Consider the following 144,179-nt stretch of genomic DNA (forward strand, 5'->3'; position numbering starts at 1 on the left):
TGTGAACATAAACTACACCTGCTGAAGAGACCAGATGTGAACCAGCTAACGTTGTTGACCTCTTAAACCCTCCTCTTGAAGATTTCATGCTACGGAAAGTACAAGCTATTTTCTTGCCGCTTGCAACCTTTGGTTCAGTTGCCTGCAGACTCAGGAAGATTTGCTGCCCAAGTTTACGGCAGATCATATTTTCAAGGCTTTCTTTGCAGCTTCAAAGGGCAGGAGGGTACTTCAGGCTGGAAATGGACAACAACAACAGCACAAGCTTTAGTCTGTGCAGCGTGCTGGCACTGTTTGGGTGCAGGCCATTCTGACATACTGCAATATCCTTGACCTAACCCTGTATGAGCCACCTTGCATATGTTAACATACGTGTTAGCTCAAGACAAGCTCACCAACCAAGAATTTACCCCATCACTCAAGTGGCTTCTACTGTCTGTGTTGAGCTTGAGATCACTACACTGCTGAGAGTCCCCAGGCTGGTTTAATGGTAGCTCATGTACATCTGTGCACACCCACAATCGTAGACTGCTTGCCACACGATATAGTCAAATCTGTTCAAAAAGCATGTGTTAGTTCTCAGTGGCCTTTTTTCTGCTTAAAATTCAGTTCAATTGAAGTAATTCAGGGGGCCTGACAAAGGTAGAGCTCCAAAGGGCCAGGTTCCCTGAGAAATTACAGCTCACCTTACTTAAACCCCATCAAAACAGCCCAGATTCGTTACAGAGTACGCTCCGCAAGATTTGACCAGTTTGTGTTTGCCCACCACATTTCTAGCCTGATTTCCTTAGGAAAGGTTTATGATTGCAGACTTTATGCAAGCACACGTACGTACACAAATGCATGTGTACATTTGAATGTCTATGAATTCCCCTTCTGATCACTGTCCATCACCTGCTAATAACTTTGAATCTCTCAACCACTTCCAGTCAAATCTGACATCAGAGCAGAGATTTCTAACATGCTTATTTCCTATGAGTCTGTATAAATAGGCAGTTAGTTAATGGATAAAAGCTCTATTAGCGTATCAGTAGCCCTGAGGAAAAGGTGTAACTCTTATTAGATACCCGAGACTGTCTACACTCCTTCATTAAATTTTCCAGGACCATTTTCTGCCATTAAGGGCAGCAGGCAGTGAACAGACCATGGCATGTACTACTAAATGCTCTTGCTCTCTAGAACAGGGTGGCCAAATGCAAACTACCTGCTGGAAATGGCCTTGGCCAAAGCTCACTCCCAAACTGTGTTCTGGAGACATTTGGGAGACTGCAGGCGGGCATAGGCCAGCACCTATGGTGCCAAGCACCATTTGGGCAATTTCACAGTACAGAGGATAGAATTCAAGTGGCCAGAAATGTTCCCTGGGACTGTTTGATTTAGTACAGCCACTGGCAGAGAAACTCCACAGGACAGGGGTTAGGAGTGTCCCATCCACAAGAAAAATTTGGACCAGGGTCGATACCATATTAGACAATGGAGAATCCAAGTATGAAGTGCAAACCCCCAGGAAATAGGCCTCATTAAATCTGTTGGTGACAGAATGACTTGTTTAGCTGATGGCACTGTATTCAGAATTCACTCCCACCAGCAACCCATTTCAGATATGATATAGCAACTCTCAGCCTTGGGTGCCAGATGCATGAGTTGCATTTTTAGCATTTATTTAGCTGTTCATATTTTGTTGTCTGTTTGTTTGTATTAGCTGCCACCGTGATAGTTTTTTTGAGACACTGTAATTATGTGCACCTTTATCGCTTACACATGTGAATCAGATGATTTACCTTATTTGTTATCAATGGTCATGACTGAGAATTCAGGCCATGGCCTCCAGGGCTAAAGCACGAAGATGTTAAAATTTTAGAGCATGAAGTCTGTTAACCAGCAGCTGCAAAGTCTCATCTTCCACCGCACAAAGAGAGATAGAGGACAAATACTGAGTATCTGGATACTCGATATCCGGAGACCAGCCTCCTGCAAGAATAAACAGCTGAAAATTGTAGCAATGCCAAGAAGATCAAGACTCTGGGGAGCTGGAAACTTGAATGCCCAGGAGGACTCTGAAAATTGCAAGCTATAGGCAGCATCTCTTGAGGACCAAAGAACAAAGTCTAACGTTCCTGATGCAAATATTATTAACATCTCCTATTTGTATTTCAGTGGCACCTAGTGACCCAAATCCAAGACTGTGCTGCCCGCCTGAAAAATGAATACACATGCACTGTGAGTCTATGATGAGCACACACTCTTTCCAAGAAGAGAAAGGCTGCTGTGAAGGAAACTCTTTCTGCGTGCTTTGACATAACTACACTTGTTCCATGAACAACAGCAATAATGAAACTCGGTTGCGTTCAGAGTCCCATGGGGAGTGGGCCTCCTTCCTTCCCATTTCAACAACGCTTTTCTCCTCACCAGAACATCCCACCTCTTCAAGCTCTTTGCCCCCAAGGAGGGACGTGGTGGCTGGCCAGAGCCCGCAGGCTGGACTGCGGAGATGTGACCACCGCCGCCCCGAATGGCCATGGAGATGCCCGTTGTCCCATAAGAGCGGTGCGTTAGGACTTTGTCCTCTCCTAAGCTGCAGAAATGTATGAGCTTTGGGGCCAGCATAATTTCGTGATCCCTCTCCCAGCCTGAAATCAACCAACAGGTTCAATGTTATTAAAGAGAGGCTGACAGACAAGCAGATGGACAGCCAGGCAGAACAGTTGTGTAAGCTTTGTTTCCTTAGGAAAGCAGACTAAAAAAAGAAACAAAATGCAGTATTCACTCATCATTGTCTACAAAATACTGAAATCAGCTATTTAACACTTTGTAACAAGCGTAATGGCTCAGCAGAGTTATTTATTCTGCTTGAAAAACCTGTTTCTAGGCCTCAGAGGATTAGCTGAGAAGCAGCATAACCTCTCTGTGACCCTACCCGAGAAGAAGCTGGTCTAACTGGAAGTCTGAAAGCAGTATACTGAAAGTGGTGGCAGCTATGCAGAGATGTGCTAGAGCTGATCTAAGCTAAGGGGAAGTCTTACAGAGAAAGAAAATAATCTAAGTATCAGAAAGGAGAAAAACTTTAAGAGAGGTGAAAAGTAGGATAGAAGAAAAATGAAGAAAAAACCACAGAATCAGCAAGCACAGTAACGAATGCATTTCAGTGTGCTGAGGAACGTGCTATATAATTTAAATGACAGGTTAAAGGTATGCTAGGACAGTCAGTAGAAGCTGAACAAGGAAGAAATTTGTAGAATACAGATTTCGTCTTCTTAAACACTTTTAAAATCAACATGAAGCATTACCACCTCCAAATGCAGCAGATGCCAGAGCAAAGAAGAGCAGGCAATGTCTGCAACATAAAGCCAGGGCTGAACCCACAAATCTGTTTTCATCCACCTGCCAGTGTTTGGTTTGAGAGGTCATGTTTATGTGGACTGTAGCAAGCTGTCCAGTTTTGTGAGAATGAAGGACAAGAAACATGGGAAGGAGCTCTTGGCTGCCCAGGCCAGGCCAAACCCAGCTCAGAGCACCCTCAGCTAATGGCATTTGACAGCAGAGGGGTGCAGAAGTGTCAATTAGCAGGCACTGAAAGCATCGCCAAGCTTCAGTTAGGAAAAAAAATATTATACATATAACTAATACAATACATATATATTCACATATAAAACCATATATATAAATACTTACACATATATATGTACATGCTTATATACATATATACATTTATCTATATAAAGAATGTGATTTTATTCCCCAGCATAATGTTGAGGAATAAAATGCCATTCTTTCCTGCACTAGATAATCACCTGTCACTTTAATCCTGGTATCAGGTAAGAGCTTTAAATTATAGATTATTGTCCTTTGCCAGGTAAGAGTATTGTTTATATTAATGGTAGGAATAATCTTACAGATTATATGAGCCCTCTCTTGGTCAGTATAGGATTACTCTCTACAGGCAATTCTTTAGTATTTTATCCTCGCTAAATTTGAGTGTCCATGTAATTGATTTTCTATCACTTTCTCACAGGCTATATCTCACTGTTAGTGCCCAATGTATCTTCAGAACTGCTTGTTCTGATGTTCAGTCTGAATATGCTTTTTCTTATGTCGTTGGCTCACACACCTCCCACCTTACTCTAGCTCCCTGCTGACAGACACACACCAGACACCTCATTACCCTGGGCTCTCCTAGCAGTTAACGGAGAGAAACGAGCAGCTCCAGAGGATGCAGAGGTTGTAGGTGAAGGTTCCTGTTCTCTACGAGAAACTTTACAGCAACACTTCTAACTCAGGTACCTCACTGGGGGTGAGCTGAATCTGGGTCTGAAAAATATCGACCCCCCCCTTTAAATAGTCAGAGATTATTATTTTGTGATTTAATGCCTTGACCTGCCAGAATTTGCAAAACAAACACACGTTATGACTGAAACTCCAGCTTTTTCCAACATCACTTTTGCATTTCTCTGGGCTATTTCCAGATCTCCAATATACTTCTAGTACCACAGCATCCTTAAATTACTACCACTCCTAGAGTATACCAGCAACAGCATCTTTACAAATGTCACCAAACATTAAAAATGTTACTTTGCATCCATTTTCTTTTCCAAAATCATATATAATTCCGTGTTTACTAAGTGTGTGAACTAAGCAAATGTACTTTTTCTGGAAATATTAAGTCCATATGTTATTTCCTGGACCTGTTTGGTTTCCACACCACCTCTCATCTTCACGTCTGTGAATTTCATTTGTATCCTATTAACTTCTTCCTCTATGGACAAAGTAAAAAAGCACCATGTCCTGCAGCCCACGCCAACAGGGAGCTGTTAGAAGTCCTCTCACCAAGGATTCCCCTTTGACCATCCTCGATAGCTGCTGAGAAGACACCTGTCAATTCGAGAGCAAGTGCTCTGGATGTTTCTGAGCTAGATTTTACATATCTATTGACCACAGTTTGTCTCTTACTTCCTACAGATGGCTTAAAAGAGACGACTGAGTCACCGGGCAGACACTGGGCAGCGAGTGTTAGCTGTGGGAAGCAATTCCCTCGCTTATGGCGCCGCTGTATTTTGCATCCTGGGACAGGCACACTGACATACTGCCCCTTATTCAAGTAGGACAGGCTACCTGATCAGCACTGTCTGAGGCGTGTTTTGACACTATTTCTGCCTTTCCTCATTCATTATCTAAGAATTCACCTGGCAGTGAGATGTGGCAAGCAACCCTGATGGGCTTTAAACTCTCATCAGTACTTCCATGCCGAACTACTAATAAAGGTATTAAGACTGAGCAGAAGTAAAGCACTTTCTAATCAATAGAAACAGGCTTTTTTCTCTGATACCTTATTTAAAATAGGCATTTTTCTAGGCTCTTACTAACAACAGTTAAAATGCCTTAATGAGTGGTAAAACTGGAAATGAGGTAATGTGGTTTGATCCTAAAGCAGTGAAATATTGCAGGACTGGCTTTAAGCTAAGACACAAAGCTCCTATCAGACAAAAGTTAGCACCTTTCAAAAAATATTGGAGAATACGTGGTCTGGCAGCATATGGAGTAACTTTCTTCTTGATAAGGCCTCTACACTGTTACCAACTAAAGGTCAACACAATCCTAAGGCTCGGTAAGACCACACCTTAGCACGTATCACATCTTTTTGTCTTCTGAGCCTACAAATATTTACACATGTAATGTTAAGTTTTTAGGGGTTTAGTGACCAGAAGTTAATAGTCAAAGGGACTGTTCACATGACTGAACTTAAGCCTCTGACTATGTTTGAACTGTCAGGACTTTGCACATCCTTTGTTCTACTGAAATTGAAAAAGGCAATTTTTTCTGGTACTTGAGCTGGAAATCCTAAACCTGTTTCCCACTGAATTTTGTCACAAGGACATTTAATTTGACTTTTCAGGGCCTGTCAGTGTATGGGTGCAGAAGGAAAAGTCCCACATGCAGTAATTTAAAATGCAGAGAAAATCAAAGAGAAGATGTCTGAAAAATTAGAAAGCATGGAAACAAACCAAAGACCTCACAGAAGTGGAGGAATTAAATTTACTATTACTGTGAATGAATTTGTATTTCCTTTAGCAAAGAAATAATATAGTATAGGTGATTTTTATTATTGGAGTTATGGAAAAACATACCAAGTAACTCCTCATAAAAATTGTGTTTACTTCTGCTGAGCTTATGACCAGTCTGTGCTTGCTTTCAGTAAGCTGTTCAGTTACACTACGACTAATGCATATAAAAAACACAGTTTAAGTTTGCTCAAGTACTGTCCAGTAGAAAATCTTGGATTTGTGTAAACAAATATTTGCTTCCACAGAATATATTTTGGATGGAAAGCAATACCGTTGACACAGCCAAAAGGGAGATGAAAATTAGATACACAAGATTCAGACCATTAAATGAGTTCAAGAAGGATTTGCCTGTACCCTTCATAACTAGGACGGCCTATCTATGATAATATAATGACAAAAATTGTGTGGCTGTGCTAAATACTAACTAGCCACGCATTCTGCTCTTCTAAAGAATTCTGCATTGAACAAGCCTGGTGCTTCAAGGGAAAAAAATATCCACAAATCTCTTTCTTTATTCCTAGCCTATTTTAAAGGTTTGTGCCTCATCACAGCGGACAAATTCAGCCCTGATCATTCAGAAAATCACACATAAGTTGCAGTCCCGGTGTAGTCAGGGGACACAAAGTGTCGTTCTTAAACAAAGCATTTTCGTAAGTGCCTTCCTCTATCAGGGTTAGGATCAGTTGAAAGAAACAATTCCACACAATCTTTGCCACTGAGAACCACAAACTAAGGGCTCACATTTCCAATGCTATTAAAGAGTTCTGTGAAAATGTTTATGATTAATTCATAAAAGCTAAAACTAATCTAAAAAACTGGCTGACTTGCTACTTTGTTCACAGATTTTCCAGAGGTAAAAAAGGGAGGGTCTATTTAACAACTAGACCATTTTTCGATTATTTGATCATCTATTTTATTTGATCTTCAGCTTAATTATATATACCACTTGGCTGACTAATCAAAGATCAAACAGTTAACAATCTAAGACCTGTACTCTACAAGCACTTAATTAAATAAATGATCTCAGACTACAGTGGAACTTCATCCACTACAGTTGTAGGTTGAGGTCTCCCAGAAATACTTTCCAGATCTTGGCACTTCTGTAAGATGCAGTCTCATCAGCTGACTACAATCAGAAGTTAAAATGGAGAAGTAAAGGAGAGAAAGATGATAACAGTAATAAAATCATGGTGGTCTTTTGGCTGGTAATGTGTCCGTCAAGGGCTGGTGGAGGATCTATTTTTAACCCTCGCTCCTGCAATACAATGCACATATTCTATACACCAATAGTCTATACAGTTTAAAGTGATGATAAAGCTTCTAGAAGTCTTTCATAAGATCTGAATTTGAAAACAATCCCCGTAAAAAAATGAAGACTACCTACTTGGCCACATTCCCTAAGTGCAGGTATAATGAATATTTTAAAACAACTTTTCGAGATGATCTAGAAAGATACAATTTTGAGTATACTGGCATTGGAGAAGACCTGACTAGTCTAAAGGAAGCCAATTTTCTTTTTTAAGATTGCTAGAATTGTCAATTTCTGCAAGGATTTATTTAACAAAAACTTGTGAGAAAACTTTCCTTTCCAAAAAGTTCAATGTTATTTCATAAGAATTAAAATAGGGGCTGAAAAATGTCTCAGTAGGCGTTTTGGAATCAGTCACTAAACCCAATCAACCAACTAACCAGCCAACTAAAAACAAAACAAGAAAGGAAGATCAAGACTTGACTTGAACTTTCTAAGAAAATGCAGAAGCAGAATTACAACTTTTTCAGAGCTGAAAGGTGAGAATCTCCTTATGAGTACTTCTCTAAGAAGGAAGAAAAAAATTGCATACACCTTTGCAAATCAACTTAGAACCTACAGTCAGCAACATTAAGGAACACAGAAAAGCCTTCTGTCTAAACTAACAATGGCAGCTTCATATCATTAAAGAATTGTTTTCATTTTAAAAAAAAATTTATGAAGCAGTCACATGGGATTTAAAACACACATCGGACTGATTTGCCATAATTGTCTTGAGTAAAAAATTCACAGTGTTCCCATATGTTGGCTTTATAATTACTCTGTACAAAGACATAAACTACTGCATATGCTAGGACGAACACATACAACTATGTCATATAGTGAAGGAGCCAAAGAAAGAAAAAATTAAAATACTGCTGCTTTTGGTATCCTTGGAGAATCTGTGGTGGCAACAAGGCATGTTGTTTCCTGTATGAAGAAATATTACCTATATGGGTGACAAATCTCTAAATGTTTACACTGTGAAGACCGTGTTCTCTTGCTCTAACCTGAATTATAAGATTTCAAGGTTGAAATAGGAGTTCTTGTGGACACTCACTCTCCCCACCTGGCAGCAACGGCTGCATCAACCCCATCCGTGCTTGCTCATTTGGGAAGCATGTATGCAGGAGATGCAATCCAAGGGGATTCCTCTATCCTGCCAACCCTCCAGTAGTCTTCAGTCTCCAGCTGAGGTAGTGACGGGACTGCAGGACCGTCTGCCCTGTAGTCATGAGCACTGAGCACGGTGAACAAGGTGCTGGATCCATCCAGTGACAGCACAAGCACCTCTGGTTCCAGGTAGTCGATTGATACAGTTAATTGAAAAACAGCAGGTGGACTTGTTTGGAATAACTAATTCCACAATTACATAAGTAATTTCACTTACTGTCCACACATGAAGGTGGTCAATTGAGTTGTGGCTGAATTTTGATGTATTTGGTGTTTTGTAAATGAGCAAATGAATATTTTGTAAATGTGTACGTAAATGAATATTTGTAAATCATCATATATGATGAAATTTCTTTTTCCACTTTGAACAACAACTAAATAACACAATTCATAGCAATTAAATTATCAGTTTCAATTGTTTAATTTTAATTTCATAAACCTTAATGGATATGAAATGGAATTAAGTCTTTGAGAATCCCGTTTTCATGCTTAGTCTAAGGCTTACAAAAAAAAGGAAGAGAAGTGTAAGCATATACCTAATGAAAATGGATAAGCAAAGAAAAAAAGGGGTAACACGAAAATGTTTGTATTTACAAACAGCATTAAAAAGTTAATTTCAAACGTGCCACTTCAGATGTGCTTTGTCTAGTCTAGACCATCGTTTGGGCTGTAACTGTCCAGTGCTTGCACTATGCAGGTAAGCCAACACTGTTACCTAAATTTCATTTTTTCTTCAGTTTCTCTTGTATAAGAAAAGAACTACACGGACCCAATTTAAAGAACTGTTTTACATGCTTTACTAAGAAGTTTATAGCCCAAAAGACTTCCAACTATTCAAATGAATACAAGTTAGTGTGGGCAAAAGCAAACATTTAACCGACGACAATACAACTATTTTAATTCTTTTCCAGGCTTGTTGATGTCTATCAGGTACATACAAACTGTATAGCGCAATCCTTTTTGAGTTACTTTTGCACAATTTTTAAGGTTAGAAGCAGATTCATCTGTATTCATAGCTTGTGAGCTTTAAAAGTAGTTGGACTTTGTTCAAACATTCAAAAAAAATCATCTTTGAGCTGGGACTAATCATAGAAGACTTAATTCCTCGAGGAAATTGTTCTGGGAAAGTTATAAGCAGACAGAACAGGAATTTATGATGGAAGTTGGCTTGCAACCTCGGGCTCTCATCTCAAAAATGTTTACACATGTGAGTATCTCATTAAAGACAGATATAAGGGTGCATCAAGATGTAGACAAATTGTGGACACCTTTGTGATGCTTTCCTGAAATCTGAGAGGGTTACACAAAGGCTCCTTCCTGTAGTCAGCTCATGTTCAGGTAGTATGGTCTTCAAGCTGTTCTTTCTGATTATAAATTTTAAAAAATTATACTGTCTTGCTCTCAGAAAAGGCAAATTCTTATTTAATTACATGTCAATTGTTTCATAGAGTTTGGCACTGTCTGTGTGCAGGCAGCGTCCTAGAGCCACAGAAGGAGCAAAGGTTGCAAGTCCACCTTTCAGGCGCCTGGAGATCTGAGCTGAATTTCTGCATTCCAGATATAAAAGGAATTAGGCTGCGAAAGGCATGATTTTCTCAAAGCCACCCCTGTCCCCACACTGAGTGAGAGCTAGATAAGCTACATTAACAGGGAGAGGCAAGATGGAAGGGTGAAATTCAGGAACAGGCTGCAAAAGCTCTCACTGTGTGTGTGTGACCTTGAATCCTCACCCTTTTCACAAAATGGAGCTGGAAAAACAGCTTTTTTAGTCCCTCAAGTGATTAAATGCGACACACCGAACATGGGAGACTCAAATCTCCTCTCTGCCTGTAGGAAGTAACATTTACATCTCCCACAAGAACTCTCTCATGACTCAGCTATATGATATAACACCTCGGACTCTCACAACTTCTCTCCCATTAAAGTTCTACTACTCTTCATGATGCACTTAAATATTCACTGCAGCAAACGCCAAGCCCCATTTTTTTCCCCCGTGCCCTGTTGACTGTCCTAACCGCTGGGCTTCATAGTCAGGTTACAGAATCAGCCAGCCCGAGCCAGTCAAGTCCTGTGAATATTTTATTATTCCATGCAAACCAGACCAATTTCAGAGCAGCAGTTTGAGACACCTCCACCTCCATTAATGCTTGTGTTTGGAAACAAGGATGTGCTACCAGGAGGTAGGACCACGGGCAGCTCTCCGGCCACTGGTGCACACCCTACCACCAGGCTGCTGGAGAAAGGGGGGAAGAAGGTATGAACCAGTCCCCCTCTCCGTAAGAAAGTGGGATGCCCAACTGATCGTGCTCTGAAAGTGCTCCTGGACAGGGGTCCTGCTGATGCGAGAAGTGGAGCAATGCTGATGGTGCGAATCTGTCAGGCTGGCGTGGCCATGATACACCTGCCTACCTGCTGGGCACCTCCTTGCACGCCTACAGCTACAAGGACGATAAGGAAAACCTCCTGGCGAACATGCACGCATCGAGCGTCTTCAGAGATTGGATGGCTGTGGCTCCACGGTGAGGAGAAGCTCAGTTTGGGACAGGGCAACCCGGAACAGCCCCACCATGACAGGCCTGTCAAGCTTTGCTACCCACCTGTGAGAACCACATGGTCTTTCTTCCCTGGCAGAATGCCGGCACTGAAACGGCGAGGGAAGGTCGGTGGATTTCACCTCAGTTTTGTTTAGTTACTTAAAAATACTTTGAACGGCATCATTTTTAGAGCAGGGCTTTGGTGTGTTTCCTCTCAACCTCTCACCAGAAGCTCCTCCGCACACACGTGTCCCCTGTGAATGCAGAGGAACAATTTCACTGACCCGGCCGCCTCCGGGCGTCCCGCTGCCGCTCGCACCGCCGGTGCCTGCCGCAGCCCCGCGTCCCCGCGCCACCGACACCGTCTCGCCGCCCCACTCCACGCCCCAGCACCGGGCTCGCACCTCCCGCCCGGCCTGGGGCCTCCGGTCACCGCCCGGTGACACAGTCCTCCCGCCCTAGGGCGGTGGGGGGTGGGGAACCTTCACGCCCGGCGGGCTAAGCGGGGAGAGCGACTAGGGCGGGCGGCCATTCTGAGGTGTAAGGGGAGTCACCCGCGGCGACCCCCGCCCATGGGGGGGTGGGGGGTGTGTGCGTGTGTGGAGGCTGTGCGCGAGCCGCCGGGGCACAAAGGGGAAGGCGGACCCCGAGCGAGGCGCCTCCGCTTTCCCCATGCGCGGTGGGGTGGGGAAGGAACGGGCAGGAATATTCTGGACCGAGGGAGGGGAGGAAGGTGATGAACAACTTGAATAAATCTGCAACGGAGCTGAGGAGAGGGGGAGGGAAGCGGCGGCGGGTCATGTGAGGCACAGTCATGCTGCGGGCCCGGGGAAAAGGGAGAGAGGGGCACCTGGGGGGTGGGGTGTGTGTGTGATGGGGACGACACTGCCCACCATAGCAGCAGCCCGGCAGCAGCCCTAGCCCTGCCCCTGCCCCTGCCCGGCGCCCCCTCCCCAGCCAGGAGCGCCGCCACGCGGGGACACCCCCCGCCCTTCCCCCTCCCTGGGCTCGGCGCCGCTCGGCAATTTCCGCCTCTTGAGCCGAACCTATTTCCGTCGGCCTCGGCCAGACGGGCTTTATGTCTGCCGGCGGGGCGCGCATGCGCGGCGGCCGCCATCTTACGTTGTCTCTCGCCTGCCCTCCCCTTTGGCGAGCTTTCCCCTCCCCCCTGCAGCCCCGCGCAGCGCCCTCCTTCAGCGCTCCGTGAGGAGACGGGGCCGGGAGGGGGAGAGACCGGCGCCGGCAGGGAGAGCCGGGAGAGGCCGGGAGGGAAGAAAGGACGGGGTAGAGGAGGATTGCTGCCAGGCGCGGTTTTGCGGAGGAAGAGCGGGTGCCGCCTGTTATAAAGAGGGAGGAGGCGGAGGGGGAAGGAAGAGCGTGCGGAGCGGAGCCTCCTCCAGAGACAGCCAGACACAGAGGGAGGAGAGAGAGAGGCTGCCTGGCTGGCTCCCCCTTCCTCCCTCCCTCCTTTTCATGGACTCTCTTGTTGGGCTGCCGCTGCTTTTCTTCCCTCCTTATTCTGTCTCTCTAATACCCAAAATGATTCAGCTCCATGGCTGCCACTGACGGGGATGTCCCTGCCCGGCTCAGCCTGCTGCTGCCGCCCTGCTGTGCGCCAGTCCTGTACGTATCTGCGCTCTCCTACTACTACTACTAGAGCGGTGATGGCGAGGGGCGCCGTCCGCCTCGCCGGGCTGCCCTGAGGGCCCGCCGGCTGCCCTCGCCCCGCCGAGGAGGCGGCGGCGGCGGCCCGGCGGCGGCGGCGCCCGCCGCGGGGAGGGCGGTTCTGCCGGCGAGCCGAGGCGCCCGGCGGAGCGCCGCGGGGAGGAAGGGGCTCGCCCCCGGGGCCGGCCGGCAACGGCGGGCATTTCCTCCGCCCGCTTCCCACCCCCTGGGAGAGGCGCAGTGTGTGTTGGGGGGGGTGGCGGCGGCGGCGGCCGGGCTGGGGGGGGGGGGGGCTGTGGTGGAAATCAAAAGGCGGGGGGGTGGGGTGGGGGAGAGGGCGAAAGAAAGTGAATGGCGGAGGATTGAAAGTGTCACATTCAGAGGCGCTAATGGAGAGGCGACGGAGGACCGGTCCTCGCCCCCTCCCTGTCTCGGAGGGGAGGAGGAGGAGGGGAGGGGGGTGGTTGGTTAGCGGCGGTGCCGGGGCGCCTCAGCCCGTGCTCTGCGGGAGCCGGGGGCCGTGTGCGTGGTGTCTCTCTGCCCTGCCGTGAGCGCGAAGCTAACTGTGTGTGTATGTCTGTCTCTCTCCATACCGGGGGACCGCACTCTTAAAATACACCCGATACAATGCACCAGCCTGACTCAGCCGCAGACATTAGTGCTAGGAAGATGGCGCACCCGGCAATGTTTCCTAGAAGGGGCAGCAGCAGTAGCAGCGGCAGCAGCTGCGTTACTGCTCCCACTGCACCAGGTACCGGCGTTGGGAGCGCTGCCCTCTCTGCCGAGGATTATCAGCCGCCTTTGCTGGTCCAGCCGCCACCTCCGTCTCCTGCAGCATCTTCATCAGTGGGTCCACAGCCGACACCCCCTCCTCCACAAAGCCTGAACCTCCTCTCACAGTCTCAGCTCCAGCCACAGCCTCTTGCACAGACTGGAGCTCAAATGAAAAAGAAAAGTGGCTTCCAAATTACCAGTGTGACCCCTGCTCAAATATCAGCTAGCATGAGCTCTAACAACAGCATAGCCGAGGATACAGAAAGCTACGATGACCTGGATGAGTCCCACACGGAAGACCTGTCGTCTTCAGAAATCTTGGATGTTTCTTTATCCAGGGCCACTGACTTGGGAGAACCTGAGAGGAGCTCCTCTGAAGAGACTCTAAATAACTTCCAAGAGGCAGAGACTCCTGGGGCTGTTTCTCCAAACCAGCCTCATCTTCCCCAGCAGCATGCTCCTCTGCCTCATCACCCACAGCAGAGTGTTGTGATCAATGGAAGTGTTCACCCCCATCACGTTCATCACCACCACCACCTTCACCACCACCATCATGGACACCATCATCCATCGCATCCTGGGATGGGCAGTGCCCCAGTTTCTGGAGGACCACCGCCCAGTCCATCGTTTAGAAAACTATCAACAACTGGAAGCTCTGACAATGTTATATCAACTGCACCAGTTTCTGCTGCATCATCCACTGGTTCCCCGGCATCTGTTGTGTCTAATATCCGCACTACAAGTACTCCTGGTAATTTAGGTGTAAGTCCTGCTGCTGGAACGAGTACCTTAAATACTATGGGTGGCGGTAGTTCTAGTGTGGCAAGCAGCATGCTTGGTACTATAAATTTAAGTAACATCACGAGTACTGGTAATGTAAATGCTTTGTCTGGAACTAGCAGCAATGTTAATGTGAATATCTTGAGTGGTGTTGGCAATGGTACGAGTGCTTCCTCTAGTGTCATTAACAATGTTACTAATCCAACTGCAGGAATGGCAGTGGGATCAAGCCAGCAGCAGCCTGCATCTGGCACGTCAAGGTTTAGGGTTGTAAAACTAGATTCTAGTTCTGAACCTTTCAAAAAAGGTAGATGGACATGCACTGAATTCTATGATAAAGAAAACACTGTTGCAGTTTCAGAAGGAGTAGCAGTAAACAAAGCAGTAGAGACGATAAAACAAAACCCGCTTGAAGTGACTTCTGAAAGGGAGAGCACCAGTGGGAGTTCTGTTAGCAGCAATGTAAGCACACTGAGTCACTATACAGAAAGTGTGGGAAGTGGAGAAATAGGAGCACCTACTGTGGTACAGCAGCAAGCGTTTCAAGGTGTGGGTCCGCAGCAGATGGATTTTAGCAGCGCTGCTCCTCCGGCAATTCCAGCATCTAGTATACCACAGAGTGTTTCTCAATCACAGCTTGCACAAGTCCAGCTGCATTCTCAAGAAGTAAACTATCCACAGCAGAAGTCAGGGGTCCAACCTCCTGCACAGGCCAGTCTAACCACTGTTACTGGGGTTCAGCCAGCCCCAGTTAATATTCTAGGTGTATCCCCATCTCTGGGCCACCAGCAACCTGCCATTCAAAGTATGGCTCAACAGCAACTACCATATTCTCAGCCGGCGCAGCCTGTGCAGACGTTGCCACTCGTACAGCAGCAGCAGTTGCAGTACGGACAACAGCAGCAGCAACAGACAGTTCCTACACAGATGGCCGCAGGTCACGTTAAGCCGGTGAACCAAAACTCGGTTACGGGGGCTATACCAGACTACATTCAACATCAGCAGATCCTTCAGACTCCAGCCCCTGCCATGCAGCCCAGTTCTACAGGAGTAGGAGCAGGGCAACCAGTTCCTGTTGCCCAGGCACAGAGCATGCAGCCTTCAGTACAAGCACATCCAGCTGCTGCCCCGGCTCAGCCTGTTGCACATGCTCCAGCAGCGATACCAGGTGTAGGTACCAGTGGTCAAATGCTGAATGTTGGGCAGCAGGCAAGTGTAGCTGCTGTGGTGCAACCACCATCTGCTGCAAACCAAATTCCACCTCCAGTCATGCCGTCAACGGCTGCTCCTCCATCTTCACAAGTAGTGCAGCCTGTGCAGACAGGAATAATGCAGCAGGGGTTACAGGCTAGTGCTTCAGGCCTTCCTCAGCAGATGGTCATTGCTCAGCAAAACACCTTGTTACCTGTACAGCCGCAGGCACAAGGAGTGGAATCTGTAGTCCAAGGGATGACTGGCCAGCAGCTGCCTGCTGTTAGCCCTATACCTTCTGCTAGCACTGTTCCTGCACCAAGTCAAGCTGGTTCAGCTGTGCCTCCTGGCATACCTTCTGCTTCTATAGGTTTGGGACAGCCACAGAATATAGGACAAGCTTCAGCAGTGCAGAATGGGAATTTGGCTCAAAGTGTTAGTCAGCCTCCCTTGATATCAACAAGTATAGGTATGCCAGTGGCGCAGAGTGTGCCGCAGCAGATACCGCTAAGCTCTACCCAGTTCCCTGCACAATCACTAGCTCAGTCAGTTGTAAGCCAAATTGAAGACGGCAGACGCCCTACAGAACCTTCCTTAGTGGGTTTACCTCAAGCTGCCAGTGGCGAGAGTGGTGTTGGAGCATCAGCTGTTTCAGATGGCGGTAGCAGCAATGCGCCGCCTTCTGCTTCCCTCTTTCCGCTGAAGGTGCTGCCGTTGACAACACCCCTCGTAGATGGTGAGGATGAGAGGTAAGACTGCCTGTGACTTTATTGGAAATATGCTGTCTGATTTGATTTGCACTAACTTGCAGGTCTCCTTACAGCCATTCTGTGAAAAGAAGCGGTGTGATGTTTTGGTTTAATTAGAAATACTGTTTCTCAGGTCCCAGCACACGTAGGTATTGTATTAAAATACTTGTTTTTCTTTTGAGGGGGTGGGCTGTATTGATTATGCTCTGAAACTACTGTGTGGGTAAATTGTGTTTAACAATCTGTGACTGTATATTCCTGTTGTATAGAGGAAGACAAAAGAATACAGTGGAATGTGGGTATGCTAGTGGTGATTGTAGTTTAGATTATTTATTATACTGAAATAATTAATATTTATTCTTAGGTAGATTTGCTTTTTTCTTCACAAGCCTAGACTTCATCCTGCCTCAGCTTCTCGTTTTCAAGTATTGGCTTTACTCAGGTTAAACCAGTTGCGAGTCTGTGGCATATGTAGAAGCCTTTTCTTTGACAGCCAAGAGATGCTTTGGGCAAATGAGTATGGTGGGAAAAGGGAGGTTCAGCAACACTGTTTTGGCTCTTTAAATTGAACTTGGGGCACTTTTGGTCTTGGTGGTTTTGCTTCAAAGCATTAATCCATTGTGAGAGCCGCTCAGGCCTGTGGAGGGGTGGTGAGCCTTTCAACCTGGCACACCAAGTCTGCGCAGTCAGAGTGAAACTGCACATGTTCTTTCACCTTCACCTTTTCAAACCAATGACCACTGGCTGGTCTTGATAGTATGTGCATGTTAATAGTCTCATTTCTTTGACCATGTGTGCGGAGAAGCTGTGTCAGTTGTGAAAGGCCCTTGCGTGTACAGGCTGAAGTACTCCAAACAGCAGTTCTAAAGTGCAATTGTTTGATATCAATTACATGTGGATATTCCTTACTGTATCAAGGACCTCTTGAGATACGCATTTACAAATGGACAAGAAGACTCTGGTGGTTCTGCCAAAGAACTTCTTGTCTAAGAAGAAGCTATGTTAATGGGAGAAGTAACTTTAAGATAACCTGCCTTGAGAATATGGGAGAGGACAGAAAAGAACACTAGAAAAGTAAAACTGAGACTCATGTTAGGAGACAAAGCACTAAACACTTACAAGGTGGGGAAAAATGCTGTAGCAATGGGAGGCGACGTACTTCTTAAATATCTTCTTGGTGCCATAACTTAAATCAGGAGTAATATCAGTGGCCAAACTTTATTTAAAAAAAACCCCATAATTAAATGGGTTGCTGGGAGAGGCTGGATTCTTAATATTGAAAATACTAACTCTGTCAGCAGTCTGATCATGTTGATCATGAGGTGTTGACTGCCTTAGTGGCTTTCATCGTGTCTTTCTAAGATGCCAGAGAGCTATAATGAGTAGCAGCTTGTCTTCCAGGAGTGCTAGAAGACAAGTTCCAACACTGCTTCATCCTGATTGTTTTTTCGTCGATAAGTACGTGAAGGTGGTAGAAAAGACAGATGGAGGTGTTAAAGCCCACAGTGTCACCATTATGCTACTAGCAGTCAATTTTGTCAAATGTTTTTTTCTTTTCCTTCAATCTTTCTAAACCAGCACAGTAATCCTTCTCTTCATGGGTCCTGTTTGTGTTTGGTGATGTCTGGTAGTTTTTTTTTTTTAACTAACCAAAAAAGCCCCCTAAGCTTTAAGGTGATCCTAGCTGAGTAAGAGAGTTATAAGCTCATTGATACTCAGTGTTTTGGAAAATGACATCTAGCATGTGACTGTACTGTGATTTTAAGAGCATATGTTAGCTTTTTGCCACGATTGGTAGTTTTTCCCAGAATGTTTGAATCCCTCAGGGTAACAATTGCCAGAAATACCTTCTTCCTCTGTTTTTTGGCTAGCCAAAGATCATATCCTTTCTTTTTCCATGCGTGTTGTGTCTTTGTTCAAGCTGTCATCTCCAGGTAGACTATACTTTTGTTTAGCTGCAGTTGGAAAAGTGTTTAGATGCTTTACACAGAGCAGGATATGACTCTATTAAATGGAGATGAAAAATAATGGTGTGGGGTTTTTTTTGTATGGCAGCAGTGGTCAGGTCACATTTGTGTGCAATTAGATAGTTTACAGCAGCACTTCTCCCTGTAACATTAAAAACTTCATGAGATTACTTCTCTTTCCACTTCCAAAGGGATCTCAGGGCAAGGTATTACTTGTATTGTTATCTTGTCTGGAATTTCTTTTGGTCTGGAGCTTAGACCTCATCAGCTCACTAAAGGTAGTGCAAGATGTGCCATTGTTATTCTCGGCTCCTCACTTCTGGCCATGGGATGTCTCCAGTTAGAGTTCTCTTGAGGTTTTTGCCTGTTTGTTAGATTATTCCCTCTTTTACAGGAGGTAAAGGGTAATGTATTGCAAAAGTACATAAACATTTAAGAAGCAGGTATACTGTAAATATGTGTGTATAAAATCCCCATTTCTCTCTGTCTCATGTGCATATGTACATATATCACTGAAGATTTCTATCATACATCCCAAGTGATTCTAAACCTGGCAAGGGAAAAGATGGGAGAAAGAAATAAGTGACGACATAATTAGGCCAGTGAAGAAGCTGTAAAATTCCATTTGGTGTGCCTTTGAAAAAACGTCTGACCCATGTAATACCTTGTTTAGATTAACTCCCAGCTTTCGTTAAACCTGTATATAATTGCATTCAAAGACGTGCCAGTATCTTTAAGTCATTACCTCTGTTCAGTTTTTAGAACACCATTTGCAGCTCTTTGAATGACTGTTATCAGGGCATGGCCTTTTAAATATAGACAGTGTGGAGCATATCTGCTCTGAAAACTGTAACCTTTTTTTCCCCAGTATGAACAATTTTTTTTGTTAATCTTCACTATGACTTGAAATAAGATATATTAAAAACTTGGTATGCAAGCCATATGGAAAATTATTTGCAAACTTTATTTATTAAAAAGAGGATACAAATAATATAGTTATAGTTTCTGTATTTAAAAAAAGATCAAAAAACCAAACCAAAACAACCCCCAAAACAACAAAAAACCCCCCAACAAACCAAACTCAAAAAAAACCTAAACCACCCCTAGTTTTTCTGACTAGTCTTTCGTTCTAATATTTCAGTCTATGTGGGACAGTTATTTGGATGCTAAGTATCTTTTTTTTTCTTGAATCATGGTATGGACTCAGTGCGTAATTCTCATAGTTTCTTGGATTTGCAGCAGTTACCTCAGTTTATTCTGCTCAGTTATTAAACCCTGTCAATTTTACATGTGGTTTTTTGAGCTTATTTCATCTCTAGAATGGTAGAAGAGGATTTATTTTTATGCTTTTGAAACTTAAGTATGGAAAAATACCTATTTATATTGCAGTGAATTCTTTTGTGCATTTATACTTCACGTTGAAGAATCAGTTTTACAAATTCCTAGACAATGCTTTATTATGCTGTTGATGCTTACAGTAAGATTATGTACAGACTTACCTGTAAAGTGAAAACTTAAAAACCCCCAAACCATATTTTACAGCACTTAAAGGCTGCTATAAGTGAGTTTATAAATAACTTAGTCTGAAATGTTGTTTACCATTACTCAAAAGCAGATTTTTTTGTGAATGAAGGCTAAAAGAACTAACAACTTTCTCCCTGTCCTTGACAGTGTTTCCTGTAGAGTTGTCTGCATTCTTTAGTCTGCAAGTTCTTTTCACCTGTTCATGCATTTCCTCCAGCAGTGAAGTGAAAGAGAAAGGAGGAAAAGGTGATGATAAACACAGAAAACTGACATAGAGATTTGAAGTATGCTTTATTATCTGACAATATCTTGTGATTTTATTTTTAATACAAATTTCTCTTCAAGAGATCCCTTTACAGCTGGACAGAGGAAAAAATAAAACAAGTGGAAGAAGTGTGTTTTCTGTGTAGGATATATGTTTTGGTGTGTTACGAAATCTGTGGAGAGGCTGGAAGATGAAAGCTGAACATATGAGAATTGGAAGACTTGTGAACAGCCTTTGACAATCTCTAGTAGTAGTAACTAGCACTAACTTGTAAAGCCAGAGTATGTTCAGGAAATTGGACAAATTTTCATTGTGTGGAGTAGGAAGGTTTATCAGGTACAAATGAGATTTCTGGAGATGTAATTTAATACTTGTTGAAGGCATTGGTAGGCAGTAGTGAATGAACATACTAAAGTAGAATTGGAAGTTTCAGTTAAAGATTTTTATTGTAGTATTTATTTTTTTGTAAGCTGTTCTAGAGTTTATAGGGGCTTTTTATTTGCTGGAAGTTTTGCTTCTCCGTATTTGATGAAAAACGGAGAAGGTGCTTTTAGAAGATAGTTTACAACAAAGGGTTTATGGTGGCTTAGAATGGATTTGTGGTATTTTTTTTAATTGCATCCTAATGGCAGTGTTGTTTTACATTTTTCAGTTTTAATGTGCTTCAGCGTCCTGCCAAAGTTGCATAACTTTGAATTCTAGGAGATTGACTTTTTAAAAGAAGTCTCTTTATATCGTCAATTTGGCTATTTATGGAACTTGAAAAAATAGTTTCGGTAATGACAAATCACATGAGTAAAAAGGGAACGCTTTGAAGAAAGTGTGGTTGCTGTTGTGTCATGCTGACAAGTCTAGCTTCTCATTTCATCTGATGAAATAAAATACATACCATTGGTGGAATTGGCTTTGTTAGCTCTCTGCTCTAAGTAAACAAAAATGAGGAATTTAGGGTCTGGACCTTGCATGTCTGCTGGCCAGCTGCAGGTGGCAACACCTGCTTAGACGGACCTTTCTCTGCTGTCTTTTATATATGCCATGCATTTCTGCCTCATTTCTGCATGCCATGATATACTTCACATAAGGGATTGCTACAGTCTTTGGTATTGCGTTGGCTTTGAAGGCAGGAAGAACCACCAGATTTCAGGGGGTTATAAAAGCAGTAATTTAGCACTCAAGGCAGATTATTGGAGATGCTGAGAAACGTACCTCTCCAACTGATAACGTGATTTCTAGGAAATGTTAGCCCTACAGTTTTGGCTGCTGTTTGGAAATTGTCAGTGTATAAGCAGACCAAATTATCTATGTATGTGTATGTAAAACCAAACAAAAGCTTTTAAAATATTTTGTGTTGAAAAGGAATTTTTGTTACTGTCTCAGGATTTGCATTCTTTACGGTACAGGCTAACCTGGAAATCAGAATTATCTGTTTGTTAGTCTGCATGTTGGCAGAGAAATGTTTCAGCCTTTACAAGTTACTGTGATCTAGATAATGCCGCAATAGATTAGTGGCTGTAACACTGGTAACTAGCAGATTCATGAGGATGGGTGGGGGAAATTATTAAAACAAGAACAAAAACATCCAAAATGTGAATGTACCTTGCTTAAGTGTAAGTAAAAAGACATATGGATAGCACACCTGTGCTGCAAAAAAAAACCTGTAATAATGCTGTTCATTTTACAGAGGATATTAAAGTAAATAAGCTTTTTCAGACCTGTCTCTAACAGCTTGGGAAGTAGATCAAGTTGTAAACAGCAGTATTGCTAGTAGAGTCTTCTAGAAGAAGAAACTGCGCATGCCTAAATAGCAGCGTAATAATAGCAGGTGTATTCCTGGTATGACCTTTTTGGGAATAATTTGTGATCTGGGTTTGCAATTTGGTGGAGGTGAAATGTAAACAAGAATAGAAAAGAATAGTGTGTCTTTGTTCTCATTGATTTAATGCACTGGTTCTTTTCTATTCTTGATTAATTTATGAGACTGAAATGTGCTGTGCGTAATACATATTATACTTTAACAAATGACTGAAAACTTTTTTTAAAAGTGAGCCTATACCTTTCATTTACTGTGCTTAGGCCACCAAAGTCAATGCTATTAAGCAAAAGCATGCTTTAAGAACATTCTAAGCAGGGACTAAGGGTAGGATTATTCAATAAATTACTTCATGGTAATGATCACCATAAATAAGGAACTAGTTTATTCTCAGCTTGGTTGTCCAAGGAACCATAGCCTAAAGTGAAGATGGAAAGAACTCTTGAGCGACTGGAGACACTGCTTTATTTATTTTAGCCTGTTCTAAAGCATTCACAGAGTTACGAATTGCATGATGGAAGTGCAGCATAATTATGGTATCAGACTGGAGCACCTGATCGTCCTTCTGGCTTTAATGCCTTGCAACACTTTAACTCTTGGTCTGTCTTTGGAATTTGCTAACAAAGGTAGTAATTGTGCTACAGCCAGCTGTGGTGTATCAGCTCATTTTGTGCGGCCCCCAAACACCTATTATGCATTATCAGTGTTAGAAGTGGGAATTGGTTTGTGGTTGCAGTTACATGCACAAGTCTCCATCATCTGCTGAAGCTGGATAGACTTTCCTGAGAGGGATTTAGAGGTTATAAATGTTTGGCAGGCAGGGTTTGTAACGATCCTGTATGTGCAAATGTTACACAAATGCCTGTGATAGTTCAGATATTTTATCATTGTTGGTTACCTTATGGACTAAATGGCTTGCCTAGTACCTACTAAATGAGGACTTACGACTTTAGTGCCATGTAGAAACTAAGAATAATACTAATCATAGTTCAAATACAATATTATGCTTTAATAACTGAACTTGTTCAATTTTATTTTTTTACAATTGCAAAGTAAAATCTTGAACACAAGTCACAGTAAACTTGTTCACCGTTTTTCTTTGAGCAAGCGATTAATTTTCTGTTACACGTTCTTCAATATATTTTGGCATTATTTTTTCTGCTTCAGAAATTACTCCTGTGGGTTTCCTTTCTACTCTACGGTCTTAACATACACTTACTGATCTTGACTTCATCTAAGTCGTTTTAATGCTGCTAATTTAACCTTTTTAAATTTAGTTAGTAATTTTCTATAACTTCACTGGTCTTTTTATCACTATTTAAAGTTAGAGAAAGTGTACATTGAGCCCAAATATTACTACTGTAAGTTTAAAATGATGCTATATGAATTTAAAAAGAACCCAAACCATTTAAACTGGGCTGTATAAACGTAGGAGTATGTTTGAGTCTAAGTGATGCTCCATATGTATGTATGAAGTCAAACTTTCACCACTACTAAGCATGAAAAATTCCCCTGTAAGTATGTCTATATGTGGGCACTTAAGCCAATGTGTTTTGTCATGTGTGTTTGAAATGATTTTTCTTTGTGTTCAAGTGTTTGTTATTCTGCTTTCATGAGGTGTACAGTGCTGATGAAGCTTCATATATCGAGTACCTTTGACAATCAGGATGTATATTTAAGTCCTGTAGGCATTCAGCCTTGAATCTCTTGTCCCAACTTGTATTTCCTCTGGCAGTGCAGGGCTAGCGATCGTACAGGAGAGTCAATGTAACTTTTCTTTGTTCAGCAGAGAACTGCTACTTAAACTACCCTTTATTATTAGCCTTTCTCACTAGGCATTTTAGGTAGTGTACAAGCAGAAATGGGTACAGAATTTTGAATGTATGTTAGAATAATAGAGCAGGAAGTAAAGCAGTTTGAGGGGTTTTTATCATGAAGGATTAGAAATTTAATATTTGAAGCTGACTAATCCTAGAGGAACAAATGCTGGTACCACAGACATTTGTTTTTTTCTGAAGGAAATTTTCATAAAACTGTGCTTTGTATTTATTTCAATAAAACTTGAGGGGTAGCTTGATCATCTGTTCACACACTTTTTGAATAACCCATTCTTTTGAGTATAGTGGAAGAGTACGGTTTTCTAAATTGCTAAAGCAGGCAGCAGCAGATCTTTAAGTTTAAACTTAACAGAAAGATACAGATCGGCTTACACTCTTTTAAAAAATATAGACAGTATTTCTAGTACAGTATAGATTTGATAGAAACTAGAAGTTGGTTGTAGAGTGTTTTCTAACCTGCTGCTTAAGTGTGTTGAACCACTTTGCCAGGCAGATTGTTTGAGTTTGTGAGTGAATTAAGTACTTGTCTAACCTTCTGTTTGTATGTCTTTTTTTCTTTTTTGATGTTTTGATATGCATGGATATCCAGCAGGAACTTTTCAGGGGTCTGATTTCTTCATGTATAACCAAGATTTTAATTTCTTCAGGAGTTGCTTAAGCAATGGTATCAAAGTACTGTGCTAAGTATTAGGGACAGTAATGAAAGCTTATGAAAAAGTAGATACGTGTTCAACAATATTTACACTGAAAGAGGGTAGATTTAGATTAGATATAAGGAAGAAATTTTTTACAATGAGGGTGGTGAGGCACTGGAGCAGGATGCCTAGAGAATTTGTGGATGCCCTATCCCTGGAAGTGTTCAAGGTTGGGTTGGATGGGGCTTTGAGCCACCTGGTCTAGTGGAAGGTGCCCTGCCCATGGTGGCAGGGTGGAACCAAATGATCTTTAAGGTCTGTTCCAACCCAAACCATTCTGTAATTCTATGAATAGTCTTAGTGTCTTAATTTGTTTAATAGCTTTTTTCCTACTATACTGCAGCGTAGTTCTTAAAGATGAGTTACGCAGATAAGGTAATTTCAGTGCACAGTGCGATTAGTATATGCTTATTTCTGTGTCCTTAGAGTTACACTTGGTTCATTCTGTAGGTACAAATCAAATGTAAGTTACGCAGGTTTTTTTTCAGACATTCTTGATCTTTTATTTTTAATTCATTGTCTCACGGGTCAGTAACAGTCCTAGGTACTGGTAGCTTGAGTGTTAACCTTTTTCAGTGCTCAGATATCTAGTCAGCAATCCTTTGAACTGCATAAAATTCCTGAATTTAGTATCTGTTGTGAGTTGCTTGTGCTTGGTTTAGAAATGGTTTTTTCCTTTAAATCATTGTAAGCAAATGTATGGCATAGAAATACCTTTTAATGTTTTCCAGTAACTTTGAACTGCCTGCACAATGTAGAGGGATGAAATCCCTGTCAAGATGATAGAAAACTCAAATGCCTTTTAAGCTTCACTGACCTTCGCTTCGCCCAGCTTCTGTCACAGTTGTGTATAGATGAGATGATGACTGGCAGTCATAACATATATAAGAAACTAGAAATCAAATAATTAAAAATGTAACTGTATTAAATTTGTGCTTATATATATTTAGTGCTGCTATAGCTAGTAAGGAAGACTGATTAAAAATAAAGCTGGTAACTCATGTATGATTGCACTGACTTCTACAGTGACTGAAATTTTGAAATATTTCTCTTTTTAAAGAGCAGCAAGCAAAAACTTCTTAGGTGGAATCTGAGTTGTGATTTGTTTGGCATATATTGCCACTGAGTTGGGATAAGCATAGTAAAAAATAAAAAACAAACAAAAAAAGGCAAAACAAAAAATTCCCCAGAACAAAAACCAAACAGAAAACCCCCACATCAACTTCTGTGGATTTCCTGGAAAATTACTTTCAGCCTGGTAATTTTACTGGATGTTATGTATATGTGTCAAAGTATCATAATGGTTTTTCTTTGTACCATGTGAAGAGATTCCATATTTCTCTGAGGAAGTCTGTGCACTATAAACAGCATCTTAATTCTTACTTCCAGGTTGAGCCTGACAGAAGTGGAATGCTCTTGTTTCCTCTAGGATTTCATGAGGGTTCATGCAGCAATGCCTGCCCTGTGGAAAGGCATGCAAGGGGAAGCAGAGCAGCTAAGGATGTTTCATGGTTGTTGTGCATGTGTAAACTTGTGCAAGGTATTAATTGTCGCTGTCCCTTGAAGTCACTTGCAGTACAGGATTCTAAAATTCTGAGCATCTGAGATCTGGCAAGGAAGGTTTTTATAGTAATAATTAGTTTATATTCAGCATTATGTTTTTTTATGTTACAGGCTCTGTGGTAAAAATCATGACCTAGCCTTAACTTGAAATCTCTGCCAAATGTTTTGATTATTTTTTTTAAATTCTTTGGTTTGAAATCCTGAATGCCATGTATCAGTATACATGCATATGAGAATATAAAAGCTTAATTCTTTTTTTAAGGTTTAAAAACCCCACAAACCTGCTGGTGAAAGAAGGAGCAATTGCTGCTCTTATGGTTTCATTTCTTGCATTCTTACAAAATAAGACCAAGTGAAAACAAAATAAAAGGAACCATGAGTTAATGACTGCATCTTTTAAGTACTTGTTAAATAATTTACTGTAGCAGTCAAATGAATTCAAGTTATAAATATACCTCTTTAATCTATTGAATGAGGTTATTATGTTAAGAATGGATCAGCATATTGCACTGTTGAGTGTTTCTTTAGTAGGCCTAATATCGTAAATTGGGTGAAATGGCAAGTTACTCATAATTCAGGGAATGGTGCAGGCTGTGCATGTGCCTCTATGTTCGTTCTTTCCAAGCTTGAGAGACTCTTTCCAATTCTGTAATTGCCTGTGAAAAAGAGGAGTTCCTGAGCACATATTTGATTGGAGAGAGGAGGGAGGAAAGGTGGTGTGAAATGTTTGGTGGTTTTGGTTTTCTTTCTTTTTCTGGTGGGGAAAGGTATTTTAATTTTTGAAATGGTATCAGCCATGTGACTGTTAGGACCAAGTATATGCACTTGTTAGCAATACAGCCTCGTATTTACAGGGTAGTAGTTAAAAAGTCCTAGTTGTGAACTGGGGCTCTGCTTTGCTGGCTGCTTTATAACAAAGAGCAGAAAAGATGATCCTGAAGGACTTGCTTTCTGATGTCCAAATAACTTCTGAATTGATTTTAAGGCAGTGATGCTTTAAAGCAGGCAAAACGTTAAATGTTTTCACGGTTTATGAAAAAACAGAGCAGCAAAGCACGATAGTAATCTATAGCAGGGTACATCTCTACAGGAATATAATAAAGTACACACCATCTCTGGAATGCTGCTGCATTGAAAAATTGATTCACCATCTTGCCATGAAAGCATGGGTTAGCCTCTGTAAGGTTTCATTTATTCCACTTTTGGGATTCTTAGTGATGCTTGCTTATGCTGGAGCATGGCAAAGTAATTGAGCAGTCTTTTTATTTCATTGGAAATTAACATGTAAATGGAAGATGATGATTTGCATGAAGATATTTTCAGAATCTAGAAAGTACTGTGATCTGTGGAAAGAGAAAAATAAATTCCATTATAATGTATCTGTTATAGAAGGCAGTTGTGGCTAGCAGTTGTTATCCTCACTTTTTGCATTTGTCTGACCATCAGAATCCAATCTCTGAGGATCTTTAATGTGTATATTTAGTGGCCAAATACTTAAATATTTAGAACATGCTTTTTAGTGCCTTTGAAGTTATTGGATAAAAGTGTTTTCTCTGAAAGTAACACAAACAGCCCTCCAAAGAATTCTGTAAAGGATGTTGAAATTCTGTGTTCATGGGTATTTTCAAATAGAGTATTGTCTTGCTATATTCTGACCTAAAAAGTGTTTAAGAAAGCCATGCAACCCTCCCTCTTAATACTTCTTAATTGGAAAGATGTTTAAGGAAGCTTGCTTTTTTAAAGTTCTATTTTTAAAAGAAGTTCCTTCTTACTCCAACCTCTGAACACCATAGATGAAACCATTCTTAATGTTTCAGGAACATGTACATTTTATAAGTGTCTAAAATGTTATATGCATTTTCATGTTGCAAGAACAAAAAAACTCCCGCAAATCCAAAACATTGGAATATCTTTTTGTTAAATTGAGGGAGTTTGTATATTATGTTAGATGGAAGATGAAGGCAGATCAATGTAAGATCCATGCAGTTATCCAAAATCCCAAACACCCTTTCTTCTACTTTGGCTTTTAGAAATCCTGTAATTCACCGAGGCTATAGGTGCTTTTTAGAATTACTTTCTCAAAGTTGCTGTTAGGTAGCTCTGGAACAGAAATACTTTAGGACAGGCACTAGACCAGCTGTCTGTTACTTAAGAGTCAAGTTGCTATATTCTGGATTAAGTCTATAGCCTTTGTGTATGCAGACAAATCTTCCCATGCTTTTGTTACTGTGGTCACTAGAACAGTCACACAGATCGCATTCATCTAATAATATGGCTGTGTAGCCTTGTACAGTTTGGCATAGGCAACTTGGCACTGTGAGGTCTGTGTTCAGAAATGGTCAAGTGTAAGTTTGTTTTCTGTAGTAAACTGTAATATGTATGTGTAGAGCTTCTGTAAATTGTATGCTAGAACTTCTTAATGCCTTTTCTACTAAAAACGTCAACTTGGATAGCATTCTTAGTTTCATATTGATTTTTCATATTATAATTACATTATCTTCTATAGGATTTTATATATGAAATATGAATGCATACCTTAGGATAGAGTATATAATAGTTATTAAAATGATTTGTCCCTGTGCAAAATACTTTGAGCAGGATGGATGAACGCTGGGTGTTTTAATTTTTTTCAGTTGCTTGTTTGCAGCCACTGATTTATGTTGTCTGCCTCTAATGAAGAAGCAAGGTTTAGAAACAAAGCTCTTTCAGAAATCATGAGGTTGCTGGAAAGACCTACATTTTGCTTCAGTAATGAGAATTTAAAGAACTAACTACCATTGGTAGTCTAATCTGCCTAAAGTGACCACAGAAGAAATGTACCAAACATAATTGCTGGGAAAAGTAAGCTTTTTCCTTCATGAAAGAAGATCCAGCCATATCTGAATACTACTTAATTATACTGTCAGTGAATGTGACTAGTTCCTGTGAGATTGTCCTTAAGTGGTAAACAAATGTTGTTTGTAATTTCAGACTGGTCAGAAATGGTTTGAAATGTAGCATCTGAAAAGAGATTTGCCATTTTTTTTCTGCTGAAGTAAGCAGTTTTTCTAAGTATATTGATGTTAGTGGGTTGAATTAAGATTGCGCAGATGTGAATCATGAAAATGAAGACTTTCTCTTCAGTTCTGGCTTTCCTGAAAACTAAAACTAAATAAAAATCGTGTCTGAAACATGGCAATGAACATCTAATATGCCAGGATGACTGCTGCTGACTTGGCAACTTGATCTTCTTGAAGGACATACTTGTGTTAATTCATATAATCAAGTAATTGATAACAATACTAGAAGAGCTGCTGAAAAAGGAAGCTGTATGGAGCCCTGTGGAGAGCTTGAAAATCCTGAACTGAGGTTTGCATTTTGGAGCAGTTTGCAATGGAGATTCTGAACCTTTAGCCTTCTATGAGAAAGGTATCTAGAAACATACATGCCTCTCTTACCTTCAGCATAACTTCTTGGGAACGAATGGAAGAGTTTCTTTTTACTCCCTCTTGATGGCTCATGTCCAGAGGCCCACTGCTGTAGGAAGAAGTGACTAGTGGAGAAGCTTTTGGCCAGCTAGAGTGGGTTTTGTAGAGTCTGGCTAGTATGACCCAGTGTTGTAGGGATGCCATGTATCCTTGGAAGTGACTCTTTCAATTGATGTGTACCTGTTGAGGCCAGCACCTTCCAGAATTACAAGTAATAGAAGCAATTGGTTGATATTAATTGTAGATTTACTGGGTTAGCATATTTTATGTGCATGCAGATTGCATTTTAAGATTTCCTAATGTATCTGCTTTTCTTGATGTGAACTGTTTGTATTGTAGCTTGTTGTGGTTCAACCCCAGTTGGCACCTAAACACTATGCAGCCGCTTGCTCACTCCCCCCACCCTATGAGATGGGGGAAAGAATTGGAAGAGCAGTAAGAGGAGAAAAAGCAAAGCAACGAACTAACCAAAAAACCCAAAAACTTGTGGGTTGAGATAAGAACAGTTTAATAATTAAAAAATTAAAATGATGATAATGATACTATAATAAAAAGGAAAAGGGGGAAAAAACTCCACAAGCAACACAACTGCTCACCACCAGCTGACCAACGCTGCCAGTCCATGAGCTGTATTGCTGCCAGCCCCCCTGGCCAGCTCTTCCCAGTTAATATAATGGCCATGATGTTACATGATATGGAATACCCCTTTGGCCAGTTTGAATCTGCTCTCTTAGCTGTGCACCCTCCCCTCCTGGCTTCTTGTGCACCCAGCAGAGCATGGGAAGCTGGAAAAGTCTGTGACTAGTACAAGCACTGCCCAGCAGCAACTAAATATCAGTGTTATCAACATCATTTTCATACTAAGTCCAAAGCACAGCACTATGCCAGCTACCGTGAAGAAAATTAACTCTATCCCAGCTAAAACCATGACAAGCTTCACTCTGTTGCTCTGCTTACAGACCTAAGTACGGGCTTCAGAACTTTGTTCTGCTCCTTTCCTGGTAATGTCTGCAATATGCAACACATGCAGAGCTAGGTTGTACTGCTTGAACTAATGCACCCTGTTTCTAAGCCTGTAATGGTGTCTTACAGTTCTGCTTCAGCACTGTGTTCTGTGCTTTTTCTGTTGAGTTTGGTTCAGGTTCTGCTGTTCTTTGCTTGAGGACTCTTGATGAATGGTAAATACGTTGGCTCAGGAATAATGAGGCTCGCTGTTGGTGAGTCTTTACAGCAGAAGCAATGAAAGGGAGTAAGGAAAAAGGATGGTACGAGCAATTAACTAAATAAGTTTGTGTGCTGCTAATACCTCTTGTCAGACTGTGGGAAGACCTGTGTATTATTTTCATGTCTTTGTTTTCCTAGAGAGTCACTCTTACTTGACAGAAGCCCGTTGTATTGTCTTTGTAGGCTAGGTTTTCTTGCTCCTGAGATTTGGTGCCAGCAGGAAGTGGAGCTAGTGTTAGGGCCAGCAGCTTTCCTTTTCTCTTACTTCATGCATATGTTCTCCCAACTACAATGGAGTGTCTTATCTGTTCACTTCTGCCTTCCTAAGGATTTTCTGCTCTTGCCCACTATTACTGTGGTGAATTAATATGTTTAAGAGTTCCAAATCTGTGCCAAATGTGCCAAAATGAACATTTGGATTTGGTGTGGACAGATACAAAGCCCAGAATGTCCATCTTGTAAATGCAGTGAGTTCTTTAACTGGAGCCTTTGAAAACAAAAAGCTGATGAGTTAAGGCCTGTGGTGTTGCTGGAGCCTGTCCTACATCATCTCAGAATTCAGTTGGGGTGTTGCATTGTTTAAAATGACTAAAGATGATCTACAGGGATTAGAAGGAATTCAAAATGAGACAGCAAAGTAATACCTAAACAAAAAACCAAATCTCTAAAGCTGAATGGTAAACCTACATCAGACTTCTGACTGAGACAAAGACTTATAAGGAGCCTAAAGCTATGATAGCATATTGACCTTTTTGTATTTTAAATTATAAATGAGAACTACTTTAGAACAAGATCTGGACCTTATGTGCCCTCAGCTAGCTTGGGAACAAGAGGACACAGGCAAAATTGCCTTGGCTAATTTTAAGAAAGGTTTTGTCTGTGGAGCTCGTTGCCACAAGATCCTGTGGAAGCCCAGAAACTAGCAGCACTTCAAGGGTGTGGGGGTGGGGGAAATATGCCTATATGTGTATGTATGTTAGGAAATGAAACAGAATTGTAATAGTACATGGAAAATCAAATTACTTTTGGCTTCAGCTTCTAAGACTACTTCTACCTAATTCAGAAGCGAGTGCATCTTTGAGAGATCTGCTGTACCTGCTACTTGCATATTTTTTCAGTGACTTCCGGAGCACTTGGTATGGGTAACTATTGAAGACAGGATACTGCTCCATACCTTCTTATTCCAAACTAGAAATAAACTAAAATGTAAAATTATTTTTATTTAAACTTTACTGAAAATAGTATTGAAGTATGAGGGCAGGAGAGGAAACTAAGTCAACTGGAAAAAGAGAGGTACAGAAGAAGGGCCATACATACCCTTGACTATTCAGAGCAATGCGAATGATCGCAGCTGAATCCATCGCTGCTAAAAGCTAGCTGGGATGCAATGATGTGTTATTGACTTTATGGAGCAGCAAAAGTTCAGAGGTTGTTGCACCTTTAAAGTGGGGAAAAGTGTAACAACTGCCATACTCTTTCAAAGCATAGGTCAGAAATGAAGATGTCATGTAAGCAGAAGCAAGATATTTATGGTTTCATTAACAATAAAAACTTATCCACAGTCATTATTTTTCAGCAAACTGTTCTCGTGCTTGAAAAATGTAATGGTCAGCACAGCAATGGCTTAAAATAGCATTTTTGGATGCTATAGCACTGGCATTAGAGCCCTGCTGGTAAACATCCAGGAGGCCTGTAAAAGATGAAAAATGCTTTAAATGTTGAAGTTTCAAAATGCAGCTTCTGATGTTTAAATTTTCTAAAATTTTAAAATTATATGCCTATTTAATCAAATATTTGAGGGCGAGCTTAAAATCCTGTAAAGAGTCACTTGATAGAAACAATTCTTACTGGCAACACAAAATGATTTATTACAGGAGTGCGTGGTCGGGTAGCTAGCTGTGAAGAATTACTGAAGTTTTACAGAGTAAAGTGGTAACGGCACCAGTGAGGTAGAAAGAAATAAACTTCAGCAGTTGTATTTTTCAAGTGCTTGGGTGAATGTCAGGATACACTGTAGGCCCTTCGAGGCTAGTTCTTTATAAACATTTAAATATGTTTAGTGTTTAGGTGGTGGAATTGAAGCATGTTGTTTGTCCTTTTGCAGGATGCTGCAGGTACCAGGAGGAGGGACTGCCTTTAGCAGCCGCCTCCTCCCTGAGGCGTCCTTGGTAGTTACATCCTGCCTCAGGGGAGGAAAGGTGCATTCTGTTGTGATAACCCCTCTTAGAGCAGCTGTGGATAAGTCCATTAGCTGTTGCTAATGAATAAATGGGCAAGTAGCAAGCATTTAAAATTACCAGGTTCTCAATTTTACTGCTGCCTGCAAAGGACTTGGAATAAAAGATGTGAAGTGCTTCCTGTGCTTCCCCTTCCAACTCTGGCAGATAAGTACTGTTACCAAAGCTGCTCTGAACTGTCTTCACAGTAAAAAAAAAAAAACAACCAAAAACCAAAACAGGACAGTTCAACTTGATTCATGCCTGTGTGGTTGCATTTGTAGCCAGGGCATTAACAGTCATTTTGAAGTGTGTTACCAGGACTCTGAGATCAGGCATAACTTTTTCAAAACACTCTGTCACAGTGCTGCTTTTCTGAATGCTTTAAACTGAGGAGGAATTTTACTTTGTGCTACTAATAAATTCTGGAGCATGTTTTTCAGGACTTCCAGTTTTCTAGAGTTGCTGGTCTACCAGATGCTCTGCAGACCAGCAAGCACTTCAGAGGTCACTAAATCCTAAAGGAGACAAATAATCTACTTAGGTTTTGTTTTCTGACTTAATTTAGTACTTCTAGTTTGTAATATATTGAAAATAGCCTTCATAGAATGCATATATCTTGTCTACCCTGTGGAAATGAATGTTCTGCTTAATGAGTTTGTGCTTGGACAAGACCTGAATATGGTCCCTGGAAGAGAACTGTTGTGGGAAGGAGCTAAATCAAAATCTGGGTTAGACAAGGCCACGTATCATATTTGCCTGTTTCTTTTTTCCTTATGTGGCTATGGACGAAATATTATTGTATTTAATCTACATCACCTGTTCTGGGAATCCTATTTCAGAAGCTGGAGGAGTCTACAGACTTTACAGGGATTGTGCTTGTGTGTTTGATTAGATTTTATAGTGGAGTGTGACGTGCATTATATGCAAATAATGCAATTATGTTGCAGGTTAGCAGTAAAATGAGTAATTTACAAATGCAGGAAGCCTGTTGATCTTGTTTTAAATAGAAAAAGGTTTTTTGCAAAACTTTTTTTTTAAATTAATCACAGTTACTAAAGCCAATAAACTACTGTAACACTCTCTAGATATCAAATACAAACTATCTCAAATGTACCCTGTTGGCTGTAACATCAGGTAGTATTGGAGGGAACTACTATGTTTGGCTTAAAATACAAAGGTCAAAACCCAGAGTAATATACTCCAAGTTATTGCATGGCATATAATGGAAGTATAAGACCAGTTAGCAAATGTGGTTTTTGCACATTAGTTTAGTGTCTTGGCATGACTTTCTATATGTAATTCTTTTTTTGTCTGTAACCTGTTTTATGTAATAAGTTTATCTAGACTATCTATTCATTGCCTTAATGAATCATCTTCAATATGAGATTAGAAAGTGCTGTATAACACTACCTAAAATAGGATTATCCAACTGTTCTATTTATACTTTGACTACTGTTCAGGAAATTTATTAATTTCTTCCTCATGCTGGATAGTCTGTGTTACAAATTTGCATCATGTTATTGTCTAGGTGGTACTGTAAAATGCTGTGTTTATGAGAACAGTAAGGTGATGATTTAATTGTTCAGTTAGCTTTGAATATCTTAAACTTGCCAGAAAATGGCTACAGTTGTTGGAAGTGGAATAAAGTATCCATAAAGAAATAACAACCATAATGCTTATTATGTTAGTGCTTACCACATGCCACATCTTGCTTACATCTACTAGAAGAGGGATAAACATGAGTGTCTTAGCGTCTTGGAAGACGAACTGTGTGCTAAAGATTGGGGTGACGGATGCAGCCGCACAAACAAACTTATGTGTAGCTTTACTCTTAAGAAAATGTACCTGACCCTCTCTAATATAACTTTGTTGATATTTCTAATAAGCATCTGAAGAGAAAGGAGTCAGAAGAAGTTGATGTTAGTGATCTGTGTTTTTTGGGCTTGATCTGTATAATGAAAAAGACAGCAATTTTATTTTGTTATTGAACAATGCAAGACAGCAGTGCCTTTGAAGATCAGGAGTAGATCCTTGGCTGCAAAGGAAAACTATGCTTATGAAGGTAGCTAAGTGGCCAAAATACAAGACAAAGAAGGGGTTCTGGTGAGACTAAAAGTGTGTTCTTCCAAAATAAATCATCTTCTGGGTAATGCTTATAAACACTGGTGGGTGCGGAGAGGCAGGTGGGAAGATAAAGCCAAGTCCACTGACTGAATACATCTTTTTTCCTCCAGATACTACTCTGTAATAGTATGTGGTGTTTTAATCCTTTATTTTGAGCTGCCATAGTCACTCAGTATGTTCAGGTATATGTAATTAGACTGGCTAGCTCCTTTTTCAGAAGTATTTTCCACATTGTCATTGATGAGAGGTTTTTTTGCTGGACTTGCAAGCGTTACTCTTTATCTTCCATATTTATGATACAATGGAAACTTTTCTAAGGTGTGCATGTAAGAGTTGTATGTGTTGCTTCCTGTATACCACAGGATATGCCTGTGATGAACAGTTCAACAGTGTAAGGGGCTAAACTGCTCTGAATTACCCAAGTAATTCTGTAGTTTATAAATGTGGTTAGTCTAATAACTTAGTGCCAGTAATTTTAATAGGTGCCTTTTGCAAAATCTTCTCTTATGCCATCAATTATGACTTCAGCAGAAGTGTCTGAAGTGTGCAGTATTGGTTAATAGGCTGTGGGGGTGGGTGGAATGTTATTTCTGTTGGATGAGGACTTAAGGTGAGGTGCTCTTGATACACTTCTTAGAACTAAGTAATTAAAAAGAAGAGTGACCGTTTTGCCTTTGAAAAGAATTGTCACTGCCGTTTGTGTTTGGGAAATGATAATGCATTTGTAATTAAGGGTTTGAGACTAATGGAAGAAAATCATGAAAGGGATTGCTGAGTTTCTAGTATTGCTGAGTACTTAGATGCTTTGGTTTGGTTAATTGGTGTGGCATAAATACTTTTTAAAACTGTATTCCAAAATGGTACCAAAGTTGTTCTGGGGGAGAGAAATCATGTAAGTAGAGTGAGGAGGAAGACAAAACACAGAGGAAAAAGGAAGCCAGAAAGTGCATAATTCATACTGTGTAAATACTGAAATCAGTGACTCCTGATGTCAGTGCCGTTAAATGCAAAAGGGAATAGAAACACTTGCATATTATGTAGATCTATACGGAAAAACTTGTTACCCTTGTTAGTATGTGAGTTTTTAAAAATATAAACTGGTAAAATCCAGAAGCTTTAGGAGGTACCAGATAGAAAATAATAGAAGTAGAATTTCAGCGATTGTATATACTAATAAATGTGTTATTCACTGGAATGAGACTAAAATGCAAATATTTTTGCGTTGTTTGAAATTCATATGGAAAATACGAGCTGTTCTAAGGACTGGAACCTGATTCAGGTACTTGGGTAATGCTGTTCTTCTATTTTGGATTGGATGACCTGATCCCTCTTGTTATTTAAGCTATTCATTTGCTGCACAGAACCACCTTACATTGCATTCCAGCATCAAAACAAGCTGTTCAATTCTTTTGTTTGTACTAATAGTTTTTGTCCTCTAAAGGTTAATATAATCAGTTCAAATAATCAGCTGTGTAATAAAAAGCCTATTTAATTATTAAAATCCCAACACATGAAGTTTAATGCATGGAATTTTCAGCTGCGAAGGGAGATGGACAAACATTTTCCTTAACTTTTTAATCGATACATGATCGTTCTTGCAATTCTACATGAATCTAGGAAAAGGATTGTTAAGATATTTAGCATTTCTGATATAGAAGTTATTTCTGTGCTGTATCTAGGCAGGATTATTTGCAAAGCCTTTGACAAATGCTTATTATTGCTAGATGTTTGGAATCCATTTTTCCCTGGAGGCAATAGAAGAGTGATGTAGCCAAGGAAGAATTTTCTATTGGAATTTACTCGTAGCCATCTAGAAATTCATTGAGAATTTGTACTGCAACTGCTTATTTATGTTCTTTTTTTTTTTGTCTGAATGTCTCTCTAAGGGATCATGAGCAGGAGGGGTAGGGAAATGTGTTTTGACATGGTTTAATGCAGAACTGATTATATTAGTTCTTTGAACCAGTCATCTATCTCTTGCACCAGTGAACCGCAAAAGTAGAAATTTGGATACCTTTCCCTTGAGGATTTTAATTTTTTTACAACTTTGACTTTTTGAATAGTTTCTGAAACTTTTTATATCCTTAAGATTTTTAATAATGTAGCTTTAGCTGAAAACGTACATGTACTTAGATTTTTATTGAAGCCAGTGGGATTATTCATGAGCCGTGGTATATCTGCTGTGTTTGCAGAACAGTGTTTTCTTTATCATTAATGTGGCTATTAGTTTATAAAAACTAGAACAGATGTCATAGCTTTAAAAAGCTCCAAATCTTTGTTGTTTAAAACTTTATTTTATAATACATAATATAAAAGTGTAATATGAAATGCCCATACTAATTTCAAAGTCTTTGGCTCAGTCTAAATAAATCACTGTCTTTAAAGGGTCCCAAATGACTGTTTACTTTACAACTGGGGAGGAGCAATTTAGCCTCTTTATTTCTGCTTATGGTTTTGACTTAATACAACTCAATAGTTAAGAAAAAAAAGTCATACTAAAATTCATGCTTCAAGAGGGCTTACATTATTTTTTTTCCTGCTCTTTTGGTTTATTTAGTAGTCCTGGCATGTACTTTCTTAAAACACAATGTATCCCAAAGCATCCTGATGAAAATCTCTTGGAGCCAATAAAAGATAGTGTCCCTGAATATTACTTGCTATCTTTGCTCTTTTTGGAACTGGCTCTTTGAAGCTTCTGTTACTGTTCACACTTTTTTCATGTCTGTTGGTGTTTCCTGCGTTAAGTCGTACAGATAGATAAAAGAAAATTCACACATTTTCTGTAGCTGTCTCTTCGCTCTTCAGTTTCAAAACAAGTAGTTATAAATTTAAAAATGCAGTTATCACACAGATTCACGACTGCATCAGTTGGAGAAGAATTTGCCATCTTCACTAAATATTTTACGTTCTTGAAACTAAGATGCAAGCTTTTTATGTGCTGCCCTAGTATTGCAGTATATTCATTTTTAGTTACGAATCAATAATAGACTGTTCCCATCAGTGAAGGTATGGTATATTGCTTGGAAGAGGTTCTCAACAAATAGAGAAGGGCTTCCCCTAAATTGGGAAATATCAAATTGTGACACATGAGTAAACAAGAAAGTTTACAATTTGATAATGAGGTGTCAGAGTTGTATGTTAAATATAGTTACTTAATGGCCTTGTGTCATGTTGTGATTCACTGAATGTATTCCTGTAAAGAAAAAGCCTCCTTTTACAGAAATAAGTGTACATTAATTAAATGCAGCTTGGTGACACCGCACCTCACGTACTGTGTTCAGTTTTGGGCCCCTCACTACAAGGAGGACATCAAGTTGCTGGAGTGTGTCCAGAGAAGGGCAACAGAGCTGGTGAAGGGTCTGGAGAAAAGTCTCATGAAGATCATCTGAGGGAACTGGGGTGGTTTAGCCTGGAAAAAAGGTCTCCCCTCAGCTTCCTCATTGTTCCCTACAACTACCTGAAAGGAGGTTGTAGTGAGGTGGGTGTTGGTCTCTTCTCCCAGGTCACTAGCGATAGTACAAGAGGAAATGGCCTCAAGTTGCTCCAGGGGAGGTTTAGGTTGGATATTAGGAAAAATTTCTTTACTGAAAGAGTGGTCAGGTATTGGAACAGGCTGCCCAGAGGTGGTGGAGTCACCATCCCTGGGGGTGTTCAGAAAACGTGTAGATGTGGCACTTCAGGGCATGGTGGTGTTGGGTTGATGGTTGGACTTGATGATCCTAGATGTCTTTTCCAACCTTAATGATTCTACGACTCTATGATTCTGTTTTCCATAATGAAGTACAAGTACCATTGCCACCCACCTCTTAAAAATGGGCAGGAAGAGGGGAAGGCGGTCTGTTATTTGCTAGCCCTGCTTGCTTCCAAGTTTCAGATGTTGGTACACTGGAACATCTCGTGGCTTACTATTCCTTCTGTAGCTTGTTATTCCTTTCTGCTGGCTGAACCTTCCTTGAGCAGTGGGGTTGGACTAGGTGGTCTCCAGAGATCCCTTCTAACCTCAACTAGTCAGTGATTGTGTGAGAAATTCAATACACTTTTATGAATTTTTAAGAATTTATAAAAAGAAAATGAAAAATTCTTATGCAGCAAGGAAGTGTGATTACTTGTTTGGTGATTCTATTTTATTTTCTTTAAAGAAATACATGTAAAAACTGGGACCTGTGATGGTAAAACAGGAACTGAAGGTGGTGCTTCACTAAAACAGAGATAACGACCTTCCTCTGTCACAGAACTGAAACTGAAAACCTTAAATATTTTAGGTTGATGTGTAGACTACAGGTCTGACTTGTATTGGTCCTCTTAAGCTTGTAGTTAATTCTTGTTTCCGTAGAACACCTTTGACTTATTCCTGACACACACCTGCATTTTTATTTAGATTTTTCCCCCCCAGAAACATTTTTCAAGAAACTAGATGTAGATATTGGTGTAAATTCCAATGGTTTGTTTCAAACAGCTTGTTTTCTTCCTAAGGTCCTTTTACCTTTCTGTTTGCTGTCTCTATCTTTGCCGTCGTCCCTGACCTGTTAGTTTGCTTTATTTGAAGGCTTCAAATGGGATGTTCTGGGAAGGGGGAAGAAAAAGGTGTGGTGAATTCACTGTAGTGTTTTATCTCAGTCAAGTCTACAGTTCTGGCACTGGTTATTTTCCATATTTAGTTTATTCTAATACATTATATGATTGTCAGTTTTACTTAAAAGTAGCAGATTTTAGTAAGCTATAGAATTTGTATACAGTTTTGTATCTGAAGTGTTAGTATGGTGAATATTTATTTTTAATTTAATTTACTATACTGTAGTTTGAGAGCGAGAACATCTAGCTTTTTGTAAATTAAAATTTCTAGAAGGACCGTAAGGAAACTTGCTATTTCTTCTGTGATTTATAAGTAATGCTTGCCCATTTTGCCATTTGCTGCCCTATAACCATATCATGACCCATTTCCTGGCTCCTTCAGTCTTAGAATCCACAATGCAATCAGCAAAGGTGCCTTTGAGTTCAGCCATAGGATTGAGGGATTTTTAATGTTGTTATGCGTATTTTTGGGAGGACCTCTAAGGAAAGACAGTCTAGGGTTTGTTCTTGTGCTCTGAATTCCTTTTCATGGGTGTTTGTAGAGAACAGAAGCTTGATGTAAAGAACTGTAAAGTTTGACAGAGTATTGCAGGAGAACCTGCTGACCTGCTGTTGTCTGTTTGCCAACTCTTCCTCTTTTCATGGTACGCTGTTAGCCCGTTGCTTCAGGCAGCAGCGTGCAAGCTTCTGGACAGCTGTCAACCTGAGCAGGCTCTGAAACTCCTTGCAGAGGAAGCAGCATCTAGGTAGGTGTACATCAGTCACAAAAGTGGAGAGGCATATCCATGCTGTATGCATCTTGATAAGTCTGAAGGGATTGCTAGGCTTCAGACTAGGTACTAGGTACAAGGGATTGCTAGGTACTTCAGGCCTATTGTTTCCAGATATTCTAGCATTGGAATGTTTCCTTACATCACTTTTCCTCATTTTGTGTCTTCTGAACTAGTAGAGTGTGTGGCATAACTGCATGATGGAGTGAAAATAATATGCTCAGACTTTCGTTATACTAGTAATTCAGAACTTGTTAGGTTTTTTGTGGTTTTACTTTGGCTGGTGAGCAGACCAGAGTGGGTGTATTGGAGCCAAGAAACTGGAATATGCCTTTGAGTCCTTGTTCAGATTTATTGAAACTATTTCCTTTCCTGTTTGTTGAATTGCTAAATGGCTTTGGCAGATAACTTGAGGCAAAACAAAGGTAGAGAAATTGGCAACTGCATGTCCGTCTCAAACACCCCATCTTGAGCCTCATGACTACCTTTTCATGAGCTTCTGTGAAACTTTTTGAAAAAGCTAGGATGTTAGGTATTAAAAGAAACAGGAGAGAGCAGGTATTGGTAAGTTTGTCTTGCCCTTGCCAGGCCCTGTATTTTGGGGTCTGATTACACTGAAATGACAACAGGAGTTTCACAAATACTGGTTTCCCACAATGCATTTTTAAGCTATATTAATGTTATGGCTGAGAAGTGGCCGATATTTCAAATGCCATCCTGAAAGTACCTTGATGAAAATGAAAACAAGTCTAGGGATAAAGTCAGCATGAGAACGAAACCAGTGATCGTAGTTTCCTGAGTTGTTACCCAACAAATCAGACTAAATTTTTTTCTGGGGTTGTAAACTATCTGAAAACTGTAGGAAGGCACTTTTTTAGATACGCAGCGTAGGAGCTGTGAAAGCCTAGCAAAATGGTGTAAAGAATTATATTGCATTTCTGCTGCAATCTTAGGTTAAGAACTCTCAAATTCTTCTTTTCAACAAGCATTTTAGCTAAGCTTTTTTTACATTGAATTCTTTCTAAAAGAGTATGCACTACCCTTCATAAATACGGTTTTGCATCTACGGAAATACTTTAAGCTTCGGTTTGTTAGGTACATAAAGATAAAGTAACATACGGTGAAGGACAGTTGTTCCTACCCAACCCCAAAGGTTTGGGAGGAAGCTGTTTTCCCCAGTGTAGTTATCTTGTTTGTCCTTTTGATTCATCTGTTGCATTCCATTTTGTTGCAGTTTCATTTTCTAATAAAATCTTTGGTTTTAGTTGATTCTCTATTTCATGCTGCCTTTTGGATGGTATTTATTCTAGCACAGACTAGTCTCACTTAATAGTTTTCTAAAATGCACTTGTATTGGTGGTCTCAAAGGAAGAATGCTTCTGAAACTGAGCCAAAGATCCTTCAAATTGGGCACTCAAAACCATTTGCAGTTGGAGAACACTTTGAAAACATTAGTCCGTGCTTTGGTTGGTTAAATGGGAAGGGATTTCTAAAATGTTGGGTACTTAGAAACTGGGAACTTAATGTTCCTCTCCCCAATACAGGCAATTAAAAGTAGTGTGGGAAAGAACAATTGTATCTGTTGCAAAATACTCTTGACGGGGCCTAATTTCTTCAAATGCTTGATTACCAGCTGTGGTAAGTGCTAACATGTGCATTGATCATCCAAAAAAAAATGCACATGCAATTTTCAAGTTAAAATTGCATTAAAATTGAGTTGTAAATTCAGCTGATCAAGCTCTCTGAAATACAGCACAAATAAGAGTGTGTATTGGTTATAAGTCTTGAAGACTGAAAGTTGTCTTTCTGAGAATCCCCCAAATTTGATTGTTTAAACCTTGGTAATCTGATTTTTTTTCTTTTTCCTTGTAAATTGTCATGCTTTTTATTTGTTTACTGTGTACCTGTCTGCTAGAAGAGCTTGTGTGTAGTACGTATGATACCTTTTAACTCTTGCATAGTGATGCCAAACATCTTTAACTCTTCCATACAGCCTAGAGTAGTAAAATTGAAGTAATAACAAAAAATGTCTTGCCAACTTTACATTTTATTTAGAAGGATAAATTTAATGTTAGCAGCTTTCTTGTAAGGGATAACAGTTGTTGCTTTTAATAGACGTTTTTACTGGTAGACATTGTTGTATAGTATTAAAATGGCTCTTAAATATTTGGCAAATAAGGTGGTATCAAACAAACTGCATTTAAATGGTGTTTAAAAACAAAATGAAAAATATATAAGCATGCATCAGATTGTCAAAGAAATCCTGAATTATACTTAAAAATAGCATGGCTGATGCAATAGTCAGGCTAATGTTCAAGCCTAAGTATTATACCCATAGCATTGGCTCCAGTCCTGCCCATGGCTTTATAAATGAAGAAGGTTAATGCCACAAGAGCCTTGTGGTCAGTGGAGTTCACTCCAGTCAGTGGTTCCGCTACAGGGGGTGTGTAGGATGTAGGAACCAACCTTAAAAGATTTGACTTTCAAGTCTTGTCTGTCCTTCCCCACTGCCCCCAGGTATTTTTGTCTATTTCTCAACAAAATTCCATAAGTACTGGAGTTTAAAAAAAAAAAAAAAGGGGGGGGGGGAGGGAAGGCTTCTAGGGATTTCTGTCAGAAGTCTCCTTGACTCTGGCATTGCAGTTATCCTTTCCCTTTCGCCATACTGCTCTTTCTTTTGCCCCCAATAATTTCAGTTCTCCTGTCTTCTTCCTCTGCCTTCCTTACTGTAGCTTCCCTTTTGCTTTGTGTCTTTTGGCTTGCTGGCTGCCTGGAAAAAAACCAGGCTGGGCTGCTGCTCTCAGCTTGGGATGTGCTACCTGGATAGCTGGTTGTTGTCCATCAGAATGAGTAATGTTGGGGTGCCTCTTGCTGTCCCTTGCCTTGTGCTTGTGAAGGCAGAAATAAGGCCATGCTCCATCGCTTTCATGATGCTCTCCTATTCTTTGAGATGCCAAACTGGATTTAAATTGAACAGTGGCTTCAAAAGTGTTCTAGGGAACATGCAGCAGAAATACTTGGTTTGTCTTTTTTTGTTTTGAAGACCCAATGGAAAAACGAGATAGTTCTAGGTGTAGTGGACACTAATCTTGTGGAGTCTGAGTGATTTATCATTGCAAACTGTTTTAAGTGTAATAACTAGAAATTTTCAAGTCTATGGAGTTTTAAACTATGTATATAAACTAAATGAATTTCTAGTAACTTTTAGTAATGTACTAAACAAAACAACAAATAATAAAATACGGAGATGAGTTTGTTAGGATAGCTATGAGCCCTCTTTTCCTTTAACTTGTAGGTTTTTGTGTTCAATGTTAGCTGCAATTCTGAAATGGATTGTTAAGCGTGTGTGAATTTGGCTTCCTGGTAGTAACTCTGGTTCCTCCCATTGAAATTTGTACTTTATGACTAGGTCACGTGGAGATGGATTACTGCTGTCCTTGTCCATAGTGTCATGTTTTAACCTCAGATTAACTTTGTTTGCACTGTATAGTCATACTCCAAATGAACATGTAGTAGTAGTTTAAATTTGCCTTATGCTAGATGGAAAACAGGGTAGTCAGATGATACTGACTTCCAATTGCCAGCTGCTGAACAGACAGGGTTTTTTTATGTTAATATTTAAGACGCTGCTCAGAATAACCATGTGCTCTGGTTTAAGTGATAAAGAAGAGGGAAGGAATATGTGTTGTGTTAATGCTGGGGAATGGGTTGGGAAAGAAGACATGAAGTGGTTGTCTGTAGTGAGAACAACGTTAAGATTTACATTTTGTCTCTTCACTTTCCTTTTAAAATACTTAACACTTTCTCAATAATAGCTCTTACCACTGTTTATTAAGTTGCAGTTAAAGAGCTGTCATATGTTTGCATACTTTTTTTTTAGTCTATACTCCGTGTTATTTTGCTACAGTTAGAGCTCTAGATACTGTGGAGCTCAAAAATCTCTACAGCCCAGTTAATGATTCATTTCCTTAAAGGCCAAGGTTATCATGGTTAAATTATTGGCTCTTTGAGAATGGTCTGCCAATGTACATGCTGCTAACGTGTTCAAGTGATTTCACTGGAGTTACGGAGTGCACCTTTCCCCATGTCCTCCACCCCGCCAGTGCTCTCTGCCCTCACTTTGGATTTGCATCTTCCTTATAGTCATGTTGAATGCAGACTATGTTTCATTTCATGTTTTTGTAATGAACTGCAGTAAGTATGAAAACAAATTATTACTTGACTGTGGTAATGTAGGACTACTGATACTTAGTGCTTTTGGTTTTTCTACTGCACCCTTTTCTCTGTCTACGTATTTTAAATGCACAAGAGAAAATTTAATGAATAAAAATATTCAGTCATAATATCAGGGTACACTGCTGGAAAAGCAGACTTTGAGCATAAGCTTGAATATGTCATATTTCTGAAACTTGCATTTCATTCATGTGGGAAAAAAGTTTCAATGCTGTATTTGAGCGTGTTGTTTAATGCTCACCCAAATACTTACTATAGCTTCTCTCCAACAGAGTTGTACAGTTGCTTATGCAAGTACCATTAGAATGCATTTTACTGGGTACCGTATATGACTCTTCTGTCATGCAGACTGCTTGAAAAAATATATATGCATGCTTATTTTATAAAATAGGATGAAAGAACTTGACTGGTAAATGGCAATTCCCTGATGACTTGACAAAAGGACATTAAAAGATTGCCTGGGCTAGGAATAGCAGAATGTTACAGTAAGTTGCATCTTGAAGTATGAAGTTGGCAGTTATGTCTGAAGAATTTTTCTGTTGAAGTCTACAATAAAAATTGTTCAGAAATAAAAGAATATAAAATTACTTGATGTTCACTTGTAAAAGTGTATACATGAAGTAATACTCATTATAATGCTTGTCCAGCAAAAAAGGAAGATGAAAAAAAGCAGTTGGGCAATATTAAACTCTGGTCTAGTTTGCAAAATGCTTTTGGGGCTTTCAGCGATGCACTTATTAAACTATGAATTAAGAACCATTTAAAACTTGGAAGTAGCTATTTGGAAGAGGAAATACCCTTAAAAATACAGACTCATTCTCAGTTGAATTCTATATAATGTAATGTCTAACTCTACAGCCTCTGGAGAATGGGTTTTGGACGCATGCCAACAATGAAGGACTTTTACCTTATTAGGCATCTGCGCTGCAGTTTTCTTTACGTTTACTATGTCAAGCTTTGTCAGATGCGCTATGCTTTCCTTTTTGTATGGTTCAGTAGACTAGAAGAGGGAGTTTGAAGAGTGTGTAAGATAGTTTTCTAATACACACTTTTTTGCATGTAGAAGTAATGGCAGCATGGAATGCTTGTGAGATTATTTTTTAACTTCTTTTTGGTAGCTAGAAAGCCATTAAGGAGAAAATACAACAGCTTGTGCGTAATACACAGCTAAAACCTGACAACTTTAATGCAGATCTCTTGGACCTGCTGCAAACTAATTTTAGAATCTTGCCTTAAAAAGAAAACGTGATGGAAGGAAAGGAGCCTTGTGGTCTTTTATAGGACAGTTGATCGTAGGAACTTAAAGGCCGAAGCATTTTATTAAATATAACTGTTTTGCGGAAACACTGGCCGTAACATTTTGGCACAGAAGCCTGAGATCAGACAATGAGTTTTATGCTTAAAGAGTCATGTCAAGAATCTCTCTGGTGTATGTTGTTGTCAGACTTGCTTCAAAATAAACTATGCATGTTGTAGATATTAATCATATAGAAGTATTCAGTAATGATTCAAATGGTGGCTTTTTTCAAGAGGGTTGATAGTGTCTTATGTATTTTCCTGAGTGTGTGGGAAGCTTTTTTTATCTGCCCTGGATTGTGTTTATTTTTGTCAATGAAGTCTTGACTTAAATGAAGGAAAGAGGGTCCTGTGAGATTCAGTGTATGGTTAAACACTCTCCAACCCAGATCAGTCAGTGGGGTAAGTTTCTATTTTGGTACGGTTGTTTGATGTCTGTCATCTTCCCTGTTCTGAATAATTTTGTGAAAGTGGTAAGCCTAGGCTAGAAATAAATCTTTATGTGTTTTCATATGTGTTTTTTTATGTATGACTTGATACTGTTTTTTTTCTTGCATGCAACCTAAACCAAGTGCTAATATTTCAACAGATACAGAATGACAGTCAAACACTGCACACTGGTATGCCTGTGAAGAGGCACTGCCAAAATTAATTGTCTATTGCAAAAGCTGGGAGTTCTGGCAGATCAAAGCAGGTAGGTGTGAAGGTGCTTGCATGGAGAGAAGGTACAGGGACAGCTCAATGCAAACAGTTTTACTTAAGTAGAGCCAAATGATATATTTCAAATGGCCTTTACCGTGGCTGACTTATGAGCATTTTTTTATTATAAAACCTGTGGTTGTATTATTCCAAGTTATATTTGAGAGAATGACACGATTTTAATTTGATAGTAAAATATGGGTGAATTTGAGGCCTAGTCAAATATGGAAAGCGAAGTCAGCAAATCTTCAGAAACGTTTAAATAGCTAATTAAAGACATCATGTTATGTGTGATGGTGGCAGTACAAGATAATGTAGAATGCATTTTTCATGTACTGTTAACACCTACTAGGTAAAAAAAAAATGTATTTCTAATTTAAAACATAACTGATTGCACATGAGACTTTTTAAACTTGAATCCTGAACCTAAGAGTCAGACTATATTATTGCAGAGGTATCGTGGTGTGCTTGCACATCAGTTGCAAGTCATGACTCTAAATTGGTTTCTGTCTCCACTGTCACCAGCTTGTGCTAGACAAAAATAATTCTTAGTTACATCACACATTTGGTGCTGGAGAACTAACACAGCTTACAATAGCATTTGATGTCAGTTTGTCTCAGTAGTAAGAGTTACTAGAAAACTCAGTCCAGTTCTGGACATAGAGTTCTTATTGCTACTGAAAATGAGGAAAGGATCAAGCCTGTTGGACAGACTGCATGCTAAATTTATAAGCTCTGGAGTCAGGAAGTTCTTTTAATGTAAAACATATAGAAATTATTATTTGATATGGAAAGTTACACAAGCGCTCAATTCTGAAATGCATGTTTTGACTACTTTCCAAAGTAGAACTTCTTAAAACTGGTGACTTTAAAAAAAGAACTCATGTGTTTAGCTTTTATTTTCCAGTGTGTCCATGTTGCCCTTTACTAACAATATTCTATGAAATATACATATATATGAGTAAATATTGCATGAAAGGGGCATTTTTTTGCTGTATCTGAGTTCTCCAGAGATCCCAGACACCAGGGGAAAGTCATAAAGGAGATGATCAAGGGTCAAAACCTACAGGAAAAATCTTCAGCTATACCCACCTGAAAATTCAGTTTTGACTTCAACCCACCACCCCAAAAAATCCCCAAATCACAGGCATCCAGTCTGGTGTGGCAGTTGAACAGTACTGGAATCACTCCTCTTAACATCGCTTACGTGTAGTATTTCAGCTTCCAGGTTTTGGTCTGGAAGACCCTGACCAGAGAATTGTAGGAATTATGTGAAGATTGAGAACTCAGTAAGAAAAACGATGCTTTAAAAAAAAAATTGTGTAAGAAGTTCATGTAAGCTAATAGCATGTAAATGGAATCGAATTAAATCAAGCAAGCCATGTATTAAGAGCTAAAAAGGAAAATACAAAGACACTGTTAATATTAAGAAATACAGATTTTACGTAATTTCTTCAGATAAGTTCAAGGTATGCGTAAATACTGTAACGTTTGCTGCTATAGTTGGCTTTCTTAAGGAGGAAAAAAGCTAACAATCCTAAAACACTGATATATATTTTTTTTAAAAAAATCAGTTAATGCACTCTGTCCAGAAGCTTAGAATTTCCCTCGGGCTGAATGAAGGTCTGTCTCTATGACAGAAATGTATATTAGTGCCAGTAAAGTCTGTTAAACTGGTTTAAAATGTGGTTTAGTTAGGGCAAAAAAAGGTTTGCTCTCAACTGTACTTGGCATGCAAAGTTGACAGAAACAAAAAGCACGTTAATAAAGACATTTAAAAATATTCTTGCAATGTAAACAGTTTTAAAAATCAAAAATATTTGCAATGCTGTTTAACAAATACCCATTTCCTTAATTTCATAAAATTGATAAACTGTTGATGGGAATTATTTTTACAAGGTAGTGTTTTCTGTAATCAACCCATCATTCAATTTTATACCCCTAGTGCTTCCTGCTGTTATATATGTGCCAAGAAATACTGGCTGGGTTTCTCAAATGTGCGTTGCCCTGACAGCTATATGCAATTTTGGAATTCTTTGTCATGCTGAGGTCAAAAAAGCGGTAGCTTTGCACCACTCCTAAACTGGCAATAGGAAAGGTCTTTTGGGGATTGGTACCTATGCCAGTCTAGGGTAGGTACTGTCTGATAATGTAGACAATGCTCTGGCCCTCTCTGGTTTTTAGTAGGCCTTTAAAGAAGTTGAGCACGAAACATTTCAGGAGAGAGGCCAAAGTGTTAAATTCTGAAATTTAGAAAGTCAGGATTCCTACTATTCTATTTGTCTGCAAGTTTAGCTTTTAATGATGGGTTGCATGACGCTTAATCTCTTAAAATCAACACTTTGATCAATGGGTTTGCCGTTTCTGCATCTTGGGACTTGATAACATTATCTGGTATAGCCATTGTAATGCTCAATGACTTCTTCCCTTCTCCCTTGTCAAGTTCCCTCCTCCCCCCAAAAAAACCCAACACCAGGAAGTTTTGGGAAAACAATATTTTTTCATAGTGTCAGTAGCTTGGAATTTAAACAATCAGCCTTACATCACTACTGTTGATACTTTAATATGCATGTCATGTTGGTGCTAGTTTCTAGGAGAAGGATGCTTTACTAAAATTTGTTGTTCTTGTAATGTTTATTTCAAATAACAGTTCAACTGGATGCTGGTGCATAGATCCTGCAGTGGGTTTGCAGCCTGCACGTATTTCTAGAGGTATGACTAATAGCAGCAGGGCAACAGCTATCTAACCTAGAACAAGTTTCATTTTTAGGAACTGCAATTACTCCATATGGCTAGTTGCACTTCAAATATAAAAGAATTGCATGATGCTTTAAAATTTTGGTTTGAGTGTTGAGAAATAGTTGGTCTAGCTGCAGGTAACTTGAATCAGGTGTGACTGTTTTGTTTCCATGTTCTTTCACTTGGATCCTGCAGTTGTTGGAGCTGCAGTATTCGAAAGAAAAAAAGTATTGTTGCTTATATTCTCTACCACTTACCAAATACATAGGTTCAGTTTTTTGCTTATCTTGCAGATGCTGTTCTATAGAATTTACTCACAGTTGTTTGAACTTTGCTGGCTATTGAGTTTCTGCTCACTGGTGCAGAAAAATGGGGATCGCTCTTCACTGGCTCTTGAATTAGTGAGTGGCAGTGAAATCTGCCACGTAGAGAAGGAAGGTGGAAGAAAGCACTAAAGGGAGTTTTCCTCCCAGAATATTTATCAGCAGTGGAAACACATTGCAGAGATTCCTTTCTTTGCCCAAAGGAGATGAGAGCACTGATTATAGGATTCCTTACTGTCTTCTGTAAGCTCACAAACAGAACTACCAGTGTCTTTCCTGAATTCATTTATATCTGAAGATCATCAACAGATGATGTTCTTCTGTCATCCTGGCCATAATTTCTTCCTGCTCCAACTAGACGGATTCCATCGCAGCCTGCACTTGAAGTGAATCTGCAAACTCTGCAGTACAGTGACTGAGAAGAGCTGTTGTATATTCAGTTCCTTACACTGGCTTAACATCCCATCTCAGTAGCGTGAATTGCTTCTGATGGTTGATGTGAGGCAACAAAGAAACCTCTCTCAAAATTCCTGTAAGAGGGATTCAGGTATTTTGGATGGTCTATTCTAGACCTCTTTTCCATTCTTTTAAAAGTTTAGAAGAGCAAAGGAGTGTTTATTAGCGTTTCTCATCTCAAAATGCAGAAAAATGTAGCTGTTTCAGCCTGAAATACGTATCTGTATATAGGAATCAGGCTAGTATTTTTGATAGCTAAAACACAAAAATTACCAACGTTAGTTATTCTCCAGAGTTCAAGACAAGACTGTTCAAAAGAAGAAAGATGTATGAAAGGATAAAAATTAGAAGTAAAGGAGTCTCCCTTTCTTGGAAAGGGAGAGATACCATGACCTTGATGTAAGGAAAGGAATTTAAAAACAAGTTATTCCTAACACTGTGTGTGATGGATCTTACAGAAACTGTTTTGCTGTTCAGCTATTTTCATGAGGAAAACACCAATGGACAAAGTCCCCATAAATGAGGGTTTTTTCTTAAATTTTTCATTGGATCTTTGTCTCTTCTGCTGAACTGCTGCATGAATAGAATAAGATCAAGTAATCATCTCTTCTACATCCCTGAGACTTCAGTAGATGATTCCATACTGTGCAGTATATTGAAGGTGATCTGGAATCTTTTTCCAGTGAATAGGATCTTTCCCTGGTGAAAGAGGATTTCTCAAAGGCAGCTGTATCTTGATATTACAGGGGCCTAGGCAGATTCCTGTTTGAAAGGAACCTGCAATAAGCTGGATCATGCTGCTTTGCCTGGGTTGATTTGCTCTGTTACCATCTCTTGCTTGCAGCTAGAAAAGAATATTGACTTTGGAAGTGTTAGTAGTGTTTGTAGGCTTCAATGCATCACCTGAAATTAAGCCTGTAACGTTGTATATGGCATTGTAGTTATGAATTGTAAGTAGCAATTATTAGCAACTTTAAAAGTTTCTGAGATTCAAGGTATTGTATGTTATCTGCTAAAAAAGAACCTTCTATTCACAAAGGAACCTTAAGAAATGTGCTTTTAATTATACTGTCCTCTTATAATTTTTTTTTAGCCAGCAAGTACAGAGCAGTAGAAATTTGCACTGAACGTGTTCTGTTTATGATATTTTCTCTTCTTTTGTCTTGTATCCTCTACCTTACTGGAAGAGGAGAGTATAAACATCATCCTGGAGACATCTGTTGGCCAAGTACGTTTGTGTGTGTTGGTCAGTTACTCTTTCCAAACAGAACGACCTTTCACAAAACCATGCATGTGGGATGAAGAGACTGAATCTGACTCTCTGACCTTTGAAAGTTGATCTGAAATAATCAAAAAGGCAATGTTTTATCAGATTGAAAGGTATAGGAACACATCTTGGTCTTCTGTTGAAATGTCATGAAATTCCACTAAAAGACAATGAATCCTATTATTTCTGTGAAATAGTCTTGCTGTTTAGAGCAAACCCTCTTCCCTTAGATTGAGATACCATCATCATATTAAATGTCCTAGGAGGAACCAAGAAGCCAAGTATCCTTCTGCATGCCAAAGCAGTTTCTCTGGAAGAAACTTGCTGATTTCTGTTTTAATTACTGTAGGACATCAGGTTCTGTCCTTGATGGCTTTATTGGTCACCTGTTTAAAAAAAGACATTTTCCTGTCTGCTACTCTAACTGCAAAAATTAAAGATGCTTTGTAAAAATACATTATTGCTGTGGTTTTAATGACAAAACATAGCTGCTTTTTTTTTTTTCCAACTGCTCCTTGTATTACTTGGCGCACAGTGAAGGAAAGTGTCTTTGAGTAGGGGAAGCTTATAATTGGAGGACACATGAGACACTTAACCATATAAAGCTATTTTGTTTAGTTGTGAACTCTAAAGGAGAAGATGAAGAAACACCACCAAAATTGCCCCCAAATTAAGTGAAATTACATCAAACATAATGAGTAGCATACTTTCATGGTTAAATATTGGATCACACTCTGCCTGGTGTCTTGAGAGCAAGGAAGAGCACTGCAGGTAAAATGATAGTGCCTCATCCAAGGCACACAGCGCAGTGGGTACCCTACATGCAAATACCAGACACTCTTGCTGTTGTGCAAAAGGTATTGCAATGGATAGTAACCAGCAAATGCAAACTGGAGCGGCTATGCATATAATTGTGTTTTAAGTCCAGAGACTTCCGATTCTGTGTTGTTGCATGTTGGCTCTATGCTACTGATAAAATTTCACAGGAGTCTGTGAGCTGTCAGTATTTGTGAAGAAGAAAATTTCAGCTCTTATGCATCATATTTTTGTTAGTCAAACAATGACAATTAACTCCTAGGACATCTAGGTTTTCAGGAAAAATGAGGAACATTCTAGAAATCCAGAAACCTGATCCAGGAACTTGGATAGGTTCTTAGCTACCACAGCAATCATAATGTGCCTAGGTTAAGTCAGGCTGTCACAAGAGCATTATACTGCTGTCAGTGTTTGGTCGATCTGATTTTGCAAATAGAGTAGAAGACTTGAAATTGGAGTAAGGCCTTTACAGAGGAGTTGGGGATGGGGTTAGGAAGTCATTGGTAAGGGAAACATTCAGGTAAGTATTATTGTTTCTTAAAGAGATAATGGGGAGACGTTCACTGCATTGCAATAGATGCTATTTTTAATTCACTTGAGAGAAAGTGAACAGAGGAGAGATTTGGAACTTTTTTCCAAGAAATGCACTTAAATTCTCCCCCCTTCCTCCACCTACATCTACTTGTAAGAAACAGAACTTTCTGGACAGAACATCTTATGATTGATCTCGTCTATTGGTAGATGTCTTAAAAGTCTTGAAAGTTCATAGCTGAACACTTTGGGTGGTATTTTTTGGCATCAGAGCATGAAAAAAACTGCATGTCTAGTACTCATCTCTTGTCATCCTCCCCTATTGCAGTGACTGTGTATGTCTCTGTGTGGCAGAGAATGAGGGAATGCAGATCATTATTCAAGAAGTTACCAACTAGCACTTTTCCTTCCCCTCCAGTCTTTCTGCCTCCCTATCCTGGAAGTATGGAGTCCCCGCCTCAGCCTACAGCTTCATTCTTTTTCCAGCTGCCCACAAAAGTAAAGAACCAGTGTGAGTTTGAAGAAAGAATCCGCTCAGAGGACTGAGTCTCAAGCAAAAGCTCCATGTTGCAGGCTCAGAAAGAAACTTCCTTTGGGGAAGGATCTGCTTCCAGGATTTGCTCGTCTCTTTTTCCTTGGGCAAACAGAATTCTTGAAGCAAACAACAGGGTTGCAGGTAGGTAGGGCCCCTTTGAACTGCCATCCGCTCAGGTGTGAAGGATGGACTTTATGCTGTTTCTCTATGCTTTTTTATATTGATGTCGTCTTCACTTCTCTAGGCTGAGAGAGGGAAAGAGTGTGAGCATTTTAAAGAAAAAATGTGGGGGGAGAGAGAGGAGAAAAAAATATCCTGGCCACTTGGAAAGAATGTTTTTTATGCCTCTGTGTAAGCTTCCTGTCCACGGGTCATATTTGTACTTCAGTTCTTTGAAGCACTAATGACATTCTTCGTCTGACCCTTTTCTAGACAGGAAACTAAGTCAAGAGCAGAAACTGGTGGCTGGGACCAAGGTAATAAGGTCAGTGATTGTACATGGCCCATAGCCACACAATTTTCATCTCCTCCCTGTCTCTTTGCACCAGTGGTAGGTTTGAATGAGCCACCAAATGGGTTTGAAATCCAACTTGACTCCCAGCGCTGGAAAAGCTCCCCAGTTCTAAACATGTAAATATGTTCTTCCTTCAGAGGAGCCTGTGGCTGCTGGGTTTAAGTCCTGTTTCTTTGTCCATGTGAAGGAAAATGAGTGGAACACCCTGATTAAGGGGATGTGCTACCAACCCTCATGATCAGCAATCCCTCAGGCCTAGAGGAGGGGAATCAGTAGAATCAGCTCAGGTAAATTCTGCCTTTCTCGCTTCATGCTGTGCAGAGCAACAGCCTCTTCCTTGCAAACATCGGCAGCCCACAGTCAGACCTTTCTTTTTCCAGCTGTGTCATTGCTGGCACAGGAAGTTTATTCTAAATTCCCTTTTTGATTTTTAGCAAAAGGAATCACTTGAAAACTGGCAATGAAATTCTAAGGAAATTTTACCAGTTCCTCTTTCATTCTGAGTTGAAGTCATTTGGAACTATGTTACATGCATTATTACTTTGGTGCATCTTGTGACTCTTCTCTCCCTCTTCATTCCCTCCAAATTGCTTCAGGACACCTTCTAACCTTTATACTGCATCACAAGCCTTCAGCAGAAGATCTTGAGAGCCATTTATGTTGCTGGAAGATGACTGGGTTTGGATCTTGGCCTTCCTTAAGCAGGATCTCCTGACAAAAATGGGATTGGGAAAGAAATGACTCCTTTTTCCATCACAGAGAGCCACCCTAGAAATGGAGGCCTAGGCAGAAAATAACTTCTAATGCATCATTCTTTAGGAAACTTGTTTGGTCTCCCACAGTTCTTTTGTTACAATGTCATAAAGATGTCTTCTATGAAACCTAAACCTGGCATCTTCCTATCTGAAGATCAAGTCAATAAATCCAAGTTTAAGAGTTTACAGGTCTAATAATGTGATCAGATCTTGCTGTCCCCTGCATAGATGCCATGTGAATCTGTGAAACAGGGTTCTCCTGTAGCTGACTGTTATATTTATAATGCCTTTTCTACTTATAGTCCATTTAAACGATTAGAAATAATATTAATAAAGCTTCTCGTGAAAATGGTATTTAATTAGGCTTCTACTTCTCCAGGTTTACTTAAAAATAAATTTGAGCGAAAAATATCACAATGGCAATATGGGAAGTACTTGCATCTTTTGAGGTTTCCTGTGGTTTTGTGTCAAGAAAAGGTATGTTAGCAGTGTTGAGAGCACTGTGAAAGTGGAAAACTTGAATTTTTTTCTTTTTTTGATCTTTAAGAGTGAAAAGTTATTTGTTAGAAAGCAGAAAGCTTTTAATTGTTTTCCCCCTAAGGGATTCTATAGTCAAACTTAATTAAAAGTCTTGAGATCTCAAATGAAAACCCTATGTTTGGCAGTAGTGAACAGCACACACACACACCCGTGTACTTTTGTTCTTTTTGCTATAGGAAATTAGTTTTGAAGAATAGGACTTACTTTTAATGTTCAGATTAGGAAAGGGGAAGGCTTTGTTCTGAAGCCGAGTGTGAGAAGGGGTGGCAGGAGGGTGAACCGGACCCTCTGGCAGTAGGTAAAGAGCACTTTTTATATTCCTGTTTTCTGCTTCTGGCAGTTGGAGTAAACTAGTCAGACGCTTGTGCTTGAATCCAATTAATTTCTTAAATCACTTACAACAAAACATTGTTTTTTAACTAATGCCTAGATCTGTCATTAAATTCACCAGCATATTTAAACTGTTGAACAGTCTTAATGTAGCCCTGAGGCTACTGCTTCATGGCATTTGTGACTTCTTACTATGCTGGAATGCATTGCAGTCTTAGTACATTCTAAAAATAATTGTTCAGATGGTGCTGTTAAGTACATACTTATGTAGTGAGCCATTTTCACTGGACTTTCTGAAATTTGGCACTCTGGATGGCTTTTTAATATCCTTTTTTTCTGTGAATATCAAACTTCTGTCTTGCTGCTTCTGTGGTTATTGAGTAAAATGCTAAATTTATAACCTGGTATTTTTGGAAGACTAATAGTTGGATGCATGTGTTAAACTATGCAACCACAGTAACACTTGTGAACTTTGGAGTTTAAAGAGAAATCGGGTTAACTCTAATGTATCAAATTGAGTACCTTTTTTTAATATGTGGAAATATGTACGTGGTGACGGTAAAATCGAGTAGTTCTTCTAGGTATAGACATGAACTGTGTGCTGAACAGGAGTAATCTAGAAGTTACAAGCTGAAGATTTGTGAGTCTCAGAAATAAATACTAACATCTGTGGCTAGAGGTCTGTGCCAGCAGTTACTTTAGTTGAAAATACCTGGTTTTCTAACTTCTAGTCCATTTAAAGTTTGATAATTTTCTGTGCCTTCCTTAATATGCATACTTGCCTCAGCCACAGTTTTTGGTCATTTTATTCTGTAGTATAAGGTAAATATAAGACCATCAAATACTTATGAACACGAAATACTTAGAGTAAAATAACAGGGGCACTGAGAACTGTTTCTAATGTTGTTGTCTCAGTTGCTGTTGCAATTAGGGGAAAAAAAAGAAAACCCAAACAAAAAAAAAACACCCGGTTGCTATTCTACAGCCAGTGTTTTGATACTTCTCATCTATCAGCATTGTGTTAGTGTATTGCTATCATGCTCTGAGTTTTGCAGCTGGAATTCTTGGTTCTCAATACATCTTTAGAGCAATAACTTCTGCCTTTGTGTTATTAAATAATAAAGATGTCTAAAACCATTTTCTTGTTTATATTGTACTTACCATAACTGTATGAGTATTGAGTGATTTCTGACTGACTCCAGAATACCAGGAAATATGGAAAAACACTGTATGATTTTAGAGGTTTTTAATCCCCAGTACTAACAGAATTTCACAAAATAGATTTGCAGTGTTCCTATTTTTCCTCTTTCTATTCCCTTCAAGATTCCTTGAGCATTTGAGCTACCTAACTCACTTCACGTAATCCTTTACATCTTCTTGACCAGATGCCAGTTCCTCCTAATTGTTTCACAGCCAGTCAATAAAATCCTGGCTGTTGACAGCTCCTTTTTTCCTGTCCCAGAAGAGCGATCTTGTTTAACCTGAAAGATTTGCTTTCTTCTTTCCACCTTCTATCCACCCTCTGTGGCTTGCGTTGCAACTCTTTCTCTGTTATGGGATGCTTTGAGAGTAAGGAAGTATTCTGTAAAGATCAGGAAATTTTGGGGGAAAATTTTGCTGATGTTGCTACTTCAACCGGAGCTAAACCTGTCATTTCTGTGAGATGCTTTGTCAGTTTAGAGTAGTTTAAGGAAGGGAGATGTATCAAAAAATGTGTTGCTTTTATAAATCAACATAATTTTCTGGTTTCCAAATGAGAATAAAGAGTGTAGGTTCTGCAGGGTTTGTATTCCCTTGCTTTACAGTGAGGGAGGTGGGTAACAAAACATGAACAGTTTTCTCTGAACTGCTGAAAGCCAGACTGGTTCCATCAACAGTGGTGTGCTCTAAGCTGGATTTCACTTCCCCAGTCCTGCTTCCAGGTCGCTGGGATTTGAGCAGGTAGCAGTGACAAAAAATAATTTTTCAGATCTTCTTTTTATGGAGGAAAGTAGATTGATACCTTGTTTTGCCAGACCTCCGTTATTGATCTGTGAAAGAATGTGATTTAGGACTTAGTTTAGAAAAGTGTTTTTAACTGAAACCTGGAAAAAAGCCTTCTCTGAAAGCAATGGTAACAAACGGTTGAACCCTTCCAGTTTTGTTTTTTGTGCAAACTTTGTGAAGAATTGGCGGCTGCGCAGCTCCTAAGCCAGGTCCATAAGCTGATATCATCAACATGAGGTGAGTTGTTCGGTTGTTTCAGGAATTGTTGGGTTTTGCTACTTCAGCTGGGTTGTCTAAATGGCATGGAAGGCTATTGAAAAAATGGTTTTGAAGACCATATTAAGTTTGTGTTTCTTTGACTGTGACAGCAATGCTCCCCTGATCACTTGCTATTTTTTTTTTAAGAATATAAAATTACTGTTCTAATAAACCAACCTATGTTGTTTCATTTCCTTGATCCACTCTTACACATGGGTGGCTTTCTTTTTCTCTCCCTGGTAGAAACCGATGCTTCTTGCTTTTTCTATGTACCAGTCAAGTGGAGGTCAGGAAGGTGTGTGGGGTTTAGGCTTCTGTTACAGAGCAGTAAGTGAAGAAATCTATCTTGCACAAATGGGTGTCACTTTTATCGGGGGTGAAATAGTTTTATTTATCCCGATGGATGGTTGTAAGAGATTGCACAAACAGAGATGGCTTGGAGTGGCTTCCTTATTAGTAACTATTCTAACAACTTCAACCTAACCAGTATTGACCCCTCTTGCCAAATTCAGACAAAGATATAATCTGTACCTCTGAAGTAAATAGCATTTGAACAAATAATGAAACTTTTATAATTAAATGTAATGTGATCATAACTGACTTTTGAAGATTGAAATGCAATTTAGGTTTCCCCAAAATTTAGCTTTGTGCTGACTTGAACTGAGGTTTACTCGTCAGGTGGCATTGCTTTGTTTAGAGCCCACATTAAAATTGTGATAATATTAACACAGGATTGCTAGCAAATGTAAACTGCTATTCAGGAAATGTTGCTCTTCAGAAATTAATATCACTTCAAGTAATTTTTAGAATTGTTGGCATGGCATATAGGGGGATTAACTCTCTCATTGGTTTTAGCTTTTTTGTGAAAAATTAAAAGACTTGTCAAGCAATGCAATAGAGAAGCTGTAGGTTAAAAAGTAGATGAGCATATTTTTGTAGTTCTAATACTAGTAAAAATATGGTGGAATTTTCTGCAGCTTATGCACTTTTTTTCTATATGTTACCTTGATTAAAAATGGTTTAACTGCCTAGGCAGCATGAGCTTGCAAACTTTTTGCTGCTTCTGGTAGGAAACCTTTGTTAAAAACACAAGGTAAAGTACCCTGTTGTATATTCTGTGTGTGGGACTACAGGAGGAATGGAAAGACGGTTGGGACATGTCATTTCCGCAGAAATTACTGACAAGTAACATTCTTACCTGTTTTTCCAAAGCTTGGTTCCCTGTGGCCAGGGGAAGGCTTAAGGCATAAAATCAGGAAATCTCATCTCCTTAAGGTAGAAGTTTATTTCTGTTCTCATACGTTATGTTGCCCCACAATTGTATATCCTGGTATTTACTGGAGAGGGAGGGTATTATGGAAGGCTAGGAAACACGGTTTAATGTGAACTATAAATGAAGTAACGTGAATGTGAAACATGAATCTGAGAAACAGTGGAAATTCCCTTGAAAGCATGTAGGCTGTGACTTGGGAAAGCATCCTTATCTGTTCAAGTGTTTCAGGGGAATTTTCACACACCTGCTTCTGGCACGTGTTTAGAACTCTTCAGAATAGTAAAATTTGAAATACTTTTTAAAATTTCTTCCTGATCTCTGATAATACTTTGCATTAGATGAGAAAGCATGAAAAATTAATTTGCAAAAATCTTTTGAGTACATGTATAAATGATGGAGAGATGAAATCAGGCTGAAGCATGTAAGAGTAAATGAAGAACAGCTGACATCAGCACAGTTGCTGTGTACAGATGGGATGTTCCTGGGTGACTTCAGGCCTATAGAGAAATTGCGGCTGAGTCAGATACTGGAACAGTGCAGGAATTGGAATAACAAGCAACCAGCTAATGTAGAAACTCTCCCTTAACAAGCAGTAGACTTGACAGAAAATCACTTGCAGGAGCTAGAGATTCACCCCCCATAAGCAATGACACTAGTAAAGTCAGGACTCTATAGATTTGTAGCTTGCATGGTCAGGTTCTCTGGTGCCTAATAAAGTATAAGTGCTGATGTGAAGCTTTATTATGCCTTGGGCACTAGTTACGTTTATCACCTAATCGTGTCTAAAACAGTTGAGCTAATGCTGCAGTCTTTTTAAGGGGGAAGTAGGGACAAGTTAGGGCCCCTGGATTTGTCCATTTATTTTTGTGTAACTTTTTAAGAGCTTGTATATCTTTAGAAGCTGCAACCCTCTGTTGGATCTGGCTGAAATTCGAAATAGGTTAAAAAAGGAAAATGTCGGATGTGAGAATAGGGACACTAACAGAAAGAACGTATATTAGTTTCTTTCCTAATCAATTAAGAGTTTGTGTAAAAATAAGAATGTGCTAAACTCCTTAGCTTTTCTTGTGTTAATCTCTTCTCAATTTTACCTCTGTAGTAACTTAGAATACAGTATATTTTCATATATTGCTTAATTGATCTCTGAACTTTTAAAAAAATATTTACAAAGCACCCAATGAAATTATTTTGAGTATTTTAAGGAGCAATAATAATGATGCTGAGGAGTGTTCTAAGTGATTTCTATATTGACATTTTTGTTCCCTTTATACTTGTATGAGTGATATCTTCTAAGTATCTGTTCCCTTGTATTTATGCCAGATTTTATTTTATTTTATTTTCTAGCTGTCCTTCCTATACTTGCATCTGCTCTGGAGACTTTCCCATCTCTCCCTGTTGAAAGAGTATACTAGTTAGGTCTCAGTAATACTTCCTTTTTAACTAGCTCAGGACTCTTTTCTTTTTTTAAATAAAGCAGTTTTGCAGATGAGGAAGATATGAGCAGTAATACTACGTTTGCTCAGAGAATAAATGTTTAAGAAAAATGAAGTAAACTTTTGTCCCCATATCCGCCCTCACATTGTTCTCCAAAAATACATATTACTTGGAAGACTCAAATATATTTCCATGGCTAACAGTCAAACCGGTGCTTCCAGTGTGGCAGTACTTCAGCTGCAGGGCATTTTGCTTGTCTCTCCAGGTAGTCATAACACCCAAATTTCTGCTTGTAGTTGAACTTAAGTTACTGTTTCAGATTAATTTTCTGCCTCCTTTGAAGACTTTTAAAAATTGTTATCTTGGTGGCAATATAATCATGATACAAAGGGCTGTGCTCCTTGCCCATTCCTTACGACTCTGCAACTTAAAAGTTTTTCTGAGGGCTTTAATGCCTGGTATGAATGGATGAGATAAATCTAGGATCTTTGCTTGCCTTTACACTGAAGCAGTGAAAGGCTTATTGACACATTTTGTCACACTGAACTACCATCTGTTTTGTGGCCCTCTTGGAGTGCCTACTGTTTCAAAATATGGCTTGCTCACTGATTCAGCATACTTCATAAAGAAATTCTCCTTTCTGCCTTTATGTAAATACTGAAGTATATGCAGGGTGTTATGACTTGACTAGCTGTTCGTATTTGTTTCTTTGCACAGAGTGCAGAATTACAGATTGGAGATATTTGAGAACCACGTTGTGTAAGGCCTTGGTTCAGTGAATTGTCTCACCAGTTCGATTGGCATGTGATATTCAGTTATTCTCAGGACACTCTTTGGAACATTTTTATGTGGACTGCACTGGAGTAAATCACGTAGTGACTGGCTTTCTGCAAGGCAGGTGTTCTTGTTGCCTGAAGGAACTTTTTCCCATTCTAGTTAAAAGCAAATACAATAAAATTTCTAGAGTCCCATATTTCTTTCCCCCGTCTTCACTCCTCTGTTTCCTCTTTAATTTCTGGCACAATGAGATTTTATTTACTTAAACTGTCCCCACCCATTGTAGATTCCTTGCAGGTTAGATAAATGTGGAAAATTAATTGTTTTCAATGATCCATAACCTAAGTTCTAAAATACACTAATCTTGATTCTTAAAAAAAAAGCCTTGAGCTGTATCAAAATACAGGAATTTACCTTTTAACTTAGAATTATAGTGACTGTAATGTGCAATGAATGCTGTTTCCACCTCCTCAAATCTAAACTTCAGTTAAGTCTGTATAAAATAATTCAGGATGTAATTCTTTTCCCTTTTTCTCTTGATGCCAAGAAGGGACTTTGCTTATTAAACGAGACCTGTGGATGGTAATTCAGTACAAACAGTAACTAATTTGGTTTGTAAGACAAGTTTTTTTTTTTCCTACACCCCAATTGAACCTGAATTTCCTCATTTGCACCCGAAATTGAAAATTGTTCCCTCAAAATTCCACCTTCTGCATAGGCTGTCATACAACAATTTTGTTAAGTCAAAAATCCCAGTAAGGTGGAATTTTGAGACCTATAGTATAAAGTACAATATAATACACGATGCAATGTTTCTTTTTTTTGTTAAAGTAACACAAAAATAATAATCTTCAAAGACTAGGGATTTTACCCCGCTTCCCCCCCATCCCCTCACTTGAGTTTTTTTAAAAAGGAATAATCTGTACTTGAGTGGTGTGAGGCTTTGCTGGTGACGACCACCTACTTCTACTACACCCTTTGCCCGTGTTGCCTAGTTCTTGTCTTGTTTTGCACACTGACCTTACTTTTTTGACTGGGTTTGTAGTAATGTCTTCCTCCTGTAACGGTAGTAGAAAGATATTTTTTTTTTTAAATCTAAGTTTGGTGGTTTTCCTCTCTACTGTGCTGTCAATGACAGCTTCAGCTGCAACTTTGTGTTAGTCTCTGCTAAGTTAGTGTTCTTACAGGTAAGGGAACTACATATTTTTAGTGTTTTATATAAAATTCTATGCTCTTGTATATAGAAGATCAAAAATAGTATCTTCCCACCCCATGAGCATTATCTGGGGGCGTGCATATATATACACACAAATATGTATATGTCAGGTTACAGAGGGATCTGTATTTGAATAACACTGTATTTTGTGGGTTCTTCACACTGAAAAAGTTCTGGAGATGGTACTGTATATTGTGTGACCCTTATTGAAGGGTGAAAGAAAAATGGTAAATGAAATTCTGATGTCTTAAATAGCTCCTTCATAGCACTAGGTGCTCACATTGACCTTTAAAATGAAAGCTAAAACCCAAATAAGCTCACACTAATGCAACTAACATGATTGTCTGCAGAAAGCAGACTAAGATAACGAGTTCTTTGAGGATTCTGGGGGAGGCTATTCTTCTGGTTATAAGGAGGTCAGGTTAAGGATGCAGATGACTATTTTTAAAGTGAGGACATTCAGTGAGAGAGGATATTGTTTTCTACAGCTTCAAAACCATTATTCTTTGTATCTTTTTAAGTGCTCGGTAAGGTAAAAGCATGAATTTATATAAACTCCAAATTCCTGCAGCCTGTAAGAGCATGTTGGACTATCAAGTATATTTTTCTGTGCAAGTGAAATTATGTGTCTATATCTGCCTATATTTATATAAGTAGATTTATAACTATGTCTATATATGTCTACAGATATAGTGTGTTGGTACAGAATATCACTTTTGTAAACAGCTTTGGGGACTCAGAACTTTAATATCTTCCTTTTGGCTTTAAAGTCCATCAAACCCAACATGTAATTATTAAATAGATAAGGGCTTTGAAATAACTCTTCCCCAGTCTTTCGAAAAATTATTATTATGCTACATTTACCTAGTTCTTGATGATTCCATGCTAATGTTTAATTGAATGGTTTTTGTCCCCGTAAGGAGTGGTGATCAGTCACTGCAGCGGTGGGGCTCCTCTGTCATTAGATAGGGCTGTAGAAAGCTTTTTTTTTTGCCATCTGTTACTCCTGTGTGCTGCTTTTTTGACTTGACCTGAATGCTCTTGCCCTGTAAGGGCAGTGAGGTTTAAATGCTGAGCACTGACTGATTAACACAGCATTAAGTCAGTTAATTCTTTCATTTTTAAATGAAGTATTAACATGGTTTTGGTGGTCACCGATTTGCATTTTAAGTAAAAGAGATGGCTTATGTAAGCAATGTGGATTTTTAAACCATTTGTGGTGTTCGGTGGCTTTAGTTCTTGATCTTAAATTATGAAGTTTAAAGAAATAAGTTGCTGAATCTGCTTGCTTATGGTAGCTATTGCAGGGATGAAGGACGTATATTGCTAAACTGTTTAAAGATGAAGGCTGTAAATGAATATGGAGAGCGTGCAAGACTGGTTCAGAACAAGTTGTAGATGTGGGTTTTTTTTAGAAGGGTTTTCCTTGTGTTACGGAACAACACTAGATTTACTTATCAAGAGGTGGCTTTGCCATTCCTATGGCTTAGTACCTGAGTGAGTCAGCTCAGTGAAACTTGGAATAAAGTGGGCTAGGGCTTGAGGAAGGGGGAATGATGTCCTCCAGAAATGGTAATGAAATAACATGACCTGCAACTTAATTTTTCAGTACTTTCTAAACTTCAGGTATGGTGGACTTGAGTATTTCTCAGTCACACCATAGTGAGTATACAAGACCAAGACCAAAGGTCCCACTGGAGGGGGAAAAAAATTATTGCAATATTGCTTTAGAAGTTGATTTGAATGATGAAGCGATTGTCCTACTTTTGTGTTGTATTTACAGGGGTATCAACTCTAGATTTCTATTTTGAGGAGGTGTGTTTGAGTCCTGAGGCAATATATAAAAAGATTTTTCATAAAAAGGTCTTTCATTTATCCAAGAACTCAAGAGGATTCATTAATACCAGTTCAGTTTCCCATTTGTGGGGAGAGCATAAGAGCTATGTATGGCATTAACAGAGGACCTGTTACTGCAGTGCATCCTCCCTGAGAGGTGGCTACTGAATTGTCAGGGATGTTGTGGTCCTTATGGATAGACAGGTACTGTCTAACACTGTTACCAACTCATGTTATCTTATACACTAGGAATCTTTGTCTCGATTTACGGTCTGTGAGCTGATGTGCCCTTGAAGGGCATCTCAGTATTTCTGGTAGACATAGTTGCCTGTTGTATTTGTCTTGCAAATCATGGGGTACCTTCTGACTCTAAACGTGCTTATTTGACATTGCTTGGAAGGATAACAGTGCATATGGCAGCACTTTTTCCCCAAATGCTGTGTTAAAAAGTCCTGCTAGTGCTGTTAAGAGGGTCTGTTCTAACTTCTCAGCTGGAGATCTAGGGACTCTCCTCCTCTCCTCCTGGGGCATATTAACAGCTTTTGGGTTATACTAAACCTGTTTGTTACAGCATGTCAGAATAGGTGGTGTAGTCTGGGGCACGTGTAGGGAGAAGCAAGGCACAGGCTTGCAGGAGGGGCTATTCCTGGGAACTCTAATGATTGTGTAGGACTTGGTACAGTAAACACAAGTTCTCCAGGCTTATCTTGGCACCCCCTCCAGCTGTGTATCTTTTGTGTTAAAGGCCATTATTCACGTTCCTGAAGGCCAGAATAAGATAGGGAAGTTTATTGCTTGCAGATGGTGCTTCACATGCAGAAATGTGTGCTTTCTGTTTGCACTGGTACATGACTTAACATCTTACGTGGTTTGGTTGTAGCTTTTTAATTGTGCTAACACAAAACTGAGGCTGCAGTTCTTGTTTTCTGCCAGTCCTCTTCCTGGAGCTTATTTTGATGTTACATAGTCTAAATAAGTTTTCCATAGCAGATTAGTTATTAAAAGAAAGGAACCTCAATTGACTGCAGTAATTGACTGAAGTCTTGTTGACTGCCTTTTAAAATAGGACTTGAAAGTGTAAGTGAGAACAGGAAATGGTCTTTGAGCCACAAAGACTTGGTTTTCCTTCTGTCATACATATATTTTGAACTAAGTACTGCACTTGGGATTATACATGGAAGGAGAACCTGCACAAAGAATAGTTAAAATAATGTTGATAGAACAATACTTGGTGATGTTGAATTAGTAATTTTCCCTGTAACCTGAGCGGTGAAACCATAAGTTTGACTAGGGATTTTAGAGTTCATATTCCTCTGACCAACAACACTGAAATTGATGAAATTCTTTTAATTCTTTCTGTAATATGCCCTTCTGAGAATTTTAGGCCACGTGTAACTGTTACATGTATCGAAAGATACCTTCTTGAAAGGCCTCTTTTCGTGCCTTCATCTTATCAGTGTGATATCCAAGTTCTAGTGTAATCGGATGTGCCAGGACTTAGTGATAAATTTGGTCCAACTTGTAATTTTGGTGGTGGAATTAAACCAGGACAAATTTGACACTATTGCATTTTAATACTAAAATTACGCCAGTATGTCAGCATGTGAGTAGTTCTCTGTTGATGCTGATGGTGCATGCTTTGTTTCCCTTCTCTTCCTTTTATTGTTATATTGAAGAATAATGTGGTTTTATGATATGGTTTCAAAACCTATGACTGTTGATCTGAGTAAGCATATGTAATGTACTTAAAGGGATAGGCCTGACTTGTACCACTTCCTCCTGTATTCCCTTAACTCTCTCTGGAAAAAATCAGAGCTGTAGTCTCCCAAATAACTTACATTGTAACATGAAGACAGAGTTGAGTTGATGTGTAGTCCGTTATCCACAGAGACTTCAGGCCTGTATAATGCCCGGTAATACACATTTAATATTTATACAATGGCAGTGTTTCATAAAACTATTTAACATGAGGAAGCAATTATTTAAATTAATTCTTCTACTGGGAACACGGTTTTACTAATGCAGTGCATGTTAAGTAGACATTGTAGGGCTGGAGAGGTAGGGACTTGTGTCCTTTTCCCTCAGCCTTGCTTTGTCTACTTCTAATTCTTGCTGTTAGCCATATGCTTTAAAATTTTAAGAGTGCCACCTCAGAGGTGTTTTTTCCTTTTTAAAAGGGTAGCAATATTCTTCTGTTTTGGCTACCCACTTCCGCTTGGTGGGTACAACATCCTTCTTGCCACTTCTTCCTCCCTCTACCCCAGCTGTTGTAATGTGGACTTTATAAGCAAACTGAAGCTTCCTCTCTCATGTTCAATGCAAAAAAAAGATATTCTTTGTCCTAGAAACTTCACAAACAGTGCTAACAGGTCAGTGTTTGTGCAAAAGTGGCTTAAATCTTTGGTATATCCTCTTGTGTGTGATTCTTTCCACTTCTGTCCATGTTGAGCTATAGGCTGCTAAGAGTGATGCTGCAGCCTTCCCAATAATAGTACAGGTGAGAAATCAATAATGATGAGGGAAGGATCAAACCAAAAAATAAAGGCAATGTATGTTGGAATGTCTGGTATAACCTTAGCATATGGTTGTGTGGGCAGCCACAGACTTTCTGAAGCTCCATGCTTAGAAAACCTGCTTAACTAATACTTGGGTTAATCTCTAGCTAGCAGAGCATGCAATTCCAGACGTTTGGTAATAAGAATTTTTGTAGCCTCACCCACCACTCCAAATTCATATCATTCATCTGTCTATTTTAAACGTGTCTCTTGTGGAGTAGTTCTAAAATTACCCACTGTTTTGACCTGACAGTAACAGGAATATGTGAGCTGTTGTTCACTGGTGTATGGCTGCTTATACCACTCTGCTGAAATGATGCTTTTGCAAGGAGGAATGGAGTATGTAAAATGCTACGCTGACTCTTGCTGTGTATTTGACCTTCCCATAGCTGTGACCAACAGGATTTCAGTTCATTATTGCAGTGATGAGAGCATGACTTCTTTGTTAGGTCAGATGTTCAGAGCCCCTCACTGAAATTCAGCTGTTAAAATGTTGCGCTCTGCATAAACCCTGCAAGGACCTGGTTGCTTGCCCATAGTGGGGTTGCCCAGCTGCGCGCCCTCACTTAGCTTGTCTGGCCAAGCTTGTTGCTCTCTGAGTATTAGTTGTATGATTTCCTGCCCAAGGGAATGCACATCAGTGAAACTTGTGGAGGGGGCGTTAGAGTGTAATTCAGTAGTAGTAGCTGTTTTGCCAGATTGTAAATTGTGTAATTGGAATAAAATAATTTGGAAATGCTGAGGTTTTAATTCAAATAGAGATAAATCTCTGCTTTTCAGAGAAGATGGAAATGAAGAGGGATCTGAGCGAGCTATCACTCCATTTATTGGTAGAGAAGGACAGAATTAGGATTACTGGAGAAGGTAATATGTGGGAGGTGGTGGAAAAGGGCGGCTTTTCAGCTGTAACATAAGCACAGCCCTCGTTCCTCTTTGTCTGTTCCTCTTCCGCTTTCTGACAGACTAAATTTTTTTCTCTTGCGCATGAGCAGATTTGCCTATTTGCAGCTGCTGTAACAGCTAGCAAGGAGATCTGAGTTCCCTTACCTTCTAGGCATAAAGTGGTACTTCGCAAATTCCAGTCATTTGTTTTGCTTCCTCTACCTTGCAGAGCTGCTGTATAATTAAAACTTAAGCTTTCCTGTCATATCCTGTACAACCCAAACCTCCCATGGTTTTGAATCTCTTTACAGTTCCAATCTTCAAAATGCTAGCGGTGAATGAGCTTTTTGTCATCTGATGATTTGGATAATTTATCAGAAGTTTAAAATACCTGTTCAGTATTAGTTACGCATGTAATTCTGTGAATTGTGAGCCAAGAGTTCAAAATCATTTGTTTGCTGATAGGTGGTGCTATACAAATACTGTATGGTAGATAGTCCAGTTGCTTAGCAATAACATTAACAGTCATGAGTGTTTATAAAGCAAATATAATATGATATGGTCAACAAGGTATGTGGTGCTTTTTGTATTACTTAAGTGTCCTGATAACTGTTGGAAAATGTTCATTAGGATTACACATGAGCAAGCACCTGACACTTAAGAGCAACAACTTAAGTAAATCTGATAAATGATGTGCTTGTGTTTTTTAATCTAAAACCCCACAACTTAAAACAAGTGGTGAACATGATGATTTTCTAAACACATTGGCTTTGAACTTTGAAATGTTGTTTTCATGTCTTTGATAAATACTCTTGGAATGGCTTTGGATGTTCAGTCTGGAAATATGAAGGGTGATAGGTTATGTGATTAAAAGGCTTGTCTCCGTGCGCGTGGTGAAGCCCTGAGGTGCAGCAGCAGGCGGGGATACCCTGGTAACCTCGTCAGAGAAACGAGCCCCCTGACCCGGCTCCTGCCAGGGCTGTCACTGGAGACTGTCAGCCCTGGGGACCTGGGTGTGACAGCCACTTGATGGGTAAACAGAGAGGGTCCATGGGGTCAGCTTGCCTATTGGGAAGCAGGTAGGGGCACCCTGGGACTTATTGTGGGATGCAGGGAACAACACTTTGGAATTTTACACAACTCAGCATGGGATGCTTCGGGGCAGGACCGAGGTTGGGGAAAGGAGGGATGAGGGAGACGTCGTAGGAAGGAACAACCACGGGGAAAATAGAGGGGCAAAGGGATATAACGGGCCGGTGGCTGAGCGGTATGCTTGTCTGGTCATGCCCTGCCCTGATCAGTGCAGTCTGGCCTGTTTCCTCATTAAAATTGATTTCTAATTTTTGGGTAAGAGCCTGCTTACTGTGTGCGCTAGCAGCTGGAGTCAGACCATGGGTGATGGGTCTGTGTGGCTGGGTCCAGTGAGCATGCATGTGTTGGCATGTGATCAACTAGGGACTGTGAAGCAGGACTAGCCAGGGAGTAGAGGAGACTTGGGAGGGGCTGTGAAGTCCAGGCAAAGCGCGTGTGCATCTGTGTGAGACAGCTGGAGGAACTCGTGGTCCAGGCCAGCTGCTGGTGAGACCCCTGTTTGTGTGTGTATCTGTGCATGAAGTAACCAGAGGCAAGAGGCTTTGGGGACCAGCTGCAAGCTAGACTGAGAGTCCAAGGCCAGATCCTAGAGGGATCTGTAGCGTGTCTGTCTACGAGGGGGTCTCAGTACCAGCAACTGGAGTGGGGCCACAGGGCTTCCTGAGCCATGTGCTGGCAGCTGGGGAAACTGAGGGTCTGGGAACAGCTGCTAGGGAGACTGAGGGCGAGCCCATGGCCAGGTAACAAGGGTTCCCATATCCTCTCTGTGTGTGTGTGTGCACGCGTATGTACATACTCTCCTAATGGACTTTCACCCTGATCAGAGAGGAGCAGGAGGAAGCTGTTGGTGCTGCTTCTGTTTACCTAAGTGCTGAGTTTGCAATGACCTTTGTGGCCAGCCGTGTATGTATGTGCTGTGCACGTGTTTGTCTGTGCACACGGGGAACATGTGCTCAGCCTCCTTACCGGGCTGGACCTTGGGGCAGGGAGTTGGGGCTGCATCGCCTCTGGGCTGCTGGATTGGGTAGCTACTAATAAAGGGATGTGGGTCTGAGAAGAGTTGCTCAGGCTTTTTGAGAAATCTCTCCTTATTAAAGCTCAAACTGAACATCTGTGATAATTTATTTCAGGAGATATTGGCTCTGGTTTTCAAATGTACTGTGCTGATGAACAGCATAAGAAACTTAGTGTAATGGAATAACGGAAAATTACTTCAAAAATTTACAGATGCTGTGGCTTACAAAAAGTCAGAAGTCTGAGATATCAGCATTTATGACTAAGTTTGAACATATATTATTTGGAAGATAAAATTTTGCTTTAAAATACAGGTTTATGGGCATACTGTGTTTGACAGCATTGTTCCCCTGCTAGACCTCACTGAGTGGATTTTCAGACTGTTAGTGAAATCTTTTTGGTAGCATACTGTCATTCATTATTGTTACACTTAATTTTTAGACTGCTTAAGCAAAATTCAGGGTCCTAAATCTGACCTTGAAGCTTTCTCCCTGCATGCATCCACTAAAGAAAAATCCAGGCAAGCTGCATATCATAAAGTATCTCCAGCTCCTGGCATAGTCCTTGCTTTTGATTTAGTGGAGGTTGCAAATCATATTAAACCTGTAATAAGTTTCTCCATAATGACGTAAAAAACTTAATCTGAACAAAAGCCATCATTCATAAAACCTTCTAGATACTTAAGCTGTTGTTCAGTAGTATGGGCTAATCTTATGTAAGTTGACAGCTTTTAGAAAAAAACTTTGCTTTTGTGAATTCTCTCAGCCACCTATTTGGCTGGAGGAAATAACCGCCTCCGTGTGAATAAAAGTTTGATGCTGTTGTGCTCTATGGAGCTTCAGATTTTGCTGCAAGGCTGTTTAAAAATGTTGCCGGCACTGCGTAAATAGGTTGCTATTGTATTCAGCCATATTCTTGTACCTGGTACAGACACACTTGTCACCTTTTATTTTTAAAATATAGTCAAACCTCAGGAGAGGCTCACGTTAGACGTTCAGCATCCTTCTTAAGGTCTTATCTCTTTTAAAGCAACTGATGCAGAGATAAAATGGGCGATGGTTTGCTTCATGTGTACTGCTGAAAAAACTGAGCAGCTTGGGCTATTTGAGGAACGGTATGCGGCTGAAGAGTAGTGTAACACACTAGACAAGAGAGTTAAAGGTCTCTGATATCTGAATGTGCCATGTGTAATAAATAAGTCAATGCAATATATAAAAGCTGAGTGGGCTACTGAATCTGGAAAGAATTGGTTTTGGTTAAAATCTGTAGGGTGGAAAGGTGTTTGCCTGCCTCATGAAGATGGAAAGAAGGGTCCTCTGCTGAGTTTAAGATAAAATTTAGACTGAGTTTCTGAAACTAGAAGAGAACTGCCTCATCTTTAATAAAAAAAAAAAAATAATTCAGCAGAGGAGTCTTTTGGAAAGAATGTGTTATGCAAACCAAGTTTCCAAGGAGTCTGTAGACAAAACAGACTTTAAGGCTTGATATGCAAAATGACTCGTGCTCCAGTGTGTGTATTGGTGTGTGTATGTATTATCAATAAACTAGTGTAAAGGATTATATGAATCTTTGAAAAATATTTTTATGAGTGTTTAGAAGGATTGGCAATCAGCCTTGTGTGACACCAGTGTATTGGAAACACGATTTTGTAGTTCAAATGACCCATAAAGTTCTGAATCTAGCCTTTGAATATGTTTCAGATCTGAGAGCTATGGCAAGGTCGCAATTCTGGACAATAACGAACTGATGAAATAATTCTGGTACCTGATTTTGGGGTTGGTTTGTTTGTGGAGAATCTAGAATCTTAGTGGGCATTTGTCCTTTTGGTCTTTGTACATTCTTCCACTGTGGATACATGGCACTTCTTATTTTTATATTGTTTCCTGGCTTGCTTAGCAGGGGACTTGCTGAGATGATTCCTGCTCATCGTTGGCAGTTAACACTGTGGCTCCATTATAGGATTAAATCTTTGATTGAGAAGTCGTTAGCTTCATCCTCTTTGACCACTAAATACTGAAATAAATGTTTTCCATTTTATATTCTGTTAACTTCTACAAGATACAACTTGACTTCTAAAGCATGTTAGTATTTAATCATAATAAAAGGGCAGGTCCCTTACCTGAATACTTAGATAAGGACACACTTTGTCTATGTGGTGTCTGCTTACTGATTACTCACTTTAAAATGCAAAACATCGGGGTATGGGAACAATTGTCTGCAGTGATGCTGGATTCAGTTTCATGATAATATTTTTCCTTTTACTTGTTAACATGCTTGCATGCCTATTCCTGCCTTCACTCATCTTACAAAAGCTATGGGTTCTTTCCTATTCTTGCTTGCCAAAAAGTCTTAAGCTAAATTAGCTGATGAAAATGTCTCTATTCTGCTGATGCTGAGTCAGAAGTGTTTATTTAAAGATGATGAATTTAGTAATCATCAAACCATGTTTAAATCATCAGGAATCCTAATTATAGACAGGCTAACCTGTATTTCTGAAATACTTGATGACTTGAAGCCCAAATCCTTCTTGCTTAAGTTAATGAATGCATTGGTTTCAGCTGGAAATGGGTGATGCTATAATTCATGAAAGACAACAGTAGTAATTATCTGGATGAAAACATTAAACTTGTATCCCATGATGTGGGGGGAGAGAAGCTGAATGAGGTTCTCGCTCTTTTCTATGCTCATAAGGTTAAGAAAGGAATAAAAATATTTGAGATCATGCTGCATATATAATTTTGACAGTTTTGTGCTGATGATGCTTTTTCCTGCATTTTGGTGTATTTTCAATATTTATAGCTCTGCCTTTCCAAGCCTGCTAACTTTTTCCTTAATTCTCATGTTTTCTATTGGCATTTTTATTAGCTAATATTTGAGGATCATAATATTGATTATAGCTAGTGTATTTGAGAGTCAGAGAGAAAACAAGTCGTCTGTTTAGCTGAACAATCTAGTCAATACTTTATTTACAGTAACTATTTATAGTGGTGGAATCCATCACTGGCTAGAGTAACTTTCCATGGAAAGCTAATTCTGAGATACAGCTATTTTAGGGAAGAATGAAAAGTCTTCAATTTCTTCTGTGTGCAGACAGGGAGACAGTTACCGAGGTAAAGCTTGAGTCTAAAATTGTGACAATTTAATTTTTGTCCATTACATGTGATGAGGAAATATCCAGACTGTTGTGTCTGCCCTTTGTTAATCTGGAAGTTCCGTTTTCATGATGATTGTGAAATGTAATATAGTAGTCTTGCAGACTGATGTGAAGTGGTGCTGTTTTACTGAAAGTAGAGCCCTTCTGTATTTTCAGAGACCAAAATGCCATAGTTTCTGGTTTTGCTTTTAAAATGAACGGAAACCTGGGTACTTCGTAGTAAGAATCAATTAAAAAGGGAAGAAAATGAAAGAATTTTAATGTCTAATTTAGGTGAAGAATCTGTATCATTGTGCATGATCTGCTTTCAGAAACTGATCACCAATTCTAGGGAAAAGTCCTATTTAATTACAGTCGATTGAAAAATGATTCAGTACAGCTTTCTAATATGGAGGCATTTGAACTTAATGGACCCTTACATGTTATGCTAACTGGTGATAAATAAAATTAATGCAGAGCAGGCAGGTACAATTACTCTTAAGTTACTGTTAGTGTGTCTGTATTCAGGGTGTTTTTGAACATTCTTACATCAAGTTTTAAATAGAAATATCTAGTCTGGGCTCTATTGGTACAAACAAGGCCTTAAATATACTTTATTTTTTAAAGTGGAATGTAAATGTAAAAAATTTCACTGTAAACAAAATGGATGTGGTTTATGGGCTGAGGGAATTCTTCTATTGCTGCCATGACTTAAGTTATTTTTCCAGTAATGACAGGATTACAGCGGCTTCAGGAGAAATGGTATAGATGGCATGTGAGATCAAATAATGCTAATATTTCAAAATTGATCTTTCCCACAAATGCTGTGGGATATTCTGTGCTAGATAGATTGAATATGCCACTCTTGCTGCTGAAAGGCAGACTGAGTTGCCACAGATGACATTACGTGCGTTGCTACACCTCTGCTTTCCCTGCTAACCTACCCCTCCAAGTTTAGTTTTAACAGGGGTGCATCTAAAGGTGTTGCAGAAGAGTCAGAGAACACTCAGATCTGAGCTAATAGTTTACTGAGTTCTAATCAGTGAATTTTAGATATGTAAAATATTTAATAAAGAGTACTGACTGCCAGTCATCTGTACTTACTACACTTAAAGTTTGGGTGGGATACAAAGATTATCATATAAGCTTACTATATGTATCTTAAATACTACATGTATACAAAAAATGTCACTTTTACCAACCCATTGATGTCTGGGGTCAGGTAAGGGATCTATCTCTCAGCCTCAAGGAGTAACCTTGAGGTGTCCCTGGTCAAGGGGAGATAACTGCTGCACAGCCAGCTGCTATGGAGGGAGAGCTTGAGGAGCCCTGATGGCTGCAGGTGCTTGTAGTGTAAAGTGGTTGATTTGTAGTCAGATTTTACTGCTGTGTTTAATGCCATTTCAGCTGCTTATCAGCCCAGTCTCCAGGCAAAGTGTGGTTTTTGGGGTTTGGTGCTGAGTTCTCACTGATAGGCTCACACAATAGGATTAATTTTCATTAGGCCTACTTGCTGAGCATCTGCCTGGACCAAAGTTTGTTTACTTCAAGCAGGAGGATTGCATCCATCACAAAAGGTGAATGTGTTTTAGGATGTTTCAACCTTCTGAGAGCTTTAAGAAACACTGTGAATGGTGACTCCTCTGAAAAGCATGGGTTTATCAGTGGTTTTCTTAAATCCATCCTAAGATTCAAGGATCAAAGATGCACATGTTTTCTGATACCAAGTGTGAGCCTTCTAACGTTGGGGAAAAATAGGATTTTTATCTTGACGATGGGAAAAACCCAACTCCCAACACCTATTATCTAATTCTCTTCAGTGAGTTCTTGTTGTGTCACATTACCCATGGGATTTTTTTTATTTTTCTGTGACCTGAATCTCTCAAAACTTTGTGATAGCAGGGGATTGTCACCTCATTAAACTTTTGTATGGCTTTGGAGCCGGGACAATCAGTGTTTGAGAACAAACGAGTCTGAGCATCAGAAGAATGTTTCGTGCCTGTGTAGGGTCCCAGTTCATAACTGCCAAGTTTAGGCAACTGCTTATCTTTGGGCTATTCTTAACCTTGGCAAACATGTATTACAAACATTTCTAGCATGTCTCTAATGTTGCTGTTAATGCTCAGTCTGGAGTACAACTTCTATCGTAAAAGAAAAAGGAAAATTTTGTCATAACTTCGTGACCATCAAGTGATTGAAACAGTAGAAATGTCAGTCTTTAACTTGAAGCTATAGAATGACATTTGGCTAAGCATGTGGTTACTATTGGCAGTCAGTGCAGGCAAGAGTGCTTGGGATTCAGAAAGTAACTGGCTTTTAATAGACTTCAAAAAATACTTAAAATTGTAGTTGCACAACAGAGACACTTTGAGAATAATGCTAAATGGGATGATAAAAGGCTTATAAATGAACTAGAGACGTCTTTAGTCTTAACACTTCACATACTTTCTTTTGTTTTTTTTTCCTCTGAACTATAGGCATTGGCAACATTATTTTCTACATCTCTTAATGTTTCTCTTCTCCTCTTCTGTTTTATTTGCTGTTGAGTTCCAGAAGTGACTGTAGAGACCAGTACCCACTGAGGTATTAATTAAATACATATCTCTGTGCCTTTAACAAGCTGTTACTGGTGGTTTAATTCAGGCAGGCTTCACCTGAACATTTGGACTGAAACAGTGGTGTATCGAATGATACGTTATGAAGTCCCAACATATACCGGCGCTGGACTTTCACAAAGTGGTCATTTGAGTGTTACAGAGCAGCACCAAAGCATGTAAAACTTAGGCAGATTCTTAGGCAGGTTTTTAATATAGTGTTAGGCCAAAGTATTCTAATTTTTGCCTGCCTTTTTAAATATTACTTATAACTGCCTATTGAACATACTTGGCATTTTAAGATGGATTCTACTTAGTGTTAAGTCTGCAGTCTTCAGAGCATTGATATTTTGGATCAGTCTCTTGGGGTTGTTTTTTAGATGGGATCTCTCCTAACAGTTTGGATATAGCCTTCTTTCAGTGCTATCTGCACCCTGGATCATGACATCATACCTAATTACAACATAATTGTTTGTGACCGTTGTTTTTAAATATGTAATTGGATCTTATTAGCATGATCTGGTGGTACAGTTACACTATCTTGAGTTCTTGAGGTTTCTGGGTGGTTCAGAGCTAGAACTGAGTTGTGTTTACATTTGCAAGGCAAGTGAACAGGGTTTCATCTGGGACAGTACTGTAGAACCAGTTGCCTTCTGTGTGACTGATGTATTTGGTGCTGTTTTCACTATCACTTTTCACTTTGATATCCCCCCACCCCCAGTTCAAATTTAATCTGGGCTTTTTGGAAAAAGGTTTCATGTACTGAGTTTTCTTCAGCTGCTCCCTTGCTTACCCCTGTCAATGGAAGAGTAAGGGAATGTGACTTTGCTCCTTAAAAGCATCCAGGAGGGAGAAGGTAGTTATACTTTTTATTTTTCAGGCTAGTATGATCTCTTAGTGTTGGAAGAAAATGCGTACAACATACTAAAAGCTACTGCTATTGGGAGAGCTGAGATTCTGGTTTGGCCTCCAACCAGGAGTGCAGAAGCCAAATAGCTGAAGTAATTTTTAAAAAATAGCTTAATATAAGGTATGTTCTGAGGAGTTGCCTGCTGTACTTTTGTAACTGTACTTTTGATGAGCTATACAGTTTCTTCTGGTTCTCATATCCTAAGGCTGTAATATTTTGGGGACCAATTGCTAGCTCTTCTGGTACTCTTTTCTGTTCCTTTCTTCTGGTTCAGAAAGTAACTTGTGCTGTTTTGGTTGGGGGTGGAGGATCACAAACATGTGGCCTTTGCCGATCTGAATTGCAAGGTCTATGTGAAGTCTGCACCATTTTTGTTTACTGCTCTTAAGCATTCCTAAGGCTGAGTCTTTCCGATGGCTCCTTCCAGTGCCTGGTGGTCTGTCAGGATAGTAGTGCTCGTGAACTTTGAGCTTTGTTTATTCTTGTTCAATTGCTTCAGAAGGCAACCTGATGTAATTTTGAAGTTACCCCACATGTGAGCTGGAGGTTGGTATAGATGAACTGCAAAGAACCCTTCCGATATAAATTTTTGTATTATTCAGCGGTGGGTAGCACCCACTAAGTGGTTTCCAAGGCTTCCGTTTTAGCTACTTTTCTTGATTGCTTTTTTCTTCTTATTGGACCTGCTATGTCATTACTTGCTGCTGTACCCTGAAGGTGTAAACTTCAGTTCTCTAACTTGTAGAACCCATAGCAAAAACTTTGTCAATTAAGAGTACTTGCCCTTCAGTATTCTTTGTGTGTCTTGGTCAAGGTCCATTTTCTGAGAGTTTTCTCATTATTTCATATGAAGTAGACAGTAGAAAGAACTCAGCTACTTGAGAAAGTAACTAGGAAAACTAAGCCAATTCACAAAAATAATTGAATAAAATATTGCTTTGATAATTACAAGTGTAAATACTGTTTTGATCAGAACTCGTGGAGTCTACGTGCAATATTGAAACTACAGTAGTAGACAAAACTCTAGCTTGGCACAGTAACAAAAGATTCAGACTCTTGTGTCAAATCCTGTTATGACAGTTGATTCATTACTAAATTTGGAAGGGTAGGCTGCATAAAATGCCTGTTTTTCATTGAGTTCAGTCTTGCAGACACATCTTTTTCTGCAATATACCATTGTCCCAGTGCATGCATAGGTAAGCCAGCGGGGGGGCAGGCGAGGTGGAGGAGCGCAGAAGGCGGCAAAGCTTAATCTCTTTTTGTGATTACCTCTGCCATGTCTTCAGTTGTTTGGATTTCTGAACCTATGGATCTTCAGAAGCAGTGAGTTGCAGTGATTCAGTTTGAGGTGATTCCACATCTTTTTTGATGATGTTGTCTTGTCTTACGAGCTCTCACGCTGCTGGGCTAAGTAAACTAACAATAGTTTCCATTAATGCTTGACCTGGCAACGTGCATGTCCTGCCTCTTCAGAGGGAAGGCCAGCTTTACTAACAAAACAGTGCTGACATCACTTTTATACTAGTGATGCTTTTGGCAGTTGAAGAACAAGTCTTTGCCATGTTGGCTGATGCTCTGTTAAAACAAACAAACAGAGAAAACAAGGAAGGAGAAAACAAAAAACAATACCTTCAAGTGTCTGGGTGCTGATAAAAAGGAAAAACACTGAATTACACACTCAGCAGCATTGAAAATGATTGCATGGTGGAGTACTGTTTTGTTTTGTTTTTTCAGGCTTCCCATTTTTAGTAAAGAAACATTTTCAAAAAAATCATAAAATCTCACTTAAGTATATCATAGCATTAAAAAGTCTCAGAAATTAACTGTCTAAAATCTGTGTTCTGACATACCAACCTCACTTGTGTGCCTGTGTCACATGCATGCACTTCCGTGTGTTTTGCTAAGCTAGGTCCAGCAAGGACTTGGGTTTTTTTTCTTCTGGTTTCCCAGAATAGCAGCATAATTCGAGTGCACCACATCTTGTGGCTTTAGTATTTGCTCAAAGGTAACTGCTAGTGAGCAAAGTCAGACTGGGTTGGGGGGGGCAAGTGCAATGACCCTTCGGCACTTTCATTTAAATCAGCTTTTTGGATTTTTTTTTCCCATGTCATATGCTGCAAGACTGGCACAAAGGATAAGGGTCATTTCTCAATAAAGCTGCAATGCTCTGGGCATGTGTGTGTTGTGGGTAAGCTAATGACCTCCTAGCAATGGAAAGTATTAAATTTAGGGGAGTTTTCAGGAAGACACCGGAGGGAATCTAGTAATCCTATTAATACAAGGATTACTTTAATCTGAGAAGTGACATTGGCTTTACAGTCAGGAAGGGAGAAGGATTTTTAAATATATTGTCACTTCAGTGTTTTGAAAGGGAAAAAGAACCCCCAAATATCTCAATTTATGGACATATAATGTGAAATGGCTTTTTTTTTTAAAAAAATAATCAGTTGTGGGTGTTCTGTTGTGACACTGGTAGCTTGCTACCCTTGTCTGTGGCTTTGTAGCTGATCCGAGGGCTGAGGGGAGGGAGGGTGTTATAGCTTGACTTGACTTGGCAAGTGTGGTGTACTCCAGCCTATCTGCTGTGGCGTTTGGGAGGGTTAAACCTCCCAAGAAAAGCATGGTGTGATCCCGGTGGTTCAGATCACTGTCTCTTTCTGCCCCCATTCACAAGCAGGGTCCAGCAATCAAAGCTGTGCCGGCTTCCTGTACATGGAGCACAGGGGAGATTTATCTGGGCTTCTCCTGCATGCACACAGCCTTAAATATTTACTCAGAGGGAAAAACCAACGCAGTTTTTGGCCCTGAGCTCTTTTTAGACCTGGAAGTGTAGAGAGCGACCCTGATGGATGCCCTGGGGAAGGGGCTGCTGGTGGGGTAGGTGCCATGTCCTGGAGGCACCCCCTTGCTCTGGGCAGTCAATGAGAGGAGACGCTGATGGGAAATTGACCCAGGTCAAAGATTTACTTGCTCAGGTTTTCTCTAGGACTCTTGTGCGAGCTTGCCCTCGGCACGTTCTTCATGCTATGACTCTGTAGTAAAAGATTACTGGGGAAGGATATAAAAACGGGTAGGAAGTGTGTGGCCCGGGCCTCGGGGGTATGTGTGTGCACAGCAGCTGGGGACAGATGCACATGGCAGGTCCCAGTTTTCCATCCTGGGGTTGTGCTCCACTGCAATCTGACTGTTGCTCGAAGTCAGGTTTTATCTGTGGCACCTCTGAGCACTGTCGCTGGGGTCAGCCGCTCTTATTTGTATGTCTGGTCTCTATGTAAAAATGAAATATTACTGTGCTCTTGCCTTTTAGCCATTATCTGTGTAAATGCATGCAAAATTGCGTTTATGTGTCTTAGTTCTCAGTGGTTTCAGGGAAATAAACTGTTTTTCAGGCAGAACGATGGAGAGCCTGAACCGCTGCGTCCTGTTCCGTTTGGGTATCTCATGATTTTTTTTTTTCTTTTATAGCAGGATTTGAGTGGCCGTACGAGCGGTTCCGATCCCGGGGTCCGCTCCGAAGGACCCCCGGGGGGACGGAACGGGACGACGCGGGGGGGCTCTGGGGGGGCCGGGATGGGTTGGGCTGGGCCTGGCTGGGCCGGGCTCTGCCGCGGCAGCCGAGCCCAGGCCGCCCCCTGGCGGCCGCGGCGGGGCCGCGGGCAGGCCGGCGGCAGGGCGGGCGCTGCCAGCAGCTCACCGCCTCCGGGAGGGTTACCCGCCGCCCCGATATCCCAAATCCGTAACCGTGCGGAGAGTGGGCGGGGGGCGGCCACCCCCCCCACCCCGCGCAGGGTACGGAAGAGCGAGGAGGCGCGGAGGGCCCGGGCGGCGGCAGGGAGCGCGGCTTCCCCCGGCAGCGGCCACCAGGTGGCGGGGTCGAGTCAACGCGGCCTCCCGCGGGCGGGCGGCTGCGGCCGTTGGGCTGGACCAAGGGGCAGCGCAGCGGGGGCGCCGCCCTGGGTTCCCTGGACTCGACGTGAACGGCATCAGTAGCCCCGTTTAACAGGAGCGGTGCTCGTGTGGAAGTCGCGTCCTCGGGAATCGGGAGAAACCGACCATAACTTGAGGTTTTTCGTAGTGGCAGTTTAGCCTCGGGAGTGCAGCTGCACCAAATGCAGTATTGGAGGAAAGGCCTTGCAAAGAAGGGAAGGTCGAGTCCTTGTTTCCTTGAAAAACGGCGATGGAGTTCAGTATTGACAGCACAGAGTGAACAAAGTGGGCACAATATGAGGAATTTGCACTATTTCGGGTCTTGATTTCCCGTGTGAGATGTTAATGTTCTGAACTATTGATTTGGGTTTTACTCTTACGTAGCTTGTTCTACTAAAACTAGGATTTAGTCTGAACACTGTTAGACAGCCACTAAAAAAGACTGCTTTGGTGAAGAATAATTTGTCTGCATGTACTCATAATCAGAAACACAGCTGGATCGACATCTGGCCAAACTAACAGTAGTTAGAGTTAGTGGGCAGTGGGGCAGGGGAAGGAACGATGATACTCCACTATGATCTACAAGGATGCAGACTATTGCTGGCATATAACAGTCGTGAAATGGTATTCACAGAGTTACTGAATGGTGGGCTGGAAGGGACCTCTGGAGATCATCTTGTCCAACCCCCCTGATTGAGCAGGCACACCCAGAGCACGGGTCACAGGCCCGTGTCCAGGTGGGTTTTGATTGTCTCCAGGGAGGGAGACTCCACAACCTCCCTGGGCAGCCTGTGCCACTGCTCTGGCACCCTCACAGGAATGAAGTTTTTCCTAATGTTTAGGTGGAACTTCCTGTGTTCCAGCTTGTGCCCATTGCCCCTTGTCTTGTCACTGGGCACCACTGAAAAAGAGTCCAGCCCCATCCTCTTGACACCCTCCCTTTAGATATTTATAAGTATTGATAAGATCCCTGCTCAGTCTTCTCCAGGCTGAACAAACCCAGGTCTCTCAGCCTTTCCTCATAAGGGAGATGCTCCAGTTCCCTGATCATCTTCATAGTTCTTCACTGGACTCTTTCCAGTTCTTTCTTGAACTGGGGAGCCCAGAACTGGACCCAGTACTCCAGGTGTGGCCCCACTAGGGTGGAGAGTAAGTTAGGTAGAGCTTTCTACTGACTTATATATGGGCTTCTATGGGGGCATTGATGGAAGTGGCTAATAGCATTAAGATTGCTTTTTCTGACAAATCTGGCTACGTTGCACTTCCGATGGTGATTATTTCACCTTCTTACAGATTGATTCTGCAGAGTCATGGTTCATGGTTTCCTATTTAAATTTCATTTCTGTTTAACTTTTAACTTAGAAGATGCTTAGAGCTATACTTCTGGGGAGAAGCTGTCACTAGTAGCTTGCCTGACCTGCAAGCCATCTGTGTGTATCTATCTAGAAGACCGGCTGCCTCTCTAAGCCCACAGACCCCAAGAGGAGAGCGGCATCAAAGGAAGGAAAGGCAGAAGAAGCTTCAGAACTGCCAGGGCTGGGTTAAGTTCAGCTGAGGCTGTGGTGTCAGTGGTGTAGTGTACTGGAACAGAATTTGTTCCAGTATGGTTCTCTCAAGGCATCCTTAATTATTGCTGTGGCTGAATAACTCCCAAATTATATGAGCATTGGATCATTAGTTGTAGAATTCTATGATGCTTGGAAGAAAACTAGTGAGTGATCTATACCTGTCCTTACACTTTATATCTTTCTTGTTCAAGTTCCCAGTTGTAAACAGGGAGGCTTTTCTGTCTTTAGCGTGACTGTAAAAGTTAATTCCACATATAAAGAGCCCTCCAGGAGCAGGGCTGGTGCAGGTGATTTTGAGCCTTCCTGCAGTGAGACTAGGGACTTTCTGGTTGTGCAAGCATTGTGCGCTTCTGATTCCTGTTTTTGTGTGCAGTGTGCTGTATGGGAAGTTTAAAATTATGCATGACCTCTTTTTCTCAAACATTATGTACATGGTCAAAGGACAGTTTTGGTGTGGTTCTTTTTTTTTAAAGAAGCTGCATTGCTTTTTTAGGTGCCTTTTTTCAATGCTGATATCAGTGGCAGTTTCATCTTGCTATAAAATTAAGTTGGTGCAGAAGTAGAGGATAAGAAAACCAGAAAGAGTTCGTTTTGTGCATTTAAAGGAGTGTTTGTAGCAAAAATGAATAACTTGTCTTTCATAGCTGTCCTATGGCGATGTACGAGTGTTTTATAGGCAGCTGAGCTATTATACAAATAGGGGCCTTGAAGAAAAAAGCAGTGAATGAAGGGAGTCTCAAGGCAGCATGAGTAGCTACTTGCTTTAAAAACCAAAATGTGCTACGTGGAATAGCTTTTCATTATAGTAACTTTTTGTTGTGCATGAGCATAACCAGCAATTTGAGACTGAAAACGAATTTTTCTCTTAATTCAGACTAGTGAGAAAATAATTGAGGCAAATGATAAAACAGACTTAAAACTATAATGTTCCAAGTTCTTCAGATTCCTTTTGCTGTGCAGTTGAACAAAAGATCACGTCTTTAAAAATCATAATCCAGCTATTCTTCTTGAGAGCAATGGGAGTTGCTAGACTTTTGAGCACACTTTTGGAGCTGTTGAGCTGAATGTAAAAATATCTGGACCTAAATTGGTTTTAGGGTTAGTCTGTGCAGTTTAGGATAATATATAATCTTTTTTCTTTTTTTTTTTCCTGTGTTACCTTTTGGCTTTAAGGGTGCCAGACTGATCTTTTTTCTTGTGTGCTGTGGGTCTCATCTTTCTTTACAGTGTGGTATGCTGGAAGAAACAATTATTCTCCATTCTCTACAGAGGCAGCTGTAGCTCAGATGAATTATGCATGCTTGATATCCATCGCCCTCATGCTCCACCCATCTCCTTACGCTACACTCATGCTTGGAACTTGATTGCCAGCTGTGTCTTCTGGGAGCTGAGGGGGAAAACACCTAGGAGATTTACAATGTGCCAGTCTACTAAACCAGGGGGAAAAGTACCAGAGGACAGAGAAGAGAATATGGGGGAGGTGGGGAAGGAGATGTGGAGAGGCTCAGAAGCCAGGAGAATGAAGGGTAGGAAGAGAAAAGGTGCTACGAGACTCCTTTACAGTAAGGGCTTCAGCATGAGTAACCTTGTGGAGTCAGAGTGTCGTTAGGTGCTGTGCCTAATGGCTCTTAGCTACCAGAATATTCTTAATCCACCAAATTGATTTTTTTTGGGGGTGTGTGAGGGGTTTTTTGTTTGTTTTATGAGCTTCCCTTTTAGAGTTTGGCTTATGCTGGGCACTGAAAAAAACTGCTTTATAAGAGGCAATGATATTTATAATGGCTAACCTTAGTGTAGGAGATTGTGTTTGGCTGCCTTTGTGTTTAGTGGAGAGAAAGGCGCGGGCAGTGGGCCTTAGGCTGGGTACTACCCTCTAGACATCTAACCTTGCCTATGTGAAAGTGAGCTTTGGGCAACACCTCTTGATAGCCAATATGTGAATTACTTTCAGTAAGATTGCAAGCAGACTTTTTTCTTTTTAACCATGTCCTTATGTTGAAGGGTTCCTTTGAATGGGCCAGACAGTGTCACAAGTGACAAATCCATGTCTTAACAAGATTTTTTAATAAAATGGTTGGATAATGCTATATCCATGTCAGTACCTCTTCACTCCTAGGCACAAATGATGCAGTCACTTTGCAGGTAACCTTGAAGTAACAGGTTTAATGTTAATTGTACTTGCTGTTGTGTATCTCGTAATATGATAGCTTTGATTATAATTTAGTTTTTCCTTTTCTTTTCTGCTGTCCTTTCTGCCTGCCTGCTTATCTTCTTTGGAATGTGGTTCTTCAACTGTTCTGATAAACTTCTGACACAGGTAATTATCAGTCTGTATCTGTATTTACTGAGTGTGCCCGCTGCTTGGAAGTTTGCAACAAATCTTGAAGCAGACATACCACACACTTAGCTGTAGACCGGGAAAGGGAAATCCTACTGCCATGATAGTTATCGTTAGAAAAGATGATTAGCCAGGAAAATGGCCCAAATATTTTCTTCCTTATCTGCTTTTCTTACTCCTTCCCCTCCTTTAACAACAACAACACATCCAGATAGACAATAAGAACAACAAAAGCACATTTGCTTTTTGGTGGTAGCGCATCCTGTCTGGTGTTTCCTGGAAGACCTTATACTAGTAGTGGAGTTGGCATGTGAATGTGTGTGTAAGGGAGGGGAAAGCTGACTAGAATGAAAAATCTGTATATATTGTCACTCTTCCCCCTCTGCCAGTCACTCATTTCTGCCTTCGCTTTTATATGGTTTACATGGTGCAGCAGGTAATAATCTTTGGTTTTCCATCAGACCCAATGCAAAGGAGGAGGCAAGAACACGTGGGTGGGATGAAGTAGGAGAACCTTTCATAGCAATTAGTTGGAGCCCATTGTGAAATACAATAGTGGAATATGTGTAATGGAGTGAGAGGAAAAGAATGTTTTTTAGCTTGTCTTTTTAGCTATGTTCGTGCCTTTTATTAAAACATGGAAAGTTCAACCTTTGTCAATGGAAAGCCTGTTGCCGTGAATGCCTGAGCAGATTACTTACATCTTTGGGCTTAGATCAGTATGTATGTACCAATAGGGATCACCACAAATGTTTAGTGGGATATTGAACTGCTCACTGAAGGAGAAAGTAATAAACTTGGATCATTTTTTTTCCCAGGCACATTTGAAACAAGAACTCTCAGTTCTTACAACTTGATAAATTGATATTCAGAAGCCTAAAGTACAGAGATTTTTTGGAATACATTTAGACTCCATCATCCTTACGGCTTCTAGTCCATTTTTCAGGGAACAATATGAAGTGTTAGCCATTATTAACTACAGCTGAAATGCAGATAGGTCAATAACCCAGCTTTGGGTCCATCCGTCTGTCCTTCCCACTCAAACGCCTGCTTCCGCTCTCTTCCTCCGTGTGCTCTGAAGAGGATCAAAAATAGCACTCTTATTGTTTGGAGCTCACACAGGGTGCTGCTCTCTTAACAAAATCCTCGTGCTTGCGGTGACTGAATCAATGGTAATTGTGGAAAGATGGGTGTAGGCTGGTTTTTTAGCTTTTAATCACTGCACTGTTTAACCCACCTCCACTGAAGGGCAGCTGCTGTATTGGTTAAACCACAGGCTGCCAGTGCGATACTGAATGGCAGTGCTCCTGGCAGGAGAGTTTGCATGGTGGAGAGGCTTTTGTGCATGGCTACAAAATGAAGGACAGCGCGGTTCAGGGCTGCATGAGTCCTTTTGGAATGAGCTACCCCTAGCATTGACACCTTATCCCTTTTCAGTGGGGTAAGCTGAGCCACGTAAATATCTTGCCTAACATAACTGTTTTACTTCTGGTACATTAGGTTAAAGTATTTCTCTAGTACATTGTATTTGGAGCATGAACTAAGGAGAGAGTTGTCATAGGCTGGATGTTTTTGCTCCTGTATGTGGCGAAGAGATTGAGAGTCTGAAACTTCTGATTTTTTTATTTTCACTTTTTTTTCCCCTCTTTCCAAAAGCTGTTGTCATAAGATGGTGATGTCATGACAGAGTTACGAATCAAAGTGCTGGTGTGCCAAGGGAAATGGCAGGGCTTTGGCAGCTACTAGCTGTAGATTTGGTTTCTTAATCCTTCCCTTCCTATATTTCTGTTTTTCCAGAAAAATCTGGCATTTCCAGAAATGCTTTTTCTGTTTCTCAGATGATAAATTAAATGTACCAAAAAAAAAGTCTGCTGTTACCTTTCTTTCGGGTATTTTTAGACCATAATTCCTTTATCCTCTTCACTCCCTCATGCAGTTCCTGACCCTTCTCTCTTTAATGCCTTGCTCTCCTTGCTATTTTCTCTGACTGCTTTTTCTCCCTGTTCCTTCTCTGTTTCCACTTGCCTTATTTCTGTCCTTTTCTTCCCATTGTTACATCCTTTAGTTCACTGATGTGCTGCTCTAGTTTAGAAATCTGTAGTTAGATGGGTTTCCTATGATTGTTATTTAATATTTAATTTAATGATAAATACATTTCTCAGTCTCATTATTAATAGTGTATATAAAAATAATCTCTCTTCCTCTGTGAGATGCAGTAATACTCTTCCAAACCTCTATTTTGGTCTCCCAAAGAACTTCTGTAGCTTTTACTTACCTGATTAGAACAATTAATCTCAAAAAAGTGGCTGATAATTACTGGTTATGGAACCAAAGTCCCAATTTCTGGTTTAAAAGGGCATTTCAGCGCATTTGCAATGCTGTCACATTCTGTGCTCCTTACTGATAAGGGAATAAATGAAAATACAGTCAGAAGGCCTCTGAAGAAAATGCTTTGTCAGAAGCAGCTACATTCAGAATTGCTTGCTCTTGTTACACAGCCAGATAAGAAAATTGAAGGTTGTGACTTTCAGTCTTTTCTGAAACAAACACTGCCGAACACATTCAGTTTAGAAGAATACCAAAATAGATACAGGCTCAGAACTGTAAAAGAGTTAAATGTTCACAGTCAAAATAATCAAGTATAGGATTAGCACTGCCTTCCAATGCCTGCTAAAGGACTAATGCTTAATGTTAGGGTATTGTTGACACTTGAACTAATGTGGCTTCGTCATTCATGGTGGGCCATTGATGGGATTCATTACAGGAAAAAAACTTGCAGCATCAGTGCCTCAAAATGGCAAGGTATTTAGTTTGCTACCTGCAGTGTTGTTTTGTTGCTGCTCTTTTCCTGTCGGACCTCTTCAAGCATTTATATGTGTTCACAGAAATCAGTGTATTTGAGTAGGTTTCACAGCACTGTGAAAGTTGTTTGTACGAGAAGAGATTATGCACAGAATACTTGTCAGATCCCGAAGTGTCAGTTTCAGCAGCATGTTACAACTGCCTGCCTTCTGCATGTGCCCTGCCTGCATTGCACTGCTCATGCAAGTTCGTGCTGCAGTACCTCCCACCCTGGTAGTCTGGGAGCCAGATGCTCAAGCCTGGTGGAGTGGCCTTGCCATTGGTAGCCATGGCTTCCTGGAGGGCTTTATTCTGGTTTAAAGATCAGAGAATAATTTTTCATCTAGATCTTGCCTTGCAGAGCGTCTGGCCTAAATGAAGAGAATCAGGATGGCAGTGTGTTGCTCCCTCCACGGGAAAATGTTGGGTGTGGCAGAGAAACCTGGGCTTTCTGGTCCCCACAGCTTTAGAGCATGGAAGGTCATGTTACAACTGCTGTGCTCGTGACACCAAAAGGGTATGACCTTGTGCTTGTGTAGTGTCTCAGAGGTGATGCTGCATCGTTCACATTTGCAAGTTCAACACTTGCCTCCTTTTCAAGACAGGCTGACTTCTTAAATAAGGTGCTAGCCTCACTGAGCCCAAAGCTTTTTGGGCCTGAACTGGTGCTGCTCTCTGGAATCTGAAAGAAAGGAAAAATTTGCGGGAAGAGAGCTGTAGAGTTAAAAAAATCTTCCTATCTTGATAATGCTTAGAACTACTTTCTTGCAAATCTTTAACTCATTTAAAATGGTTGTCACCAAATGCTCAAGGAATGTCAGCTGTAATGCAGTCTCAAAGTTCCTGTATTACAGAGGAGTTTCTCTTATTCAGGAGTAGTTGTAACTGGTACCTGTTAGCCCACACCTAATGATGAGTCTCAGTTTGAAAGTTTGGGCACGATGCAGATTTGTTTTTAAATTTGTTCTGTGAAGGTTTTGGATGGCCCTTCTCAAAAGGAAAGCTTGTGAGTCCTGCATTGTTGCTGCATTTGTCTGTTGGAATTAATGTACCTTTAATCATGAGGCTCTATTTCATGGATTATGACTGGCAACTTCATCGTACTCCCTAGTTGTCTTGTGCACGCGTAGCTTAAAAAACTCGCAATACAAGCACACGCATATATGTGTGCAGGGAAGGGTTCCTTCCCCTCCAATCTAGCTGAATGTCCATAAGTCCTTCACTACTAACCTTGCATTCAGCTGATGTAAAATGCAAAATAAATTGACAATCCCTTGCAGAAAAAAAAATGCTGAGCTGCTGTTACTGCACTGTGTCAGTTCATATTAATTAGGCTACTTGTTAATCAGAGATTCTGGTGTTTTCTATTTCACAAGTGCTACAGCAAAGGAATGGAGCACTTGCTTTAGACTAGGATAACATAGCATAACCAGGGTAAAGAGATGCCTTACCTGTAGAAGTAGAGATTAGGCTTGTTTCTTGCAGGCTTAATCTGATTTTACTGAACTCCAGCAACAAAAAGCAGTAACCAGTAAATATTCTAATTGGCAATACATATTCAGTCCCAATGATCTTAATTACTGCTTCCTCCCCAAGGTATTTTACTCAATTTTTTAACGTATTTCTTTGACCCAATACTAACATAGTTCCACAGGTTAAATATGCTTTGAGAACATTTGTTCTTCTCTCTGATTAAATGCTAGAAGTTCACGGACTTCCAGTTCGTGAAGTGTAAAGCGTTCATTTGCAGAAGGCTCGCTGTGGTTCTTGGAGAAGACTAATTCCCCGTAGCTGCTCCTTCGTGCTTGTGGTGGCTTCCAGGTGTTCCTGACATATGTTTGTAAATCAGGTTTGCTCTAGAGATTCAAATTCATATCTCTTTGGCAGCCAGGGTTGATGCTTCATGTTTGATAGTTTGAAAACTGTCACTTCCCTAGGTAATTAACTCAGAATTAATCAACCAGAGTTTTACAAAGTCTCAGAACTATGTGATGTGAGCATTTTCTTTAAAAGAAAACAACTGGACCAGTTCCTGGAAGTAAATTCCCTTGAGTTATTAAACACTAAATTATCCCTTCTTGTGCTGGAACTCCTCAAGCTGCTGGTTGCTGACAGGTAGGAGGCTGCTGTAGGAAAGTTGCATTTATCTGCCTGCCTTTTTGGGTTCTCCCCCAGGCCTCTGCCTCTAGCCATGCCTAGAGGTGGCTCCTGGGCTAGATGGGTGTTTCAGACTCAGTAATATGTTTTTTGTACATGTTGCTTGATCTTTCACACTGGGAGGATTTGCGTTTTCATCTTGGCACCACTACATATACTGCCAAAATAAAAATTAAGTGTAAAACAACATGCTAATTCTGTGCAATTGTAATGCTTATCTCTGTGGAACTGAAAGTGTTACTTTCATATCACTTGGTGATGACTATGAAAGATGTATAAGAATAGACCTCAGATGCTTAATTAGAATGTTAATAGCTGAAGTGACTCTTTTTTGAGTTGCTTAATGATGGACTGAAAAAAGCTATCGTCTCTAACAGCACTTCATTACATCTGCTCAAAATATGAGGAGAACGGTTGTTGGACCTGGGAGGGAGGGAGGATAGAGCAAAGCATTAAAAACCCACAAGATCCAATGCAAATGGTACCTGGGGCATCTCCTGTAACAATAGGCGCTGCAACTTGATCTAAATGTTTGTTCTTTTCGAACCCCTAAAGTAGTAGCCTTGGAGACTGTGCTTTTGTGATTACAGCAATCACAAAACAAACTTCAGAAATCTTGAGTACTGGTGGCTTATATCAACCTCACATCACTATTTTAGTAATTTTTTAACCCTTAAATATCTTAAGATTGCATATTTGTAACTTCAAAGCTTCCAGAAGAGCTTGAATGTTTGTTATATTTTCGGCTTTGTCAAGCACTCATATGTGCATCAGAAGTTTAAATTTTTTCTTAGTTTGTTGCATCACATCAAAATTGACATTGTTACCATAGGGCACTTTGTCTGTAGTATAGAGGTTGGCTTGCGCTTTAGTTTCTGCCTTCTGCTATGATAAAGTCTGGGTTATCCAAGCTGTCTCTGAAGCCCTCTATAGTATGCAGAAAATGAACCTGCTAAATGTTTACCCTGTGAAGGTATGACAGCTAACTAACTCAGTGATGTTTGACATGCTCAGGAATTTGTGCTCAAGTGCTGCACTTCATTCAGACTGACATAAACAGTAAATTCTGTTGGCCAACTGCCAGATTCATTCACTTACCAGGTTAAATCTAAACTTGGGATGATGTATATTTTGTTCTTTAAAGCAAAACTGTCAAGTAGTACTGCAAGTTAAGTATCTTGAAATACATTCTCTCCTCCCCTTTGGGCATAAGAGCTGGGGGTGGGGGAGAACCTGGGTACCCTGGCGCTATCATGCATGAAATCTTGTTGGTTTTTGTTTCATTAAATGCTAAAACTTACCCATCCTAGTGTACGCACAGTGATAATTCATCTGTGCGCAATCTGTCACTTTACATAACAGCCAGAATGGTTCAGGACAAAGGAAGGAAAGCATGGCTTGGTGCTGAATTCTTGAATGTGACAGGAGAAGAAAGACAATCCTTGTACTTGAGGCATTTTTCGGTTGCAGCTAGAGGCTATTTTTCAAAGCAGTAAAAATGTTCCATCGCTCAGTTAATCCAGTTGATTTAGGAGTTCTTTGTGGTTTCTATTACCTGTAAGTTGTTGACCTACACATAACTGAGTAATACTTTTAATTACTTGAATGCACTGTAACCAGAATTGTCAAATTTATGGAAATGCTTACGAGAAAAATCACGTAGTTATTGGAATACCTGCCTCTGACACAGTTATGTTTTAACATTTATATGGTTTCAATCTGGTAACTGACAAAGCAAATCCTTTGCTGTTTTTTGTGAAGGTGATAAATGGATCTGGTCCCCTCTGGGGCACAAAATCCCTGAATAAAAAGGTGATGAATTGGGATTAGGTGCTTTTAGATCAGTGGTATGGAAACCATTTTACTTGGCATAACTGCAGAATTAGCATCAAATGAAGCCTGTGAGTGTTGCCTTACTGTAAAGTCATCACCAGAACATGCTGAAGCACGAGGAAAGGTGATTAGTGTTAACAGAGGTGGAGCTACCTATGGCCTCTCTTCATGAGCACTGTACCTGCTTATCTGCAGAATGAAGCAGCAGAATATATTCCGTAGTCCTGTGTAACCTAACATTTAGCGATTCTTCTGGCTGTAAAGGAAATCCAGATTTGAGTCAGAGCAGTGTTGGAGCTGAGCAATGTGTTGGTCAGATGTGCACAATTTACTGGACCTTCTTTTTAACTGTCGTGACACAGCCCGTAGTGTGATTGAGCTCCTGTTCTGACAGCATCTTGGAGTAGGAAAGGAGAAAGTAAAGACTGTCCATGGGGAAAGGTTAGCATCACTGCTTTCATCCCTTTCCCATCCCAACATACTTCAGCATGTATTCATTGTTTTGGGCATCCTGGAAAACACATATGGCCAGTGCATGTATTGTATGCACAACAGTACAGAGAATGATCGTTGTCTTAGCTGATTTCAACCATGCAGCTTTACAGAGGGGAATACAGGCAACCAAGATGGCAGGAAGGATGTTGAAGAGGGTTAGGAGAAGGACAGCTTAAAATCTGAAGCCATCAGGTCTGCTGGTGCGCTTCTGTGGGGTGCAGGCTCAGCTGAGTCTGACTGCCACGGGTGGTCAGCAATGTAGTTTATACAATGGCCAAGGGAAGTTGTAGGATATGTGATATATAAGATAATGTTACCAGTAGGATTCATTAGGGATTATTATTGTACTAAGTCTCTGACTATTAAAGGATATGTAAGGATGCCACTCAAATTATAATTTCTGTCTTGGCTCAGCTTTCTGGAATTGGTTTTGAGCATTTCTCTAGTCAGCCTGGTGCTTCAGGTCTTTGAAATCAGCAAGACTTCTTGCTATAAGTAATATTTAATCTTGAATGTTATTCAGTAATACTGGGTCAAACTTTCTCATCTTAGTAGTTGTTGATTGCTGAAATTGTTGATCCCTTTATTCCTAGCTTACTGTTCCTGGAAAGCCTGTTGGAAGTGTTTCTTCTACAAATCATTCTCCCCCTCCTTTTATATGTGGTTGTACCATGTTATTCTCCACTTGAAGCTTTGAAGAGTAGCTCAGCTTTCAGAGCAAGCATCCCACTCGTAGGGCCATTATACCTGTCTGCCTCTTCTCCAAAGACCAAGGTCCTGGAGAGCAGCTGCTCTGCCATCTGTGAGAGATCCCACCTCCATGGCTTTTTGGAGGGAGTGAGAGGAGAACGCTCAAATGAGCTATGACTGTTACCCATTTCCATGCTGTGCTGAGGGAGGTGGACTTGATGTAATGAGAGAAACACTTTTTGTGAAGTGTAACTTGTCTGCCTCAAGCTCCCTGGTGTGCTTTAAAAGGAGCATGATGCTCTGTCCTTACAAGCCAGGCATACCAGGCTCTGGGAAGACCATTTAGAAATATTCTGCACTGCTTCACAGTTAGGAGTAGCTCTGATGCCTGGTTTAAATTATCTGTATTCCCTCTTGGCTCTGGGAATGGGGAACTAATCCCACCATACCACTTACCCCCAGGGAAAAAAAAATATTATTGCATTATTTCTTTTTGTTTGCTGCTTTCTACCTCCGAACCAAAATATTGCCTTTGTATGATGTTAGACTTGTTGGTCCTATTAAGTAGGGTTGGCTTTATTCCTCCCACCCCAAGCCAGCCTATTTTCTTTTTATCATGTAATACTTTCTCTTGACATCAGTAATCTCTTCAGTGTCTTGGCAAGGTACCACAGAAACGCAGCTAAACAGTAGATGGCCATGGTCTGAGCCAACTTGCTTGGCCCTTCCATTTGGTTTCTTTTCTATATAGTCTTACAAGGCAAATCTACTTGAGAAAATACATCTGACATCACTTTAGCAGTCAGCAGTAAGCCCAAGTAACATTTGCTACATTTGATTTCTGTTTTTGTCTCTGCATTTTTGCAGTCTTGGTCAGATGGACAAGTATAATATCAATGCCTGTGCACTCTTGTGTGGCAGAAGTGTGTTCCTGCACACATGCTGCAAGTAGCTGGCTATTTCCATTGAGAGGAGTTAGCTCTGATTCTCCAGCTCATGCATAGACTAGAAAAGTGAATCTTGTTCACTTCTCTGCAATGTACTGTGAGCAGTCAACTTTTGTTCACACTGAAAAGCATTCATTGTTGATAGAGGAAGGAGTATGCGCTGAAGCAATGTTAGATAATGGTACCTACACAAGTAGGCTGGTAGTTGCATACTGTAATGCACCAAAAATTCCTTATGGTGATCTGTGTTTCTATGAGGAAGAATATGAAATATTTGATCGAATTTTGGCTTGATACCTGATGAGTTATATTTATCTGGTCTGCAGAAGACTAACCAGATGCATGTCTGTAACTCTTGTCATCGCTTCTCATTATAGCAGTCAGGGATAGGATTTGCCTGTGTAAAATATTTTTGGCAAACTGGGTACTGTCAGTTCTGTGTCTAGTTAAAGTTGCCATTAAGCAATAGAACTTTGGTTTGAGAAACAGTACAACTTAACTGCCTTTGTGCAGAATTAGCTACCTGTAGCAATTAGCATGTGCTTTACAAAAAGTGGGAGCAGGCTGAGTCAGCTCGAGAGTTGGTGAATTTGGCACTGCTGAAAGAAGGTGCATTTGTTTGAGATTTGAAACCCTAATCATGAAGATTTTAATCTTTCTTGATGCTTTATGTAACTTGATGCTTTATGATCTCAGGATCTGTAGAGTCATCACCATTCACCCTTCTTGTTTTTGTTGATCGTGACCAACTGCTATTAAACTTGGCAAACTTTGAATAGAAGCAAGTGGATAATCTTTAACGGGCGAGGCTTTGTGATTCTTGAAAGTGCTACGGAGTTCAGGACCCGTGGTTAGTAGTGGAATGCTAATGCTAATCTTACAGCTGCCAAGGACTGAGAGGTATTTCTTTTGACCCTCCATCTGGGGGAAACTAATCAGCAGGTACTAAATTGATACATCAATGAAAGTAACGTTCTCCAGAAACAAGGCTCTGACCAAATAACCATGAAAGTGTTATTCCTGGAGCTGGAACAGCATCTAAAGAGGTATTTATAAAGTTTTTAAATTTTAGATGCTTGATTTACATGGCTTCCTCTTTTTTTAATGGTTTCTCAAACTATTTTGTTTGAGCAAGTACTTAAAAATGCTTCAAAACCAATGTGCTTGGCACTTGTTAAAACTATTTCAAACTGTTTCAGGCTAGGAGTATCATATTGGTTGAGAGTACTGAGTCATGCAGAGTGGTTTACTTTTTCACTGAAAATCTACGTCTTGAAAAATCTTTACTGCAATATTTAAAATAATCCATATTTTAAAATGTTTGCCATTATAGTACTTTGCTCTTCTCAAATAATCTTATTCCAGTTATTCCAAACCTTAAGTGACATAATGCTAAACCAAAAATGAGAATTTTAGCATGATTTGAAGCGTATCATTAAACAAGTTTGTATTCATTCAAATATTTTTCATACATAATATACTGTCTTCTGTCTTGTCATGTGTTTAAAGAAAAGTTTAGTTAATCAGTCTTGTTAAATGTTTGGAAAGGCATTGCAATACAGCTTAGTCTTCTGCAAGTTATATTTATTAACCCCCTTTTCCATTTAAACATTGAGATATTAAATGTATGGTTTTGATCTGGTTCCCTTCTAGTGTTTAAAAGAAATGCCAAGTCACTCAGTGAACGGGAAGAATTATTTTACTGAGTTAAAAATACATGATGGTGGGGGAAAAAAAATGTCCTGACTCTTCATGTTGCAGAGTTGTTGTTCTGTGTACAGAAAGCAAGTACCCTTCTGTGGGAGGGAGCACAGAATGTGTTCTTCATAACTTCTGATCTCTGAACCGGTGCTTTTGTTATGCCACACCCTTAAAATCCAACAACCTTGCTCTTATATAAATTCTGACAAATATCAATTAATACATTTCACTTGATATTCTTGTCATGTTATGTTTGGGGTGTTGCCTGTGGAGAATAGCTTTCATCTGTGAATGGTGCCTTTAAACTTTAAAAACTAATTTTTAATTTCTTCAGCAATTGACAGTTTCTGAAAACATGCTTGAACTTTCAAATGAATGGTAAAAATTGTACTAAAATAATTCATCTGAATGCCTCAGGAACCACTGTAATGGAAATCTTTTTTATAATAGCAATTGAAATATAATAACAACAGGTATGTTATGCTTGAGCAGTGTGTGTATACAGCACAATGTGATTATATAGTACTGAACAAGAAAGGTAGTACTGAGAAAATTTGTTTCCTACTGCAAACCAATCTATTCCACAAAATGTTTAATAAAAAAGTGTGATGGAGTAAAGATGTGACTTTTCTTTTAACCTTTCTGCATTAAGAGGCTTTGCTAGAACTGATTTTTACTGATACACATAGCAGCGTGATGTAGCACCTCTAGTCATAAACCAAAATCTGCATCTGTTAACATTATTCAGCAAATTTGGATGGTTTCTCCTGTATTCTACAGCAAGCTACTTCCTGTTTACTTCTCATTTGCTTTTGTCTCCTCCAGTTTCTCTTGCAGAGACACACTGGTTTTGCTGTAGTTGTTTTTCTGTGAAGTAAGGCTGGATGCCTGTCACGTAACCATAAATTGCAAATGAAGTAGAAACTTCAGCCTCTCTTGCAGCTGTTCTTGGCTAATGTTGCATATGGTTATATTTTCTTTGCAAAACTGACCCTACTGAATGCATGGGCCAAATCAAAGAAGCATTTGGCTTTCTCCAGGTTAGGCACAGATTCTCTTTTGAGCGAGAGTGCAGTTGTGCGCAGCTTTCTGGAGGAAAGAGGAGTGATTCCCAGGTTAGGCACCTCATTTGAAACTTTCAGGATACTGACATAGTTGGAAGATCTTTTCCCGCTTGCAGTCCTTTGTCAAGCGCAGTTTACAGCATACCGAGAAGGGCTTTTACTCTTAATAAAATTAAATACTTTATGCTTTTTCATTTTAAGTTTGGCTGCCAGAATAAAGTAAAAAAATTTAGAGTTCAGGCACTGGAGTTCTGCCAAAGTGCTTTGGAAAAGTGATCCCTAATGTCTGTGTGCTACTGGGGAGCTGTCTAGCACTAGGCAGCTGGAAATGGTGATGACATGGGTGTGTAGGAGCTCCTGCCTCTCTTGTAGTGCAGACTGCAGACAGGTGGCTGTATCTGCTTGAGATCAGCATATTTCAACACCTCTCCATATTCAGACTGAAAAAACTGTTTTGTGGCATCTTCCGTGTTTCTTTTGAAATCTGTTTGGAAACACTGATGTGGGCCTGGGTAGTTGTGGGGGGAATAAGCCAGAAGATGCTTCAGTTTCTGGTTATGGCATCAGCTGGAAGAAGGGGGTGCTACGTGCGCCTGCCAACCTGTGGCATAATTAAGGTGGGCTGTAGTTGGTCAAAATACAAGAGCAGTACTGAAGGCAAGGACAAAAACTTACGTATGTCTTGTGCTATTATATTTACTTTATCCTTATATGAACTTCAGTAATTTTAAAGCATACCTTAGTGGAGGGAATCCAGTCTCTATCTGATTATATCAAGGGATAGAAAACGCAATATATTTATGAGCTAGTCCTTCTTACTGCTTTTAAAAAGCATGCTTTAATTCAACATGAGACACATATTAAATAGGTGCACTCTAATATGGAAATTAAACACAAAATCTGACAGCCCCTGAAACCTAGTATTTTCACCCTAGTTAAGTCAGGTCTTCGTCCTGACTTTCAAGGATTCTTTTCAAGTACGGTGACACCTTTCAGTGTATCAGTGTAAGTAAACTACCCCAACTGCAATCTCTCAATCGGTTCAATGGTTCTTTTCCACCTGTTTCAGTTTACCAACAGCTTGTTTTAAAATGCTGAGTTCTGCAGAAGTGGAGCTGAAAAGCAGGTTTGGGCAAACTAATTCAAGGCAGGAGCCTATCTCAGTTGCACCAGTGCTACCTTGTACTCAAAACATTCACTTACAAATATTTTTTGTTTATAGCTGTTGTGATTGCTTGCACTTGAACTGCTGATTGATGTTACCATCTACCTGCCCAGGGCCTCTAGCAATTAGCAGCTGCCAGGAAGAGTCAGAGGGGAATTCCCCTGTTCAGTACCTGGCGTGGGAGCAGGCGATGCCTCCCTGGATGGGAGGCTACCTACAGTGGTTTTTGGAAGAGGTGACTTGTCCTCTGTGGGACACTGCAGCAGTGGTTCCCTGGCTCTACCAGTGAGGCTGGAAGGAGGGGCTTTGAATCGTGTCTCACAGCAGGAGTTGTCTCTTTTTCCTGTAACTTGACAGCAGCGTGGCAGCTCACCATGCTGATGCTGTGGAAGAGTGGCCACCGGGCATCTGGGCTAACACCCCCTGTGAGAATGAGGAAATGTACCTGGGAGCTGTTCTGAGCTCCCATGTGTTACTGAGTGGGTTAATCATCTCAGACTTCTGATACTGGTTTTGGTTGGGTTTTGTTTTTGAGGTTGGTGGTTTGGGTTTTCTTTAATGCTGCAAAGGTTCAAGGTGTCATCAATGACAGTGGTTTCTAGAGGATGAGGTAGTTGTTTTCAAGAAGCATTAGGTGCCTAACACATACACAAGAGCTCAGACCTTGTTTTGTACAGAAGACTCTTGGAACACCTAATGAAACATATTTCAGGTGGCTGTCCACCAGAAAACAGGCATCAGCAGTATGAGGGAATGAACTGGGCCGCTTCATAAACAGGATGCCACTCATGAATTTAGCCAACTCTGCATAAAGACAATTACCTGGTTATTGAATAGGTATGAAATAATATGCTATAATCTTTCCTTGGCAAGTTGTGTATTAAAAGATTAAGAGTATATCTTCTTTTCACATAATGTCTGGCTCAAGGGTGGCTAAATGTCAGTGATGTCTACACAGTGGGGCCACCACAGACCTGACAGTCTCAAGGTACTTGCCGTTCACGAGCTAGAAGATGCAGTCCTGTGGAAAAGGAGGGGTTTCTACTAATGAGTCTCCTCTAGAGGAGTAGTAGTGTACAGAGGAAGGCTGAATCCCACCTGAAGGAGAACCAGGACTTCAGGATAAACAGGCATTCGGTACGTGACATGGACCTATGCTGGCCACTTGCAGTCTCTAGCCTAGAAGGTGCTCCAGGGACATGTTCAAAATATGCTGAGCTGACACATCTGTTCTGACTGTTCTTTTTGGTTTGCAGTGAGGCAGAACTGCAGGAAAGAAGTGTTGTGCTAAAGTGGGTAATACTCATTTAATTGCCATAAGGCATAGTCAGGTCAGATTAAAATATCTATTTATCTGTCTTTAGGTAACTTCTAAAGTTACTTTTAAGCACAGCTCATTTCATAGCTTTATGTACTTTCCCAGGTATCTTGCATTCTATTTCAAACCAGTTCTGCTTTACAATTTCTTCAGTGAGGGAAGCTTAAATGTTTTTTTTACACGGAGATACTGTTGGGATTTCTGTGATTATGAGTCAGCAAGATTTGTGTCTCTAAATTCACTGAAGCTATGCCTGCATTAAGAAGCCCAAGAGTACTTTCCCACTCCAACGTCTAGCTATACCTGTTTCTCGACACTGTACTGAGTTAAAAGCATGGGCATACATCAGATTCCTCTCATTTCCACAGAAGGGGGGGGTGGGGGGTGGAGCACAGGCTGGGCAGGAAGTTATCCAGCAAATACCCAAAAAGGTGGTGGATAAAGGGAAGTGAGACATCAGTGCAATAAACCTGGTAAATCAGCTCACATTCTTGCGTGTTTCTGGCAATTTTCCCCAATGCTTCCTGAGTGAGTGGAGGTACGTGGGGTTTGATTTCTATAAATGAAAGTTTCCATTCAGGTATAAAAATACCTTTAAATACATTAGTGATTTCAGCCTGTCAAAGTGCGTTTCTACTTGGATGGAACAGCAGGTCTTGAATTTTCTCTAAATTTTTTAGGAAGTCAGTTGTGCCTGTTCCCACAGTTTGTCATCTTTTGGAGTGTTTTGGTCACTGAGGAAATCTGGTATTACAAATTTGTGTCATATACATGTATTAGAGCCAGGGGAGTTAATCTGAAAGCTGTTCACGTACTTGTTCATTGATATTGCGGCTACCTTTGAAGCCGTCCGCCAGTGATTGCAAAGAGACTGAAATTGTAGAGGTATAAAAGGACAACTGGGTAGAGGTCTGTTGTCTGAGCACATTTGTTGAGGAAAAGTGGCATTGAACTCCCGCCTTATTGTCTTTATTCTACTATGTGTGTAACTGGAGTTGCAGTGTTGGGGGTTTATTATTGTTTAACAGAATAGCCTTAAAAATGGTTCTGCACAACAGGGTGATGATAAGCAATCTGCCATGTCAAAAACCAAGCAGTGGTGGACCTTCACCCTCATTCCTGGCAGATTGGATTCCATGTCCCGGGTGCTCCATTCCCACACTGCAGTCTTACCTTCCATTTTGTTTCCATACTTTTCTCCTTTGATCATCGTTGACTGTTTTTAATAATTTCCATAGAAGCTGGAGTAGGGAACTTCATTCCCAAGTTTATGAAGACCATGGGACAACACTGGTTAATTGCAGGGGTTTTGGCTTTGTTCCTGGCAACTTTGAGTTGGCTTCTAGTGTGATACACTTCTGTGGGAAATACAGGCTTAATGTCAAGCGTTGAATCAAAAAGTGGCCATCAAAGGGAAACTGATATTCAGTGGGAAGTGTGGGCCAGCTGTTACATCATATAAATAATTTCTTAATAAATGTGACTAAATTATTAGCTGATCCACTATTTTCAATATAGTTTCAAGGGGAATAGAAAAGGAGAGGAGGTGGGAAAAGAGGAAGGAAGCGATTAAGTTGTTTTGGGCTTTTTTTTTTTTTAAACAAAATATGGGTATAGGCTTTAGAGGGCGCTGGGGACAGGACATGGGAAATGGAGGGACTTAAGGTCCTCCACTCCCCCCTTTCACATCTAGTACCAGTCAGTAAGACGTAGTACTCCCACTTCATGTGGCTTGGTGTGACTTTTCCGCAGCCTTAAGGAAATAGAAGGTGTTAAAAGTTTAAAAAATAATAAAAGATGACCCTTCTCAGTTAGAGGTTAAATTGGCTGGTGTTTAATTTGATGACTAAATTCTGCTGTGTGCTGTCAAGGTGGGATGGGGTGGCTGGGTGTCAGCCATTGTCCTGGAGTCTCTCCTGAGCTGTTGGCCCCCTGGGTCAGAGATGCTGTTTAATATAGAGAGCTTCAGCTTTCCAAATTCTCGTTGTGTCACTGTGCCAAACCACTTCCTGTGCTTGCTATGTTTCTTTTGTTATGTTAGGTGTAACTTGAAATGCTCCAGTGACTTTCTTCTGCTCTTCATTTAATTTTGGAGTACGTGGTTGAAACATATGTTGTACAGTTAGAACAAGTGGGATTAAATGCTAGTGTAAGTGGTTTTTACTCTGAGGTGTTCTTGGATTTGAGAAGAGCATTGCATGTGAAAGCTGTGCATAAGACCTGGGAATTGGACACTCTTACAAGTTAAATCTAAAATTATTTAAACTGAATTTCACAGAAAAGAAAAATAAATTTCACCGTCATGCTATGGGTGGTGAAGCTTAAAGGTTGTAACATTTTGTCGCTTTTCTACATATGCTGCTTTATGGCACTAAATGGTTTTTCCTCCCTTTTCATCCTGGGGACAGTGATAGTGTGCAGAGTGACGATGTTGTGCTGCTTTCTGGAGGAAAGAAAATCAATTCCTGGCTCAGATGTCTCACTTAAAGCTTTCAGGATGCTAATATGGTTGGTGGATCTTTTCCCATTTGCAGTCCTTGGTCAAGGGCAGTTTATGGGATACTGAGGAGGGATTTCACTTTTAGTGAAGTTAAATATTTTACACGTACTCATTTTAAGCTTGGATATGAAATTCGGGAAGCCTGGGATTCCCAAACTTGATGTTACTGCAAATGTATAACTAACTCTTCAAATTAAGGTGGTGTAGCACCTGGATGCAATTTCAGGTTTTGAGTTATGATGGACCTCACTTAACTTTGAGGACGCTTTGAAACACAATGGATGGGCACAGAACAGGTCGTTCATCCCAGCTGTGTTGCTAGATGGTCATCCATGGGTGACCTCAGGAAAGGGGAGACTACACATCCTTTTCCAAGCATCAAAATTGCTGTAAGATGGCTCATATGTCCTTGAAGCATTCTCTCAGACCAATAACAAGTGCATTGTTTCTGTGTTTGTCTATATCCAGTTACTTGGTATAGACCTTATATTTTATTTTGTCAACGTTAAAATTGGTGGAATCATTATAATTCTCGTTAAAAACAACTGGGGTTGACTTAGCAGTTAGCTGCCTGTAAAAGAGAGAGGATATCCTCAAAGGAGCTGTTGAGAACTGCTTCTTGTTCTTTTGATCTTACACGGTTATCTTCTTGCTCTTAAATGCAGCCTTCTGTCTCCTGTTTGAAGGACACAGCATGATACTTCTGCGTATGCACTGTGATTAGAGACACTGTCAGGTTATTTCCAGAACCCCAGTAGGGTTTATGTACTCTTTCCATTGGATATTTAGTTATGCTTGCACATCTTGGGGGGGTGGGGGGGTGGGTGTTACAGCTATAGTACTTCATTTCACTGGCATCTTGCATAGCTTTCCCTTTTATCTGTTTTTCATGGAACTAAAAACCAATTGGTAGCAAACCAAATTATAGACGCAAATAACTTTATGGGGGAGGAAAAACACGCATTTAGGAAAACTGATAGAGTAATATCTGGTAGCAAGTGGTTCTTTAATTTAGCCAAGATATGTAAATTGAAATCTGCAGAATTCGAACTAGAAATAAATGACGCGTTAGCCTTTGGAGCTGAGCAATAACTTCTCAGTGGCTTGGCTTCTTTAAAACAAGATCCTTGCTACAAGTTTGGGGATGGAAAAGGAGATTGGCTGAGATTCTCGTGATCTCTGTTTAGACTTTCTGAATGTGACAGGGCTTTTTTTTTTCCTTAGTCTTAAAAAAATTACTGTGCGGGGAAAAATTTCTTTGGGAAGCTTCTTGAGCCTATCTTATACTTTTAGTGAAATGAAGAAAAAAGTCATGGCCTATTGATATAAATAATCCTTTAGTCCTTGATGTCAACTGCATCCAGAGTTTCTTCTTTAGGTTGTTAGCTTGGAGCAATTTTGTGTAAGTTTGATACTGGAGGGGTTGCTGTCAATACACAAATAGTTTTGAACTTAGGAATTTGAAGGTAGGCTAGTACTTTGCCATTTATTGATCATTTTTAGTTGCCAAGTAAAATGTAAAGTCAGATGTCCCATAGAATCTAATTACTGTAGTATTTTCTTAAGTAATTAAGAGGTTTTTTGTAACCTCTTCATTACTTCTGTTTTGTAGTTGAAAACTGTAGTTCAAGTCCACAGGATCTGAGCCTGACTGTAGTATAAGATGAAAGTGTGCTGTGACAATATTAGAAAACAGCGATTTCTGTTTGTGGTGTGGTCTCTGCAACAGAGTCAAAAGAATTCATTTTAAGTTGAGGAGATGCTTGTCTAGGGCTTTTAATGTTGGCTTCTGAAGGGAGAGTACATTGACAAGGTACTTGAAAGACTTTTAAGTGAAAGAGTTTTTTAACCTGCACACAGAAGTGCCAAACCAGACTTGCACAGGGACAAAACGATTCTGTGCTGCAGCTTACCTCATTATGTGCTTAAGATGAAAAGCACTTTTTTCAAGTGCTTAGGGTGATTAAATTGAGACAAGAGGAAATTATTTAGTGGGAAAAACAATGTTTAAGAACTGAAACACTACAGAAGGTGAAGGGGGCTAAAAGAGCCTTTGACTGCTATATATGTTTCAGTTTTGGTGGTTGATTTATTTGAGGATCAAAGATGCTGCTGAGCTACTACTTTAGCACTATATTGCATTTTGCCCTGCTTGTTTCTCAGTAACCCATCTGGAGCCTTTTTCTATTACTTTATGCAGTTTGTGAACACCTGGGATGTTCCATGGACATGCAGGCTTCCGAAGCATGTGATCCTCCATGTGAGGGCGAGTCTCAACATATATTCCTCGTCAGGTACCTAACAGGGACAGGAGTTGGTCCAGGCCGGTGCAGACCCAGATTGGCTTTGCACAGCTAAGGAATTCTGCAGCCTTTCTTACCTCTGCTCCCCAGAATGTAAAACTGCAAGGTTTTGCAGGAGGAGTTTGTGTGTAATATCATGTAATATCTGTTAATGAGGTGTTAGAGATGGTTAGAAGGTTTTGAGTAAGGCGTTAGTCATCTTGACTCCCTTCTAGTGCTGTAAGGGAGGGCAAGTGAATCAAAACAACATAATCTGAGTGAAGTGCCTGTTGAATGTCATGGTGAAGGAGGTGGGAAGGGAGGCAAATCGATGAGACAACACTGGGAAAGGGAGTTCGGAGGATTATTTGCCTTAGATCTTCTATAGATTATGAAACATAACAAACAATATCTCTTGAAAGAAAAGTAACAGCAGAACCTCAACCTTTAGATATGGTGTTCAGCCTCTGTCCTTATCAGGTAGATGACAGGGTGTTGAGGCAAGAACATCAGAGATTAGTGATGCTCCCTCCATCCCTCCCCAGTTTTTGGGCATGAAAGTAGTATGTCATGGTTTTCTATTTCCTAGATGATATGTGAGCTCGGAGCTTTCTCAGCTATAAAGGGAGATATATTGTTTGCTTTTGTATAGGGTGGGCAAAGCAGAACACGTGTATTAATATGCGGTCCTACTTATGCAGCTGACAGCTTTCTATTTGAATCACAACTCAGCTTGTAGGCGTCTAAAAAGAAATGAAGGAATTTGCTAAAAACCTGCTGAAGTTAATGGGAGATGGTTAATGAGTGCAGTGGGAACTGGATTTAGGATATATCTGTATCTCTTCTTCATGATACATAAATACAGATTAGAAGAGAGCAATGTTATTTATTGTTAATTTAGTCTAAGAGTCGTGTCATTTTTCTGCCATAAGTAAAATGATGGCATTTAATAATTATTATGGCAGCACCAGCAATAATCCTGGAATGCATTCATGACTTTATTTTACATGTACAACTGTTTGCTGTCTGTCCTGCAGCAACAAAGCAGGCAGTGTTTCAAGGGTAAGTCCATTCAGGCATATGAGTTTACTATCTTAAGTGAGTTATTTTATGAGGACCTAATTAGCAGAGGGAGGAATTCTTGCTTTTTACACCTAAAATGCACTTCTCTGATGAAGAGCTTCAGGGGACTGAGATTGGCCCTGAGCTTGTGTCCAGCTGCAGTTCTGTTAATTCTAACATCCTGAGTAACTGCCATGATGAGGAGTCATTTGAGATGTTACTGATTTTCAAGCCCAACCCTTCATAAAACAATAATTTAGATCAAGTCTAGGGCAGAAGTCGATACAGATTCTGGTACAGATTATGTACTTTTTGAGCTGTTTATGAAAAGATGGGTACTGTCGTGTGTAGTACGTAACCTCTGCAAAGGGAGTGGCTAGTTGAAGCGTTCATGCGATGTATGGTTTCTGGTGTTTGTCCGTCAGGAGGTGGGAAGCTGGAGTCTGACGCATATGTTTTAATGTGTTGCTTCTAATTTACTTGCTATTAAACTTGCAAGTCAATACAGGCAAGTTTCCTTCAATTTTCAGCCTGTTAGGCACTGTCCTCTGCAACTTCCCCGAAGGGCGAGATGAGAGCTATGCCCTTGCGGGATGTGCATCGTACGTGGTAGCGGGAAAGCGGCTATGAGGAGCTCTTACTCTTAAATGTGACCTCTCTCGTGAATAGGATTAGTTTGTACTACTCCACTGGCATTAGTGAATGAGAGAATAGTAGACTGGGACAACATAAACTAAGACGGATGATGCAGATACGCAAATGCTAAATTTAGCTTTAAGATGATTATTCCGTGCCTCCTGGCTTTCCTGCTTCTCTGGGAGCAGCACCTGTGGCATATGTGTGACTTGCCGTTCTTGGAGAAGCTTGCTATAGAGAATCAAAGAGGTTTTTGACTTTATTTTTGTGCCTTTAAGTCACGTAATGCCTGATGAAAGTGCAGGTCTAGAAAACAGTGTTTCTAGAGGTTGGCTGTTTCTTGTGGCAGTATTTTGTGGTAGTCTACTTCAGCCTTGGGTCTCCTAAACTGTTACTGGTAGAGAGTGTCCCTTGGAATGGCTGAGGCTGTAGTGGCTGTGTTCTATGGCCCACGAGAGCATAACCTCTCGCAGATCATTCTCTGAGAAATACACCACAGTCAAGTGGGAGAATAACTTTTCCTCAATTATTAATGTGTGTGTTGCAACTTTTAAGACTGTAAGTGCTGTACTCGATGATCTGAAAATGAGTGAATAGGCATTTTCCCTGTTACCATAGCAGGATACCAGCTGGCTTACTAGGAACCCGCAGGTTTGTGCTGCTTGTGCTTTTTGTGATCTGATGGGTGAATATTTTAATTTTTTTTTAATAAAGGGTTTTTTGGGCTCATGAGGCCTGTGCAGGGGATAAAGAGGGATCGTTGCTGCTGTAGCAGATCCGCAGGGGTCCGATGCAGCTTCATCTGCCGTGCACATCAGTACCTGCGGCTGTGCCTTGCGTTCCCCGCCTGGCACAGGCGAAGCGGGCAGGTTTCAGTCCCCTGGGCTAAAACGGGGGGATCTCGCCCGTGGTGGTGGGGGGAGGCCCGGTGCGGGGCGGCCCTCCGCCGATAGGTGGCGGTGTCGGCGCGGCAACCGGTGGCCCCTCGGCAGCGGCGCGCCACCGCCGGGCTTCCCCGCCGCTCCCCACCTCGTTTAATCAGTATTGTTATAATAATTATTTTAATTCTCCCTCCTTCCTCGCGGGTGGAAATCGGCATGGGTGAGCCGCGCTCCGCCACCCCGCGTGTGAGGGTTTCAGGGGTGAGGGGGCAGAGTTTCCCCCCCCCCCGTCCGTCTGTCTGTGTGTCGTTCCCCGCCCCACGCGTGCGGAGCCGTCCTGCGTGGACGTTGCGGGGCGGGCAGGGCGCTGCCGGCCCGGGGGGCTGCGGGGTGTGTGTGTGTGCGGGGGGGGGACGGCGGGGGGAGCGCTCCTAATGAGATGCGACGGAGCGGGGGGGCGGGGCCCTGGCGGCGGCGCAGCCAATGAGCGGCGGCGGCGGCGCATAAATTATGGGGGGGGCCGGGATGGCCAGGTTTTGTGCGGCGCGGCGGAGCGCTGACCTCGGAGCTGGCCGAGCGCAGCCCCGCGCCCCGCCGCAGGGTCCCGCCGCCCGGCACCGGCCCCGCCGAGCCGCCCGCCCGCTCGCACCCACGCGCGTCCGGAGAAGGGGAGACCTGATTTCTCCGGGGAGCGTTTCTGGCCGCGATTGCATGAATGCCCAATGTTGTAGACCAGTGGCAATGGATCTAGGAGTTTATCAACTAAGACACTTCTCAATTTCTTTCTTATCGTCCTTGCTGGGCACCGACAACTCATCCCTGAGGCTCGACAGTAGGTAAATAAGTGTTGTGTCCGAGGGGGCTCCGCCGGCGCGGGGGTGCCGGGGGCAGGTGGACGCCGGGGCCGGCTCCTTTGTCCGGGGGAGCCGCAGCGGCGGCACCGGCCGCCCCCCTCGCCTCCCCTCCCCGCCCCGGGGGATGCCGTCCCCGCCGCGGAGCGCTTCTGCCGCAGCCCGCGATTAAGCTCCATCTTTGTGGTCGTCTGAGGAGGGAGGGAGTGGGGGGGGGAAGGGGGAAAAAAAAAAAAATGTCGGGATACTTGATCCGGCTGCAGGCGGGGGATTCGGGCGGCTTCACAGGTTGCTTTGCTGCATTGGAGCATCCCGGTGAGGCGGCGGCAGGGCAGCGTGAGGATGACTTTCTCAGCCAACTGGCTACCGATGCCCGCGTCTCTTGTCTCTTAAATAATTCAGCCGCTGCTAATGTTGTAATTTTTTTTTCTTCCCCCCCTCCCCCTTTCTTTCTCTTTTGCAGCTCCTCTGGTGCAAGCGTGGTAGCTATCGACAACAAAATCGAGCAAGCGATGGTACGTACCGATTGGGGCATAAAACCTTGGTTGTGCTTAAAGCGGTAAACAATATCGGGGTGCGCCGGGCGACGGTTCGCCCCTGCGCGGGCGCGTTTTTTGTAGCGGGGCCGGGGATGGGGGGGAGGGAGGCACAGGTTGGGGGGCCTTTCTGTCTATTTTTTTTTTCTTCCCCTCGTTGTTGTTTTATCGATCAGAAGCTCCGTGCGGGGAGGAATGCGCGCGTTTCTCTATCGATGCCGGGGAGGGAATGACGGCATCGCTTTCGACTCCTGCCTTCCCAAACGATTGATTCCGGCTCCGTGCGGCGGGGGAGGGGCGCTGCTGGGGCAGAAAGCGGCATTTGGGTTGGGGGTGTGTGTGTGTTTTGCCCCCACCCCCACCCCAAAGGCGGGCGGGGGGGCTTCGGGGTGCTTTTCACTTTATATTTTTAGCTCCTCCTAGCGCATCCCGCGCCGGGCCGCCCCCGCCCGACGGGCGCATCCCCTGCCCCGGGCCCATCTCCCGGCGGGGCCGGCCCGGGCGCGGCGGTGCCCGGTGCCCCGCTCCCGCCGCCGTCCCGCTGCGCCGCCCCGCGCCCGGGGCCCGGCCGCCCTTTGTTACGGGAGCAGTGCCGGGAGCCGTTCTCACGGGAGCCTCTGCCGACTGTTGCTAGGCAAACTCCGAGCCTTTAACTCCCGGCTATAAATAACTCGGCCGCTCATTGGCCCGGGCGCGCCCTGACGTCACCGGGCGGCCGCGCGCGGCCGGCGGGAGGGAGGGAAATGCGGCAACCTGCGCCGAGAACTGGCTGCAGCCGGTGCGCGGGGGGCGGGGCCCGGCGCCGGGGGGCGGGGCCCACTGCCAGCTCTGGGGCCGCACGTGTGCGGGGCGGCCGGAGGCGGCGGGTTGTCACCCCTGTTCCCTCCCGTCATCGTCCCCGGTTGGGGTGGCCGAGCCCTGGCACGGCTTGGCCACTGCGAGGGGGACGAGCGTTGCCCAGCACGACTCTGTCTGCCGAAGCGCTGCTGGCCCCGCGGGCATGAGCAGGGGGCCGGTAGCCCTCACTGGGATGCTCTGCTGTGGCACAGAGCATCACCAGCTCTCTGGGTAGGTGGATCGGCTGCACCTCCAGCTGAGCCCAGGCCTGGCGCTGGGCTCCTTTCCTCTAATGCACAGGCTCTCTTCTGTGTTTCAGGATCTGGTGAAGAGTCACTTGATGTATGCGGTAAGGGAGGAAGTGGAGGTCCTCAAAGAACAAATCAAAGAGCTGATAGAGAAGAACTCCCAGCTGGAGCAAGAAAACACTCTGCTAAAAACACTCGCCAGCCCAGAGCAGCTTGCCCAGTTCCAAGCACAGCTGCAGACTGGTTCCCCACCTTCCTCTTCCCAGTCACAAGGGACAACACAGCAGCCTGCTCAGCCGGCATCACAGGGGTCAGGGCCTTCAGCGTAGTTCAGAACGCCCTTGCCATCTTGATCACTGGCCTCTGGACCGCCCAGAGCAAGAAGGACTAGCGGGAATCCGCCACAGCCACCCTTCATCCATTTCAGTGCACATTGCAACCCAGACTGAGGACTCCATGCCCTGCACACCTCAGGAGAGGCTTCTCCCCCCTGTATTACACACTCATCTGTCTCTCTCTTCACTCCCTTCTCCCTTTGGCTTGAAGGAGTCTTTGTTCTTAGGTTGACTGAATAAAATAAACTTCTTCCAGAGAATTAGCACAAGTACACTGGGGACTTGAGCAGCTTCTGCAAATGGCTGAGAAACGAAGCTGCATGCCTGAATTTCTTTTCGGTTTGTTTTTAAATCTTCCACTCATCCAGTGCTATAACTGATACAAGTGCTTTTCGAGCTTGGAAGTATGAAGAAATAGACTGGAGTAAAAAGTGATGGCTCAATCCCCCACAGTGCACTGGGGTTCCAAAGTGAGGACTGGTGCATAGGATCTTAAGAGGAAGAGGGAGAAAGGTAAATTCAGTGTTTAACACTTAACTGTCACCTGAAACCTTAAGTGCAAATATTTGCACCGTTTTCTGAAGCAGTGGACAGGTGCATAAAGCTGTATTATATATAGAAAGCAGGTAGGTGACGTACAGTTTGGTCATAGGATAATTACAATGAAGGTTATTTGCCTACTGTATATTTGTGTATTTAGTGTAATTACTTTGTAAAATAGAAAACTGTAACTATTTAGGTTGTACAGATTGAAGTTTAGTTGTTTCATTGCCTGATCTGAAGAAGTTTGAGAAGTTGTTTTTTTTTTTTTTTAATGCTACATAAATAAGAATGCACCTACGCAACTGTTCAGAATTTGGCAGATTTATGCTGTTTGTGTAACTTCTGAAGTTCCCTGGCTGCTGATTATCTTGAAGTAAATCTTTGTTCATTGTAGTTTGGTTCAAGACAGGAAAAACCACTCCAAAAATTATCAAACCCTGCTAGCAAAGAATTGAAAAAAAAAAAAAAAAATTTATTTCCTAGTACGGATTTTTTGCATAAGATCTGTATAGTAGTATGCATATGTTTTTGTGCATGTTCTCTAAACAGTTGTAACACGTCAATGTATTTAACTGTTGCACTTGTCAACTTTCAATAAAGCATACAATGTTGATAAATCACCGTTTGTTTAGTGTACTGATGTTAACTCCAGTCACTTTCAACATGTTGCAATGCAGTTTTCCATGAGCAGTGAGGTCAGGAAGCAGAGTTCAGGGTGCGAGACCCTGTCTGTTGGCTTCAGAGCTTTCTCAAAGTGTCATCTAAAAACGCAGCTCCTGCTTTCCACAGTTTCTTAAAAATGCAGCGACTGTGAAGTCAAACGAAGGAGGGTCGAGTAGGGGGCCTGACTGAGGGCAAAGCTCCTTGTTTTGGTCCAGTCCCATATCATTGGGACTGTTGGGTGGCTTCTGTACATCTAGCAGTAGATAAGCAGGGGCACAGACTTCTGCTGCGTGATCAGCCCTAAACATACGAATCTTGCGCGGTGGTTGTTGCCTAGCGGCAGGCTCACTGCACCCTTGCCTGGGCACGGCTCATCCCATGCTGGCAGCAGCTCCAGCGCCCTTAATTCCGGGTGACAAAGGCAGCAGGCGTTGCAGCTTCCCCAGCAGGACAGCCATAGCACCGCCTTCTCTCAAAAACTTCTAGTGATGAGGCTAGGCTGAAGTCTCAATGACTGAGAATTTCTTACTTTCACCTCCACAGCTTCTTACCTTGATTTTTTTTTTTTGTGAATTGAAATTGTTTAAGCTTGTATTACTTCTACCTTGTTGAAAGTGTTAAAAACTTCCAGTCCTGTGCAAAGATAAAACAGTTTCCCTCCTGTTTGAAAAAATACCTTTTTCCTCTTTAGTCGCAGTAATTAAAATATAACTGAATCAACGTACAGATTTCTAGGTGAAAGACTATAGATATGGTGTGATAGCCTGCAGCTGGGAGAGCGAAGGAATTTGCAGTTTTACAGCGGGTTGCGTTTACTGGTGTTAAGGATGTGAATCTTGGATACTTACAGTATTCACAATCAACGGGATGAAATGGTCAGTCCTGAGGAGTAGTAGGACAGTACTTTGACAGTGAAAGCGGTGTCCTAAAATATGAACACAAGCAATTAATCTGACTTGAAAGGTAAGAGCTAATTAAAAACCTTTTTATATGGTCTTACGACTGCTTACTCCATATAATGAAAATCAGGAGGTACCATTCGTGTGGAACTTCATATTATTGAGAATAGTCAGGTGTAGCAGAGGAAACGGGAAGGCTGAGGGTTTGAAGGCAGGACACATCACCTTGTTCTGTAATTTATAGCTAAATTCTTGCCTTTGGGTACTCATCATGCAGTAGTTCAGGCACAGCTTAGCTGTATCGCAGCGCAAGCAGTTGCGTTACCTTCGTTGGGATTAGTGTATCAAAGTGCGTGCATGAGTGTGTCTCCGTGGGAGTGTGAACTTCAATCCGTAGTTTGCGTTCTTGAGGTTCCAGTATGTAATTTAAGAGTGTTCTTAATGAGGAAACGCCAGAGCGAAGTGCGAGATGTTTTTTTTTTTTTTTTTTGATGGGTTAAGCTGAAATTAGAAATTGATGATAGCCTTTGTGGCAGAACAGCACTCGAATTATCTGGATCCGACAAAAGGAATGCTAATTTTGGTGCTTTTTAAATGGCTTAATTGTCTCCAATTGCTTTTATATTCTGAATGTCTCTTTAGCACTTCCAGGCCGTAATACTGAGTATATAAAAAAGGCAATCTTAACATGCGGATGGGCTCTTTCACCTGCTTCACTGACCAAAATTTTCAAAGAACTATTCTTTTTTTGTTTAAAAAAGAAATTGACCTCTGGGTTTATTTCATTTACTTTGTTTAAAGAACAGCTTGATCAATTCGAAAGCCAAGATTATTTTTTTAACTGTTCTTTAATACAGTATCTGGAAGTTTGAAGGTTTTAGGTTAGGTAATATGTTGGTAATTGTAGTACCCTGTGCTTCAGTGTTGGCAAATCTGATCATTTAATCTTAGGTACCAAATAGTTTTAAAACTATGGAGCCGGTTTTTTGGAGCTGTTTATTAATTGCTAAAGTTAGGCAGAGCAGCTTTTTGTTGCTGAGATCATTTTGGCAATAACTCTGTCAAAACTGCAGCCTCTCTCCATGAAACGGATACAAATTGACTAAAATTGCACTTGAGACCCAAACAAAGAGTAGATGTTTCAGTCGGTTGTGTTGTAATACTTCTGGAATGAATTGTTTTGATTTTTGCTTTTGTTCTAGAACAAGTCATTTTTTTAGAGCACTTACAAATCAAACGTTGTCAACTGTCAAGAATATCTTCTCTTTCCACCAGAATTTTTCTTTGTACAAACTCTGAGATGCTCAGGTTTTCATCCACAGTGAGAATCAAATTAAATGTGATCTATCTTTTTATATGTCAGGCTTTTTGTTCTCTGCCTATCTCCAATTCCATAATTCTTCAGGCTATATTCAAGCTGTTTGTCATTTAACTTCTTGTTGACATTTAGCTGCACACTTGCTTTATTTTTAACAGCAATACGATAAACTGATCTAAGCAAATTATCGCGGAGACCAAGTAGCTATTTTTTTCCTCTTGCAGCTTTTAAAATTTTTTTTTTAAACCAGTAATTTTTGGCCAATAATTCCAAGGCAAGTCCAGATTGTCCAAATTCTGAGGGCTCTGTAAATACTTGGGGAAGGGAAATATGCTTCAATAACATGCCTGAAAACTGTCCAGAGAGCACCCAGACAAAACCTCCCAGCAGCAGTGGAGTAAATGCAGTGCCTTAGAGATGCCTCTCCCTAATTCTTACGGAATAAATCAATGCCTCGGAGGCAGCTTCCCGTCTTTCAACTGGAGAAAGAACCCAGCGAGGCTATTTGGGAATTACCACCCTTGATTTCTGTAGCTACAGTGAATGTATTAGTCTCAATACAAAGAATTTTAATTATTATTTATTCCTTGTAGGGTGAAATAGCAGTACTTGAGCCCGTTGACTGAAGGCAAAATTGTTCAGCTTAATATATGCCATTCACAAAACCTCTCGTTAAGCATCTTGAGTACTTCACTAACAGTTCACATCTTACAGAAGTTGCATTATTCTCGCTTTTCTCCTCTCTTTGGGATTATGCATTTTAACTTTCTGGAGAGTTTTCTGCTGGGGTGAACCTGAAACAAGTTCTAAATCCAAGGCTTTGCCGAAGCTGGAAATTAGCTCAATTCCAACCATTACTGGTCAGTGCAACTTCAGATATACTAACCTAACCAGAGAACGGTTGCTGGAGGTTGCTCCTGGGAAGTCTGGAATGAGCTTTGGAGTTTGAAATGCTTGTTTGAGGATACTCTGAAAAGCACCTGCCGCTGGCCTGAACCTTTTCCTGCGATGAGTAAGCAGACTCTTCCGACGGCATTTAGTATGTGTTGAGCTAGGCCAACAAACGGCGTGCTTGAAAAATCCCATGGCAAGGCGTTTCCAGCAGACACTGGCAACTACCCTCCTCAATCAGGGTCCAATTTCTAACAGGAGCAAAGCCAAGCTCAACAATGAAGTTAAAAGCCAAACCATGAATAAACTAACTTCCTTACATTGTAAATACATCGGAAAAGGGCAGCACTTCAAAAGGGAAAATGAGCAAAACTGCCATGACTTTCCCTGAAACTAAATCCCGGGTGGCAGTTGTTCATTGAGATGCCCCCAGGAGAGCTGTGCTGGGCCAAGAGGCAAGAGAGTTTGGATAAGATATGGCCAAGAGGCCCCCAAAATGTAGCACAACAGGAATTTGGGTAACACGTAACAGCCAGCTGAGGAAAGGGAAAACAGTTCTTAAAATCTTGTTCCCAAGCTAAGCCCCATTCTTAGGTCATCTTGAAGCTTAAATTTGATTCTTCAGCTGCATTGGGTGGGGGTGGTTTTTCAGTGATGCGTATGTGGTAATATGTATTGAATGTGGTTCAAGTTGTCATGAGAAAGTGGCCACAGGAAAAAAAAAAAGAAAAAGGCAAAAAAAAAAAAGGTCATAACACTCCAATTTACAGTATTCTAGTTTGGGTGGACTGAGAGCTCTGCTAAAGTTCTCCCTCTTTGGAACTCTAAAGGCACTGTAAAATCATGAGAGATTGAGACCTGGTAAGTGCAAGCTCAGGGCAAATCCACCTGAATCTTGGAAGTAACAAAAGGGCAGGGAATAAAATTTGTCAGCCTTTTAAGAAACAAAGTCAGGAGGAGCAAACCTCTGTGGCCTTCAGAAAGGAAAGCAGATCTGTTGTTCATCAGGGAGTATGGGAAGGGAGGGGGATGAGCTTATTTGTGGATTATTTAAATTACTGTCATCTACTTTCCAGTCCAACGTACATTCAGGATCTCTAGGAGTTGGAAGCTGGGTATCTGCACTGAGCTCTCACATCTCCTTCAAAAATCTTGTTTAAAGTATCTGCCTGCATTATGCTCCTGGTGGAGGCTGCAGTAAATGGTCATTTTTCCTTCCATTAGTTTTATTACTGAGAACCAGCCTGTTCTGCCTCTCCGCTGCTGCTTTAATCAAAGCTTTGCTACCAGATAGCCATCAGAAAAGACATCTGCAATTCAATTAGATATGTGCTTAAACTCACGATCTCTGTGAAACCGGCTGCTGCCAGAACAGAGTGCCCTCCACGCCGTGGGCTCACCAGGGCTGCAGCCTGCACGGCTGTGCTCCAGCACCTCCGCCTCCTGCCCCCGGCTCGTCCTCCCTCCTGCCCCTCTGGCCCTGCTCACAGATGCTTGAAATGAGGACCCGTTCCTCACAGGAGGCTGGTAGGAGTTTATTTCTTCTTCTTCCTTGCAAAGCAGGAGGGAAGCTAGAAACTTGGCACCGTTCAGGAGCCACAAAATCTGCTTTATAACATATCAAAAGCGGTTGCTGCAGAGTAGTGTCTGTCTGCCTTGGGAGGTAGGATGAAGAAGCTCCAAAGGTGCTCCAGGGGTAAGTGGTTACACCTTTTGCATGATGAATTGATAGGAATGTCCATACCAAAAGAAGTTGGACTTCTTTATCTTCACTGACATACTTAACACTCTGGTGCTGTAAGGGCATACCCCTGGGTGCCGGCTGCTCCAGGGCCACCATTCTTCCTTGAAGCGACCCTGTGAGGTGACAGAGGCGAGGTCCAAACACCTTCTGGGCAGGCCAGACGACTGAGCCTCAGTGAGGAACAGCTCTTTGGAGATATTTCCATGACCCTAGAGGTAAAGATGACCTCCAAGTGATGTCAGGCTTGTCCCTGACCACGTACCACAGCCTTGTTTAAAAATGCCTCAGAAGGACGTTATGAAGCGCTTTAGTGGTCTTGCTTGAAGCATTTCTAAGAACCGATTGTAAAGGCTTGCAAAATCACAAGTGAAAACAGTCAGAAGGGGAGGTTTGTGTGGGCTTATTTGTAGAAAAGATGCAGTTGACAAAAACCCCAAACCCGAAGAGGAGCGAAGCGAAGGTGAGTGTGGGGAGTGGATGTGGCTTCAGCTCCCTGCAAGCTTTCCTGCCTTCAGGGAGCAGCGGCCTCCTGTTGATGGAGAAACAGGTTTAATGCTTACCTGGTGTCATGGTTTAACCCCAGTCAGCAACCAAGCACCACGCAGCCGCTTGCTCACTCCTCCCTGGTGGGATGGCGGGGAGAATTGGAAGAGTAAAAGTGAGAAAACTCATGGGTTGAGATAAAGACAGTTTAATAGGTAAAGCAAAAACTGCACACACAAGCAAAGCAAGGAATTAATTCACTACTTCCCATGGGCAGGCAGGTGTTCAGCCATCTCCGGGAAAGCAGGGCTCCATCACGTGTAATGGTTACTTGGGAAGATAAAAGGCCGTAAGTCTCAACATCCCCCCCTCCCTTCTCCCCCAGCTTTATATGCTGAGCATGATGTCATATGGTGTCAGGGTGGAATAGGGTAGAATATCCCTTTGGTCAGTTGGGGTCAGCTGTCCCAACCGTGTCCCCTCCCAACTCCTTGTGCACCCCCAGCCCGCTTCCTGCTGGGGTGGGGTGAGAAGCAGAAAGGCCTTGACTCCATGTAAGCACTGCTCAGCAGTAACAAAAACATGCTTGTGTTACCAATGCTGTTTCTAGCACAAATCCAAACCACAGCCCCATACTAGCTCCTAGGAAGGAAATTAACTCTACCCCAGCCAAAACCAGCGCACCTGGGATGGGAGAAAAGCAAATGGGGATCAGGACAATGGAGCTGAGTATAGCCCCAGTGGGTGGGGGTGATGTACCTGTCTATACCCCCTGAGTGCAGGATTAGAAAAGCCTTGGTAAGTACCTTGCAGCCATGGGCTTTCTCCATCTGCTGTTCACAAGGGATCCACCCCAACGGTGACGACAAAAGTACCTCACATCTGTCAGGGTGACGTGAGGAGGATGGAAGCGTAAGTACTCATAGGCGGTGCAGGAAAAAGTCTCCTAGCCCTTCTCCCAATCTCCATCAGCTTTAACTTTAAATCCAGTGAGCAATGGTGGTGGATCGAGTTCAGTCATGCTCTTAATGAACAGCAGCTCCCCATTTAATGGATTTGTGTAGAGGATCTGAGCCAGGACAGCCTGTTTGCTCAGAAGGCAGTTACTCCTATTTACTACTGAAGTGCCATAAATGCAACTGGGCTTTCTAAGGAACGGAAGTAGCTGTAGTGCCAGGGCAGGTGGTGAAAACTGAAGCAGCTCCAACCAACAACAGGACAGAAATAAGTCAGGGCTGGAGGTGCTCAAGTAGATCTAGGATAGAGGGAGATGATGAGAGAGGCTGTATTCTCATGTGGCTTGTTGGATGCCGGTGTCGGTATTGGAAACGTCAGAGCTGGGCAGTGATTTTACTCCAGCCCTGGGCTGCTTTGGTAGCCTTGGTAGCCACCAGATACCAGGGCCAAGCGGCCATGATGACCGCCATGCAGAGCAGGGGAAATGTGAAAAGGCTTGAGGAGAGTGCCCTTTTTTTTTCCCCCTCTCTCACAATATTGATTTTCTTAATATACTTTTAGTAAATGAAGTGTAATCTTATGGGGCAGGGAAGTCTAGCATGGGCCCCTATCTGTTTTAAAGGGCTGCTAGCGGAGGAGGTTTGGGGATATCCTTCTACTGGCACATCCTCAACTCCTGCAGTGCTTAAACTTGCTTCTGGACAATCTGGCTTTCGACAGAGCAGTTATACATTCCTGGACCTCTCAGACCATCTATGCTGAGCCTGTTGGTTCAGGCAGTGGAGTGCCCGTAAGACCAGGCGATGTTGGACGGGGGTGTTCAGCCAGCCATTGCCCACCCACCCCTCCCTCAAGATGCCGCCAGCACCTGGCTTGGCTGCCCCAGACCCTGCGTGCTTCGGCGCTGCTCCTCATGAGGGTTAATGGCCCCACCAAGTGCTGGGCAAGGAAGTGCCTGCATCTCTGCACCCCATAGCCTGGGGGAAAACACTCCGGTTTTCTATGGCACTCATTTCATCTCGGCGTGGCTGCTCGAAGTCAGCCCAGAGGTAAAATGAACCCACACCACAACTCTGCATTTCACTGTGAGTTAGCTGCTTCAGCGGCAAATGCCCCGTTCTTTAAAAAAGTTTCCTTTTGGGGGCGTGAAAATACAGGTATCAGCTATGAGTAATTTAGCAGAAAGCTCTCATGTCTACAGTCTGTTGTTTACAGGAGGGTTAGATCCTCTGCCTTTTTGTAAGAAAAATTTAAGGTAGGCATTTGAACTAATCAAGAAGAATGAGCGATGCAAAAAAAACCCCAACCCAAACAAAAATAAACAAAAAACACCCTGCAGGAGGCGAGGGCAGTTCTGTACCCAGTGATTTTTGGTGGTTACCGCAGTTCATCCCAGGGGGAAGAAAGAGTCTTTCCAGCACAGCCTGGCAGCTCGTCACCATTCCAGCTTCCACCCGACCAAGTGTGTGTCACAGCACCCAGGGTGTGAGCAGAAAACACACCACTTAATGACGTGCCTGGCATAAAAATACTGCACCCCGCTACTGGAACGCTGCCTGCCGACTCGTCCCTTAAACGCTGTTGCCAAAGTACTGCCCCAAAAAATGCAATTATGTTCTTAAAGTTGGGGATTACTGTTAGAGGGCAAGCCCCTTCCTGGGTTCACGGGACCGCCTAGTGTGAGCACGGTTGTATTTTAGCAGTGGTTATTATTATTAATCAATACAGTATAAATAGAATCATAGAATAGTTTGGGTTGGAAGGGACCTTCACCATCCTCACCTGCCTGCTCAATTACTTAAAAGAAGTAATCCTCTGCTTTCGGAAAAGGAGGACTTTGGGTATTGGCATCCCTTATTAGCATTGATTTTATTTGCTTTCATGGGCAAATCGTTAGACAAAACATTGTTAAATGGCTCACTTTCATTCCTGTGCAAACTTTCACTTTCTCTTTCTCTGATGAAGATGTCATCCTGGCAGGGCTGAGGCCAACCCAGCTAAGGGAAGTTTTAAATGAAAGAGCTTCCACCCTTTTGAGATGTCGCATGTGAAAACTCAGACATCAATTTCCTTTTTCTCTTTAAAAGGGAGGAAAAGAAAAGCAACCTTTACTTTTGGTCTAAATTTTCACAAAACTCTATTTCTAACTATACTTAACTCTAAAGTTTGCCAGTGAGGCTACATGGCAATGTCAGTACAGACATATATATATATATATACACACACATACACACACACATATATCAGCTGTGATCTATGTTAGAAGCACACCCAGGATACACCTTCAGTAATGCCAATTTCTGATGACCTTATTGTAATGCCAGATAGATTTGATGTTCCCATTGAAGTCTGAGCTCCAGAAATCATGCTGCTCCTATAAGACTCATACCTTCTATTAAGAATGAGTCACGTTCTAGCCTTCAGTTTCTGAGGAAAAGAGCTGAAAATATCAATGAGCTGCAATACATGGAGCCAGAAGTCAGAAAAGAAATTGGAAAAAAAAAATCCAAAATTATTTCTTAAGATTAAGTGACACATTCGGGCCTGACTTAGGAGGTTTTGGGATGATTTGACAGCTCTGAAATTGTGTTGGAGCAAGGTTGCTGTGCCTTGTTTGTGTGTTCTGACAGTAGCACAGGCTGCCTTTGGTGTTACGGTGCCCTGATCCTGCAAGAAATTAATAAAGGGTTTGGTGTTAAACAGAAAAAAAGGATCAATCTTCCCAGTTCTCAAAGTGTGGCTGAAATTTTTTATTGCTGAGCAGCAGTTTCATTATATTTAAGCGTATGTTAGGTCTTTAATCTTAAATACATTCTATTGATTTGTTTATTAGGGAGAATTTTTGTACCCACAGTATTTTGCCAGGTGATTCATATTATATGCAAATTATCAAGCTGAAATACTAATTGCTTTTGGAGAGTGAATAAATGCTGACATTGTTCTGGATCATCAAAAGCAATTCAATCTGTTCCTTAAGGCAGGAATAAATGCTGCTACCTTTTTTTACAAAGGTGGAAAAGGCACAGGGCCACTCACTTTTAGCTGTGCAAGCAGGTGAGGAGAAGCAGTGTTCAAATTGGGGCCGCACCAATGCTGCAGCTGTACCGAGCCTCTCAAAATTAGACTTTGCGGTTGCTTCTGAAGCAATGGCATTCCTTCCTTCACCCCAGAAAAACTCTTTGGAGTGCTTTTATTATAGCATTTACAACCCAGGCATTGTGCAGCACCGCCTGCTCTGTAGTAGATCGTTTCCTTGGCGAAGGGGCTCTCACAGACCGTGCCCAGTCAGTCAGGGCTGGTGCCCTTCTGTGCCTGGTGGGACGCCCCGCAGCCCTCGGTGTTTTCTCACAGTGGCTCCAATGGTGAGGGCACGTCAAGGAGCGGGAACCCTCTGACAACGAGTTTCCTAAAGCTCAGGTTGTGTTTTGCAATGAAAGGTCAAGAAAAAGCACTGACTTTTTTGTTCTCTGGAAACCGCTGGCTAAATCAACTTGAATGAAAAATAGCAAGGGCCATTTACAACAAAAATAACCAGCGGCACTGTTGTGGTTTAACCCCAGCTGGCAACTAAGCCCCACGCAGCTGCTCGCTCACTCCCCCCTGGTGGGATGAGGGAGAGAATTGGAAGATTAAAAGAGGAAACTCATGGGTTGAGACGAAGACAGTTTAACAGGTAAAGCAAAAGCTGTGCATGCAAGCAAAGCAAAACAAGGAATTCACTCACTCCTTCCCATGGGCAGGCAGGTGTTCAGCCATCTCCAGGAAAGCAGGGCTCCATCACACATAATGGTTACTTGGGAAGATAAAAGGCCGTCATTTCAAGCATCTCCCCCTTCCTCCTTCTTCCCCCAGCTTTATATGCTGAGCATGATGCCATATGGTATGGAATATCCCTTTGGTCAGTTGGGGTCAGCTGTCCCAGCCGTGTCCCCTCTCAGCTTCTTGTGCACCCCCAGCCCACTCACTGCTGGGGTGGGGTGAGGAACAGAAAAGGCCTTGACTCCATGTAAGCACTGCTCAGCAGTAACAAAAACATCCCTGTGTTATCAACGTCTTTTGAATCACAAATCCAAACCACAGCCCCATACTAGCTAATGAAGAAAATTAACTCTATCCCAGCCAAACCAGCACAGGTGGTAATGGCCCTACGTCCAGTCCCCTATGTCTGTTTCCATCTTTGCAGGACTACATCAGGAGTGTAGCAAACGAGAAGAGAGTTGTTCTTTGAAAAATTAGAAGTTCAACCCTTTCTCCCCCAGCCTCCTTGATATGTATCTGTCTATTGTGAGCCTGCCAGAAGATTTAGTTTATCTTGCCTGTCCAAAAGTGTGTGGACAGGGAAGTTTCCAAGGATTCCTTCAACAGCTGTATTCTACTGTCAGCCAAACAATTAAGCAAAACACTACAGCCCTCTAATTACATATAAGTAATTTCTCATGTACCGTGTAAGCCCGGCAACTGCTAACAAAGGTCTGGTTACGTAGGGGACTGCTCCCTCTGGAAGATGGTTTTGTAGGCAGCCTGTTTCCTCAACCCATGCAAATAGAGAGACGGAACATGCAGCATGTTGCTGCTCCAGCAGATGCATCCTGACAAGGTTAAACCAAAGGGCTTCTCTAGAGCAGGTGAATATGAAGGGTTTCCTGCACTGTTTCCTTAATGGGAGCAAGGCACTTCAAAGAGTGGCAGCAGGGCAATAGATCAGTCCTTCTGGAGATGTCTTTGGTGCTGGGAGAGGCACGAACATCTTACAAAAACGTGTTTGAGGAAACGATGAGGCAAATGACATGTTTGGGACCTGGACTATTAGCGTGGTACACCTCAGCATGGTACCTCAGTGATCTTCAAATTCTTCCTGCTGGTGAGGGATGAGTATTTACTGTCTGTGCAGTAGCTGCCAGGCACAGCCAAGTGAGCTGTCAAACGCTGCCATTGAAGGCTATGCTGCATTTCTCCAGGGGTCTCTACTGTGGCCCATGAACTGCGTTTATCCTTGTGTGCATCACCCCTACCCCCTTTGCTAGCCCAAATCAAAGTCCATCTTCACTGAGATGAATGGACATGGCTGATGGAGCCATCTGCAGCAGGGCAGGCTCACAGTGCTCCTGGGCACCAGGTTTTCATCATGCTAGACCAAAGGGGAGAATTTTGTAGACATTTATGACTTGGTGGCCAATGACTGTTGTATTTAGGCCACAGCTCTATAATATTTTGGGAAGAGATGGGCTCTTTGGGAGTTGTGGTTGCCACTTCCCAGTGGTTTCCCTCTCTTGGTGAGGAGGGAAGCCTTGGGGCATGTTGGGCTGTGTGGTCAGCTGGGTCATCCAGCATGGAGGAACGGCACAAGTTAATTGCTAACCCTGTGGGGTACTAAAGCATCACAGGTGGTAGGAAAGGCTTTGATTTTTGTCTGGAGAGAGCAAGAAAGCGGAAGAAGTGCTAACAGACAACAAGTAATAATAAACAATAAACAACCTGTGGAAAGCAGGTCCTCTCCTCAGAAGGGAGAAAATACCAAGTCCTCAGCTTTCCAGGAAAAACTGACTTTGCCTTGTACTAACGCACCCTGAATGCAGTCATTCAGGGAGAAAAGCATGAAAGCTGTGAATTTTGGGGCAACCGTAGGGAATGAGACACCTGACTTTTATTCCTGTTGGTTGGTTTCCAATGCCCAACGCACGCCTCTAGCCTCCCAGTTTCTGGATTTCTGACCTTTTCTCTCAATAATGATTTATAGCATGTTAAAATACTTACTGCTGGGTTGAAAGGACAAATGTACACAATCCTAGGGCTTTTGTTTCTAAACAGCCTGCATTTAGAAGGGGAAAAGATGAGCTAAGGCTCAATCATTTCTTGAGCAGCCTTTGCTCCACTGATGCTGGAAGGTCATTCTCAGGACAGTGACACCCGCCGACCTGAAGCATCAGGGGAGGAAAGCAGACCTAAATGTGAAGTGGCCCACGCTTGGTGTCTGTTTTTACTGTGCATACTGATACAAAACCCCTGTGTGCGGAGCCCTGGGCTGTGCTCGGACGTGCTCTGTGTGTTGATGCTGCATCAGCATGTGGTTCTATTGCTACAAACAACTCCCTGTGCCGAAATGCCTGCAGACCGGTGCTGCCTGGGGTCTCCTCCTGACCTCGGCCGATGTGATACAAGCCCTTCAACCCCAGACTGGTTCAAACGCATGTTTTGAAATGAAGTTATCTGGGAAGCCAAGGACTTTCTCTTGGAAGGGTTGAGCTCTGTGCCTCCAGTGGCACATCTCGGGCATGGGAGATGGCAATGTGCACCATCACCGGTGCAGCCAACGTCACTGATGCAGGTAAGGATGCAAGGCCAGGTTCAGGCAAACCTGAGACTTGTTATATCGTGAGCTGAGCTTCATCCCATATAATTGTAGGGGTGTCATAACATGGATGTAGAATGACTGAGCCTTTAAGGAACCTGTAGGGGTAATCTGGTCCAACTGGCCACTCAAAGCAGGGCTAATTTTGGCATTAGAACAGGTCACTCAGGGCTGTATCTAGCTGAGTTTTGGAAACCTCCAAGGACAAAGATCCCACAGCCCCTCTAGTCAACCTCTTCTAGTTTTTGTGATTTTTTTTTTCCCCAATACCCAATCAGACTTTTCTTTAGTGCAACTTTTATCTGGTTTCTACAACAGAGACATGTTTGACTCCTTTATAATCATTGTAGAGAACCAGATTTCAGGCCCCTGAAATTTCTCACCTCTTTTAGGATGAGATGAATTGCAAGTTTCGAATGAGGAATGCCTGCCTTTACCTGATGGTGAGACAGGCTTCCCTCATGCATGCTGCTGCCCTTCTGCTACCTCTTGGGCTGTGGACATCGCTGCCAGCTGCCATGCCCATTGGAGACAACTAACCCTTTCTTGGCTGTGGTTGTCCACCTGGAAAGCTAGAATAGCTTTTCCTGAAAAGCAGGAGTAGGCCCGCTTTCAGGGAGAAGAAGAGGGGCTGGTTGCCTTCACCTCTCCACCTGCAGCTCCCACGTTCAGGGGCTGCATACTCATGCCCAGCCCCTCTTTGGTGCCTGGGCACTTGGCATAGAAGACTGTGGGAGAGCTCTTCTCCTCTTCAGCGTGCAAATTAAGACAGAAACGACAATGTGCATGGTTTTTTTTTTCCCAGCGTGTAGCTGCAGTATTGGTGTTATTGGAAAGCTAGGGGCCATCCATGCAGGCATCCTGCATCCTGGGATAAAAGGCAAACATGTGTACAGGGGGCTGGTGGAGGCGGTGGGGAGCGGCGTGTTTGAGAAACATGGATGAAATAATCCCCGAGCAATTAATTTATTTAGGAATGACAAAAAAGCCAGCAGGTGATTCTTTTGTTCTCTGACAGGGACAATAATCTTTTGTACAGAAAAAAGGCTTTCAAGCAAAGCTTTTCAAGTCAACTCCATCAGAATTTTTTCAATGGAGCGTTTTTGACAGAAGATACAAATTTGTTGAAATAAAAGGGGTTGCAGAAATATTAAAAAAATGCTACAGAAAGGTCACAATTTTGTAGAGAAAAATATAAAATGAACACTTCCAATTCATAAATTGTTCATTTTTTAAAAAATCTGGAATTTCACACTGATATTTTGAATGTTATATGTTATGTAGGGTGGGTTTTTTAACATTATGGCTGACATGTTGTGAAATCATCACGGCGCATAATAACATCTTATCATTTCTAGCTCAGAGTGTTGCCTGTTTGTTGTAGTGAAACAGTTTGGCACCTGATCAAAGTGTCTCCTGCCTGTCTTGTAAAAAAAAATAATGTCAAACTTCCATTACAACACAGACAGGAGACACTTTGATCTAGAAAAGAAAATATGTTAGTGTTTACTAAGTGGCAGATGGTTTTAATAGTTTTAAAATGAAACAGAATTAAAAAAATAGTAAGTTATTCTTATATAATATCCAGCAGTAATGAAATTCCATGAAATGATATGAAGAAAAACCAACACGGTGAAAAAGTGAAGTGAAAGTAGGAAAAAGCATTTCTAGGAAGTGACTTATTTTTGGTGGCAGTCTTTCTTTTGCCATTTGCTTTTGACCAGGCTGGGTTTGTCGGGCACTGAGCCTCTCCCACACGGTGCTGCTGAGATGGGTGTGCAGAGTCAGCAGGACTGTGAGCTGGGAATTCCTGGCTTGTTTAAAAATAGAGATGAGGATGACCACTCCAACAAGGATGACTCTTGTGTTGTTGCCGTTGGCTTGTTTAATACCCAAAACAAAATTCCAGATGAGCAAGGGCATATTTTTGGTGAATACCTTTCTTAAACAAAAACAAAACCCGAAAGAGCTGCCCAGCCTGGAGCATAAACCTGAGATAGTTAGCTGTGGTACCTGGGCTTCTGTTCCAGGAATCAGTGTGTTGAGCATCACGTCTGACTCAAACCGTCAGGCACTGGCTATTTGGGAAGTGGGTTCCAACGTCACACTGTTGTGCCTAAGCATTTGTTTGTAATAATAATAATATTTTTAAAAGTTCCAGCGTCAAACAGAATTGTATGATACACACAGCGTACGGCATCCAGAAACAACACGCACACGGTCATCACACAAATACACCCTGGCGAGAGCTGAGGGAAATCAACAGACCAGCTCTGGGCCAGCTTAGAAATACGGTTAAAATCAGTATAAAAGCAAAAATTTCCCTTTCTGTTGCAGTTCCTTGCTGTTAGGTAGGTTGGTAAGGGTAGTGAGTGCTCCCACTCCCCTCCAATAACTCATCATGCCCTATTTTGGCTGGTACCTGATACTGTAAAACCATCACTGCTGATACAGCAACAGCTGAGATGGCAGGTACCTGTGTCCCACAAGCACTGGATGTGTGCAGGCAGCTGCCGGCGGCGTGGCTGGCTGATGGTGGGACGTCATACTGGTGTCCCAGTATGGGCTCCCAGCTGCACAGGCATCTGCCAAATGGAAGAGCAGCTGACTGCTGGCTTTCCCAGATCAGACTGTGGCAAGTCCCCAAAAGACACGAGGTGGCCAGAAATGCATTTGCATTTATGCCATCAAAACTGGGGAGTGCCCAAGCCCGAGGCACAGCTGCTCTATCAGGAGAGGCAGCTGCGACACGGAGTGGCTGTGCTCCCCGACTGTCCCTGAGGGCCTGATCCTGCAGTCCTTCTGCTTGCCAGGATGCTGGGCATCTACCCGCCTTACTCGTCTGCAGGATGGAGCCAGCACAGCTTGCAGTGTGCCCTGAAAACGTTTTGCCGTGGGATTCCTTATGTGTGGCTTTGCTGGGTGTTGCCTGTAATATTAGGAAAAAGCCAAAGAGAGAAAGGAGGGGGACTGAGGGGCATTGAAAGGGAACAGTGTTCAGCCGGGATGTCAGGCTTGTTTCTTCAGCGGTAGCTTCAGAGGTTTACCATCACTCAGAGCAGGTGCTGGTAACTTCATGATAAATCCTAAAAACACGAGGAGGGCTGAGGGGGGAGGCAGACCCCATGTCCCGGTGGCTTTGACACAGGGATTGCAACCACTTTTTCCTGGAAAAGCCCATAGGAGGGTGAGGAGCTGCATAGATGTTTTAGGCACGGCACCCCAGTCTTCTTCCCTTGTGTGTCTGCATCTGCAGGGTGAAGCAGCCGATGCCCCCACCACCTTTGGGAGGTTAAGGGGGTAATGTGAGAGTGGTGGGAGACCTTCTACTGAACAGGCAGCAGCTTTGCACTGTGCTTTTCATAACACACCTCCATGTACTTGTGGAAAACAAGCCCATGGCGCACGAAGGGTTACCGCAGGAGAAAGCACCAGGGAAGAGGAAAGACAGATTTCAAGCCCCGAGTCAGCCAACAAGCTGAGATTGTAGGAAGCTGCACTGAAAAGAAGAAAAAAAAGAAAAAGAAAGGGAGATTTTAATAGGTCCAAGCCTGCTGAGGGGAATAAAGAAGGAGAAAAACACTGCAGGCATGAAACCCTTCCAGCTGCTTTCCACAGGCCCAGCATGGCAAATTTGTCACAGGAAATAAAGCAGAGAAAGGGAGTGAGATGGGCCAAGGCAAGGAGGGCACATGGAGTGATGCTTTCAGCCTCCGGTGAGGCTAGAGGGCTGAGCTCACCTCGGCAAGTGGGCCTCTGGCCAGTGCCGATTTCGGGTGCTCTCAGAGACTCATGGTGGGGAACATGGACAGGGTTAGGTGGGGAAATGTCCCCTGAGGACCAGCAAAAGCAATTGCATCAGCTCTGCCCCCAATGCGCTATGGGTGAAGCGGGGAGAAACTGAGAGAAAAGTGGGTAGTGGCTGCTTGGCGTGCCTCCTGCAGCACCCAAATGTGCTGCACCTTCTGCAAGCATCTGGGGGAAGGATGCTCTCAACCCGTGACTCGGAACATGCTGCAAGACCTGTCAGTCCATCCCTTCATGCAACAGATGAATTAGCAAAAAAAAAACATGGAAAGACAGAAGTCACTGGGTTCTTCAACCAGATCCTATTCATGGAGATGTGCTTCAGTCTGCCACCGCTGTGCAGGCAGACGAGGACACCTTCAGCGGCAGTGACATTGCTCATCCACAGGATGCCTTTCACTTCTGCAAACCTTAATTTAACCTTGCGGGGAGTGGGATATACAGGTTTTAGTTGTAGATATTTAACAATTAGCTAGAGCTGAGCAGGTCACCCCACTTCCTCAACAGCCAGTGGGAATGAGGAGACACCTCCCTCCAAACCTGAATTATGTTGCCTGCAGATGGGACACGTTGCCCTCATGCTGACCCACAGCAGCGCCTGGGCTGGTGCTCAGGCAGGGATGCTGCACATCGGGATGCCTCGGAGGAGGAACACCTCCGGTCCACTCACGCCATTGCTGTGAGGTGCCATTTGGTCTCCCAAACCCTCTGCAGCTCCAGCCACCAGATAGTCCCAGCCGAGCAGTGCCTGCTCTGGCTGCCAGTGGCTTCTACTGCCTGTAGAAGGAAATTAATGAAGAAGGAGGGGAAGAATGACACTGCATCCTCATGTCCAAGAAATATCAGGCCTTTCTCTGTCTAGGAGTTGAAGTAGCTATCAAGAAGATGCACGTTCCAATGTGGCATAGTGTGTCAGGAGTCTCCATTTGGGAAGGTTACCAGTCACACGTGGCGGGAAGGCAATGCCATTGCATCCTGCAATCACCTGCCCCAGGTGGGACCCCAGAGCTGTGAGTCCAAACCCCTGCCAAGCCCCTGGGGGTGGGATGGGGGGAGCAGCTACCAGCAAGGCAAATATTAGGTTAAATGCCATGGTGTTGTGGAGAAATACATTGAAAAGTGAAATGATGGCTGGTCCCATAGGAAAGACGGTTTACAGGTATTAACTATGAGGTTAATGAAGCTGTAGAGGCCAACATGATATGCAGTTTGTGGTGTTTAGGAAAGGTGTGCAAAAACCAGCTCAAATACATAGAAGACAGACATGGACCTGTGCATGTAACTCCTGGGCTTGCTGAAGGTCCTCCTGGGGAGGAACTGAGGAGAGGATAAGAACAGCTTTAGCAGCAGATACCGACAGAAACAAAAGCAGGGAGTTAGTTTGAGGAGCAATGGCCTGAAGCTGACGGAGGAGCAGGGTGCTGGTTAGACCTTGAGATAAGGACCAAGCAGTGGGGAGGGTCCATGCCAAGGTGAAGCCGTCTGGGCTTGCACGGAGCTCGACAAGCGATTCGGAAACAGCTCCTGCCAGCAGGAAGCATTTGCTTAAACACAGCCGCCCTGGCCGTCTTATTCAAAAACAATGTCAGAGTTTCTGGGAGCCAGCACTAAACCCAGGTCATTATCAGTGCTGTGTTTTCAAGTTGGGTCTCCAGATAATAAAACTATTTCTGTTTCTCAGGTGAAATTTCCATGTAATTCACTGAAGGCTGAGCAAAAATAATGAACGCTGCTTGGGTTCAATACTATAAATGTTTTTGCTCATAAATCAATCCGTCGATCAAGGCAATTATTTACTGCTAGAAAAATCGTGTCATGTCCTGAATCCAGCCATGAGCTTTAGAAGGTGAGGCTACCTAGGCAGCTGTGAGCTGTTGACTTGCTCTCGGTCACAGCATGCTGCAGCTCAACTGCTCACTGCCTCCCCCTCCTCCTCCTCAGCCACCTGGTGCTCCAGGTGCTCTGGGGCAGATTTTGTGCCATTTGTTCCTACGGTGCTGGTTCAATGTGGCAGACATGGGGAGAGAGTGCAGGAGGCAGTGTTTGTGCTGTCTGCCCGAGGACGCTTGAAACGGCTGTGTACCTTGCACAGCAAGGAACAACTGTTTGGAGATAATGGTAGCATATCAGATATGTCTAAGACGCTGTTTATCTCTTTTTTTTTTTTTTTTTTAATCTTTTCCCTCTTAGTTAAAGGTCACAGAGCCAAACAAAGCCACAAAAGCCAAGTATGGCTAAGTACCAAACCCAGCTTGGCCAGACTTTGTTGAACTCATGCAAGTCTGGGAGGCTGCAAGGAGATAGCCTTTCAAAATTATTTGTACCAGCATGCTTGTCCTGGTATAAAAACCATCATGTTGGGATATATGACCGCTGGAGCATGTGAAAAACAAATGCCTTCAAAATACACTTCAAGGCTTGTGAAAGCTTAAGCAGGTTTGAAAGGCCTCTAGGTATCAACAGAGCACAGTGCAGTGCAGGGACTAGACACTCACAGCCCACCAGGGGCCCCATCCCTTCCTGGCAAAGGTGGCCCAGTTTGTCCCAGTTAGAAGTCTTTAATAATCTTGTAACCTAAAACTGAACTACAAGAACAGATTTTGTCACCTGGGCTCACCCAAAGGTCTTCTCTTGGGGGTTACTAAAGCTATTTCACATGGCAGCAGTGACAGTCACTACCCTCCCACACCAGATGTGAACCTGCAGCCCATGAGTACAGACCTCAGCAGCACCCCCACGCTGCCCAGTGCACCGGGTACTGAGCAAGACTCCCACCAGCTTTCACATCCAGACACTTTCGTTAGCAAGACTCAGCAGCAGTTAAATAAAGAACACTGAAAGTTTGGGGAGGAAAGGTAGCAAAATGAACTTTTTTGCATTTTCCAGAGCTTTTTCCTAAGCCACAAAGACAGGTTTCGGGGGAGCCACACCTGGCTGGTGACTGCTTTCCCCCTTCCAGCTCAGCCCACTGTCTCCCCACCCCGCCCATCCTATGGAAGCACATTCATACCTGGTCTGCGGACAACAAAACCAAGGACAGCGAGCAGCTGGGTCCTACAGGGACTTCTCCTCCCATGGCCTCTAAAATACGGGTGGGGAGAAGGGAAAAAGAAGATTTCAGTTGTTAGCACTTTGCTCTTTTGCCCTGCTAGATCATGTAAAAACAGTCACGGAAAGACAAGATAAGGAACTCTGTGGTTTCAACTTCTAACCTCAAACAGCAAACACTCCTCAAAAACAGTTTACTGTGTGGTCACATTGCTTCGAAGAAAGGATAAGGAGCCCAACTGAAAAAAACACAATATAGTAATTGGAAAACAGTATTTAGTCACAGAGGAGCTGTAAATAAAATAGAGGATGCTCTGTGATCTGAAAGCTTCAACAGCCCAGTAGTATTTTTCTCCCAGGAGGTTTCTTCTTCTTCTTTTTCTCTTGTTGAGATGCCTCAGTCACTATTGATACAAGCACCTCCTCCCAGCAACCAGCTAAATTGTTTTCCCCCCACCCAATCCCATTAAAATAGATATTTTTCAGCCTGTGCCAGGAATATGCTTATGTGAAATGTGCTAAGATGTTGCAACTTCTATTCAGTTTATTTCGAGTCAATACAATGAAGCAGCATGAGGCAGGGCTCTGGGGCTGGCGGAGAACGTGGAAAAGAGAAGTTCATTAATTTATGGTCATTTTTGACCACGGAGTTTCGTTTTCATGCATACCGCTAGCATGGTACTCATGGAACAGGTTGAAGATTAAAGAAAAAAAAAAAGAAGAATTAAATACCTGTATGTTAACTATAACGATTTCAGCTTCATAGAAAAAACAGATGTCCTCTAAATGCAGATGTTGCCAGGACTGAAATAACAGCTGACATATACTGATAATTACTCATTAGGCTCGTTCAATGGATAGACTTTAGCGGTGGCAGACTAAAGGCTGTGTAACAGGCTGACTCCTTCCCTACGGCTCTGAAGAGCAGCTGAATTTCTGCTCTGGCTTCCTTTTGGGTTTTTTCACTTTTCCTCTCAATCTTTTAACGTTGGTGCCGTTAGCGTCTTCCTACAGCCCCCGCTCTGGGTACTCACCCCACAGAGGCAGGTCCTGGGGCAGGTCCCCGCTGGCCTGAGGGGGGCTTTGGCAGCCTCCCTGGCTGCACCTCATCCCCAAGGCAGCCGCTGAGCAGATAGGGAGGTTCAAAGCAATCAACCTGAGGGGTCTCATCCACATCGGTCCGCCTCCCACCCGGGGCAATGTCCCTACTCGGTGCCGAGCACAGCAACCGAGTTTCAAATGCAATTTCAGGGCAGAAAATGCAAAACCCCGCTCAGTGGCACAACGCAACTCAGCGGGAGTGTCCCCTTGAGCTGAGGGGTAAGACCTGGAGCTGCGTGGGGCTGCGGGCAGAGGAGGCACCAGAGCAGCAACCGAGACTCCCAGGCTGTGTATGCCATGAGCAGTAACTCCTGCTGTTAGTCACAGGCGCTCCAAGTACAAATGCTGCTTTGCACATCAACAAGTGGCGAGAGCGAAAGAGAAAACCAGACTGACTTCATTTAAAGTAAACATGAAACAAAAATCCAACCAAACCCTCACTTCTTGTTATCAGAAAGGCACTGGGCTGTAGAAACACTGCGTTTTAAATTAGCTTGTAATAGTTGACTTTGAGTTGTGTTTTTTGGGAAGAAAAGCAAATCTACCAGTTTTTCCTAAGGACCGGAAAACATCAAAAGCCGTAACTTATTTTCTTTCAAAGTTCGTCTTCAGAGACAGGAGGGTGATTCAACAGTAAAGCTGGACTGTGGCCAAGCATAGCTGAAAAGAAGTCCCACTTCTGAGATGGAGTGGGTCATTCTGCTCCAGGCCACCCCAAAATCCCAGCTACGGCTCTCCCTCCTCCCCCCTAGGGACACCAGGAAATCACCCTCTTCCTTCCCCAGGAAGCTACACTGCTCAGATGGAGGGAAGGGAAAGGAGTGTATCTGCACTTAGCTTTCCACTTAATTAATTTTGTTGGTGGATTTAGACCAAGCAAGGGCTGTAAACGAGTTTTAAATAAAGGCAGGCTAGGCTTAAATTAAAAGCCCTCCTTCATAAGCCAGCTTTTGGCTATCGTCAGCTTCAGCATCCCAAATGCTGGTGGGTGGCGTTGGTGGCTGGGTGGACCCACCGCCGGTAGAGCGGTGCCGGAGTCAGAGCCCAGGCACAGCTGCCACAGCCGTGAAGGGGAAATTTTGGTGCCCTTTGGCCACAAAGCCACCGCTCCCCTGAGCCATCTGTATATAGCGACATACATACATACACGCTCACACGTGGTTTCTTTTCAGGGTGGGGTCTGACACTTCCTCTGCTGGTTTCGCTGGGGTAGATGCATGCTTTGCAATGAACAGGCATGGTTTTTTCCTCCCTTTTGAAGAGGATGCCAGGGGAAAAGAAACCCTGCCTGCCCCAGGCCCTGAGGGAGCATACCTGAGGTATGCCCCTGAGAGCCCTGCCACCCCCTGCACCACCCCATCGCTGCCTTACCAGGGCTGGGCTACCTTTCCTCTCCGGTGGGTAGGGGTTTCACTGTCCTTTTTGCTTGCAGTCTGGATCCACTGTTTGGCCATCATTGCTTTCTCATTTCATTTACATATATTAATTAATTGTAAGTCTATATACACATATATTTATTATGTATGTTTCATAGTGTATAATTCTATCACACATACATTTTTTAAGGGGGAAGGGATGCAGCAGGGGCTGCTGGTGCCTGCTCCTCTGGTCCCCCATGGATGCTTAGACCCCAGAGTCCCCTTGCCTGCTGCAGCCCTTGGCACTGGGACGTGCGCGGGGCTCCATGGGAGGTGGGCATACCTGCCCAGGGAAACCCTGTGTGTCCTCCCTAGCCCCACAGTGTGTCCAGACTGTGTGACCCCCATGCGTCCCACCAACTATGTCACATCATGCCCTGCTATGTCTGCCCCCCCCACCTCCTCCATGCTCGCACATGCTCCCCACGTGTACCCACATGCGTCCCACCATGCTCCTACATCTCACTGCATCCCCATGTGTCCTGCTGTCCTCCCACACCTGTCCACCTGTGCTCTTCCACATGTCCTGCCACACTCCTGTGTGTCCCACCAGAACATCAGGAGTATCCCCCTTCACTCTCATTTATTTTCTTTGCCTCCAAAAGCACACTCCATGTGTCCCACCATGTCCCCACATGTCCCTGTCACCTTCATGAGTGTCCCTGTGTGCCATGCATGCCTCCCACACCCTCTATGTGTCCCACCAAACCCCCTGCATGTTCCCGATGGTCCCCAATGCGTATCCCACCATGCCTCCACACCTGTCCTCTGCATCTTCCCTGTGTGTCCCTCACAGGCCCTCTGTGCTGTCCCAGGGGCAGAAGAGCTGCCGACACCTCAGTACAATGTGCTGCCAAACCCTGACATGGCACTTTGCGAATTTGGGAGAAGCAGCTCCCACAGCAGCAAGGATGCTGTCTGAGGTGAAAGCAAAGATCTCTTTCCTCTCCTGATGCATGCTATCACTCTCTGATGAGCACCGCTTATTTCAAGCCCTTTGAATATAGGCTTTCCTCTGGGGAAGAAATTCAGGACTTCACACCTGAGTGTTTTGGTGTGACTTGCCCACTTGTGACCTACCGACCAGTTCTCGAAATGAGAGTGCAAGCAGCTCTCCAGCTCCTTTGGTCTGGGGCTGTCTCAGCTTTCAGGATGTAACACACCCCCCCAGGAATTATTTCAAGCTGCGGCAAGGAAAACACATGTCAAACTGTCCAGCTGCTTGCAGTAGTCCTGCAAAAAGACCTGTATGATAGAAGTACGACTACATGTGGCAAAAGAGAGAGGGTGCCCCGCGGCACAGCTGCATGGCCAAGTGACTCCTGCCGTAACCAACGTTGATTGTTACTAACAACCAGAAACCAATAAACCTATTGCTACATGCTTTTTAAGCCAACTTTCAGCTGACAAACAAACAATGTGATGGATCTTCCCAAGGTTGGTATTCTGGTGTTTGCTTTGGGTATTGACATTTCAAACCCCATCGTTAAGGGCTGGGAAGAACTTCAGTCGTTGATTGGGACTGTGCTCTCTTTGTAGAAAGGCGTAGGAGCCTCATTTTCCTGTTATTTGCATATCTTCTAATTTTACTGGGCATGGAGAGAGGAAGGCTGTGTCCATGACGCTGTGTGGTGCAGAGACCTCCCGCACTGGATGCGTACTGAGGTGACACTGTGGCTGACAGAGCAGACTTGGCCACCTAGGTTAGACGAGTTTTGCATCCAGCCCAGTGTCCGTCTCCAGCTGTGGCCAGGTGTTTTGAGAGGAGGGAGAACAGGGCTTGTGAATATTCCCCTGCCAGCCTCTGGGACCTCTGTTCCCTTCCTGCAGGTTCCTAGTGCTTGACTTGCTCTCTTGACTGCTGCCGAGTGTTGAGCATGTGCTTTGGTGGACACTAAACACAGGACCCAGCTTTTGACCAGCAGTGCCCATCTGAATCCAGGACTGTCTTTTCCCGCTCCAAATACCGAATTATGCAGTTATCTGTGTTGAATTTCATCTGCGCTTTGACCACTCATGCCATCTGCAGTTCCCACAGCATGTCCTTGTCCTCAGATAACTTCTTATCAGTGGCAAACCCTTTCACCTCACTCCTGACCCCTTTTCCAGGCCATTTACAAAGATGCCGAGCAGCTGAGGTCACTGCACAGACCCCTGTGGAAGGTCACGGCTATCACGCTGCCGTTGTAAGAACTGGCTGTCTGCTCCTGACCTCCATTTCCTGTTTTTCAGCCTGTTATCTATAGATAGCAGGACCCACTTTCTTACACCCGAACGGCTGCGTTTCCTGAGGAGCTTTCTTGGCAGCATCACTTTGTCTGGAGCAGCTCCCTGGGCTCATGGAGCTGTTGTGCCTTCAGGCACAGGCACACTGGCCCCAGCTCACCCGAGCCTTGGGATGGCTGTATGTGTGCCTGCAGGGCCAGAGCCACCACACTGCTCAGGTGTCTTTGGCAGAAGCTCGTGTGTTTTGGGTCCCCTCTGCAGTCAAGGGGAGAGAGCGGCAACTCTGGACCTCCAAGGGACTGATGTCTGCCCATCATCCAGGGCAGATGCCCATCATCCAGGGGTTCTGCAGCCACCGAGCTGCCGACTCAGGGCTGAACAGCAAATAGCAATAGACCCCGCTCAGCAGAAGTCTATAAGCGTGTGTGGCATATTCAGTGTATGCGCATATGCCACTGGGACCGGTATGGTTTCTGAACAAGCCCAGGTGATTTTACAGCTGGGACGGGGCTCAGAGCACATGCTTTTAGCGCTACTGTTTTTCTCATGTGGTGGTGAGCCAAGTCCCAGACCTTTAACGACTCTGCTCTTACTGTGATCGGTTCCTCCTGGTTGCCATTAAATACTCAAGGTGTATAACCAGCAGTCGCATCAAGTTGCCCCTCACTGGCAGCACTTGAGAAGTCTATGCAGTACCTATAGTAGCATCATGGTAGCACATACTGGACGGGCACGACTCGTTTCTCTTCACTCAGCATTGTACGACAAAAATAACATGAAATGGCAACAATTCTCTTATTGTTTTATTTGATGATAATTTTTTTCTCCTCGCTCTGCCCCACTGAGGGACGTTTTGGCAGTTTGCAAACATCTCCCTGTTCACATTCAATGAGTGTTACTGCAGGCATTTCTTTCATGTGACAGCTTGAAAAAGGGATGTGAAAGCTTTCCTTCTTGTCTTCCTGGCCTTTCCCTCCATCATCTGACCCTCATGAATGCTCTCCAGCAAACAGTTTGCCTTTCTTGCATGGTAAGATCTGGAAATAATTGCCTGCCACAACACTTATTTCCATCAGTGAATAAGCTTGTGTAATCGCGCTGTGGTCTTTGCTCCACAGTTCATTTTCATAGCTCGGAAATGTGCTTTTATTTTTTTTGCACCATTGCATACATTCTGTTTATGTCTACGATTCACTGTTGCCAGTAAATTAGGAAAATAAGGGATAATCATCACTTAAATACTTTCAAACCAATGCCATGTGTGGGGAGAAAAAAAAAAAACAAACCAAAGAAAAAGTCCTAGCATCCTCAAGAGAATGTACATCGAATATGTCCTAACCAAATACCCACTTTTTCTCATGGATCGTATAAAAACTCAAGGTCCTGACAATCTGACAAGACACCTTTGATTCCGCGAATCCCCAGCCACAGATCAAAGGTTGGCTCAGATCAGCAGCTCGGTTGTTATGGTTCTTGCTGATCATTTGTTTGTGTTTGGTATAGCAAGCTCTGGGAGCAACGACTGTCATAATCTTGTGTCATTGTATAGCACCGAGGAGATTACTGATAAATAACAGTGATATACACACACACATAATGAATAGAGGCAGCAGCCGAACAGGAGAATAATTGTCGTCTTGGTGGAGCTTATTAACTTAAATTAAGCAAAAACAGGTTTTGGGGGTGGATTCCACCTTTTTAATTTCCTGAAAAAAACAAAGGTCAATGTACATCTTTCAAAATATGTGCCCTGAGAAATGTACTCCATGTGACAGGGAAGGGGCTGTGGATACGTGTGCTTTTTTTTGATTGTGGCTAGTATTCATCCCGGGACCAGCCACAGAGAACTAAACTGGCCCCGTTCGATCCGGACATCGCCGTGACCTGGCCCCTATCAGAACATGTTTCCTCACCAAGCATCATTCCTGTGCACTCACCGCTGTGAAGTGACCCAAAACCAGATGATCTCAATGTCCCCCCTAAATCCGAGTGATATGACAGTGTCTTGGCATGGCTCCAGGGTCCCAGCATGCACCACAGAGAGGTTGTTCCTACCTCCCCCCATTTTCAAAGCCAGGGGGTGTCTGCCCTGGGGACCCTGGTGCAGCTGCCCTGCTTTCACACTTCCAAGCAGAGCTACTTCAGGTTTTGCTAAAAACAAAGGAGCTCCACAAAACAACTGAGCGTGCAGACCATTTCTGTAGCTCCAGCGTTAGCCAAAAGCCAACCTGGAATGGCTACTTGGCTGCCCATCCATAGCCTCTCTATAAAGGAAATTATTCCAACAGAAAAATCTGGGCAAGCTTTGGCCAAATTCAGCTACATGTGCAAACTGCTTTTTGCCATTTCACTTACGCAAAGCTGCAGTAAACCTAGGCTAAGTAGCTACTTGTTTAACAGATTTAACTCTATTTTACAGCTTGGGAGTGATCTAAAGCAGTAGCATAGCAAATCTATCCTGAATACATGCATTCTTTAGAGATAAAGGTGAAATCTTGGTTACAGTGACATTTATGAGACTTTTCCTAGGATTTTGCATCCACTACCCTGGGATCTTCTCTGAGGTTCATCATCAAGCCACCATCTTTAGGTTCATCTCTACAGGTGACAGAGATCAGTTAATCACACTTGAAGTTCATTGAGTTGACAACGGCCAAGGAGGAGGCACTGCAAGGCAGATTTTCATTTCTGTTGGCTGGCATTAATGTGAAGTCAGAGGAGTTATTCTCGGTACATACTGGTTTAATTAAAATTAGTTGGATCCTCAGTTAGTGGAAATTAGCAAAGAGGGAAATGTTAGGGGATTCCTTGCTGCTGAACTGTGGAGAAATGTAGGCAGTGATTGGATTCCCAGGTCCCTTGCTTGGCTAATGAGGTGTGCCACATGGGCTGGGTCCCCTTGGTGCAAACGCGGGATAATCAAAGCGGTCTGGAATTGTACTCCTGGGAAAACCAGTCCTTCATGCTCCCGCGCCGCAGCTCGAGTCTTCTCCCGTTCCGAGTTAATAATAAACACAACCCAGCTAAGTGATATACGTGACACGTTTATTACCATGTCCTTTAGAAGCAATTTCCTTTCTGCTCTGTTTTCTCACAGACAGTGTAATTACCAAGTTAAAGAGAACAGAGAAAAAAAAGAAAAAAGTTTCCAGATTTGATCTTTCCCAGATGAAATGGCAAAATTAATGAAGCAGTGTATACTCTTCAGAGATGTAAGGAGATATACCTTAGGGTTAACAGCTGCATTTCAGCAAGTCTTCAAGTGAAGGGAGGGAATGAAATCAACTCCATATAGGTACAGCTTAGCAACAGGAGATTTTTAAAGGATTATACCCAAGCCATTGGTTTGTGCCTACATGGAAGGCAGGCATCATGACATTCCCAGCTATGCTTTGCAAAACAAACCCAGCCGCCGTTCCTCACATAACATATTGCTCGGTTCCATAAAGAAAAAAAAAATAATTTGAGGCAAAGTCCTAATGCTGTTGGAATAGGTGACCATTAACTTTATCAGAGCTAAGGTCTCCCTAGCGTGCTGCCTTGTCTTGGGTTGTGCAGGGGGGAGCACAGTGCATTTTGTGGTGATTGTTCTTCCTGTCCTGCTCCGTAGCCCCATCACCAGGGAATCTGTTTAACTGAGGACCAGAAAATAATCCCTCTATTGCAAATTGCTCACCAGCAGGTGCCTTAAACTGTCCTAATAGTTGCATAAACCAGAAGGCTGAGAGGAGTGTGAGTGAGGGTGTGCAGGCTGAGAAACATGGAGGGAAAAGGCTGTTGGATTTCTCTGCAGAAATGTGCCCAGTGAGAAATAGTTTCCGTGCATGCTTTCAGCTTCTTCTGCTTGGAAAGAAAGGACACAGCCCTAAGGCACGATCACTACAATGGGCTCTATGTAAGATGCTGCTTATAAGCATTTGTCAAACTGCAGTGAGCGCAGGACAGTGTGGCAATGTGTCCTCATTCAGCAGCACTTCCCATGGGCAATGGATCATGCTGGAAACTGGGCAGGCCGCTGCTTGATTCTGGCAGAGGGAGGCAGTCTAAGGTGCTTGTGTTTTCACTTCTGAAGTCCCAAATGATTTGAATTCTGACATCCTCAGAGGTCCTGCATCAATTGTCTCTGCCCGTGGGTCATCACGAGCAGGAACACTGTCAAGGTGGCAGGACCTGGACATTAAATCGTCCTCTGGAAAGTGCTCTCCACTTCCCTGTTGGTCCAAGATCTGGACTTTCAGAGCATACTGCAAAACCTGCAGGTATGCGTGAGTCTGCCCGCTCCACACTAGCTTTCAAGAATGGTAATTCAGCAGTAGAAAACCAAGGATGCAGAGGCAGACAGCAGGAGGGTGATGCAGATGAAGCGGTGCTGCAAGGCAGACAAGCCCCCCACACTCAGCCTTCTCCAGCATCGCCGGAGTAAGGGCACCCCAAGGGCATCTCCAGACCAAGCATGAGGGGGACCCCTTGGAAGGGCCAAACCTCTCTTGTCTCCCCAGGAGGTCTCGGTTTTCGGGGGGCTGCTGTCCAGTGGGGCTGGACCCCACTGCCAGGGTGGGCTTTGGGAGCTCCCAGGAGGCCCCCACATCTCCGAAACTCCTGGTGTATAATCCCTTATGGCCAAACCAACTGGTCAATGGATCTGGTGCCACAGCACAACTGCTTTTTGCCAGGCACTGTTGTGAGATTGTCTTGAATGGGGATGTTTACTACAGTCGAGGGGGGAAATGGGTACCCTCGGGTTTGTGATGCTGGCTTATCCTCATGCTGTGGGTCAAACATAAAGAAGTAATTAGGTTTAATCCTTCCGAGGCAGAAATTACAGGTCAGATTTCAGCTGGTGTAAATCAGCACAGCTCTGCTGGGGTCAATGGAACAAACCTAGCTTGTGCCAGCACAGGCTCTGGAATGGTGCCTGTCATTGTGGGAAGTCACAAACACTGCTGAGTGCCATGAAATTAGAATGAAAGGTTAATAGAATCATATTTTGCATTGTCCTCAGCACAGACAGGCCGTTTGGAATAGTGCAGCAGCCATGTATTGCCAGTGGCTCTGACCCACGTTGTTTTCAAAACTCACTGGTGTGTATGGAAATTAATATGGCTACATGGTGAAAAGTATTATTCTCTGCATTATTTGGTAATTTAGCCTTCTGGCTAAACAATTCACTTCATTTAGTCTTATAGTTTTAATTTTAATTCACACACAGCACTTCCAACTGCTTCACAAGCTGGGTTGTTCTCTAGACAATGTTCCTGGGAACTGAGGAGCTGGTGCCCCACAGAGGTTTGCTCATATGCTGCCCCAGTCCTCAGCCAGGTCTGTCAGAGGAAACATCTCTTCTGCTCTTCAGTCCGGAGGAAACATGTCCTCACACAGTTCCTCCAGATTCCTCCTTATTGACAATCACTCTGAGATAACGATTCATTACAGTTCATGATAACCATGGTCATTTGGCAAATTGAAGTTCACTCCTTTCCTTTTACAATATGCATGACACTGATCCAGTGAAAGACTTCATATGCATTTTTTTTTTAATTTTGAAACAACCTCTTGTGACTGTGTAGTAGCCTGATATTCTACCTCATTTTCCTTAAACTATCAAATGTGACATCCATCTACAAGAAGGGTTGGAAGGAGGATCAGGGGAACTACAGGCCTGTCAGCCTGACCTTGGTGCCGGGAAAGGCCATGGAGCAGATCATCCTGAATGCCATTACGCGGCATGTGCGGGACAACCAGGGGATCGGGCTCAGCCAGCATGGGTTCATGAAAGGGAGGTCCTGCCTCCTGGCAGGTCTCCTTCTATGATAAGGTCACCTGCTTAGTGGATGAGGGGAAGGCTGTGGGCATTGTCTACTTGGACTTTAGTAAGGCCTTTGACACTGCCTCCCACAGCGCTCTCCTGGAGAAGCTGGCTGCTCACGGCTTGGATGAGTACACTCTGCGCTGGGTTAAAACCTGGCTGGATGGCCAAGCCCAGAGAGTGGTGGTGAATGGAGACAAATCCAGTTGGTGGCCGGTCACAAGTGGTGTTCCCCAGGGCCCAGTGTTGGGGCCAGTCCTGTTCAATATCTTCACTGATGATCTGGATGAGGGGATTGAGTGCACCCTCAGTAAGTTTGTAGATGACACCAAGCTGGGTGGAAGAGTTGATCTGCTGGAGAGCGGGAAGGCCCTACAGAGGGACCTGGACAGGCTGGATTGTTGGGCTGGAGCCAACGGTATGAGGTTCGACAAGGCCAAGTGCCGGGTCCTGCACTTGGGTCACAGCAACCCCATACAACACTACAGGCCTGGGGAGGAGTGGCTGGAGAGCTGCCTGGAGGAAAAGGACATGGGGGTGCTGGCTGACAGCCACCTGAACATGAGCCGGCAGTGTGCCCAGGTGGCCAAGAAGGCCAACAGCATCCTGGCTTGTGTCAGGAATAGTGTGGCCAGCAGGAGCAGGGAGGTGCCCCTGTACTCGGCACTGGTGAGGCCACACCTCGAGCACTGTGTGCAGTTTTGGGCCCCTCACTACAAGAAGTACATCAAGGTCCTGGAGCATGTCCAAAGGAGGGCAACAAAGTTGGTGAAGGGTCTAGAGACCAAGTCTTATGAGGAGAGGTTGAGGGAATTGGGGTTGTTTAGTTTGGAGAAGAAGAGGCTGAGGGGAGACATTATTGCTCTCTACAGCTACCTGAAAGGAGGTTGTAGTGAGGCGGGGGTCGGACTCTTCTCCCTAGTAACAAGGGATAGGACGAGCGGAAATGGCCTCAAGCTGCGCCAGGGGAAGTTTAGGTTGTATGTTAGAAAAAACATCTTCACCAAAAGGGTTGTCAGGCATTGGAACAGGCTGCCCAGGGAGGTGGTTGAGTCTCCATCCCTGGAGGTATTTAAAAGAAGGGTAGATGTGGTGCTTGAGGATATGGTTTAGTGGTGGACTTGGCAGTGATAGGTTAGCGGTTGGACTCGATGATCTTAAGGGTCTTTCCCAACCTTAATGATTCTATGATTCTAAGAAAATACATTTTTCTAAAATCCAGCTATTTGCTACCTATGGGTTAGGCTTCCGCCCAAAAATTGTAATTGAATTTTTCAGGTCCTACCTCTAACTCACTTGATGTGATGTTGCTTGGATATCAAAAGCTATTATTGCCTCAAAACCAGTAACAGTAGATCTGCTATTTAAACATATCACACTTCTGATTTGCAACAGAAGCAGCTTCATGGTCCAGCTGAACCCTGGAGCTGAAAAAAAAAAAAAGCAGATTAAATTTTATTTCTTGGAGGTGTAATAGCCTTTATTCTTGCAATTACTCACCTATGTCTTCTCAGATTAGAGTTAATTACTGAAAAAGATAAGCTGTTCCTGCTTTCACTGTTACAGCTAAGGTGATACTGGATCGGTCTTATATGGTACAGATTCATTGCACTTTGAGAGACGTATTCTCAAGTGAAATTTGACAGAACAATTTCAGCAGACATAAAACCTTCTCCTGAATTTGCGCAAGGCCTGCAGATGTTGCTGCCGCAGAGCAAGTTTCTGTGATATTTTCTGTAAAGAAGGATCAGCAGAATTGAGAGCGCGATGTTGTCTTAGAGAGTATGAATGCATCAATCCCCGAATGCGCTAGTGCTTCAATTTTATGTCCATAGCATACCCAGCATGCCTTGCTGTGCATTTCCTCATACAGAAGGAGCCTTGCTAGGCCAGCTGGTTGACAACAGAAATCTTAATAGGTGCACTTTGGATCTGCTAAAGGGTTGTCAAGCATCTGCGGATCCCTGTTTGATTTCTCCTAAGCTGGAAAAGACTTCTCAAACTAAGGGGTTTCCAAACAGCTGTTGCTGGGACACCCTTGGTTCCTGGCCTTGGCTGGGCTCAGGTTTCATCTCAGAGAGCAACTTCATAGCTCAAACTGGCAGAACTTGGGATCTTGTGGATCAATCTCATCTGTGATACCTTTATCAGATATGTCTCAAAGGCAGCTCTGATTTCTCCTGGATCTCCTGTTCCATGTCTTACTCCTTAAGATAGGTATTTATAGACTGGGCCACCAGGTCTCTACTGTGTGACTTTCCCTGGCAGATGTGTGAAATAGAAACGTGAATTCCTTTGGTAGGTTTAATGCCTGGACTTCAAGGGGTTATTCCCTTGATCGTCAGGAGCCCAATGTCTCTCTGTTGATCCAGGGACAATGGATTGTCTAAAGGGGAGTCGGAGCTGCTGGCTGCTCTGATCTGCCCCGCTTCCCTCCCAGTTTAGCTGTGAGATGAGAGGAGATGAAGCCAGCTTTATTCAGCCTCTATATGACAGCAGGGCTGGGACAGGAGGGAGTATGGCAAGCAGCCTGTGGTCCCCCTCTGCCATGGGCTTGCCGTCTAATCTGGGGGTCATTTAATCTCAGCAGGCTTTGCTTTGGCCTGTGAAAGGTCTTGAGCGGAGCATATGCCCAGCTTTATAAAACCCTTTGCTATTACAGGTGGGCTGCGCTTTCCAAACATTACTAACTATTCTTGCACTAACGTGTTTGGCTTCCCTCCTGTCTTCATTTAAATCCCCCTTGAACACTCACTCCTTCCAAGAGGCCTATAAATGCTAACCTATGTCAAGATAATGTCATTATCACTAGCATCAATGGAGTAACTCATCAAGAGCTGAAATAAATCACTTTCCCTGGGGATTACTGCCTAAAAGCCAAATGTAATCAGTAAAGCTTGGGTTTGACAAGGCTGTCACAGATAGAATTCATTTACTAATGAGTTGCAGCCTAAAGTCCACATTGGTAATGTGCCTGTGGTTTTAATGAAACATTACAGGGACCTTCTTCTTAACATTTGTTGCTTGTTAGATATGCTGTTTGTCAGATATGTCTTCCCACTTGATGGGAAATTTTTTTTCTTCCTTTTCCCCCAGCTGAAGAATAGGTCTCTGAGCATCGTGTTGCCAAATACTGTTTTCTAAAATAGTTTTCACTCCTTTGGAATAATGTACCTCTTTGGCCTAAATCAACGTGTCAGCTATACTATTGCCTGTCCGTGGAGGGACACTGCCTTTTGCAGCATTTTTTATAAAACTGTTTCTCCTGACAACTGGTGAGAGAAAAATAAAGGTGCTCTCCGTTCACTGTGCTATCAGGAGAAAACTTGAATCATCGATAAGGATGGTTTCTAAGCAACCAAATGCAGTCTACAACCATAATAACAGCACTCTGAAAGTAAATCACTTAGCCTGGTACATGCGAAGCCCCACTCTCCAATTAATGGCAAATTCATATCAGCTCCATTGTCTGGCAGACACACATTACCAGGGCTGAAGTCGTTCGAAAACAACACTCTAAGCAGTAGAACAAAGCTCAGAGACATTTGGATCTCCTAAAGACTAATCTTTTTAAAGAGGCTTTGCAGAAAATGGCCTAAAGGTTTTAATAGGAAATAACAATTCTTACCCTTTCCCCCGTATAAGATATTCCCGTGAACTATGTCTCCATTCAAGGACAACTCCTAAAAGCTACAGAAAAGATATTAATTGCAGTAGGTTTTTCAATATTTTGCCTAACTTTCCCCATAGAAAAGTGACCTAAGTACTACCAAGTATTGTGTTTATTATAGTGCAGCATCTTTATAAAAAGAAAAACTTGCTCTTTGTAAGAGAATCATATACTGTGTCATTGTCCGCTCTACTGAAATGTAAACGAAGATTGAAATAGAATAAAAAATTATCTTTTTCAGTAGGTAACGTGGAAACCTGTAAAAAATACCTTTACCTGTCATGGTCCGCTGCCTAAATCTGTCACTCCTCAGCTCTACTCCTTGCCATGCATCTTCCTTTCTCATCTGCTCCTCTTTTTCCATCTTACTTCTGAGAGAGGGTGATGCTGCCTGAGGCTTGGTCCCCAGTCAGCTGGTCCCAGAGGAGGTCCCATCTGTGGCTAGTATCCCTTCTCCTCTCTCCGTGGGAATGGATGCAGCCCCTGATTTCTCTTAGCTGGGGAACAAGCCAAGAGGGCTCACATCTTCATCTCTATCCTGCTGGTATGTTTTATCAAGCAGGGAGAGACTTTGGGGACCTGATGGGCCATGAAAAGGGAGACAATGTTTTCAAATGCACTGCAGAAGACAGCAGCCAGCAGCCAGTTGCTGCTCCTCATGCTTTTAGTGAGGAGGGCAAGGGCTGCAGTCCTCAGGTGGCCCAATCATGGACACATGGCTGGGAACTGGGCATTGCTACCATGGAGCACTTGAAAATGGGAGAATGGGGTTTCAGCTGGGGAAGGAAGCATCCTTGGT

At 42.3% G+C, this 144,179-nt stretch overlaps 1 protein-coding gene across 15 annotated transcripts; it reads left to right on the forward strand.

The window, feature by feature from the left end:
• The first annotated feature begins 12,193 nt into the window (after nt 1-12,193).
• On the forward strand, nt 12,194-109,620 carry TSC22D1 (TSC22 domain family member 1). 15 transcript variants are annotated; one of them, XR_012659603.1, is made up of 7 exons: nt 12,195-12,677; nt 13,356-16,213; nt 46,370-46,474; nt 49,130-49,191; nt 51,185-51,225; nt 53,030-53,287; nt 54,257-56,422. XR_012659603.1 is itself a non-coding variant. In XM_075087354.1 (4 exons), exons 2-4 carry the CDS (start codon nt 13,389-13,391, stop codon nt 108,449-108,451), a joined length of 3,135 nt encoding a protein of 1,044 aa, XP_074943455.1. In that variant the 5' UTR covers nt 12,212-12,677; nt 13,356-13,388; the 3' UTR covers nt 108,452-109,620. The 15 variants fall into 15 exon arrangements, 6 of the variants coding, with proteins under 6 accessions (XP_074943455.1, XP_074943446.1, XP_074943519.1 ...); XR_012659605.1 differs by having other exon boundaries at nt 53,098-53,287; XR_012659599.1 differs by lacking the exons at nt 51,185-51,225; nt 53,030-53,287; nt 54,257-56,422 and adding exons at nt 106,965-107,016; nt 108,194-109,620.
• The last annotated feature ends 34,559 nt before the right edge of the window (nt 109,621-144,179 follow it).

The sequence above is a fragment of the Phalacrocorax aristotelis genome, chromosome 1 (genome assembly GCF_949628215.1).
Source record: "Phalacrocorax aristotelis chromosome 1, bGulAri2.1, whole genome shotgun sequence".
Classification (NCBI taxonomy): Eukaryota; Metazoa; Chordata; class Aves; order Suliformes; family Phalacrocoracidae; genus Phalacrocorax; species Phalacrocorax aristotelis.

What these genes read in the sequence shown, in the direction of transcription:
- TSC22D1 (XM_075087345.1), top strand. Translation starts at nt 13,347, where the DNA reads ATGCACCAGCCTGACTCAGCCGCAGACATTAGTGCTAGGAAGATGGCG. An exon ending in GTAGATGGTGAGGATGAGAG is followed by an intron (nt 16,214 to 106,964) that starts GTAAGACTGCCT and finishes TCTCTTTTGCAG; the next exon opens with CTCCTCTGGTGCAAGCGTGG. An exon ending in ACAAAATCGAGCAAGCGATG is followed by an intron (nt 107,017 to 108,193) that starts GTACGTACCGAT and finishes TCTGTGTTTCAG; the next exon opens with GATCTGGTGAAGAGTCACTT.